General features: G+C 43.7%; 2 protein-coding genes and 1 long non-coding RNA gene across 8 annotated transcripts in view; 1 reads left to right on the top strand and 2 right to left on the bottom strand.

The window, feature by feature from the left end:
* The first annotated feature begins 13039 nt into the window (after positions 1 to 13039).
* Positions 13040 to 119401, top strand: LOC149322932 (plexin-A3-like). Of its 6 annotated transcripts, none has more exons than XM_089484984.1 (33): positions 13040 to 13087; positions 14454 to 14581; positions 17845 to 19092; positions 19477 to 19659; positions 32970 to 33098; positions 34416 to 34516; positions 37100 to 37223; positions 41347 to 41497; positions 42305 to 42404; positions 43989 to 44103; positions 46873 to 47073; positions 63672 to 63768; positions 66182 to 66372; positions 67324 to 67469; positions 70789 to 70909; positions 71552 to 71688; positions 72365 to 72538; positions 73600 to 73693; positions 74759 to 74998; positions 75560 to 75703; positions 77165 to 77399; positions 80219 to 80361; positions 82054 to 82310; positions 83734 to 83800; positions 84205 to 84351; positions 85452 to 85611; positions 85981 to 86084; positions 86846 to 86942; positions 87691 to 87884; positions 90745 to 90914; positions 92068 to 92280; positions 93723 to 93873; positions 118496 to 119401. In XM_089484984.1, the coding sequence occupies exons 3-33, from the start codon at positions 17902 to 17904 to the stop codon at positions 118520 to 118522; spliced, it is 5604 nt and encodes a 1867-aa protein (XP_089341110.1). In that variant the 5' UTR covers positions 13040 to 13087; positions 14454 to 14581; positions 17845 to 17901; the 3' UTR covers positions 118523 to 119401. The 6 variants fall into 6 exon arrangements, with proteins under 6 accessions (XP_089341110.1, XP_089341094.1, XP_089341118.1 ...); XM_089484968.1 differs by lacking the exon at positions 118496 to 119401 and adding an exon at positions 94726 to 96367; XM_089484974.1 differs by lacking the exon at positions 118496 to 119401 and adding an exon at positions 94726 to 96367 and having other exon boundaries at positions 13045 to 13091.
* Positions 52827 to 72530, bottom strand: LOC149322933 (uncharacterized). Its single transcript, XR_016272300.1, has 3 exons — positions 72360 to 72530; positions 60265 to 60372; positions 52827 to 53096 (listed from the first exon to the last, which is right to left on the bottom strand). It is a non-coding gene; the product is annotated as an uncharacterized LOC149322933 (long non-coding RNA).
* A 9392-nt stretch (positions 119402 to 128793) lies between the features above and the next one.
* The window catches only part of LOC149322931 (EKC/KEOPS complex subunit Lage3-like), a 4898-nt gene continuing 2100 nt past the window's right edge, over positions 128794 to 131591 (bottom strand). Inside the window, exons 2-3 of the mRNA XM_089484957.1 lie at positions 130387 to 130515; positions 128794 to 129411 (exon numbers count right to left, since the gene is read on the bottom strand). Of these exons, the coding sequence (XP_089341083.1) occupies positions 129300 to 129411; positions 130387 to 130515 (241 nt within the window). The 3' untranslated portion in view covers positions 128794 to 129299. The remainder of the gene's footprint in view (positions 129412 to 130386; positions 130516 to 131591) is intronic.

Below are 131591 nucleotides of genomic sequence, written 5' to 3'. Positions count from 1 at the left end.
GGGATGCGAGCATATGCAGATTTCCCCTTATGTGGGGGGGGGAGATCTGGAATGGATCTCCCGCACAAGGGGAGGGCCTGCTGTATTATTAAGTATGCCTGCATTGTCTTGAAAATGCTATTGCTTGTCTGGACATAATCAAAAACTGTGGCTGGGCTAGGATTTCAGCCTGGGAGTCAGGCCTATGTTTCTTCATTCTATACGATTTAAGCTCATGATTATATGATAAAATGACTGTTATACAAATAATCATTATGGTGATGGTAACTTGACTCAGTATTGTCATCTTCCTCCTTTTGGATCAAGCGATTTGCCCTCATTCTTTTCTTTGGCTTGCAGTCATACAAAAATCCACCAAACAGTGATACTTTTATTGGCCACTCGAAATAATATACTTGTTGCAAGCTTTCGAAGCTCCACTGGCTTTTTCATCAGACAAGATGTCACTGTGACATCTTGTCACATACAGTCACTGATGAGGTTCTAGAATCGTCGTAAATATGTTTCCTCACTTTTCCTCCATAGAATAAGGATTATAGGTTCAGAGTTACTTATAAAACATGGTGAAGGAGTTGGTAGTGATGAGGCCTTTTGAGTTGCAGTGATATCACAGAAGCGAAGCAGGGAGGCGAGTTGCTTTAGCACTGGCTAAATGGCTTTGCTCCTACAGAGAAGTGGTACCAAAAAAGAATTTTGAGAATAAGAAGTATGGTCTAGGGAAAGGAAAAGCTGAAAAAAGAGGATTCAGGGAATATTGCTGGTGAGGGATAACGAAAGTTACAGTCCAAACGCATCAGCAAGACTTCTGTGGAAGGCTTTTCCATAAGACTGAGAGGAAAGGGGGAAACGACAGACAAGGAGACTTTGAGGGACGGCATAGGACATGAGATATAAAGAATCATGTCTGGAATAAACAGCCAAGAACCTGGCTGCAGGTGTTGGGTATTAGCCCTAAACATACCTAAACCAACCCCTTCTCTTTTGATATCAGAGTTGCTATAAAATCATCCTAATGTGGGCACCATTTTGTGAAAGCGAACAGGTCACGTCGACTAGCTTAGGAGCCACCAAGACGATTTACTTTCCAGACATATCGGAGGGTGTGGAAGAGCCCAGCAGTGAGACAATATGGGTCCGGTCAGAGTAAACAACTCCATCTACTTGACATGTTAAGCTGTTCTGGTACAGGAATACACCCATTCACACTCCTATGTTACACCTTTGGAAGACCCAACTTCAAAGTGTCACTTATGCATATCAAAGATGTGGACACATCAACTTCTTGGACTTTGCCCCAGGACATAAATTTCCTATAAATTAAGAAACCTTTCCTTTGTTTAGTGGTATTAGCTTGGTTTGCAGACCGAGGTGCTGCCAATTTTTACTTTGCTAGACCCCTCTTTCTCTCACCAAACTCTGGTGGCCTCGGGAGCGATTGAGTTCCCTTTATCCCATCCTGGAACATCATCAAGAGGAGCAACATTCAAACAGGTGTTATATCTTCATTAGAAGGCCATACTCTGTTCCAACCTAACACCTTTCTTTCTCAGTTCTTGTGTGCTTGTGCGAGTGATTGTTAAAAGTGCGTGTTGGTTTTCCCCTTTGAAATAAAATACAATTCACTGAGGATCTGACTCTGTGGTCCTTTGTTCCTCTAACTTTGGTATACATAGGGATGATCTCAGGGCTGCGTAACCCAGCCAGTAATTCGAGCTAATCTTTAATTCCCCAATAGTGAGCTGACATTAAGGCACAGATCCTGTCTTGGTTACATATGCTACCTTTCATTGAGTCGGTGCACTCACAGAAGATCTTATAGGTGTTGTTATGTATGGATACCATGAAGTTCTTTCTCTCCTCCACCCATCTTCTTGTAACTTTTATCCCAAAGCCAGAGAAGCAGATATCATTAAAGTTTTGTTGTGCCTCTAGTCTTGACTCCTGAAATATATCCTGGCTTTGGAGTATAAGTGGTTTAAAGTCTTAGCCAAGGCACTTTGGAGCAGCCATTTAGGCATAGCATGGTGCTGGTGGGAGAGCTGGAGCCATAAGTGTTGTCACCTTCTTAAAGATTTCTGGGAAGAATTCATGGCCTTATGTTGACAGGCATTTTCCCCACACCTATAGTCATATGGAATGGAAAGCGTCTAGAGGAAAAGAACATGGTGGATTGTTAGGAAGAGAAAAAGCAACGGTTCTGCTCAGGCACCAGGTGGCACTGTAACCCATCATAACATCAGCATCCATGTTTCACATCTGTTTTATATAGAAAGGAAATGGGTCCTTCCATTGCAGAGTGTATGTGCAATTCACCTAAGGTGCTGCCACACATTACACTGAAGACTGTCCTCCTACAACTCAAATGCAACGTATTGGCCCAGTCAAGGCTCCTTTTCTTTTAAAACAAGGGTACGATGGGATCCTCCATTGGACTGTAACATTCATTCCTGACTATGCCGCCACCTCTGCTGTAAGGCTTCAGTCTCATGCATACAAGTAAACCCTTGTTGTTGTGTGCTTCCAAATCATTTTTGACTTATGGCGACTCTAAAGTGAACCTATCATAGGGTTTTCTTAGCAACTTTCTTCACAGGGAGTTACCATTGCCATCCCCTGAGGCTGACAGTGTGTGACTTGCCCGAGGTGACCCAATGGGTTTTTATGCTCAAGACAGGATTTGGACCCTGGTCTCCCAGAAATGTAGTCCAACACACAAACTGTTACATCACACTGTCCTGCTACTGGACTCATCATTTACTTCTGAAGAGACATGCTAAGGATTGCAATCCAATCTCTGGATCCCTTTTTGCTGGGGTGGTGAGAAATCTGTGACTGTTCAGGTTCTCAAATGATGGGGTGAGACCCTCAGCAGGGTGTGAGACTTGGAGGCCCTGATTTTCCTCCCTCCTTTTCCAAAACATTTTCTGTCCTAAAGGGAAAGAGAAAAGTAAGGAGAAGGAGAATGGCAGAGTCATCCGAATCCCGTCTTGAGACGCTGCAGCCTCAACACATTCTCTAACACATCCTCAGTACCTCTCTCAGTGTGTGAGTGACTTTCTGTCACACTAATTCTCACACATACTCAGTAATGCTCTTTTTCTGACTCTCAGAAACATTCACACATAGTCTCTCATACAAATTCTCTCTCTCTCACGCTCTTTCTCTCACACATACACACACTCTTCAACTCTTTTCCATACTCACATATGCATATACCATCGATCCAGCCATCTTTAATGGACCCAACATGGGATGCTGTAACTTAATGTAAAAATAGAGGAATTACATAAATATACAAATAAATTACAAAAAATGGGTTAAAAGATTAAGTTACAGCTTAATCTTTACTAGTTATAAATCTGGGGTAAATATGCACTTCATACACATGAAAATGTTTCTATGTGACTGAGTGTGTGAGAGAGTAAATGAGTATATGTGAGTGAAAGAGTATGACTGGGCATGTGAGCACTTGCTTATGTGAGTGTGGCTCTGTGTGAGACACATGTGTAAAATTTACACATGTATTAAGTACTGAACCTATTTAAGCAAAACTGTTCTAATTTGGACGATGTTATTTCCTTATAAAATGTTAAAATGTGAATACAGAAAAATGTACAAATGAAAATACGCACACTAAAATATTTGTTATTCATATATGACATTGCAGGGGGGGTGCGAGTCGACATATAGTTGTAAAGAGGGTCATAACAGTAAAATATATGGGAACCACTGGTTTAGATAAAAATCTGAGAACCATGTGGTCCTCCAGATGTACACTTCCCAGGTGGTCCGTGGCCGGTCCAGGAAAATGAAAGAAATAAAAATTGAATTAAATTAAAGAATAAGAATATATCCTTATATATAATCCTAAATATCATTAACTTGTAAGACATAAAGTAGGCTTCTTAGGGGCTACACCATAGCAATAATGGTACCGCGAGTCAAAAAGCTTGGGAACGCCTGATGTAGAGACTGATGTCTCCACTCCAGATATTGTTGCCCTACAAGCTAATCTCTTACCATTGGCTATACTGGCTGGGGCTGAGAAGAAATGGCATTTTAACAGCATCTGAAGAACCACTTTTAATCTCTGCTCCCTATTGTAAATCAACCAAATCTTCCTAATTGTACAGCATGTTTGTAAGCTGAGATGCCTCCCAGTATTGCATGCCATTTTAAGGTGAGTACATAGTTCAGGGGTGGACAACCATGGCGCTCCTGATGTTGTCAGATTGCATTTCCCAGAATCATTCTCCATTCTTCCTCTTCTTGGTCTTGAAGGCAAAGCAAGGCCATAAGGTCTTCCATCACATACTGATGCCTAAAGAATCCTTCAGCGGCAGCTATGGTTGACGGCAGTTATTGTCTAATGTCACAGCTGTGGCTATGGAGAAGGATATGAGCTCCCCCCCAAAATAAAAATTCTTCTTCCTCCAAATGATTTCTTCTTTCAGTCTCCAAATTTCTAGCATTGCAATAACATTAGCTGAACATTTAGAAATCCAGTTTAGCTATCCAAAGAAAAGAGGAAGGCAAAATGACCAAGCGAATGAACACAGCAAATAAGAGTTCCTGAGAGCAAACAATTTTCAGTGTCTCACTCTGCACTGCTAGAAATGTGTGGGAAATGTAAAATTCTTATTGGGGGCCTAAGCAGGGCTACCAGTTATGTGCACCCTTGCCTCGGCTCCTAACACTTTACTATAGTCTCCATTTTGGATCTGTGTACTGTTCCAATGTGGATCTCAGGTGGACTGTCTTGGGAAATGCTTCTAAAATAGGTACTTTGAGATGAGGCAATTGAAAAATGACTGGAAGAAGGAACTTGCACAAAATGGCAGCAAGTGAATAAATAGCAGTGGCCCAACATTGCTCAAGTTCCAAACATTTCACGCACATGTTTGTGACTTAACTAAATAAACACTTATCCAAAAATATATCTCCTTCACTAAATGTTAGGATAGTGCAGAAAGCTGACGGGAGGAGAACCAACTAAATTCAGATGTGGTGCGAGAGGAGAGATCTTCAGATACCATTGTTGTTGTGTGCCTTCAAGTCATTTTCAACTTATGGTGACCCTAAGGCGACCCTATCATGGTTTTTCCTTGGCAAAATTTGTTCAGAGGAGGTTTGCCATTGCCATCCTCTGAGGCTGAGAGCATGTGCCTTGTCCAAGGTCAGCCAGTGGGTTTCATGAACCCTGGTCTCCCAGTCACAGTACTGTACAACACTCAAACCACTATGCCATGCTGGCTTTATTTAACTGTAATGTAGAATAGCAACATTGCAAAACACATGTCAATAGCTAGATATCATTGTGTAATGTATAATGTTCCATGCACAATGTACAATCACAATGTGCAATATACACTGTGAAAATGCAATGCACAACATACAATGTGAAACCACAATGCACAACATATGATGCACAATGCACAACATATGATGCACAGTTGCAATGCACAATATAAGATGTATAATTACAATGCACAGTACATAACATACAATGCCTATGCAGAATATAGTCTGCAACTGCAACGAATGATGCCCAGTCGCAACGTGCAAAGCGAAGTCACAGAATAATATGTTAATTGTGCAGTTCCACTTCAGCTATCAGCAGAATAGGCCTCTTGTGCAATTGTGACTTTTTGACCCTGCATGTGTATCATCACTTCTGCATGTATATGTCCCCAACTAGATGCCAGTCATTGTTTGTGAGCTACCTTTGTTGAAATCCCCTCTTCCTCATACGTATCAAGTATGGATAAACCCTGTGCTCCTTTGTATGTGGCCACTCTACGTACAATCTAGACAATGGTTTGTTGTCTCAGGAAGGACTAGGCCTCTGAGGAAAAAGCTTCTATCTCTGCTTTTAATTTCTGTGAAATTTCAGACAACGCTACAATGAAAACAAAATAAGAGACCTCCATCTATCTGCAGTTGTTTTGAAAGGATACGAAACCTTTTGATCAGGGACAAAATTGCTCCCTAAACCAGCAACTTAACAAACAATCTAAGATCAAACCACTGTTGAGAAAGAGAGATGGTTCCCATTTTCTGTGGTATATGGAGAATAAAACAAACTTTTAGCAAAACAAAAACACAGCAACTGTTATTTACGTCAACTGATTGAAGAACTAGTTCTCTGTGTGCAGGAAGAAAAAGACTACTCGGCTGTTGTGTGTGCAAGTATCTTGGTGATGTCTCTTCCCCATTCTCTCTCTCTTTTTAATCCTAACAATTTCGTAATATAAGCAGCCCTTTTCTCCAGTTATTTGTGGTTTGGTTTTGATTTCTATCTTTCTTTTCTTTCGGTTGCTTGATCTAATCTACTTAATACAGTGTTGAACTGTTTATAAGCCTAGAAAAAGGTTCTGTTCTATAAAATAATTACATGCTTGCCCTCCACCCAACCCTGATGATATGCAATATCTAAAACCTCTGCTATGTCCCCTTTCCGCATGGGTTGGCTGTCAGCAGATTCATTCTGAATATGGCTAGAGGTCCCTCTTTCCTCAATTTGTGATCCAAGTGTTCCTGGGATAAGATCCTGCCCAATAGATATTTGGGGGGGAAGTTTTAGATCACCATGCACAGATGTGAGAGCTGGACAGTGAAGAAAGCAGATGAGAAAAGAATCAATTAATCTGAGATGTGGTGCTGGAGAAGAGTGCTGAAGATCTTAAGGACAGCCAAAAAGACAAACAAATAGGGCTTTGAACAAATCAAGCCTGAAATCTCACTGGAAGCCAAGATGATCAAACCAGGGCTGTCATATTTTGGCCACATCACAAGGAAAAATGAATATATAGAAAAGACAATAATGCTAGGAAAGGTGAAGGGGAATAAAAAGAGAGGAAGACCACATGTCAGATGGATAGATTCAATTAGAAAGGTCATGGGTGTGAATTCACAGGACCTAAGCATAGCAGTGGATAATAGGGGGGCTTGGAGATGTCTCATCCACAGGGTTGCCATGAGTCAGGGTTATTACCTATAAAGTCCTACATGGCTTGGGTCCAGCTTACTTGAAGGAACGCCTCCTCCCATATAATCCTTCCTGCATACGCAGGTCCTCTGGGAAGAACTTACTACAGTGGTACCTCGGGATACGAATTACCCACGTTACGAAATTTTCAGGATACGAAAAAAATTAATTTAAAAAAACTGTTTCGGGTTAAGAAAGTTTTTTCGGGTTACGAAAAAACTTTTGGTGCTTTTCGGCGCGATTTTACACCAAATCGCGGCTTTTCCCCATTAGCGCCTATGGGGATTCGGCTTGCGAAAGCCTTTCGGGTTACGAAATTGACAGCGGAACGAATTAATTTCGTAACCCGAGGCACCACTGTACAGTCAAGAAAAACTAGACTGGTGGTGACTTCCCAGAGGATCTTCTCAGTTGCCACTCCAAAAATTTGGAATGACCTGCCAGAGGAGACTCCCCAGATCACATCCCTCAATGCTTTTAAAAAGGCGATAAAAACAATCCTCGTCTGGTGGGCCTTCCCAGACTGACCTCTGGCCAGAACAGAATTAATTGCCCATTTGATCTGGCCTCCTAGGTATTGCCACTATTGTTAAACTGTTTTTAATTGTTCTGTAGTTATATGGATTTTATTGCTTAATTTTGTATTGAAGTGAGTCGAAGGGGTGGGGGGGGTTGTTTTTCTTGTCATTATTTTCTGTATCTGTTTTAATTCTTGCTGTTACCTGTCTAGATCCTCAAAAGGGAGAGGCGGGATACAAATAAATATTTTATTATTATTTTATTAATTAACAACAACAACAACAACCGTTGTAGTGCTTCATGGATCCCAATTAAGTCCAGATCTGACACTTATTTATCTCTATCTGGAAGGCCTCTACACACACACGGCCTTAGATGACTGATGCAAATTCACCCAACATACACTGCTCCCTTGCCTGTCTTGCCGTTGCCCTCCTCACTCGCAATGCTGATTTATTTTGTAATCATAAAAACCATAATAGTTTGCCCCAGACACACCCACAGTTGCTGCTTGGCCCCCGCACGGCCTTGCACACACGCACAGCACGCGGCCTTTCCTGCCAAGCTGCTCTCAGTAGCTGCAAAGGCATCTGGTTCCCATCAGAGGCCTTGGGCGTGTTGAGTTTCAGTGGGTTCCCCCACCCCACTTCTGGGCGCTTGTGGTGCCAGGCATAGCCAGGCCAGAACATACACACATGCGCTCGTCCCCATAACCGATTTTCTCCTCCTGGATTCTAGCCAGGATGGGGCAATATCGGCCCTGTTCCTCTTTCTGACCCAACACCCAATTTTGTCTGAGGCAGGACACCACGCCAGCGCAAACTTCTCGCCTCATGGTTTATGACTCATTGGGGGCGAATGAACTGCAAAAGAGAAGGAAAGGGAGAGAGTAGGAAAGCGGTGGAGAAATCCTAGGATGGCACCTAGCGGGTGCATTAATGGGTGGGTGCAATAGATACAGCACTGTCAATATGTAAATATACCGTAAACATCGATACTCCCCAGTGGTAGAATTCAAAGATATGGCTGTGTCAGTCTGTAGAATCAATATGTAGAGAGAACTTGTAGCAAGTGATTCTCAACCTTCCTAATGCCGTGACCCTTTAAAACAGTTTCTCAAGTTGTGGTGACCACCCCAACCATAGAGAAGTTGTGTCTCAGTTCCTAAGACTATCAGAGATGTGTGTTTTCTGATGGTCTTATGCGACTCCTGTGAAAGGGTTGTTCGACCTCCAAAGGGGTCATGACCCACAGGTTGAGAGAAAGACGTTGGCATCATGAGCTTTCAAAGACTTTAGTCACCAAAGTCTCCGAAAGCTCACGCTGCCAACTTCTTTCTTTCAGTTGGTCTCAAAGGTGCTGCTGTGAGATCTCTCTACACAGATACTCCTTGTAAATCAGCCCTCCGTATCAACAGATTTTTTTATCCACCGACTGAGGCACCCGCTGTTTGGAGAGCATTTAAAAAGTAATGCAAACCTTGATTTGGCCATTTTGTATAAGGGACGGTGCCTTCCTGTGCTACTGTATTTCATGGGACTTGAGCATCCATCGATTTTGGTATCCATGGGGCAGGGAGTCCTGGAACCAAACCTCGGCAGAGACCAAGGGCTCACCTGTATAGGGATTGTAAATAAATACATACATATTTCTTATAAAGGAGGCACATGCGCACAGAGGCAATAGGAAAAAATATAGCCATATTTCCCCAATCCCTCTGCAAATATGTATACAAATCTTTCCTAAGGTACCCCCCTTCCCCATCATGCCATGCCAGGGGCGTCACTGGAACCCCCCCCCCCCCAATACAGCCCTCTTTTGACCCAGCCCAGCCCTCCCTCCCTTCTCCCTTCCCTCGCGGGGCGTCCATCATCTCTCATCTCCTGGATCCCGTTGCCATGGCAACATGCCCTGGATGGTACCATGGCGGCGGCGGCAGCAACAGGAGCAGGAGCATCCTCCTCTTCCTTCTTTTCTGCGAAGAGGGGAATGGGTGGGTGGGTCAGTGGGGGAAAGATCAGGTGTGGGTGGCTGGGAGGGGAGGACAGGGACCGATGGGGATGAGGCTGGCAAGGTTGGGAGATTGTATATGTGTGTGTGTGTGTATACACACACATACATACACACATGTGTGTATATACACAAACAAATACACACACACACAAATATATATACACACACAAATATATATTTGGAGTTATTTGGAGAGGATCCAGGGGGGTGAGGAAAGAGGGAGAGGGAAGGCTATGACTGGGGTGTATGTCCTCCAAATGGAGGACATGACCAATCTTCAAAATACTCCTAGGATTGTCAATCCTTACTTCTTAGCCCTGCTCAAAATGGAGGACGTTTTTGGCATCCCTCCTGCTGGAGAGGAGATGGGAAATGGAGGACGTGTCCTAGGAAAGGAGGACCTAGGTACCTTGGCCAGGGCGGTGTTCAACTAATGTCCATCCCAAAAAAACCAGCCTCGTTTTCTTTAAGGAGCATCCTTCGCTTGGTTGTGTTACTTTCTTCCTCCACGAGGGGGCGCCCTAGCGGTGCAATTGTGGGAAGGGGGGTCTGGAGAAACTAAAAGGCTGCATCCGCACTGCAGAAATAACCCGTTTTGAGAGCGCCTTAAGTGCCAGGCAGCCCCTTCCAACCTCTCTCTTCCTCCTCCTCCTCTCTCCCTTTCCTTCCAGGAGGCTTGGGCTTCCAGCTCTCCTCCTGTTCTTTTATCCTTTTGCAGCCTCTAACTCCTCCCCTCCCCACCTTTCCAAGCTCTGCCCTCTAAAATAATATAAAGTCAAATATAAAATAGAATAAAATAAAATAGAGAAACAGAAAAAGAGAGGAGCCAGGAGTCTGGACAGAGATAGAGAGAGTTGGAAGGAGGCCTAGCATGGCCTCTTTCTGCTTTTTGGAAAAGAAATCAGGGGGAAATGTGGGTCTGGGGGGCTCCTTTTCCTCCTTCTCCTCCCTTGCCTTGCCTTGCCTGCCCAGCCAGGGAAGGAAGGAGGAGGAAAGAAAGGGAAGCCATTCAGCCTTCTGCTGCTTCATCACCACCATCTCCTCCTCCTCCTCCTCCCACCTTGTGGCTTTGGAGAAACAAAAACAACACACCCCTCCTAGACACACACACCATCCACAACTTCCCCCCAAATTCAGCCTGTGGGACCCCTCATTGCAATTCCAAGGCCTAGCCCTGTTTTTAGTCTGGAAAATCAGAGGACTCCCCAAAAGAATGAAGCTGGGAGCAGGAGCTTTGGTGGCCTTGGTGTGTCCAGGTGTCCTCCTTTTCCAGGACATGCCCTCCATTTCCACCTCAAGTCTCCTCCGTCTTGAGCACAAAGAAGGAGCGTGAAGTTTATGTTTTTTTAGCTTTTACTTGGGCAGGCCCTATGTTTTTCTCTCTCGAACGTCCTACATTTGGCAGTGCCTTGTCCTCCTTTGCGGTTAAGATGTCTGGCCACCCTGCTCAAGCCTAGGAAAGGTCTGGCTTCCAGCTTCATTCTTTCAGTCAGTCTCCAAAGTGCTCCAAGATCTCTATTCACTCAATTAAATATCTGTGCTTAACTATAAAATTGATATGCGTTAAGACTGAAATATCTTTAAGTTGAGGTGGCAGTAGAATAGGGACTGGGCAAATATGAAAGCATGTCCACAGCAATGAATATACGACTTAGGCTCAGGCCTAGGAAAACTCAGGCTCCCAGCTTCTTTCTTTGAGCAGGTCTCCAAGGTGCTCCAAGATCCCTTTGCGGCCTAATCAACATATATATGCATAGAGATTTATATACTGGAAGAGTGGAATGTCTTTCAATTGAGGTGGCTTCTCTCTTTCAAAGTGCTCCGAGACCCCTTTGCAGACTAACTAATAAATTAAATGTCTATGTTTAACCATACAAACCGATGTGCCAGAAGACTGAAATGACTTTAAATTGGTGTGGCAGATAATAGATATTTCACACAGATGAAAGCATATCCACAGCAATGAATATACACCACTTAGGCCCAAAACACACTACGGAAATAATCCAGTTTGAGACCTCTTGAACTGCCCTGCCTCAGTACCAGGGACTTCTGGGAACTGTAGTTTTGCGAGACAGTCTTCTCTATGAGAGAGCTCTGTGCCACAATAAACTATAATTCCCAGGATTCCCTAGCACTGAGCCAGTTAAAACAGTCTCAAACTGGATTATCTCTGAAGTTTGTTTTGGACCTTAGGCTCAAGTCTAGGAAAGCTCAGGCTGCCAGCTTCTTTTTTTCAAGGTGGTCCAAGATCCCTTTGCAGACCGATCAATTAAATGTCTATTCTTTACCATACAAACTGATACACTTAAAGCCTGAAATGTCTTTAAATTGTGATGGCAGTAGAATAGATAAATGATAAATATGAAAACATACCCACAGCAATGAATATACTATTTAGGCGCAAGTCTAAGTCATATATTCCAAACTCCAAGCTCCCTTTGCACTCTGGTCCATCAAATATGACATTTGCTGGATCAGGGTGCAAAGGGAGCTTGGAGTATACAACTTAGACCTGAGCCTAAGTAGTATATTCATTGCTGTGGATATGCTTTCATATTTATTAGGTATCTATTCTTTAAACTGAGGTGGCAGTAGAACTGATATTTCATAAATGTGAAAGCATACCCACAGCAATGAATTATACCTCTTAGGCTCAAGATGGAGAATAGTAGAATAGATATCTATAGCTATGCTTCAAGACTGAAATGTCTTTAAATAGAGAATAGTAGAATAGATATCTAATAAATATGAAAGCATAGCCACAGCAATGAATATACTACTTAGGCTCAGGCCTAAGTTGTATACTCCAAGCTCCCTTTGCACCCTGATCCAGCAAATATCTATGCTTAATCATGCAAACTGATATGCTTGAAGACTGAAATGTCTTTAAATTACAGTAGCAGTAGAATAAATATCTGATGAACATAAGAGCATATGCACAGCAATGAATATACAACTTAAGCTCAAGCCTAGGAAAGCTCAGGCTGCCAGCTTCTTTCCTTCAAGGCGGTCCAAGCTCCCTTTGCCCCCTGATCCATTAAATGTCATACAAACTGATGAGCCTGAAGATGGAGATGGGCTGTGTATCTGACTGAGAAGACCACTAGGGACGTCTGCCTCTCCCTGGGACTGAGGCTCCTGCCTCGCCTCTCCTCTCTCTCTCTGCCCAGGTGCTCCTCCAAGCAGCAGCAGCAGCAACAGCCTCCCCCTGAAAGGCTCCCCAAAGGCTGGGTCTGGGCTATGAATGAGTGCCTGGACCGTACCACCTCCAGGGCGGGGGGAGGAGGGGGTGGGCGCCATGGCCAGCAGGGCTCAGGAGGCCCCCTGCCTTTCCTCCAAAGGGAGAGAGGAAGGCCTGGGGAAGGCCTGGGGGATGCGGAAGGGCCCCGGGAGGAAAGGGAGGGCAGGGTGGCTTTTTTCTTAACCCCCCCATGCCTTGTCCCCCCCTCCTGGGCTTGGGATGGTTCTGGCCACGTTTAAAGGGCTGAGCCTGGCCGGGGCGGGAGGCAGACGCGGAGCCAGAGGGGACTGGAGGGGGACCATCGCGGGATAAAGGAAGGCCAGGCAGGTAGAGCTAGGGTTGGTCCAGAGGGGGCTGGGGGGGGTGACAACAGGCCAGCAGCCCCTTTGGAGCCCTTTTCCTTACACACACAACCCCAGAGCTCTCATCCCTTTCTCTTTGCAAAGGGCTGGTTGTGGTTTCTGGTGGGGGCCATGCCTTGCTTTCTTTGCCTCTATAAGGCTTTGCTATAGACCCTTCGCCTCCTCCTTTTGCACACATAGCAGACCCCCCCCCATCTGTTGCCCTCTCCCCACCCAGCCACCCCCCCCTTTTGTGTGTGTCTCTGTGTGTGTCTGTGTCTGTGGTTGTGGTCTTTGGTTTGCTTTCCCCCCTTTTTTTCTTTAATGCCCCCCATCCTGTTGGGGGGCTTCAATGGATGGCTACTAAGGAAGGAAATGAGTGTGTATACACACACACATGTGTATATGAATACACACACACACATACATATACACACACCCACATGTGTATATGAATATATATATATATATGCACATATATACATACACACATATACACACGCATATATACATATGCACACACATGTATGTATATATACACACACACACACACATATATACACACAGCCATATATATACACACACACACACATATATAATGGAGGAGTGAATAGGTAATGTTATGTCCATTTGTGTGTGTGAATGCCACCGAAGAGAAAGGTGGAGGATTTGGGGGTCTTAGCAAAGTGGGAAGTTGTGGAGGGGGGTTGCATTGGAGAAAGAGAGGGATCTAGTGTTTTTCCTTCTCTTCCCCCCATCCTCCTTCTCCTCTTCCAGTGGTTTGGTCCCCTTCCCTTGGAGCAGCCCAGTCTGGGTTGGAGAAAGCTGGCTAACGCCCATCATCTGGAATAGATTTATTTTGGGGTGGGGGGGTCTATTTAGTAGGTAACCAGCATGGTTCCTACTACCACTGCGCCCCCCCAACCGATCTTGTCCTCCTCCTTTGGGGTTTTGTCAATGGGTCTTTGAAGATGGAGGGGAGAGGACCTAGCATGCGCTTCCTTCCAGGAACCCCCAGTGGGCCTTATTATTTGGGAAGCATTTCCAAAGACAGGGCTGGGGAGGTGGGTTGTGCTGGGAGCCCAGGGTGCCTTGCCTTTTGTGGTCTTCTTCCTCCCACTGCTTGGGGAATGGAAGCCTTGGGAGAGGAGGGATGAGGAGGGAGTCTCTGGGAATTGGGTCAACTTGATGGAGGGCGGTGGTGTTCTGGAAGAGCGGGATTCCAGGTTCTCTCTCCTTTCCTTGCATTGAATGTCTTGCTCTAAGCATCTCCTTTTTCTTCATTCACATCTCACTCTACACAACAGCTGCTCTGTGAAAGTCAAAGGGGATTGTTCCTATTTTGCAGACTGGGAAAACTGAGGCTAGCTAGCCTCGCCCAGGAGGATCTGTGGCTGTGATGTGGGGCTTTTGAACGCACGGCTCCCAAGGCTGATCTGGGTCGTGATGGACGACTCTGAAATGTTTGTGTAACAGGTTGGTTGGTTCTCCTTCTCTCTTTGCCGTAAGATTTGTGATTCCCACAGACTGTTCTTTCCCTGGTGTCTTAAGGTACAGGATTGTTTTAGGGAAATGACCGAAGCTGCTGTTCCAACTGGTGCTAAGCCGTGCTCCTCCTGGGCCTTTCTGGGAGGTGTCTGTTTATAATTCATGTCTGCTTGGGAGAGGTAAGCAGACAAAAAGGAATTTGGGGGAGGAGGGGTTGACACTAGGGCTTGCAAGACTTTTGCCAAGAGGTGGGCTCTGGTCTGGGATGTATTGGAATAAGATCTGCATCCTGAGAAGCGGTTCCCGTTTTTGCTGGTTGACTGGTCTGTGGCTTGCGTGGCTGAGGGTGGGGTTGCACTGAACAAAAAGGGCAGAAGTGGAGGATGTGAGACTGACAGGCTGCTGTGTCCTGGGTATTGTCAATTGGAAGGCATCTACTGTGTGGCACCCATGTGAGTGTGAAGGATTCAAAGCCATAGCATAGGAAAAGGCTCAGGAAAGCAGCAGAGAGGTATCTGTATTATTAGTATATGATGGTGGCAGGGCTCTCTCTCTCTCTGTGTGACAAGCTTGTGATGTGTTGTATGTGTGTGTTTACATATTTTCGGTAGTTTATTGTAGGATGGGAATCATGTCTTCCTCCTCCCCTTCAGCGAAACCACAAAACAGATCTCTGTGGCCACATACAGTTTTCACACAGTTTCCTCCGTTTTAAAATATTCTCTGCAGCTTCTTGGTAGCACACGCGATTTGTATATGGAAGATCTCAGGTTCGCTCTGGGCTGTTTTGTAGTTCAAGGGTATCAGGTACTAAGATCGGCTGTGAAAGTTTGCTCCTGGAAAGCTAGAGAGGAGCTGTGTGATTTGGCAACACTTAGATTGGTCGGACTGATCATCCGTCTGATCTCATCCAAACTCTGCATTGTGGAGGCTGGCTGGGTGGGGGCACTGGTGCGCACTCTGTGGGTGTGTAGACACATTCAACACCGTGGTTCTAGGATATGCATCCATTATTTCTGAAAAAGAGCCCACCATGGTATGCATCACCAGGTGGAAATATGGGGATCTAACTTTGGGGGGAGTTCAAATAGGTTCAAATAATGTCCATATTCTAAGAGGTTTCTCTGCTCTCCTGGCAATTCTGTGTGATCAAGTCTGCCGATACATATCAGTTGTGGTAATAGAGAGATAACATTAAAGTAGGGCATATCTTGTTGTTTTGTGGAGGTTTTGAAAACATTGTTTTCTTATGGAAACTGTGTTAACCACACTTTGAGTAATCTTTGACAGGATTTCTGGAAGATGAGTGATATTTGTCCCACAAATGCCTATTCCTGGTATAAGTGCATCCTTTAGCCAACTGTTTGTGCTTGGAATCAATGGTAATAGAGTAAATGTAAACATACATGCACATACATCCCATGAACACATTTTTTGTTGTTGTTTACTAATATTCACAGTTTTAATTTGGAGTACTGTTTGAGACCCTGGGGATAAATAGATATCCTGCATCCAGTCACCTGAAGTTTAAAAGCTGTGATTTTTGCAAGCAGGCTTTGTGAGAAATGGCTCCTTTCTAAACCTTTGTGGGGATCAGTTTAGGGGATGTTGTGTCAGCAAGTTTGAGGAGAGGAGTGAAGGGGAAAAAATCCTAAATGGTGTGATGCCTCTTAAAATAGATGTGGGTGCAACATCACCATGCAGTTGAGGGATGAGAGCTCATAATGGTTCATTTGCACATGCATGCAATTTGCTTGATTTCTTATAGTTTGACTCTCCAGCTGGATATATGAAGCTAATCGAGTGGAAAGCATTGTGTTTGAGGTGATATGAAAATGTGTCATTCTATCTATGGTAGCACACTTGCATATGCAGGATATGACTGTCAGATGATAGACATTCCTGTATGAACCAGTCCTTAAGGCCCAACCAGAACATCATCTGAGCAGAGAAAAAGAACTTCTCACAGTGGCCTTTCACATACCTGGCATCTGATTGAAATAAGGAGTCAGAACAGTTCCATGTGTACTTTAAGTGTATGAGGTGGTCTCTATCCTAGGTGGACATTCTGCCAATGTGCTAAGATGGCACACACAGTGGCTGTGGGCCCAGTTGAAATTAGACCATGGGCAGTTTGTAACTCTATGCAAATATGATTGGAGTAGTATTGCTGTGATAAGGGTATGTTTCTGGGTATGTTACCTTGCAAGTAGAAAGGGCCTGGGCCACCTCTGTTCATATTATGTGTCTAGGGTCATTTTTTGCCTTCAGGTTTTTTAGGCTGTTGCAGGCGTGTGTATGTGCATGCACTGTGGTGATATGTTTTTGAGCAACTAGTGCTGCTTTCTGCTGTGTGTGGTGGGAAGCTAATTAGAAGTTGGGGTGTTGGAAGTAAACAGAGAAAACCAAGTCCTTGGAGGTGATGGCTCTTGACTTGGAGAAGCACAACTAGGTCCCCAGCTAAGGTTAGGTAGGAACATGACTCATTCAGCATCTCTTTGGGGATATGGCTTTTACATAGGGCAGGAGGGTTCCAGGGAGCTTGTGGAGTTAGTTAGAGCTGGAGGGTAATAATTCCAAGATATAATTCCATGGTATGGGCTTTGATACTCTGTTAGTAGGCTTTTAAAAAAAGGTGTTGTGGAGCCTTAGCATGTAGACCTATACCTGTCTTCTTTGAAATATGTTTTGCTGAGCAGAGTTTGGCTTGCTCCCCAAGTAGGTATATCAGATAGCCTAAGACATTTTGCTGTCTGAGGCAGACCTTTAAATGGACCCTAACCCCCAAGTCAAAGGGGGAAAGTCCTCTGCAGCCATTGGGTCATTTTAGCCCTTGAAGCAGAAAAATCTCATAACTGCCTCTGCTGCTCCCTTTTAATGGCAGCTAATAGACAGCAGTAACAAGCTGAATGGCTAACCATTTGCTGCCCTTTTCTGATGCTCCATCTGCTTCTTCATACTTGCTCAATGTAAGAGGTACCACTGTATGTATGGCTGAGATGGGGAATGTATGGCATTCTAGATTTTGTTCAGCTATGAAGTCCACCACTCCTCATCCCTGCCTATACTGGAATTGCAGTCCAATAATACCTGGAGCGCCCTCACAATTCTCAACCCTGATACAGAAGTTTGTAGACTTAGAATTTGAGTGTGCTTGCTCTTAGTGTCTCCTGTGCTACAGTTCTCTTTTTCTTTGCACAGTGCAATGGCAAACTGGCCCTTAACCCCTGTCTCCTCTTCTTCCTTTGTAGGCTGAATGAGCTGCCTCTGTCTGGCCCGGCCTGACCCCAGGCAAGTCCCCGGTGATCATGTGGCGGCGGTGGCAGCTGCTCACAACCATCACCACAATATCTGCTTTTCTTCTGTCCTTGCTGCCACCAATCTTAGGCCTCCTGTCCACACATGCTGCCTTCACAGTTTCAGATGTGGCCCTCACACATTTGGCTGTCCACCATGACACAGGAGAGGTCTACCTTGGAGCTGTCAACCGCATCTACAAACTGTCAACCAATCTGACCCAGCTGCGGGCTCACAGTACCGGGCCTGTGCCGGATGATCCCCGGTGTTACCCTCCACCTGGTGTGCGGCTCTGTGCTCACCGGCTCTCTCCCTCTGACAACATCAATAAATTGCTGCTGATTGACTATGCCGGCAATCGCTTGGTGGCTTGCGGCAGTGTCTGGCAAGGGGTTTGCCAGCTGCTGCAGTTGGAAGATTTGACCAAGCTGGGTGAGCCGCACCAGCGCAAAGAACACTACCTTTCTGGTGGTCGGGAACCGGATGCCATGGTTGGTGTGATTGTGGAGCAGCTGAGAGAGCCCAGTCAATTCTTTGTGGGCACCTCCATAGGCGGGCGCTCAGAGTACTTCCCCACTCTCTCCAGCCGCCGCCTGACCCCCAACGCCAACAGTCCTGAGATGTTCAGCCTTGTTTATCAGGACGAGTTTGTCTCCTCCCAAATCAAGGTCCCTTCAGACACTCTCTCACTCTACCCCGCCTTTGACATCTACTATGTGTCGGCATTTGTGTCTGGTGAGTTTGTGTATTTTCTCACCTTGCAGCTAGATACTGCCCAGACACCCCTGGAGCCAGCAGGAGGTCCAGGGGGCCCAGGTGTGACTGGTGGGGAGCGGTTCTTTTCCTCAAAGATTGTACGTCTGTGTGCCAATGACACTGAGTTCTACTCCTATGTGGAATTCCCTCTGGGTTGCTCCAAGGATGGCGTGGAGTACCGCCTTGTGCAAGCTGCGCAGCTGGCCAAAGCAGGTCGGCAGCTGGCCCAGTCACTGGGTATTGCTGAGGGGCAGGACGTACTCTATGCTGCCTTCTCACAGGGCCAGAAAAACCGAGCTACACCACCTCGGGAGAGCCTTCTCTGCCTCTTCACCCTGGACGAAGTCAATCAGCGCATCCGGGAGCGTATCCAGTCATGCTATCGTGGCGAAGGACGTCTCTCCCTCCCATGGCTTCTCAACAAAGAACTACCCTGCATCAACACGGTACCTGGTGGTCAAATTATCTGGACCTTCCATCCTTCCCCACTTTCTCCTCTGCTAGTTTCCATTTCCCCTGGGAGGTAGAGCCAAAGATGTCCTATCACTTGGAATGTTGTCTTGACTCTGCCTTTCTTTTAATTTCTGTGGTTTTAGTTTATCTGAAAACTACGAACTACAGCCCAGGAATTCTTGGTTAGGTCTTTGAAAATTACTTTCTCCCTCTCTTTATAAAGAGGGCAGACAGGCAGTCAAATATATTGGAGAGGGGAGGTGGGTATCAAATATCATTGTAAGTCCCTTCCCACTCTTTGTAATGCGGGGAAAGAGAGAAACATGTAGGAAGCCATTTTCCACTGACCCTTAAATCCTGTGCTCCCTGTTTTCTAGCCTATGCAGATCAATGGGAATTTCTGTGGGTTGGTGCTGAATCAGCCCCTGGGGGGACTCCACGTCATTGAGGGACGCCCACTGCTTGAGGAGAAGACTGAGGGCATGGCCAGTGTTGCAGCCTACACCTATCATGGCCACTCAGTTGTCTTTATTGGAACTCGTGCTGGCAACCTTAAAAAGGTGAGATAATTCTCCTTTGGTATTTTGGGGGATAAATGATTTCAGGATGGTTGTGGTGGTGGAGGCTAAGAAGGCAGAAAGTGGTTTCTGTAAGGCTGTCTGCACATGTATGTTATGAGGTTCTGTTTTTCTCCAATACCTCCACCAGACTGACAATTAAACAGTCTCTGTAACTCCTCTGTAGTTGGCACTAGATGGTCCTCTACTGTCCCAACAAACAAGACATGTGGCTCCCAAGATGTTATTGGATTGCAACTCTTGTCAACCCCCTTCCAGTCTAGCCATTGATGAAAGACCATGGGTGTACCAGTCCAACAATATTGGAAGGCCACACGTTTCCCCACCAGCTTCGACTTAAAATAATTGTTGTGCCTTCAGGTCATTGTTGACTGATGGAAACCCTGTCATGTGATCTTCATGGTAAGGTTTGTTAAGAGGGAGCTTGTCGTTGTCTTCCTCTGAGGTTGAAAGTGTGATTTATCCAGTGGGTTTCCAAAGCTGAGTGGGGCTTGAACTCAGGTCTCTAGTCCTAGTCCAGTGGGCTAGTAATGGAACCTGTAGAAATCTCACTTTCTGATTCAACAGTTGTATTTCTAGCTCTGAAAATGGCAAGATAGGGTAAATAGGGCAAGAAACTCTTGTTGTGGCTCAACATATCCTTCCTCTCTGCTGGTACCATATGTCAAAGTGTGGGAAGCTTCACCCTCAGGTATTTTACAGTTCAACTTGCTCAATCAGCATGTCTATAGTAAATAATTATGGGAATTGTAGTCCAAAGCATCTGGAGAGCCAATATATGCAAATATCTGCATTGTTCTCCATCCTGTCTGACACTTTAAGGTAGTTCATGTGCCCGTTTTGTAACCAGATGGTTTCAGGGTTAATTCTGATGTCACTGTTGGCTCTAAGAAAGATACCCCCTCACAAAGTTTTGGAGAGCAACTGCAGGTCACAGTGTAGAGAATGCTGAGCATGATGGTCCAGTGAAGTTGCCTGGGATAATTTGAGTGAGGGCTTTGCAAACTTATGAATACTCCTCAGAAGTGTGTGCACTAGGAAAAATCGTGCTCTGACATGACTGCATTCTTTTCACAACAACAGAAACAAATATCATCATCTGATTCAGAGTTTGGAAGTTATTTTTTGGTGTATAATAATAACAACCAGACTTTGCTACTGGTGTGGCTACTTTACAAAAACAACAACCCATGCTCTGTTCCAACTAGGTTTACATAGCTAGATCACTTTTTTCAGAACAGAAGATGTTTGTGTATTTAATCTCAGCAGGGGCTCCTGTGTGTCAAGAGCCTTAGAATATTTTACAAAGCAGTGGCAGGCTGTAGAGCCCTCATAGACCTATTTGCTAAGACCATTTTTCTTTGTCTTTTGGTTGTTTGGCTATTTGCAGAAGGCCTTTTCCCTAACTGCATAATTCCTTTGGCTGGGTTTTGCACACCTCACTTTCCAGGACAACTTAAGCTCTGGCAATTCCTTCCTTCCTTCCTTCCTTCCTTCCTTCCTTCCTTCCTTCCTTCCTACAAGTATTACACTCCTCTGATCTCATTCTGTATTTGCTATATTCCTGGTTGGGCATGAGGTGCCAAGAGGAGCTGTGTTCTATGGTGGGAGCTGTATTCTCAGGGTCTGGTCTGTGGTCCATGAGAGTGGAGGCTGATTTCAGGCTGCCCTATGCATCTTTCCACTCTTCTTGTAGGTGTTCATGTGAGAGTGTGGAATTTGAAACTTGTAATATCTGGAATGGTGCTGGTGATTGGGTAGATGTGACCCAGGGTTGTTGTTTTTTTATTTCTTCTGCTCCTCCTTGCATAGGGCTGATAATGCTAGGTCAAGGAATATTCTAGAATCACATCTGAGTAGGCTCGAAATTACCCTTTTTATCCATATAAAATGCCTTCTTTCAGCTATGTCTATGGGGAGCTGGGGTAGGATGGGAGTCACTATTACTAGCAGCCTTCATCCTCCGCCATTAGTTACCACTCTGCTGAGGCTTGTGCCCAACAGAACTGTCACATTAAATATTAACTGGGCATTGAATGAGTGGATGCACCCCTCCTTTCTCTAGCTGGGCATGGCCCAAACTGGTAAAGTCTATATCTGAAAAAGCAGAGTGGCTGGATGGGCAACTGTGATTTTTACATCTTAAATGAAAGCTAAAGCATGAGTGGATGTGAGTCCGCAAACTGATATTGAGAGACACAGTTAATATTTAGTAAATATAAAGATGCTCTGGGGTTTTGTTTGTTAAAGAAGACCATCTTCCCAAACACATTTAATTCTGAACTCAGCATTTTCCATCCTGATTCTGCTGCCTTTTGATGTAAGTGTGTGTGTTTGTGTGTGTGTTTATAAAAGAAGAGAGGGAGAGATTGAGGATGGCTTAAAAGGAGAGGGTGTGATGAGAAAGATGTTGTGCTGAGGAGTAAAGTATTTACAATCCTCGTATGCTGTGGTTCATTTGGCCTGTGGTCTCAGGCCCAGAACCTATTTAGAATGGCAGGCTCCATCGCTGGAATACATCATCATCACCGTCGTTGTTGTTGTTGTTACTCCCACTTTTCCCCACAGTTGGGACACAAAGTGGTGCTTAAAAACAGTATATATTAAAACAGTTAAAATATTAAAACATTATAACAATATAAATAAAACTATGTACAGACCCTTAAACCTTCAAATCCAGCACCACAGAACATTAAGAGCCTCTGGTAAAGAGGCCTGGAGGCACAAAAATGTTTTAACTTGGCGTTGGAAGGACAGTAAGGATGAGGGCATGGGGAGTGAGTCCCAAAGTCTGGGAGCAACCACTGAGAAGGTCCCTTGTTCCCACCAAATGAGCCTGAGAAGGTGGTGGGACAGAAAGGAGAGCCTCTCTGGATGACCTTAAAACCCTGATGGGCTTACACTGGGAGATATGGTCCTTCAAATAGCCATGTAGGGCTGGAGTACATAAAATAATGGAGTGTCTTTCCCTCAGCATAGTTCAGTTATGTGCATTGTAATACCAGCTACACAAATGTACACGGAGTCCTGTTTGCTTAATCCAAGTCAGTGAGTCTTGGGGTGACTCTGAGCCGCTGTGCCTTTTAGTTTGGGATATCAAATACTGGCTTGGCTATGTCAGCCTGGTATTCTAAATATTCCCATTGATGGGAATCTATCCATCTAGACTTAATCATCCAGTTCTCTATTTTCATTGCTGTTTTGAAGAAGCCCAAAGTGGGTTCTTTTGATCCGTGGCTTTTGTCGGATGTGATGTCTCCTTATTTTTAGTCTCCTTACTGAGCTGAGTCTGGAGAAGCAAGCACATCAACTTTCTCTCTTTTCTCAAGGCCCCCCTATCTCAGATGTGGAGTCAATTTTGAAGTGGAAGAGGGAAATAATTCTCGGGAGGCTGTGATGGCTGGTCTTTGGGTCCTGGTCACATGGAATTGAGTTACAGCAGCTTTCTCTATGTGTGGGGAGGGGGGAAGCAAGAGAAGAGAAATGCTGTTTAAACTCTTGAACCCCTGGCAGGGGGCATGAGGGGAGGTCACGACCCCCTTCTGTTCCTCCCGCAAACGGTGGAGATTCAATTAGGGCGGCAGGAGGCCGGGTGGTAGCCCATGCGTCTGTCTTTGCCATTCCCAGATCTCCCTCTGCCTCCTCTACTACACTAATTGCCTTGTTGCTGCCTGGCCCTGGAGCCTCACCCGGGGGTGACCTGCCTGTTCCCGCAGCCAGGCCTGAAAAGGACCATTATCCTGATCTTTGGGTTGGAGAGGGAGGGACTTGTGTCTCAGTCCCCAACTCTACAACTGCACTGACCCCAGGGGTCTGCTTAGTGTGTGTGGGAGGCTCAATGGGGCTTTGTTGGCCAGGATGAAAGATACTTTGAGCTTTCTCTTTGGGGCAAATATGTGTGTGTATGTATCTATCCTTTCTACTATAGGTACCTTCTTCAGTTGGGAAGAAGACAACTGTTTGCCACCTTCCCTCATGAAGATGCCTTGATACTTGGCGCAATCTATGCTTAGTTCCATCCCTAGGTCAACAGGTGACTTGAAGGCACACACACATATATTCAGATACCGCCTTTCTTAAGAGGAACTAGAGTGTCTCCCGAAACAATTCCCACTGAACACTTCTAACATAGTTGTGGGGTGTGAAGATAGGTAGTCTTAAGAATGATGAAAGTGTGGCACCAGAGTGGGAAGGCCCATTCATTATTCAGACAGTGAAAATAACCCAAGTAGAATCTGGGTTGAATCTTTGTTGTTCACATGCATTTTGAATACATCTGATGAAGTTTTTTGGGGAGCTGCCAAATCTTTCACTTAACCCGGGATAATCAATCTCGGGTATTTTTCCAAGTTTTTCTAAAAGACTTGGATTCTCAGATTTGTGAATAACCAATGTGAATAGACCTAGGATAAACCGGTATAAAACTCTGCATGCCTTGAACGTGCTTCCAATATATTCACATCACGGACTCCATCTTTACTTGAGTGCTGGCATGTATGAGCAACAGAATTTGCAGAGATGCGTTCCATAGTGTGAACAACAGAACCGGAATGCCTAAGTGAGATTATTCACATTGTTGCACTAAAAAACCCCAATGTCTGAATAACCCCTCAACTGCACAAACTTTTCTTGTGCTAATTTATAAGTGCAGTTGTCAGTTCAGAAGTACTTAGAATCACAGAACTATCTAATGCATTACATCATAGCAGAGAAGACTGTGACTGTGTAGATTTTGTAACCGTTTTGTCTGCTGTCCAAGAACTGGCTGTTGATATCACCCTGCTACTCTCCCTCCTTTTTTCTTTAAAACTGAACTTGGCCAGGGCTTGGTCTTTCAAAGAGGACTGTCATCTATCTTCCAAATAAAGGCCGGTCTTCTGTAAAGGAGGACACACTTCTTTCCTCTCTCCTTACCGAGGAATTTTTTATTGTGTGTCTAACCAGGGAGGGTAATATATGGCCCTCTACCTATTTTTGTGGCACTTTCCACCACTGAATCTGCCATTGCTTGTGGTTGAACAGTGGCAAATCCCCAGCTCCCGAAAACAAGAAATGCAGAGAGGATATGCTTTGTTTTTAAGCTCACAGACACCTAGGTAGCCATTGTATGTTTGATTTCACTTAAAAGCAAAGTATACCTACCCTTAGGGTTGCCATAATTGCTCCCCTACAGCCTTGGTTTTAAAGTGAAATTTGCTGGGGGATACCTTGTTGGTGATGGGTACACTTCCCAATGGCTTGGGGAGGGCATTCCTTGCTCTCCCAAAATGCTGGAAATTACCCAGCCTCAATATGTATGTTTCAAGGAGTAGTATTTGCCTTGCTGACATTTCTTCTGCAAATACAAGAATGTTTAAGCATACAAGCAGCCAGTATCCCTTTTGGTTCAGCATCTGTTCCTCTCCAACCAAGAAGATATTCTTTTATCTTTGATGCTTGTCATTTTGCCTTTTCAGAAATGTTACTTTTAAGAAGTGTTGTAAATACACACTGGAGTTCATTCTTTGTCACCATCACCCCTATTTCTGCACTCTATAAGCTTAGAAGAAAGTACAGGCCTGTTGTCACTGCATTTTCCTAAACTTGTGCGTTGTGCACATGTAGGTGGGCAATGCATGTTGAACTGCATAAGTGCCCCGCCAGATCACAAATGTCTCTGCATGTGGTTAAGTTGCAGCTACTCTATAAATAAGGCGGTTTAGATCCATTGCATGGTTGAACTTGAAGACAGAAACTGTTAGGTTCAGTCTGTAATGCAGCATTCAGAAGCAAGCAAACCCTGGCTGTTTATACAGATTATATTAACTGATTTTCAGTTCTGTTGAAGTCCGATACTGGAATATTGTTAGAAGATTTTAACAATACAAAATGGAATTAAAGATAAAATGAAATAGGCCAGCACAGAACTTCCATGTCGTCACCAAAAAGCATGCAGAGGGCGGAACAGACAGATTTCTATGAATGATTCATTGGTGATTTACATGTATAGTTGCAATTTTGGGAACAATTGTGTGTGTGCATGCCTTCAATTAACCTAATGGCTTATGGAGAACCAATAAATCACATAGGGTTTTCTTAGGCAAGGAATCCTCAGAGGTGGTTTTGCCAGTTCCTTCCTCTGAAGTATAGCCTATAGCACCCGTCATTTGTTGGCAATCTCCCATTCAAATACTAACTCTTCTTAAGTTCCAAGATCAGACAGGATCTGATGCCTTTAAGGTATCTAGACCCTTTTGGGAACAATTGCTGGTATGCCAAAAGCATAGATCTCTTCACTTAAAAGTGGAGTAGAGCTGAAATTTGCAATACTGTAATAATACTCTTCAGCACATTAGGGAAAACTGGGACTCACATGACCTGTATGTCTGCCCCCATCTGCTGTCCAGGTGTTAACTGTTACTGGGTGACTCCAGTGCCCTGCCTGCTCCCCATCCTTTTACCCTTTAAACCCAACTTGAACTGGACGCTCCTTTGAAAGCCAGATGCCTCCAAAGAACAGACTCTCCTTTGACAGTCCTTCAGATGGAGGGTTGCCATCCGTGAAATATGAAACTTGCTTACCCAACTTCCTGATCTGGGGGAGGCCTGATGTCTGTGCCAAGTAGTGTAGATCTTTAAGGTCTCTTGGGGGTAGGGTTGCCATAAGTCAGGACCTCCAAACTGGGACAAATGTAGGACAAACGTAGGACAAAATATTCAAATGGAGGACACATTTTGAAAAATGGAGGACACTCAAAAATTGATGGTTTTTTAAAAAAATTCCCTGCCTTGAAGCCTCCCTGGCCGGCGGAGGAAGCTTCAAGGCAGAGAGGAAAGAGTCTCCCCTCACGGAGAGACCCTTCCTCCCTGCCTTGAAGCTTCCCTGCCTGGCGTCGGTGGGGGGGGGTGGGGGGTCCCTGGGGCGGGGCCAAACTGGGGCGGGACCATGTGGCCACGCCCCAAACTGGGAAAGTCCTGCCCCTAGGCGGGATATGGCAACCCTACTTGGGGGTAACAAACCATCCATGAAGACAGGGTGAAGAGAGCAGCTGGAGTCAACCTATATGGCAGGGATGGTGAAAATGTGGTCCACCACTGGCTATGCTGATGAGGTCTAGTAGTACAGTCCAACAAAACCTGGAAGGCCAAACTGCTGTATCCCATTCTTGCAGGCATTCTGGGGGTTTTGTCTCTAGCTTCAGATTACAGCTGCCCAGCACCGAAATTCTTGGTCAAGGGCAAACAACACATTCATGTCAGGGTGGCTCAACCATATAGCTCCTTTGGAATTAAGCCAAGTCATAGGTCTCACACGCTTTTAATAGAGATTGAAAGATAAGTCTGTTTCTGGGCTGTGTCAGTTTAGCATGTGTGCAGGCCTAACTATGCTCTATCCTATTTTCTATATATTTTTAAAAAACCACATGAAAATGTGCATGTCAATTCCTCCTTTTTCATGCATTTCTCCCTAAGATAGCAATTTGCGTATGCATTTTTAAAAAGCTATGAAGTGCACGGTTTCCCATCTTAATCCAGAAAATGTGAATTCGGTGGATCTGCTTTAAAATCCGGGCCAAATGAATTTCTCCAGTAATGGTCATGAACAGCAAAGCAGTAGTCTGAAGCTGTCTGTGGAGTATTTAGTACATCTTGGTTATTATGGGACTGACTGGTTATTAGCAATAGGTAATGTCCTTCAGGGTGAAAATGGGGTTTCATAAGGACAGAGGTTCTTTCTGTTTTCATTGTGTGTACAGAAGCAGTGTGTTTGGGGAGTGTTGGAGTGTATGTATCCCTCCAGATATTGTAGAGCATTAACTTTCAACAGCCCTAGCCAGTATGTTTATTGGTGAAAAATGATGGCAGGGGCAGCTCCAAGGGAGACATACTCCCTATCTCTGAACCAGGAGCAAAAACCCTAAGAGATGGGTTTCAAGTTATAAGTTATTATTCCTCAGCTAGTTAATTCCCAGGGTTGTGGCATTGGTGGATTGTCTTGTTACACCAATGAGTAATATTATTTCTGTAAATACTATAAAAGTTAAATGTCCCTCCCTTTACTCCCAAAAGTTGACGAATAATAACTGAGAAAGCATTGACTATCCTGTCTCCAAAGTTGACTTTGAAAAATCCCTGTTGGGTCCACTGGGTGGAGGGGCTGTTGTGATCTGAAGATGTGATGTTTTAATAATGGTTTATCTTGTGAGATGCCTTGGCTCCCTTTTTGGGAGAAAGGCAGCATAGAAGTTACATAAATAAATAAAATAAGATGGAAGTGGACTGTACATCTCCTGAAAGTTTTCCACATTAAGATGCTAGAGTCATTTTGTGAAGCATCCTGTAAGCTCCATATGGCTCCGGACAGTTTCCTCTGTGGATTTTACCATCTTGCGTGCATACTGCTTCTCCTATAATACTTGAAGTAGTAGGTGGGAATGAGTTCTTACTCTGTGGCTGTTGTAAACCATTAGATGTGCATGGATCCTGGTCTATTCATTTTATGGAAATCTTGCGATGAAAGGGCAGATTCTGAAAATGTTGGAATATTGTGGATGAGCCCTGCAATGGACAAGTTCTACTTGGGGTCTCTTCCATTTTCCAGTAATCATACCAGGGATTTAAATTTAAAAGTGTGCCATAATGGATGAAAAATAAAATAATAATAAAAAAGTCTGTTTTTAGCCTGACAAAGCAATACCTTCTCCTAGAAAACAGAACAGTACAAAGACATGGGAGTATTAATCACAACTCCATTCACACAGAAGTCATTTTGATTAACTTCTGCAATTCTCCTTTTGTGTCCAAAATTTTATGCCTTAAAAAAAAAAAAGCTAAGCCAAGCAGATTTCTAAAGTTGAAACCAACAAATTTTAATAAAGCAAGATTGCTTGCCTTAACAAAATTGTACTAATAGAAAACGTATAAAAATAGACAAATTGCTCTAGTCAATACCTCTCTTTCTGCAATGCTGCCGTATTAAGTCATATTGCTCTAGCCACTTCTATCACTGCACATCCATGTTGTTTCTGCATTAGCACATAGGGGCCAGTGCCATGGATTTAGCTTTGTAATCTTTAACTGGTGGCACCACTTCTGTGTGCTTGGTACATGCCTTTGGTATGCCAAAAGCCCAGATCTCTTCACTACTCCACTTTTGAGTAGAGTTGAAATTTTCAATACTGTAATCATTCTGTTTAGAAGTAACACAGACCCCACCGTGGTAATGCTTTAAATTTATTAGAGGAAAGTCAGAACTTAAATATAGCTAATAACCAATAAGTTTGTGCAAAATTTCATGTCAGGTTTACCTCAAGCCTGTTCAACCTGTAACCCTCATCTGGAGTGTTGTGTTCAGTTCTGGCACCTCATTTTAAGAAGGATGTAAACGTGTTGGTGTGGGTTCAAAGAAGGGTAACAAAGATAAGAGATTTGAGGAACAAAAGGAAAGTTTGAGGGAGATGGTCAAGTTCAACTTGGTGAAGAGAAGATGGAAGGCTATCATGAATGCACTCTTCAAATATCTAAAGGCTGTCATGGAAAGGAAGCTGCAGGTTTGTTCTCTGCTGCTGCAGTGGGTAGGATCAGGTCTAATGGTTTTAGGTTACAGCAGAGTAGATTTTTTCCCTTACCTTTTTTTTGGGGGTGTGTGTAAAATATTTATTTTTTAATGTAAGTGAACAAATATGTACACAGAACAACAAAACAGAAAAACAAAACAAAAATGATTATTCTCAGAATTTTAGATTACAGTTAAAAGATTAGGGACTTCTTGAGTACTGTTTCATTTGAAATGAGCAGCTGTTGCAACATCCAGTGTTGCCCAAGTGTAGGTCTATTACAGAATGTCTGACCAGAGATTCAGATGAGATATAGGTTGTCTTCTCTTAATTCTGTCATTATTTACAAAATTGCTGAGTGGAAACCATTTATCAAAGATGAGTTCTGATTTTGGTCATCCTGCATACCTTGCTGTTTTATCAGATGATTTTTCAACTAGCCATACGTCCCATACCTTATTACACCACATATCAAGAGACACCTTCCCTGTTTTCCAACATCTGGCCATTTCTGCACGGGCGGTTGTAGTGACAAAATCTATGAGAGATTTATGCTTTAAGTTAGGGTTTGTACTTACATACAGTGATAACAAAAGCATTTCTGGACGGCGTTTTACCTCTTGGTTGGTATTCAATGAAATTTACTCAAGTACCAATTGCCAAAATGTATTGATTTTGGGACAGTCTAGTCACATGTGTAGGAATGTGCCATTATCATTACAACAGGTGGGTAGATTTTGAGTGAACATTAGAAGGAACTTCTTGATGGGATGAGTAATTTGGCAGTGGAACCAGTGATGGGTTCTGTTTCCTGCTTGAGTTCTCTAGCTGGAGACCTTAAACTGAGCAGAAGGTTGAACTTGATAGCCTATGGGGCCCTTTCTAGTGATGTGGTTCTGTGATTCTATGCACCATCAAGGTAAACTTAGACAGTCTGCCTTCTCCAACCTTATCTGGGTTTTGTTGTTGTTGTTGTTGTTCTTTTGGGGTTGTTTTTGACCGTTCCAGACAGGCAACAAAACTGTTGGCTTCTCAAGCCCCCATGATGGCTGCCCTGCCCTACCTAGCAGCTGTCTTTCTTGGCAGATCACACATTTTGCAGGCCTGATGTATCTCAAGGTTCTTGTAAAAGTGAAAATAAATACTGTTTTCACTTGACAAATAGGCAAATATCAGTTTGGGCTACATTGTAGGTGACACATTATACTTGAATAATGAAGGACCCAAAAATACACAACTCTTCCCCTTCATATGCAAGCAACTGGTGGTGAAAGGGAAAGTTAACACTTTCCTTCTTGCACGTAACATTTGGAGAAGGAAAACCTCTGATGTTTAACACATGGGCTCTTTCTAACTCACACAGTAAATTGGCGAGGTTTATTTTATGCAGAGTGTAGCAGTGTTCCTTTTAAAAACCCTACCATGTTACTGATTAGTTGCTTCTTTTTGTTGATTGCTGATGAATAACATAACATGTGGTTGATTTGTTAACTATGCATATTTTTTACCAACCCCCCTCCCTGAAATGATGTTTTGTCAATCAGAAATAGATGTTATTATTTATTTTAAAATATCCGATAGTTTCTCTTTCATTTAAATGCTTGAAAGAAATGAAAATTCCTTAAGACAAAACTACAAGTAACAACGTTAGCCTTTCACTTCCACGCTCTGGCTTTTATGTCTCAGAATCAATGCCCAACATGTCATATAAGCAGGCGATTCAGAGATAATGGCTTGTTCAGTGAGTTTAGGACAGAAATTTTTAACCCAGATTAAATTATCTCCATCGTTATGGTGAAACATTTGTCTGCAGAAAGCTTCTGTCTTCTGGGGTGGGAAGGGCTGTTGTGGCCTGAATGGCTACCAGTCCTCTTATGGCCTTCTGCCATGATATGCTGCTATTCCTTCTGCCTCACCGGCTTCTCCAAGGAAACGCTATTCCATTTTGACACCATTTCATTATCATTTATGTCGCACTTAAAGTTACAAAGCATGTCACAATCTTTGTTTCTTGACCTTATCACAGTCCTATGAGGCACCTCGCTGTGTTGTCCTCATTTTAAAATACGAGTCTGAGAAAACATGTTGTAATACCATCAATTAAATAGGGGTGGGCTAAGGTGCCACCTGATCTCAGCTTCAAGGTTTTCACCTTTTCCATTGTATCTCCTGTTCTTTCCTTCCAGTTAATGTGGGCTGGGGAATCTTTCATGCTCCAGATGTTGCTGGATTACAGACTTCATCCCTGACCATTGGGGATGATGGAAGTTGAAAAGACCACAAATTCCCTTACTCCTGGTTTATCACCTCTATTCCTCACTTTATGCATATTTCCCCATCATCACCATGGTTTTGTTTTCCAGCAAAGAACTTTGCTTCTTTGAGGGAAAATCTCCACAGGTACTAGACTCAAGCAAATTTCTGGCAGGAATAAGAAGAAATGAAAAGGCTGTTTACCTTGGGAATGCACCAGCACCATCTGTGGCCCTCCTCCCAACTTTTCCTTGTGTGTCCCCAAAGCTGTCCGGACACCTGTCATTTCTCCTGATTTTGGAGACCATTGTTTACCCATTAGCTGGTACTAGCGAGTAAACCAGTGCTTCAGGCTGTCAGGTGTGGGGGACTGGCTGCTATTAGTTTCCGGAGTCCTGGGGACCAGCTGCATATTTAAGGCCATTGGTTATAGCTGCTTTTTCTTTCCTGGAAACTTATCAGGGACTGGTAGTTTAGGAATAGCACAGCTCCAGGAGCCACTGTTGTGAGTAGCACTGGAGTAAATTACAAAATGTTAGCAAAAAAGAAAGGAAAAAAAGATTGCTTTGCTCACATTGTAACGAAGGAGCTCAGTAAGGTAGGTATGCATATCCAGCCCCTTAGTTAATTCCAGATGTGGCCTTTACCACTAGAAAGGTTGCACATTTGCGATTTACATTATTTACATAATATTTTGAAATTAATGGGCAAAATCCTACATAACCAGGGGGAGCATAACACCCTGTTTAGTTCCATGTTCAACCCCTGTGTATGTCTTTCGTTTTGGAGGGTGTGCAAGGAACTATTGTCCAGTTCTTTGTGCCCTGCCCAAAATCTTTCTCCGTCCATAGTTGCTGAGCCCTGAGAGGAGCCAATGCTTCTGATCAGTGGGGAAGGGATGGAAAAGGGAGGCATTTCAAACATTGACAAATTGGTTGGTTTTGGATGGGAAAGGAAATGGGAGTGTAGTTCCAGGTGGAGTGTATGCTCCTAATCCTTCCTTTTGGAGCTCCACCAGGAAGCAAAAGCCCTTCCCCGGGCTTCATAGCTGCGGGAAAGGTTTTGTGCATGTTGTTTAAATGGCCGGTGTGGTACCATGGTTTGAGCATTGGACTATGACTCTGGGGACCAGAATTTGAATCCTGGCTCAACCATGCAAACACTCTCTCAGACTCAAAGGATGGCAATGGCAACCCCCCTCTGAAGAAACTTGCCAAGAAAATCCCTTGATAGGTTTGCCTTAGAGTCACCATAAGTCAGAAATGACTTGAAGGCACAGAACAAAAACAACAAGTAAAGGGCAACAAAATAGCACCTTGTTCTTTGTCCAAAAAGAGACATGAGCATGCATGTGTCACTGATAAGATTCCAGCCAATGGCATTAGCCACCTTGAGTGCCATTTTTCTTTCTTTTGGTAGAAAGGCAGGATAGAAATGTAAGAATGCTAATGAAATCCCTTTTGGGAGCGCCAGTAAATCTTATTGCACAATCACATCTCACAGGTTCGTGTGGACAATCCAAACGAGGCCCATCTCTACGAGTCTGTGCCGGTGATGCCTGGAGAGCCTCTGCTGCGTGACATGGTCTTGAGTCCTGACCAGCGATACCTCTATCTTCTCAGCCAGAGACAGGTCAGCCATGGGTTGGGCGGGATGAGGGAAAGTAGGGTTTTTTAGGCAGGGAGGATTGTAGAGTAGTTTCCATTGTGTCTTGGCCAATGGTGAGGAGAGCTGGAGATAAATTCCTGACTCTTTAATCCATCCATCCTCATGCTGAGGTCCTTCAAACAGCTGTGCTTGATGTAGGATTGCACAAATTGCAGTTCAATACAATCAAAGGGCCCTAACTTAAAGAAGGCTGGTTTTGGTTGGAAGAATGAAAGGACAGATAATTTAGCTGTCCTTGTTCTTGGAGTGAGACTTCAGACCTGGATAATGAGGTGCCAGTAAGGCTTGTGAAGAGTTTCCCTCAAAATCATTCCTAAGGAAGCCATAGCTACCAGCAAACAACACTTCTAAGAGCAAGGAAAGAAGTCTTCCCACATTTGGAGGGCATACATTCCAGGCAGAAATAAGACTTGAGAGTATCCCACCATTTCTCCTAGGGTTTTGTTACAGAACTTAATTTCAGTGCCATTTTCATCTAGCATCTCCAACTGTATGACCACTTAAATGTGTTAAAATGTTCGGATGGCAAGCGTTTTACATCAGTGCTAGGAATGGGGCAGTGAGACTCCACACTCCTTTCAGTAGGTTTAGAATGGGAAAACAAAGCATAACTAGTGTCCCTTTGTTTTCCTAAATGGGGAGGCAAAATCTCTTGCACAGTGCTGAGGATGACTTGGGAACAAGAGATATAGTGGAAAGACCATTAGGGATGGAGAAGGTTTTCTAGTGAAATTATTCTGGAAATGCCTAGGGGGATAGGTACTGTGAAAGAAGCCACCTGTTTGATGTGAAAGTTGTAGTTTTAAAAAAACAAACCTGAGCAGCAAGGTTATGTATGAAATGTGATCAAATGCTGAGATTAGGAACATATTTACTATCCTGTAGAGTTGTGGGTGTTTAATGATTATGGGAATATTAAGGGTGCTGGGAGATGGATACTATGTAGGGTTGCTAGTATGTAAGGTCGCTACTTACTTTCTCCTTTCCTCTGAGAGGAAAGTCTTCTCTGTGTGTGTGTGTGTTTTTTAAAAAGTGTATTTGATTGTATCTTTAATGTGTGATAGTTGGAAATCCAACAGGTACCTTCAACTAGGCTAGGAATGTCTGCACCTGTTATATTTTGTCCTGCACTGCATTCTGTTAAAGGCACCAAACCTTGGGCACATTGCTTAGATGGGAGCGATCTTCCCAAGGGACGGGATGTGGGGCAAACCAAAGCGTTCTGGAGAAGGAGAGGAAGGTCTGTACCTTCTAACATTAACAATTTAGCCCTTCCTTCAGGTGGTGCGGCTTCCAGTGGAGAACTGTGAGCAGTACTTGACTTGTACAGATTGCCTGGGTTCGAGAGACCCCCACTGTGGCTGGTGTGTGTTGCACAACAGGTGAGAAGAGACACCCCACCTTTACCTCCACGTCCACACTCCTAAAAGTAGATTGACAGTGAAAAAAAATCCACCACCCACCACTCACCCTGCAAAGTCAGGATTTTTTTTTGGGGGGGGAGGGATGTCAACTAGGGAGGAGGCAGCCAGCTACTGATACCTCCTCTGTCCTCCCTCTGACTGTGCCCTCCTCCCTCTTCCTTATCTAGACTCTGCAGGAGCCTTAATCCTATTAAATCTGCCAGCACTGAGCTGACTAGGAGGGAGAAGAGTTAGAGAGGGTGCAGGGCAGGACTCAGAAGCTGTTGTCTCCAGAGCTGTGAAGAGAGTGGGAGGTGGAAGATATTTCTCTCTGCTTCATGCTTACTCCATCTCTACTCATATTCGTCCATCTCTGGATGTGGTATTGAGGTGGAAGGAGGCGATAAGAAGCCTTTAAACCAATGTTTCCTATCCAGGGTCCCTTGAAACCCTGGGGTTCCGCAAGGGGTTTCTTTTGGGGGGAAAAGAAAATAAACATTTTAAATGTTTTTTTAATGAACTGTAGCTATAATAATTTTTATGCAGGGATTCCCTGAGATCTGAAAATTATTTCACAGTTCCTCCAGAATAAAAAGATTGAGGAAAGCTGCTTTAAACTCTCATGCAAATCATTCTCTACTATGTAGAAGGGCGAGATGATCATGTCATAGAAACCAGATGTCATAACTGCAAAGAACAAGACATCCTAAAATGCAGGACATAACACACTAATATCGCTATAAATTCATGCTTCTTAATCATGTTCAAAATGGAGGACATTTTGGAATTCCTCCTAGACAGAAGGTTTAAATGTAGGACATGTCTTAAAAAGCAGAGGACATCTGGTCACCTTGGGCCATCTCAGGTAGCTGTGTTTGGAGTGTAAGAAAAGAGCAGCAGATTCGTTGTTATTACTGTGATTTTTAGGGGGCAGAGATGCCTGCGGGAGATTCATTTTCCCTCATAATACTTTGAGAGTATTATGTACCTTAACTTTGAACAGGTATGTATGCATGTTGTGTGTGCGCGTTTCTTTTGTAGGGGGAAGACCACAGCTGCCTTGGACCTGACTTCTCCCCATAGTAAATGAGACATGATTCTTCCTTTTTGCATCAGTGGGATTTTATTACTTTCATTCCCACAGGAAGCAGCATAGATGTAAGGGGGGGGGGGCGAGAGAGATGTACTGCAGAGAGTGGTAGAACCCCTTTCCCTGAGTCCCCTTTCCTCCCTGATGTTTCAGCAGCCATTCCTACCACTAGCAGATGTTTCCTTCCCCCTCTCCTGCTCTTCCCCAGTCCCCTATCTCAGCACCTGGCACCCAACACCTTGCACCTCCTGGTTTAATATAGACTCATGCGAGAATATTGGGGAGGAGGGTGGAAAAGAAGGCGCCACTCCTCCCTCTGGCAGTGTGGGTAGGGAACAGGAGATTGAGAGAGAGAAGTGGTGGAAGTAGAAGAAGTAAAAATGAGAGCTGCTGATGACTTTTTTTAGAGATGTTCTTCAGTCAAAGCTTTCCCACTTATTCTAGACCAGAGGCTCTTTCACACTACATAATTATAGCTCTGTGATTCCCTGCTAACTTCCATGACTGCATCCAATGGAATCTAGGGATTTGTAGTTTGGCAAGCTGCTGCTAGAGCTTGCTAGTTGTGCAGTTCTATGCACTCCTCCCTTAAATGGCAAATCCCAAGATTTCCTAGGATGTAACCATGGGCGTTAAAGTGGAATGATATTTATTTCAAAGATTTTAAAGATAATAGCACTATAAGTGACCAAAAGCATCCAAAGACCAGAAGCAGGCTCAAGTTCATGAAAGCTCATGCTACTAACTTCTATCTTTCAGTTAGCCTCAAAGGTGCGGCAAGGTCCCTTTGAATAATAATTGTGTCTTGTGAAACAATCCCAGGGCTATTTTGGTTCCAACCCTATACAGGCCACTTCTCACCCCAACATGTTCTCTGATTTGGCCCCTTCTTTCTTGGCTAGCAATGTGTTCCCCCTCCAGTACTTGATAGATCCATGCATGTATGTGTGTGAGAGAGAAAGAGAGAGTTCTATTAATTCTTCCTCAAAACAGACACCTCTTGATCTCCCAGCTCCCCCAAGCATCCTTGGTTCCAGCATTTAATAAGCCTCCAGGGTGCTGAAGAAGTGGAAGCAGCTGATCTGCATTTATAGTCCCCCCCCCAAACATTTCCTCCACATCCCCTCTGCTCTCCCCTCTTCCAGTGTGTGCACTTATCACATGCCTGAGTTGCCAGTCCTGCTGTCGCTTCTGCGTTCCCCATCGCCTGCCTTGACCTCTACTCTGCCAACTTTTCCCATGGGAGGCTTCCCACCCCAACATGCGTTTTTGTTTTATCACCCGATCAGGAGAACCATCAGCCCCGCTATTGCTGCCAAGTGCTGTGAGCTCTCTTTGACGCAAGTTCTCCTCTCCTGCCCCCCTCTTGCTCTAGTGGGGCTGCCATGAGGTTTTCTGACCCCATAGGCAGGAATGCAAGGCTTGGGGAGCTTTTGTTTCCCTTCCAAGTTCTCTTTGTTTCTCTGCCACAGGTGTTGCAGGGAGAGCGAGTGCCCCCGGGCTGCAGAGCCTCACCGTTTCACATCAACTTTGACGCAATGTGTGCAGCTGCTTGTCGAGCCAAATAACATCTCGGTGACGGAGCCTAGCATTGTGGTGAGTCCTAGCTTCTCCCCCACTCCTTCCTGGATTTCTAGATTTGGCAGCTACCCCTATTTAAATGGGTAAAGACCTATCATGAGTACTAAAGTCTGGACCATCCACGCCATAGTATTTCCAACGTCTATGTATGCTTGTGAAAGCTGGACAGTGGAGAAAGCTGATAGGAAGAAAATCCACTCATGTGAAATGTGATGATGATGGAGAGTTCTGCAGATACCTTAGACTGCCAAAAAAGACAAGTAAATAGATCCTAGAGCAAATTGAAGCCTAAGCTCTCCCTAGAAGCCTGAACTAAACAGAATGTCGAACTTTGGACATATCATGACAAGGCATGACTCATTGGAAAAAATGATAATGCTTGGTAAAGTGGGAGGTGATAGGAAAAGAGGAAGATCACATTATAGATGGATAGACTCAGCCAAGGTAGCCACAAGCTGAACCAAGCTGGGGGGAAAAACAGTTTACATTTCTGATCACTTTAGGCACAATATTTCCAGCTGCAAATCAGGAGGTATGGCCCTGACCCAGTTGCTTGCCACTTCCCCTAGTTTGCATAAAAAAGGTGTTGTTGCTTTGACACCTCTTTCTGTGGAGCCCATTCCCTCAATCCTGGCTTTGGTTTTTTGAGGGTATATAGTACCTGTGGGGCCTAAATATCCTAAAAGCACCAGATCTCTTTTGATATTGGAAGCTAAGCAGGATCAATCCTGGTTAGTAGTTGGATGGGAGACCACTAAGAAATACCAGGTGCTGTAGGCTATATTTCAGAAGAAGGAATTGCAAAACCATCTCTGAGTATTCCCTACTGAATGTAATCCTATGAAATCCATGGGATTGCCATAAATCTAACTGATGACTTGAAGGCACGTGCACAAACATGCACATGCACACACAGTACCTGTTGTAAATTTTGAAGTGCTTGCAAAAGATTCAGGCAGCTATGTTGATTTATATGGACATCTAGCAGTTTCCATTTCTACTTTTCCATCAAAAGCCGGACTTTTATGAAGTGAATCGTTTTTGATTGCCCATTCAAGACAAAGCTACTCAAAATAGTTTGCATGGCAATGATTATAACTCACAACAGCAGATAGTTGCTGAAAACCCTCTCCCTCCCTCCACTTCTGTAAGGATTGCAGCTAAGTACAGGGGGAAAGGTAGCAGATGAAGTTGTGTTTCCGGACGAAAAAGGCCCAGGGCTTTGACTCTGCAAGCCCTGATTCCACAACATCATTGATTACCATTTTTCTGTTTTCTGTCTTCTCCATATTTCTTGTCACTGGCAATTGAGCCATCATGTCCTAAGGGCAGGTAAAACAAGGCAATTTGACTCCAGAGGTTTTAGTTAACACACACACACACACACACGTTCTAGTTTGTATGTTTGTCTGCAAACAAACCAGAAAGATAAGGAATTGTATAAGCTTCTCTATTTAGAGTGTTTCCATCTGCAGTAGGGTACTGTGGCCTCTAGCCCTGATCAATCTCAAAAAATGACAAACAATTTTTAAATTATCACTACAGGAGTCAAAGCATTCATAAAAGAGCCCCCATAACAGCATCTGATTCATAATCAATACATAACAGTGATAAGACGTGGAGTCTGTGGGAGCACTGCTTGCAACCTACCAGGCCCCCAGTGTGAATCCTGCAAGCCCCCCCCAACAGTTCCCCAGAAGCTTGCAAGGATGGACACAGTTGGTCACTTAATGCTCTTTTGGAAGTGTGCAGCCTTTCTTATTTTATTTTATTTTTTATGCTGGGACCTAAGATGGCTCACAAATAAAACCATTTCAAAGCTTTACAATCAAAATTTGAAAGACAATTAAAATCAACTAGCTAAAATTACATAAACATACACAAGTTAAAAATGTAACTTAAACACCCACCTCCCGTATAATTCTTGTTGACTTTTTTTTTTAAAGTGAAAAGTGACATTGCAGTCACCATCTTGGAAAATGGGTAAGTGCAAGCAACTGCGGTCCAGGAGTATGTGATAAAAATGACTCCTAAGCCCTCTAAAGTTGTCCATTTGTTCTTGGTAGAAAATGGGGGGAAGGAAACTTGCAGCCCTGTGACCATAATGGGTATTATTATTATTATTACTATTATTATTACTTCTTGATCCCTCCAAACCTAGTGCTGGTCAAAGTAGTGGTCACTCGACAGTACCAGTCCCTGAGTCATTGGCCGCAGGTCCTTTCCCACATTTCCAGGAAAGAAAGAAAGAGACAGCAGTAGCCAATGGGCACAAATATGGTGACAATCCCTGCCCCACTGGGGATAAAAAATTGCCAGCCTTCCCACATTAGATAGTCTGAGACTAGCTTTTTTCTGTCCAAAAAACAAGAGTGTGTGAGTGTACACTGCCTCTGCTAGAAGCCTCCAGGAGCAAACAGTTCAGTTTTTTCAGCAGTTGCAGGGGCTTGCACTGTTTAATGTAAAAAAAATAATTCAAAACCAAAATAAAATTCTCTTTTATTGCATTTGAGGCAGTCCATGGAGAGTCTGGAGCCTCTGGAGCGTTCAAAGGCAGAAAATCACATTTCAGCTTGGGTGCAGCCCCTAATTTTGGGCCATCCCATACCTAATTAGGATATTATTATTATAATTATCTATGTGTCCTACATCTATCTCTTCAACTGACCGTTGTCAAATTAGTACGTGAATTATAATGAAATGTTAGAAATGCTCAGCTGTTTGGTGTGCTAATAATGACAGGCAAGGAAGATTACTTACGATTTGTCCATTTCCACAACTGTGGACCCCTTTGTAAGCTATCTTAGGAAACTAACCTAATTAGACTGAGCAGTGTGAATTGTGTTTATATGAGTTTATTTCTGTTAATTTCATCACTTTCACCAACCTTTGTTAACACTTGTTCAACCCATACTAGGATCTAATGCCCTGCTCCTCCTTTTGTCCTAAAATAGGGTCATGGCTGTGTCTGCAGAACATGGTATTGTCTAAGATTCAGCTTCATATTTTTTAAAGTTTAATTTTGGGTGTGGGAAGTGAAGCAAGTTGCCAAAATATGCTTAAAAGGGATCAGAGGAGCATCTGGAGAGATCCCAGAAACCAGTGTATGTCCAGAATAAGATTTCTATTGGATAGTGAAAAAAGCTGCTAGGAAGAAAAGCAACTTCTTTGAAACGTGGTGCTGAGGGAGAGTTGTAGAGATACCATGGACTATGAAAAAGATGAATGAATGGGTCTTCGTGCCAGTGAAAGACAAACTGTCACTAGAAGTGAAGGTTACTAAACTGCAACTGTGGCACTTTGGATATATCACGAAACAACATGATTCGTTGGAAAAGATGATAATCTTGGTAAACTGGAGTATAGTAGGATAAGGAGGAGACATCAATACAGGCAGATTGATTCAATCAAGAAAACCATGACCCTGGGTTTCAAGACCTGATTAGGCGGTTGATGATTGGGAATCTTGGAGGTCTCTCATTCATAGGGTCACCATAAGTCAAAGTTTACTTGTCAGCAAATAACAAGGACAACAAAGATTTCTAGTGAGTTGGAAGGCAGGACTTCAGTACCATACATAGCTCCCTGTGGAATAAAATCAATATTGCAAAACAATAAAATTTTGCAGAATGAATAAGATAAGCTGCGAAAACTTATTTTTAATTTCCATAACTTCTACATGCAACATCGGCCTACTCTATGAAAGGTGCTGTGTGCATATACAGTATTTGGATTGGGTAATGTCTTTGCATGTATTGTACCATGAGATTCTTGTATATATGGCAGGATATCAATTGTTTTAATGAACAAAAATAAACAATAAAAATGAGGCCAGTTCACCCCACCCACAGAGCAACTGCTATGCTGCTAAAGTTGAGCAGCCAACTCTGAATCTCCCATTGAACCAAACAGAAGATGCTGCTTTGAAAGGGCATTAACAGTTTATTGCATTGGGGGGGGGGGGTGTTAGACCACACATGATTCACAAGTTGCTTTTTTGTTGTCCCTTCACCCACCCACCCTGTCTGTAGAGAGACACAGACAGCACACATCCCTTTCCTTCCTTCTTTTCTTTGGTGTAATATCTTGTACATACTTATTTGTCTAGTAATTTTCCTCTCTTGGACTTTGTTTCCAGCTCCATCTTACTGTCCACAATGTCCCAGACCTGACCGCTGGTGTGACTTGTTCCTTCGAGAGCCTTGGAGAAAGTGAGGGCCAGCTTCAAGTGGATGGAGGAATCCGCTGTCTTTCTCCTACCTTGAGGGATGAACCGCCTGGGGAGTACGGTGGGTGCTTGGAAGCATGGCGGAAGTGGTGTGCATCTCTAAGCAACCTGAACTGTGGTCCCAGTTCTAATGTTGACTCTGCCACAAAATATCTTCAGATACCTTTATGGAAGTGACCCTCAGCCTTTGAGCTTCTCACTTGCTGCAATATGGGAATAACTATACCGACATAAATTATAGTATTGTATGGATCACAACCAGATACTGTTGTCCATCAGTCATTTTGAATGTTCTGGAACAGGCTTTTACAACTGTGGGTCCCCAGGTGGTGTTGGACTACAACAATAAAATGTATTATTATTATTATTATTATTATTATTATTCACAGCCAGTTGTCTTTAATAGTGGGAGTTGTAGTCCAGCACCAGCTGGACACCCAAGGCTGGGAAAAGTTGCTCTGAAACACCCTCTATTTGTGCTTATTGATCTTTAAAGAGGGAGTCAGGTTTCTGGCATAAATAGCATTCCTTTGCCATTGGTTGGTGACTTTCCACCTGTGCTATGATCTTGGGATCATATAGTGAGGACGGGTTACCACTATTTGTTCCTCTTTCATGTTTGCAGCTGGGATGTTGAAAAAGTTGTGCATGGGGAGGAACATACAAACACACATGTGTTCTTAATTCACAAGTTTATATGTCAACAAAAGACTTCAGCCTGCCTTACTGATTACGAACATAGAACCAGAGATTGATAGTTGCAGCTGATTCAGATTAATGATAGAACAGGAACTTTCGAATACATGCTTACTGATTTTACTTCTTCTTTTCTCTCTTTCCATCCCTGGCCCCTTCATCACAATCTCAGGTGATGTTCGCACGGTGAAACTTCAGCTTCTCTCCAGGGAGACTGGTGTGGAATTTGCCAGCACAAATTTTGTCTTTTATGATTGCAGCCTTCTCCGCACGTGAGTTTTGAGAATTGTGTGTGAGGGGTACATTTCTTCTTCAATCTCCACAGCCTGTCCCAGCTGCGAGTAGCTGATGTCCCTTGCTATGATAGCTCCCAATAAAACGCTTCTTTTTAATTACCAGTTAACATTTCTGTACTGCCTTTCCTCAAAGGAGATCAAGGTGATATACATGGCTCTCCTCCTCTCTAGATTATTCTCACAATAATCCTGTGAGGTAGGTTAAGATGAGAGAGAGTATGTGACTGGTTCAAGGTCACCCAGTGAGTTTCATAGTTCAGTGGAAATTGAAACCTGGATCTCTTAAGTCACAGCTAAGCCACTAAACCACTTTATTGTGCTGATTCATCTTGATCACTTCCCTGTGCCTATAATTCAGCTTGAGTTGAAATTATTCTCATGATGAACCCTCTTGAACTATATGAGGAGGACAGATCAAATGGCTAAGAATCTATGAGGCACAGATAAAATGGTATAGAGTAGTGTTTATAAGGATGAACTAGGTCACAGGAAAGCTGCATTCAAATCCCGACTCAGCTGTGAATCTCCCTTGGTAATTTGGGATCAGTTATTGTCTCTCTCAACTTAACCTGCCTCACAATATTATTATGAGCATGAATGTGTGTGTGTGGTAGATGAATGAAAGCTGCATGTGCCACACTGAGTTTTTAGGTGAAAAGGTGAAATATAATTTTAATAAACAAAATACATATGTTGTGATTTTAGCTGGTGTCTTTCTACTTCTAGTGGGTCTCAAGAGACTTGCTTTCATGATTACTTGAGTTGTACCGACAGCACACTTACTGCTGGACAGAGTAACATCAGCAAAAACAATAAACCCCCCCAGTGATGATCAAAATTAGAATTTACATTATAGTAATAAAGGAAAGAGTTTTCATTTTAGTCCTAAAACTGATCTTGAGTAGTAGGCTTCTGAATGAAGGGACAACTCAATATCAAGGATGGCTGAGCATGTGGAAGTATGTTTTCCCTTTACTCAGTACACTCATACAGCTTTATGACAGGGATTTTGGTGGATGGGGGAGAGGCTCTATGAGAAGGTGTGAGTGACTGGGCAATGCTGATCCTTTGTAGGGGGATCACTTCTTTTAGAAACAAAAATCCGGAAGTGTCTTTGCAGTGAAGCTGTGCTAGCTCTGCTGCCTTGCTTTTCTTCCTCAGGGCTTTGCATGCTCCTTTTTCGTTGGTTTGTTTTTATTTTTCAAAATAGTAAATAGCATACAATCTCTGATATCTAATTCAGAAAGTGTACCTCCCCCTTCAATTCTGGGGCATGCAGGCTTACACTGTCAAGTCAGTTTGTGGCAAAGGCTTCAGTCAACATTCCCTCAGGGCTTGTCTCTGCAGCCAGCAGATGGCTTTGGCAGGACTTTGGAAGCTGATTCAATCAGTGTCTCTCTCCCTTTCCCCTCCCCTCCCTTGAGTTCCATATCCTCAAGCAGAACAATGGCAATGGGGAATAAAAAGCCAGGAAATGCTTGGGGTGGCATTTATGGGGGCTGGGGGTGCATGTTGTTTGTTTCCTCTTCTTGACTACTCTTGCGATCCTTTGCTCCATAGGTGCCTGTCTTGTGTCAGCAGCCACTACCCTTGCCATTGGTGTAAATACAGACACACTTGCACCCACAATGTTGCTAAGTGCTTCTTCCTGGAAGGGCGAGTCAACACCACTGAGGTGAGATGAGGCCTTCTAGTATATTTTGTTGTTGTTGTTAAACCACCCTTGAGTCGATCTCAGCGCATAGTGATCCTGTTGATGAGACATCTCCAAGCCTCCCTATCCTCCACTGTTCTAAATTCTTGCAAATTCATACCTATGACCTCCTCAATCTCATGGCAATCATGCCAGCCTCTGAAGAAAACCACTGGATGATTTAAGATATTCCAAACTTCCTAGATAATGAGCCAGTCAACATTTCATCTCTCTTCCATAATCACCACTAAATTTAGTCCCATGCATACACCTGATTCCCATATCCACTGCTGTCAAGGCTTGGGAAATCCAACAGGTTGTGTTCTGTCAGATTGTTTGCAATTCCTTGAGGCACAATCTGATAGGTGTGAATTACTTCCTTCCCCTGCTGAACTGCCAGGGAAGGGGTGGTGGGATATGAGGGGTAAGAGGAATGGAAGTCTCCAGACATGTGGCCTGGATGCAGAAAATCCTTCTCTTGGTCTCCCAAGGACTCTGTATTTTTGCAAAACAGCAAAAAATAGCTACAAGTCTTTTCTCCATTCTCCCTTGGCATCTGCAGAGGATGCTGGGATGCAGCAAGGGAATTGGTGTTCTGCAGCTCTATGCAAACTGGGCAATGCTTAGCATATATCTGCAATACTTTGGGATTGTGCAGAATTCATAATGTGTTGCTGACCAGTACATGCAGTGTTGAAAGCAGGAGCAATGGGAGTGCATGGGTGGGAAAGGAATTGTTGCTTTTGGGAAGGGACAGAAGGATCTGCCAGAGAACAGCAGTTCTCCCTTTCCCCAAACACTTCATTCTCTCTGTTCTCACAGAAATGCAGCACATGAGGACTACAAACTTCATTCCAAAATAAGATGAGGATTGTCAGAACTGTCATGCTTTTCTAAAAGACATTTTGCCTCTGGCAGTAGGCAAGCACTTCAGAATTGCACCTGAACACCCTTGTGCAAAGCAAGCTGGGCATAAATGTGTGTCCCAAAGCCGGGGAATCCCAGGCAATCAGAGAAGAGTCCGCAGGTGGCAGATCAACGGCATTGGCAGCCAATAATAGCACTAAAGTGCCTATGTGGTTTTGGGAGGGGAGCAGATCAATAGATGTGTGTGGGAGAGGCCAGGGTCTTTGCTGGTAATGGGGCCGGTTGCTTGCGATCAATCGTCTGGCCCAGGCGGCGGGATCAATAGACCTAGAGACGCCCGGGGGCTCTTTGTGGGCAGGTAATTGATAGCAGCTCCCTTGGAGGGGCCAGCATTTGGGTTGCGGTTGGAAGTGGTGGTGGCGAGAAGTGGGGAGCGGTCTGGGCCGCAGTCTTGGAAGCATTTCGATGACCTGTTAACGGTTGAGAAGGGCTGGCAAAATGGGGATGCTTGGGTCTCTGTGCATTCATTCACAGTGCCAATGAAGAGCAAAGGAGCTTTGCATTTCCAGCCCCTTCCAGGCTCCTCCGTTGCATCACCTCCTCTTTGCAGGGACTGTCTTTTGTCTTGACCCCATTGTATGAGGTCTGGAAAGGAAGCTGCACCCAGGGCTTGATTGTTCCCCTGGTCAGGACCACATTTCCTCTATTGCTTCCCCAGCGTCACGGCCACCCCGCCTCCTTGCTCTCCGCCATGTAAACAGAGCAGGCTGGCCCAGCACGCCTCCCCCCAACCTTTCCTTTGGTACCAAGGAGCAATTAACCAGGCTCTGGTTTCCATGGCAACTCCTGAGTACCCAGAAGACTCTTTCATCTCCATCTCTCTCTCTACTCTAGGCAAGAGAAGATGCTGAGAGCAAGGCTCTTGGGTTTTTCTCCCCTGTTTCAGGATGGGGCCCTTTTGGGGTGCGAAAGGTCATGGGGCTTTGCTGTGGGGACAGAAAGAGCCCTAGTTTCCTGGGGAGGGTGGGAAGAGAGGAGCTCATAGCCTCTTCCTAGGACTGAAAACCAATGGCTATCTTTCGTATAAAGAATCTCTGGAATACGCTGTAACCAAAGTCAGTGAAAGGGCTTTTCTTCTGAGCAAGCATTTTCCTCATACTGTTTTTGAAGGTACTACTTAGCATAAATCAGAAGTCTGAACTTAAATCTCTTCTGCTTTTGGTTTAGTACTGCCAGTACTAGAGAGCCAGCATGGTGTAGTGGTTTGAGTGTTGGACTAGGACTCTGGAGATCAGGGTTCGAATCCTGGCTGGGCCATGAAACCCACTCGGTGACCTTGGGCAAGCAAGTCACACACTCTCAGCTTTGGAGGAAGGCAAAAGCAAACCCCTTCTGAATAAAGCTTACCAAGAAAACCCTATGATAGTTTAGCCTTAGGTCAGATACAACTTGAAGGCACAAAATAGCTAGCACTAATCACATTCTCTCAGCCTCAGGGAAGGCAATGACAAACCCTATTTGAACAAACTTTTGCAAGAAAACCCCATGAAAGGTTTGCCTTAGGGTTGTCAGGGACAACGTGAAGATACATAACAACAACATTCAGTAATCATGAATGAAAAGGGAAGGAGAGGAAGGCTATGGATGTTCCCAACCTGTTGTTATTGTTTCAGTGTCTTTATTAGCTGTCTCAAGTTACATGCTCTCAGCCTCAGGGGAAAGGAATAGGGAAACTCCCCTCTGAAGAAACTTGCCATGAAAGGGTCGTCATAAGTCAGAAATGACTTGAAGGCACACAACAACAACTGCCAGTATTGTGGGGCCAAAAGGAATTTTCAGTGCCCTGTGTGTTGCGATGCTTTGAATCTCTTCCTTTTCTTCTAGGGCTGCCCAGAGCTGCTCCCTGGTGGGGAGATCTTAATACCAGTGGGAGTGTTGCAACCCATTACCCTGCGTGCCAAAAACCTTCCACAGCCTCAGTCAGGCCAGAAGAACTATGAGTGTGTCTTGGGTATTCAAGGTCGCCAACAACGGGTGCCAGCAGTGCGCTTCAACTCAAGCAGCGTACAGTGCCAGAATACCTCGGTGAGAAACCATTTTTTATGTCTGCATTTTTAAATACCTCTTCTGCCTTGCTCCTGGAATTCTGAAATCACAAGGATTAGAAACATATTGAAAAAAGAACACATTTTCCTTAGTTTGGTAGAGCTGTTACCAGATATTCTTCCTTGGGGTTCATCTTTTCTATGTACAGATGTAAGATGGCTTCATGCATGTCTTCTGCTGCAATGTGTACATGTGTGCATTTGTGCACTTGTGTGTCTGTTGTTTAAGGGCCTGGAGCCCACACATGAGAGCCTATCTTAGCCCATTGCATGATGGGTTGAAATACTGGATTCAGATCTTGAGAGGTTTGACTTAGTTGAATAGCCCCTAGTTGGTTGCCTTTTCTCAGACTGACTATCTATAAAATGGAATAGTGATTTAACTGACAGTACTCTTGAAATATTGAATTATCTAAGAAGCACTCTGCACATTGAGCAGTAAATTACAAGTTGATACTTCCCATCCCCCCAATTTGACACCCCCCTTTGAGCTGCCTTTTAAGTGCTATATATCTATTTGCCAATTACAACATGCTTTAAAATGCAAAATAATAAAAACTGTGAATAATATTTGTTACACAAATGTCAAATTAATAAATTAAAACTGATAGCAGATACATAAGGTACCAAGCAGCATATTCAACATAAACTGAATGTAGATTGAAAAGAATAAGTTACTAAAATACTCTTAACGGTGAGGCACGAAGCATAAGCCATATTTACTTCTCACGGGGAGAATATTCTAATGGTACTCTGTTGTACTATTTTTATAGCCAATCCCTGGCCATAGTAATGTCCTCTTTTTGATATTTGCTAGTCTTGTGGTTCTTACGGGTGGACAGAGGTGAAGTCCCGCCTTCAGTTCCCCCTGTTTCCCAGAATGGCTTGGAGAGCAGACCAACCATTCCACAGAAGGCTATCCCACCTTCAGTTCCCCCTGTTTACCAGAATGGCTTGGAGAGCAGACCAACCATTCCACAGAACCTCACCTTGCTTCTTTGCAATGCCAGGTCGGTGAAAAATAAGACCTATATCATCCAGGATCTTCTCCTGGATGAGGATGCCGACCTGGCTTGCTTCACAGAGACCTGGCTGGGGGAGGATAGTGCTGCTATATGGGCGCAGGCCCTCCCAGCCGGATACTCTGTCAGTGAGCAGGTGAGGGGAAGTGGGCGGGGGGGGGGGGCGGAGTGGCTCTGGTTCATAAGAACACCTTGACCTTGACCAGGATACCTGTCCGGAATACAATCCATTTTGAGTATATGTACCTCAGCCTGAAGACCAGGGATAGATTGGGGATTTTGCTAGTCTACCGGCCACCCCGTTGTCTAGCAGACTCCATGACCGAGCTGACACAGCTGGTCTCTGAGCTGGTGTTGGAGACCCCCAGACTCTTAGTTTTGGGGGACTTCAACATCCTGCTCGAGACCAGCTTAACAGGTGCGGCTCGGGAGTTCATGGATACCATGACAAACATGGGCCTATCCCAATTGGTCAACGGGCCTACACATTGTGCGGGTCATACACTCGATGCAGTGTTCTGTACCGAACAGGTATATCCGTGGGCGGAAGTGGTAAGCACCTCCGCATTGTCATGGACGGATCATTTCCTGGTCAAGACAGAACTCAGAGCCAATTTCTGCTCCTCCGGGGGTGGTGGACCCATTCGAATGGTCCGCCCTCGAAGGCTGATGGAGCCAATTGGATTCCAGAAAGCCTTAGAGGGTTTAATGGTTGGGAATGCCAGGGATCCTGTCGATGCTCTGGTCAATACCTGGAACACCAATCTTACCAGGGCTATCGACACGATCGCTCCCAAGCGCCCTTGCCATCCCGGTTCTAATCAGAGGCCTTGGTATACACCAGAGCTGAGGAGGATGAAGCGGTTTGGACAACGGCTAGAGCGCAGGTGGCAGAAGACTCGCCTCTTATCTGACAGAACTTGCCATAGAAACTTCCTTTGTTCCTATCGGGAGGCAATACGTGCAGCGAAGAGAGCTTTCTCCTCTGCACGTATTGCGTCTGGTGAGGGAGATGACGCAGGTGTCCCCTGCACCAAATCCCTTACTTAACCCGACGACAGCCTGCTGTGACGCATTTAACAACTTCTTTGCAGACAAAATCTCTCAGATAAGAGCTGACTTAGATGCCACCATTGAAACAGAGTCGATAGGCGAGGCGTCCAGTGACCCCCCCGAGGTAGTTATACTGGATCAGTGGCAATCTGTGAGTACCGAGGACGTGGACAAGCTGCTTGGTAAGGTGAGGAAGACAATCTGCCCTCTCGACCCTTGCCCATCATGGCTGGCCTTTCAGGGGGGGGGATGCATTGATGAGATTCCTCACGGATATCATCAATTCGTCTTTCAGGGAAGGACATGTTCCATCTTGTCTAAAGGAAGCGGCTGTTAGGCCGCTTCTGAAAAAACCTTCCCTGGACCCCCTGGATATGAGAAATTATAGGCCTGTGTCACTGCTGCCATTTTTGAGCAAGGTGGTTGAGAGGGCGGTTGCTCTTCAGCTCCAAGCTGTCTTGGATGAAGCCGATTATCTAGACCCATTTCAAACCGGCTTTAGGACAGGCTTTGGGGTTGAGACTGCCATGGTTGCCTTGACTGACGATCTGCGTCTGAGCATCGACAGGGGTAGTGTGACCCTGTTGGTGCTCCTAGACCTCTCAGCGGCTTTCGATACTATAGATCACGGCATCCTCTTGGACCGCCTGAGGGGGTTAGGTATCGGGGGCACTGCTTTGCAGTGGTTCCGGTCCTTCCTCTCGGGTCGGTCCCAGAGGGTGCTGCTCAGGGACTGTAGCTCCAGTAAGAGGAACCTCATTTGTGGGGTTCCTCAGGGGGCTATTCTGTCCCCGATGTTATTCAATATCTATATGAAGCCGCTGGGTGAGATAATACGGAGTTATGGTGCTGGGTGTTATCAGTACGCTGATGACACCCAAATCTATTTCTCCATGTCTCGTTCGTCGGCCTCGAATTCCAATGGCATCTCTTCTCTCAATGAATGTCTTCAAGCGGTAATGGGCTGGATGAGGAAAAACAGATTGAAACTGAATCCAGATAAGACGTAGGTGCTCACGGTAGCGGCCCCGAAACCAAGAATTGGGTTGCAACCTCCAGTCCTGGATGGGGTCACACTCTCCTGCAGTGACTGTGTTCGCAGTCTGGGGGTGCTCCTTGACTCGTCGCTCCTGATGACAAATTAGATAAATGCGACGGTCAGGAGCGCTTGCTATCAGCTTCGGCTGATACGCCAGCTGTGCCCTTTTCTGGAAGTAAGGGATCTCGAAACTGTTGTGCACGCACTGATAACCTCACGCCTGGACTTTTTTAATGCACTCTACTTGGGGCTACCCTTGTGCTTGGTTCAGAAGCTTCAGCTGGTACAAAATATGGCAGCCAGGCTTGTTTCAGGTACATCTAGGAGGGACCACATTACTCCGGTTCTGAGGTCCCTCCACTGGCTGCCTATTAGCTTCCGGGCCCGGTACAAGGTGTTGGTTATTACCTTTAAAGCCCTAAATGGCTTGGGTCCAAGCTATCTCAGGGACCGCCTCCTCCCGTATAATCCTCCCTGCGCTCGCCGGTCCTCTGGGAGGAACTTACTGCAGCCTCTAAAATCTAGGCTTGCGGCGACCTCCCAGAGGGCGTTCTCTGCTGTCGCTCCCAAACTCTGGAATGACCTGCCGGATGAGATCCGTCAGTTGACATCATTAGACAGCTTTAAAAAAGCTGTCAAGACGGATCTCTTCCGGCAGGCCTTTCCAGATTAACCATCCCGGCCCGGGCTCCCTGATCCCCTCTTTCCTCTCGTGGCCCCATCTTTAGTGATAGTTGAGGATCTCCAGAGGGACACCAGGGTTTTTAGTTTGTTGTAATTATGTTTTATGCTTTGATATTGTGTTTTTAATCTGTCATATTTTTAATACTTTCTTAAGGAGAGGAGGGATTATAATGTTTTTAATTTTATATTTTACTCTTGTCATATTTACTGTTGTCATCCGCCCAGATTGGTTCGCCACATGGCGGTATACAAATAAAATATTATTATTAAGTCTTCACATGTTGATTTGAAAGTTTTGTCAGGTTCGTAGGGTTAAAGCTGATCCTTCAAATAACATGACTTCAACCATTTGGTGTTTTAGAAGGCAGCACAAGCACCTTAAACTTGGGCTTAGAAACAAATAGATAATGAAAGCAACAGGCAGAGAATTGTCAGGATTGAACAAACACATGTGTGTTCAGTAAAGTACCAAAGAAATTCCATGCTAACTATGGGAAGTTCCAACTGGGTGTTTCCAAATGGCAACAGATTGGAAGATGCATGATGTGGTAATGAAATGCAATGAAATTCTAATCTTGCAGTCTGAATCTCCCTTACCCAGAATTTCAAAATCTGAACAGTTCCAAAAACCAAACTTTTTATCACGGGTGGCTGCGATAGTGACACCTTTGCTTTCTGATGATTCAGTGTACACAAAGATTATTGCATGAACAAAATTATTAAAACTCTTGTGTATAAAATTACCTTCAGGCTATCTGCATAAGGTGTATATGAAACATAAATGAACTTTGTATTTAGACTTGGTTCCCATTTCCATGTTTTCTCATTATTTATGTATATATGCAAATATAGGTGTTACAAAAAATAATAAGAATGAAAACCTGAAATCCAAAACGCTTCTGGTCCCAGGCATTTTTAGATAAGAGATATTTACCCTGTATGTGATTAAAATTCACTAGGAAAGGCTGTAACTCTGGCATAGAGAATGTATTTTGCACACATACAGTCCCAGTTTCAATCCCTGGCAAAGCAAGGGGTGTGTGGACCTGTTAAGTCGCATGAGGAGCAAATGTAGCCCCTTAACCTCTCTTGCCAATGAGTATATGCCACAATGGCTATGTCAGTCAAATATACTATCTCTAGTTACTAGAGAAGTGTGTTTCTGTTTATTCCAGTTGCTGGGGAACACAAATGGGAAGGTAAGGTGCACTCATATCCTCCTTGTAAGCTTCCCCTTGGTTGGTCACTCTATTGACACAGTGATGAACCACATGTGCCTTTGATTTAATCTTATAAGACTTTTCATTCTTATTACTGTGTGTGACTATCTAAGGAAGAAATATTTGAGATGATGGGGGAGAATTCCCCCCCCCCCCACCAAACACATCAGTTTTCTGTAAAGCAACAATGATAGCGTGTAGTTGGAGGAGGGCTTTTTGCAGTGTTAAGAGCTGGCAGAGACTGAAAACAAATAGGCAACTCTTATAATACTTTCATATAGATAATAACACTGTTCATAGTTTTTGTCAACCCCTCTGGAAAGGGGTGCCATTTGGAAGAAGTTCAGAAAGAACAGCTAATGGGGTAGAAGAGGTTAAAGTGCCCTTTCTTCAAGAAAAGTCCAAAGGGAATCCATAAAAGAGCTTAATAAATCTTAGCTATAAAGAGATTTTCGGTGTTCTTCGGTGTTGTTAGGACTCAGGATCAGCCAGTGAAACTGGGTGTGGAGGGAGAGGGGAATTCTTCTCCCTGCACCATCCCCCTTGTAATTCCATGTCATTCATTGATACTGATAAGCAAAATACCGAGAACAGGCAAAATGAAGTAATACTTTGCATAATGTATGAATTAATTCCTGTAATTCAGTGCCATAAGATGATGTGATGGTGCCATTGGCTTAGATGAGTTGAAAGAAGGAATTACTTACCCTCTGTGTTTATGCATCACTACTAGTCATGGGATGGAGTGGGCAGGCGTTTTCAGGCTGCACATTTTGGATGTCAAGAATGGACAACAAGTGGTTAGTTAATTATGGTGTATCTTTACTGCCAGGGATGGGGAGAGACGCTTGTGGGAGATTCTGCCCCATGTGATGAATAATTTGGCTGATTTTGGGTACTCTTCTCCTTGACTTGTGCAATGGCTAGCTGCTTTGCTTCAGATAGCTGGCTCTGCTAATCCAGCATGGCTTTTGTCTCATAAGTGCTGGAAGAAGAGAAAAGAAATGGGAGGAGGAAGGAAAAAGTGTTGGCTTCTATGGTGCACTTGAGAATTGCCAGAGATGTTTGGCCAGCCACTTTTGGCAATGGAGTCCTGATACTGGGGTGGGTCATGGCTTGATCCGGCAAAGCAGTTTTTGTGTTGTAACATCTGGGAACAGTGAGTCTAATGCTAAAGGATTAATATTAAAAGAATCTTTATTAAGAGTGAAGAGCAGGGCATAGGTTCAACTTCTTAAATTCCTTAGCTTTTATATAACTCATGGTTCTGGTTCAGCCTGGGCCAAACCTTTCAGTATCAGTTCTGTATCCTAATCCAAGCTGAGTTGCATTTATGCAAGGTTTTCACTAGATCCTTCATTGAGGCTGCCCTCTGCTGCTCAAGCCTCTTATCACACTCTGTGACCCATCTCTATGCTTTGTAACACTTCCATGCTGCAAAGAATGTCACAGGTATTCAAGCTGCGATGTCTAGCGCTTCTAGACTTTGGGGCAAATTGTCCAGGGCAGTGGTTCCCAAGCTTTGGTCCTCCATTTGTTTTGGACTTCAGATCCCAGAAGCCAGCATTCAGGAATGATGGGAGCTGAAATCCAAAACATCTGGATGACCAAATGTCTGGAACCATCAGTCCAGGATGAAGCAATGCCATTGTTTCATTCCTATTGCTTTGCCTTAGTGTATGGCTACTCTTTCCTTTCCAGCTGCCAGAGTTACTTCCTCTAGAACAGTGATTCCTAAAACTTTGCTCCTTTGGCCGCCAGTGAGAAATTTTGGGAGCTGAAGTCCAAAACATCTAGAGGACCAAAGTATGGAAATCACTGCTCTAGAATTTTCCCTATCCAGACTACTCTTATTGCTTATAGCTAAAAGCTGTGTCAATTCATGGGTAAGCAGCTACCATTCAGTCCTTTCTCCTGGTTCGCTGCTCAGTGTTGGCTTGCATTAACAAACCTGATAGGATGAGGCTGCCTGGATTAACCTGTCTCAACAGTGGTCTCCTTGGTTCTCAGTCCAGTGCCAACACAGATTCAGCAGGCTGCTATAGTCTAGGGTTCATTAACCTTTTGGGGGCCCATGGGCAAACTGGGATTTTTAAAGTTGTCTCATGGGTCACCAACAAAATGCTTGTCATGGTAAATGTGGCCAGTTATAAAGCATCCATTTCCTGGCAAGGTGAATCTGAAATTTGCCCAAGCATCTGGGCACAAGACAGAGGTGGAGATGGGTGTGAGTTCCAAAACACCCTGGTCTCAGCACCAACCACCATTTTACAGAAAGCACATATGGCCTAGACAGAGTCATACTTGGAAATAAAGATAATGCAGGAGGTTAGTGCATCATTTTACAGCATGCCAGTCTCCCTGGATATTTTTTTAAATCTAAAAAAATGGAAGGAGGGGACAAAAAGCCAGGTGGGTGCCAATAGAGGTATCCATGGCTTGGAAACATTCAAAAATATATAAATTCCAAAAAGCAAACTTTGATTTTGCCATTTTATATAAGGGATGCTATTTTATGACATTATTGTATATAATGGGACTTGAGCATCCACGGATTTTGGTATCCATAGAGTTTCCTGAAACCAAGCATGTACTGCCCGCACCTTTTTCAGGTTCCCTGGACAAGGCGAAAGATCCTGTCAGTGTTCTGCCCATTGTCCTACTGCTTAATTGTTTGTTTCCCTGGGTTGGTAGAGATGGTCTCAGGAGGAAACAGGAGACATGTCTGAAGGTGATGAATGGATAAATGATTTACTTGTGTGTTTTGACCTGTGCAGTACATAATCTCAAAAGCCTTTTTCGGGAGCTGTTGGAAATTTAACTTCAGAAAATTCTGGATCTAAAACTCTCATATCATTTATTGTGCACAAAGAAAATGGTATGAGATGCTCCAGAAATGTTTGAAATTAAATTTCAAACAGCCTGTGAAGAAAGCATTTGAGAACATATACAGGGTGCTGTGCTTTTTATTAATATATCACTCATCCATTCAGCACCTTGAGATGTGTCTCCTGTTTTCTGCTGATTATATTATATGTCCCACCCCCTGCACCCAGTATTTCTTTCCTTTATTTTCCTTTACTAATGATAGCCGTGGGCTAGCTATCTCTGGACCTTCAGACTTTGGGTGGTGAGGGAATACCACATCTGTGCTGAGGCATCCTTGTTTACAGCACTTAAAGACTTTATAGCTACATTGAGAACAACGAGGCCCTTCTATATTCTTTTTTATAATCCGTGACAGGTGATCATGGAGGTACAAGGTGCAATTTGTTAAATTCACTTTTGGCATGGATGGATCACACGTTTGTGAAGTTAGGCTTCTAATGAATGTAATGCTTTCTAGGGATGGGAAAATAAGGGAGATGGATCAAAACTTAAGTAGGTTGTGACAGCTAAAGTTGTTTCTTGATAGCCGTCAAGTTGAGTCAGTTTTCTTGAAGTCCAGTTTGGCCTCTGGAAGCTGGAGATGACCTGGGCAGCTCCACTGGTTAAAGCTGGGTTGGGGAAAACTCTACAAGTTTTGGACCACAGTTCCCAAAAGCCCAAGCCAGTATGGTCAGTGGTAAGAGATTGTGGTAGCATTTGCTCCAAACATCTGGAAGACTAACAGATCCTCATCTCTGGATATAAGATCCATCAACTACTTGATATACTGGAGACATTAGGGTTTATTACCAGCAGCAAGAGTGTTGGATTAGAATGCAAGAGGAGAAGAACTTGAAATGAGTCTGTGCAAGCGTAGATTAGAGCTCTTCTTGGACCCTATTTTGTAGCAGTGATGGCAGCAAACAGAAGTGACTTTTCTGCCACTGTTGCATCTGTGCTGAGCCCTCCAGCGAAGCTCTTTTGAGTGGTGAGAAATCTGCTGCGTGTAGGTCCCCAGGGCAACTGTAATGAACCATTGGTAGCCTGTTGCAATTTCTTTGCCAAGCACTTTGACAATAAAAATGAAAATCATCCTCATCCGCTCTGACTTAGATGCTACTTTGGATTCAGTTTACAAATAGCAGATGTTGGGCTTTTAGATTTGAACTTTGTGCATAAATGTGATGATGCATTTTAATCCCTAACCATTTGAAGATAATATTTTGTATGCATCTGTGGAAAAAGAATGAATGTGTTGCATGTGTGTTTTCCTTTTGATTACTCTCCCATCGGATTGCTTCTGTGAGGTTTGGCATTTTCTCCTGGTGACTTCTGTTTCTGCTAATTTTGGTATTTGGCAGGAGTCTCCCTCACTTCTGCACATTTTGTTGTAGTGAGGTTAGAGGCTGTCATTTTTTCTGAGGTTTTACAGTCTTCTTCACAGTGAGTCATAACGTTGCTGCTGTAGCTGCTGATCTAGCATTTCAGTCTGAGAAATGACGATCAAACTGAGAGGGTTTATATATGTGTTCTGCATTTGGGGTTAGGTTTTTGATCCCATGGCACTTTGCTGTGAAGGGAATATGGGCTGATTTAGTGCCAAGTGTTGAGTGTTGGTGGGAAACTGGCTCATATCTGGCAGACAGCCACTTCTGTTGGTTTTTTTGTACATGTTGATAGATAATTATAAGGGAAAAGTTTTGATCTGAAAAATCATCCAATAGAATCTAGTACCAGATCGTGTCTCCAGTGCGATGTTGAAGCATTTTTGAAATGTTTCAGGTGGATTTTTGAAACCAGTTTGATAGAGCTGAGTCAGTGTTTCTCAGATATGTTTTCTGAGGATAAAAAATTATCTCACCTTCCTAGGGGAAAAAAAAGATCACTTTACAGATTTTTTCACTGAATATTTTCTGCCACTGTCTGTAGCAGCTGCCATTCTATGCGACCGAAGTAGCCTGTAATCATATTAATTCTGGGTCATTGTGCAGAATGCAAAAAGGAGACCAGGCTGCCAGTATAGCAACAGCATCAACAGCAAAACAAAAGAAGCCGTGTTATGATCATTGCTAATAGTGGCACCATTTCCAAGAAAGAGAGAGCCCATCCAACCCTCAATAAATTTAGTGAAATAGTCCGTCATCATCCTCAGTTTATTTATTTATTCATTTATTTATTTTATTGAATTTATATCCCACTTGTCACCCAAGATGGGAAGATACTTGCAGCTGAAAGTAATTTTTAAAAGATTAAGCTTAAAACATTACAAAAGATACAAAAAAGTTTACAGAAGTTGAAAAATATTAAACAACAACATTATTTTTTAAAATACAATAAAACAGTTAAAATGCTATTAAAGACAGTAAAATACATTAAAAACATAATTAAAACATATTTCCTTTCCCCATTTTTCCTTTTCACTAGGGGTTGTGGGGCATTGTTGCAATGTTTAGGGGCCAGAAAAATGGCCATGGGGTGTGCTGCATGTTGCTCACCTCTGCTGTATATGGAAGTGTGCTCACACTTTTGGATAATCCATGCTCTGCATTGACAGATGATGTCTTGTGTGAATTATAGTTCATACACATAATTTGTTCACAGTAATGTCCCTCTTTTTTCATAAGTTTGGTAAATCATCATATGGCCAACTTCCACAGGACATCATTCCATCCAAAAGACATTACTGTGGGCCCAAGTGTCTGAATTTGCCACAGTTTTCAAAGCTTTTCCAGGTCATGGTGACTTAGGAATCAGATGCATCAACACACCAGTCCCACACCCCAAAAGCTCTAAAGATGGAAGGACTCTTTGCCTGCCAATTTGACTATGTAAATCTACAATTAATTGCAGCAGATTGAGAGCCATCTTTCTTCCATCCCTATACAGTCGGTCCTCCGTATCTACGGATTCTTCGTCCATGGACTCAACCATCCACAGCTTGAATATATATATATATATATATATATATATATATGGACTTGTATTTAATGGGACTTAAGGATCCATGTATTTTGATATCCATGGGGGGGCCTGGAACCAAACCTGAGTGAGGCTATGGAAGAGCCAGCATGGGTGCCTTTCCTCCTCCTTCACTTTATGCATGAATTGCCATAATGTGTGGTGTGACTTGTTGGCTTGAACTAACGGGCCTTTTGCTCTGTACGTGCTGCAGATAGGTACGTGACAAAGTGGAAACCACACTGGGGTAAGCAGTTGGTGTATGGTTTTTCATTTTGCCTAAATTAAACCAGTGATTCTACAGTAGGAGTAGAAATAATTCAGCCCTTGGGAATGCTGCTAAATTACAAATGCAAATGTTCCTCACCATTGACTAGGGCTAGTGGGAATTGCTGGCCAACAACATTGTGATTCCAGTCTATCAGTAGCACCGTGGGCCCTTGGTATCTGCTGAGGTTTGGTTCCAGAAACCCCATGGATACCAAAATCCTTGGAAGCTCAAGTCTATTATATACAGTAAGGTAGTAAAATGGTGTCCCTTATATAAAATGGCAAAATCAAGGTTTGCTTTTTGAAATTTATATATTTTTTAATGTTTTCAAGCCATGGATGCTTGAATCTGTGGATAAAAAAATACATGAATATAGAGGACCGACTATAATAGCAGTATCATCATCATCACCACCTGCCTTTTGGGGGGTAATTGAGTGAAAAATCACCCCAATGTTTGTCCTGCATTTTTTGAGCTCTGGGGCCTTGGGAGGCTTTAGGGCATGGAGGGATTTTCAACCTGGGGTGGCTGCACCCCCAGGGAGTACAGGATGAAATTTTAGGCAGGGTGACCATGGTATCTTAACCACAAAGGAGGACAAGGCACTGCAGAATGTAGCTAAAAATACTAATATGAATATAAATTCATGCTTCTTAGCTATGTTCAAAATGTAGGAAATGTCCTGGAAAAAGAAGACATCTGGTCACCCCAATTTCAGTGGCTGCAACAAAGAGTGGCTTGTGTCCTTGAGTAACAAGTCACAAGTCATCACTCAGCCAGCTCCCCATGTGCCTTGAGAAGTAGCGGTAGGTGGTTGTGTGTTACATAGATAGCAGTCTCAGTATTTATTTAATCAAAAGAAGAGCATTTTACGATTTACAATAGTTTACATTTATTTTCTGACTGAATTGGAATCTAATTGCTCAGTTCAAATTTGCATTTTATGCACTGAGTTAAAAGCTTTTTTTTTAAAGTTCAATTTGTTCGTTCGCAGTATTGAATGTGGTTCAATTTGTGGTTCAAAAATTAGAAATCAGACTTCTTAATCTTCAAATGTGATATTAGTTGTGCAGAGAATGAGAAGATTAATCAAATGTTTCCTAGTGATGGGCATAGAAAAGGTTGGGAACCACTGCACAAGGACTGCATATGGGGTTTGGGGCCACACTTTGCCCATCCTTGGTTAGGAGTTCTGGTTTCAGGATTTTCAGAATGTGCTTGGCACCAAACTTGTTCCTCTTCCTTCCTTTTTCCACAGCATCTTAATGAACACTGTTGCACTTTTATGTGTTAATTGGTACTGGCATACTGATGGAATAAGCTGTAAGATTCTGTGTTTCTTTAGATGGACCTTAAAGGGTCTTCTTTTACACTGAAGATAGAAATAAATACCAGAGCTCTGGTTTGGCACTTGTTCTGTTTGTCTTTAACATGCATTAATGATGTGAGTGAAAATGGATAGACTCTGAAGAGATTCAGATGTTTTCAGGCAGTGCAAAATAATTCCAGTACTGAGAAAACCACAGAGATGTGTCAAGGAAAAATAAAAGTCAAAATCACTTGACTGAATAACAAAATGGTTGATGATTCTTAGTGTAGATATTGGTGCAAAGTAATGTAAGTGGGCCTTTGCTATTCACTGAGGTTTGGTTGCAGGACCCTCCATGGATATCAAAATCTATAGATGTTCCAAGTTGCATTAAATACAATGGATAATAGAATGGTGTCCCTTATATAAAATGGAAAATCAAGGTTTGCTTTTGAGAATTTACATATATGTTAACAATATTTTCAAGCCCTTGATGCTTGTCTCCATAGCTAAAGAATCTGGATACAGAAAGCCAAGCATATGTGGTAAGGGAAAGAGATTCTCTTTTTGCCTCTTTGTCCAACTATTTTAATCAATGGAAAAATAATGTGGTTGGAAAACTGATAGCGGAAGAGCTAAACACATGGGGTTTATTAAGTATTCATAACACACTTAAATGGCAGGGACAGTAAGTACACAAATTAGCATTCAGGAGCACAATGAACTGCACAAACCATTATACGACACCTTTTTGATAGAATCTCCTTCTTTTTGTCATCCTCTTTGGGCAAGTAGTACTTTGTCACTTTCATGTAAATGCCTTTGAAGTACTCTTCTTCTTTGAGACTTAGTGATCTATTAATGAAAAACTACACTGTAAAATGGACTGGTTTTAAGCTGTCAACTGAGTTGTGCTTATCAAGCAATCTTGGGGGAAACAGGAAAAGCTTATTTTGGGCAAGGTTCCACTTTTGGCAGCACGGATTTGATGAGGCATCAGAAATGGCCCTTGCACTGATGGAAATGTCACTGGTTTGGGAACTGTCACATGGGTGCATGGGCCATCGGATTCTCCTGTTAGCTAATGAACTAAAGGAGAGTCATTAGAGGGGAGGAGGGATCATTTTTCCTTTTAGCGCCTGCCCAATGGGCTGCGCCAACATATTTCAGCATGCTTGAAGTACAAGACATCAATTTTGGTCATTTTCAGCTAGTGTGTGTGTTTTGGGGGGAGATTTGGAGAGCAAACTGCTGCATTTTTGGCCATTTTGGAAGATTTTGGCCAGTGAGGACAAAATAAAATCACCCAACAAATAGCCAAAAAAAGTTTTAACATTTTGGAGAGGAAGCCTGCAAGCTTTGGGCAGCTTTCATGGGGTCCCAAGAGCTGCATGCGGCCTGTGGCCAGTACTTTGCTACCCTTTCTATATAGGATATAGGGCTCCTATGGAGAAACCACCATTAATGCAAGGTATAAGCAAGGAGCAAAGCATATTTTGCATTTCCTTGAGTCTTTTTTAAAATTATTAATAATTTCAGAGTGTCCCATGGGGAATTTGTTGCAGTTGGAATACCATGACTTTTGAAACAGGACCAGGGAATGGTGGTTATTTGACATGTCCCTCCTCACATCCGTCACTCCATTCAGGTCTTTTTCCTCAGAGCAGGCTGTGGAGAGGAATGAGGAGGATGAGAAAGATAGAATGATTATTTATACACTGCTTTTTCTGCCAAGACAGAGACTTGGTGTGAATGCTTTGGTCTTGGAACACCAAATCTGAGTCTTAATCTTTAGCAGGGTCAGGCCAACCATTAAGCAGCTGCCTCAAGCAGCAGATTGTTGGTGTCATGAAAGGACAGCAGTTTATCAATTATTTACTGTATTAGTATTGTATATTTTTTTTCTGTCAGGAAGAGAGGCTGAGGTTCTTATGAGAGATTACGTGCCAAAATCATTTAGCTGGCCCAGGCTAGTCTGTGCAGTGAAACCTGGGATGACGCCATTTGGTTCTCCAACACGGGCAGAAAAGTGTCTTTGAGCCAGCTCTGGATAGGAGTGTGTTTAACTTTTCTGAACTAATGATCTCCAAATGATTTTCCTTTGAGGGAAGAAGATAATAGAGATGGCAGTTTATTGTATTCAGCAATCTATGAACATAGAATGCTGTAGCTGCCAGAAACTCCGGAGGTTATTGAACAAGAGGGCTACATAGTCCACTGAATCCAATGGAACAATTTCAGTTTAATTACAATGTGGGGTTTTTTTATGTTGTAGGAGCAATCTGTTATGGGCATCTGGGGATTGCTAAATTTTTGCAGTTATTTTGAGCCTAAAAGGTTTTCTGCTCTCCTTGATCAGGTGTTTGTGAAATCATTACACTGTATGTATAGTTTTGACGGCCACATTGTAGAAAAGGGCTAGGAACTTTCAACCCCACAGATACTTTGGCTTTTCTGAAGCCCCAACCACCATGGCCAAGAGATTGTGCATGTTTTGGTCCAAAACATCTGGAAGGCCTACGATTTTCCAGACGTGTTTGGAAAAAACATAGCTTTTTAGGCACGATCAAAGCAAATCCGCCCTTCTTTTCTCTCCCAAGTAAAAATGCAATGATTGTTTGCATTCCACAGTCCTAACATACATGTTACTCAGACAGATGGTTCAGTTTGGAGAAGATTCTCTCTTGTTCAACAGTCAAACAAAAAAGCAGGTAAAAAACCAACCCCAGCAACAACCAAAGAGGAATGAGAAAAATGGAGAACGCATGAGTCCAAAGCATTCTTAAGAGAACTAAGCCATAGAAGAGCAATAAACTCTCAATTAAATAGCCGCCTACCTTGTTGGCGGCATGTTTTGGCTCCTGGCCCAGGCATGACAACACACAGACCCACAATCTATTTATAAAGCTGCTGTGCTTCTGTCTGTTTGTCACTATCATTCTTCCTGATCCTTGGCCTAGGAGGTAACACTTGCGAATGATGCAAGACCCATTGCCTAGATTGTGTCTGCTCAGCTCTGCGTGTTTGAAAGACTTAAAAGAGTCTCCTTTTACACTGTGTATATTTAAGTAACATATGTATTTAATACAGAGATTGTTTAAAAGCTTATGTTTCTTTTGGCAATTATCAAGGTATCATAGCTGGCAACCTCACACTTCGGGAACCCAGCAAGTACCAGAGATACAAGAAATGGGGCGGGGGTAATGACATTCTTAAAGAAGGGTTTTTAAAATTATTTATTCACTTCTAAATTTAGCAAACTAGCAAATATCTCTTTTGTGTCCTGAGGCCTGAAATGTTAAAATCAAGGGAAGCAAGCCCAATCCAACCCTGCCATTAGGCCAAGGGTGGGAAAATGGATCTTGTTGGCTGCACAAGGTCTCCAAATCACAATTTTGCAGCCCCTGAAGGCTCCCTAGTAAGTCCACCCCTAGAAACCAGCCCAAACTGCCTGCAAATGCAAAAGTATGAATCACTTCCCCATCCCAAATCTCCAAGTGCTTGAAAAGCCAAAAAATGTTTTTATTAAAAAGGCCACAAATTGGCCAAAAGACTTGATAGAAGTGACACAATGACACTCTTAGTGTGTCAGGAGCACAGCAGTACAGCCTTTGTGGGTTGCACAGTTGCTATCTGTGCAATGAAGGAAGGAAGGCACCTTTTCATCTTGAAATGGTAGCAAATTGTTAATTACTGTACTATATTGTTATTGTATTTCTGTTGTCAAGGATAGAAAGATGTTCTTGTGGGATCCCCCCCCCCCCCGCCATATGTATTAAAATAACTTGCCAGGCTTTAAATACTTTGGTTAGTACTTGGATGGGAGACTGCCAACAAATACCAGGTGCAATAGACTATATTTCAGGAGAAGGAACTGGCAAAACCACCTCTGCGTATTCCTTGCCTAAGAAAACCCTATCATAATTTGACAAGTGACTTGAAGGCACAAACACTCGCACACCTAGATATTTGTGTTGGGGGACACTCCTTTTCCAGGTAATAAAATGATTTATAGTTCCTAGTGACAAGACAACTGTGTGCAGTTCCTCTCTATTTATTATTTTCCAGTGTTTATCTCTATGTAGAGTTTCCCATTGATTATAAAATGAAATTCTCTGGTTTCCTTCATAATGTATGACCATCTCTTTCCTCAGTATTGGTATGATGGTGAGGAACTGGGAGAGCTGCCACTGGACTTTGATGTCATTTGGGATGGAGATTTTGCTATTGACAAGCCGCCAAGCTTTAAAGGTACTGGACATAATCATAAAAGATATATCTGTTCTAAGCAGGTACTTGAGTTCTCATTTTCCTTTCTACTATTACAATATTGTTGCTTTCTGATTTGCTTACCGGTTTTCTGTAGTAGATTTTGTTTCAGAGCATCCTTATTTAATTTTTATTTATTAGCTACATTTATATCCCACCTCCCTCCACCCCTGATAAATTCATGGCCTTCGTTCTTCTTAGATTATTATCTCAACACAGTGATATGCTTGGCATATTTGGCACTTGCCGTGAATAACTTTTTAGCAACATCCCACAACAAAATGATGGGGGGGGAGGGTGTATTAAAAAAAGCACTGAGTTGTTCACGTTGGAGGTGGAGACCCAAGTCCTCCATGTTCTTGCCACCGCTCATCTCCTTGGGGGGCATGGCACCCTGAAAGACGAGCAGGGGTGAGGTGGTGGTGAAGACCTGAGTTCTCCATGTTCCTGTCACTGCTCATTTCCTTGAGTCACTGTGATGCCCAGAAAAGATGAGCGGTGGCGGAAGCAGGGGGTGTATGCTGCCTGAGTCTTCCACATTCTTGCCACTGCTAATATCTTCAGATGGCTGCAGCACCCCAAAGAGATGAGTAGTAGTGGGGTGGTGGTGGTGGAAGGCTGAGCCTTGGTGTTGCAGTGGTTAAATAAACTGAAGAAAGACACTTGCCCCTTATGTGATAATCTCTGTTGTGAGTTCAATCCTGTGGGCTCCAAGGTTGTCTCAGCCTTCCATCCTTTTGTAGGTCAGTAAAATGAGTATCCGGCTTGTTGGGGGCAATTGGCTTACAGACTGTAAACCACTTAGAGAGTGCTGAGTTCACAATTGAGCGGTATAGAAATGTAAGTGCTATTGCTATTGCTGTGCTATTCATGTTCCTGGCACCACCACTTATCTTCTTGGAATGCAGCACGGTCCCAAAGATACAAGTAGTGTTGGGTTGGAGGGCCCAATCCTCCACATCATTACCACTGCTGCTGATGCTCATCTCTTTAGGGCACCAAAGAGACAAGGCTGTGGGTAGCAGCACCACCGAAGACTAGCCTGGTGGCTTGGCAAGGCAGTGTGCAGGCAAGCAGATGGGGTTACTCCTTTCCTCAGCTATCTGCCTCTGTGCTGCCTTTGCAAGCCATCAGGCTACTGCTGCCACCTAAGAACTGGAGGAGGTTGAATTGATGGCTAAGTGAAGGAGAGAGGAGACTCTCTTTCTTGCCCTGCCAACAAAATCAGAGACCTGGGACTTTGGCACCCTTTCCTGTTCCCCTGCAGCCTTTCATGGTCTGACAGAGCTGTTGGCCAGGAGAGAGAAAGAGGAGACTCTCTTTCCTGCCCAGCCAGTAAAGCCCAGACCCAAAACTTTTGTGCCCTTTCCTTTCACCAAACCAGGTGACGTCCCTCTTAGTAACACCTAGGGTGGTGTGTATCCCTGCGCTCTCCTAGTGACACCCTGTCCCAACAATAGTAACAACAACAGCAATCTAGATCAAGAGATTGGTTAAGCTGAGTGAAACAATTGTGTGTGACTAGCCAAAGTAATTTGAATTTCAAATTTCAAATTTGAAACTTTTGAATTTCATGGCTCACAGGGACTTCAGCAAGAGTTCTTGCCAGTTCCAGTTCCTGCCTCATTCCCTGAGTTTTACAGGGGTTTCAGATGACATTGTCTTCCTCTCATAACACCCAGCCACCAATCATTGTTTTTTCTCTGCTTGTCATTTTTCATACCTTGGAAATATCAGCTAGGAAGTAATAGTGGCACATTGCCACCTTAAATAAAAGCATGAGGAATCCTCCATCTGGAAATCCCCTCCAGCTACCACACCAGACTGGCGCCACTCATCCTTACATAGTGATGACTGGACTTGAGTATGCCAGCAGTGCTAGCCTAAGAGTTCTTGCTGTTAGACGTGGAGACCAAATTTTCTTCCACTCACCCACCAATCCCTAAGAGCAAGACTTCAAAACAATTTTCTGCATAGTGAAGGTGCCTGTTGATGCCTTTCTCTTTCTCCCCTCACCCACCCAAAAGTGGTGCCTGAATTAGGTCATTTTGTCCAGCTGCATAGCAGGATTGGGCACACATACCCCACTGGATAGAGTTCACCGTGGTGTGACATCTGCTGGTCTCAGTGTGTTCAAATAAATAGTCAAAGTCAGAAACAAATATGCTAAACTATTGTGCAGATTTTACTATATTGACCCCCAGGGTGAGAACTGAAACTTGGGTCAAGTTGCAGGGTTTCACTTGCAGAAAGGGAGCTTATTCCAGTCCTCCTTTTAAGATTATGAGTAGAAGAGGTCATATAGGGTGAATAAAAGACAAGAATACTGTTATAATGGGAATACGAGAGGCTCTGTTACTTCATCGCCTGTCTGTTCCTTTCACTCTGTCCCTAGCTCTGCTGTATAAATGTTCAGCCCAGCGTTCTAGCTGTGGGCTCTGCCTCAAGTCAGACCCACGTTATGAGTGTGGTTGGTGTGTTCCTGAACGCCGGTGCCTCTTGCGCCCTCATTGCCCTGCTTCCCGGCAGAATTGGGTGCCCCCTGGCCGGCGTGGGGCTCGCTGTGCCCACCCTCGCATCACCCAGGTAAGAGAAATGATTTTATCAAATCCTTGCATTTTATATGCTGATTTGTATTCAGAAATATATCCTTCATACTTTAGGTAAAATTCTCAACTTGGCTCACAGTTGGCAAAAAATGATAAAACAATGTACAGTGATTAAAATAGCAAAGCAATGGCCTTTTTATTCCTCTTTACTTTGTGGGAGCTGGCAGCCCACCAAAAATTTTTAGGGCTGGTGTATCAGTCATAACCTGATGCATTGTGGTCTCCCCTTACTACACTGAAGCCCTGTACAGATACTATGTTTTGTGAATAAAACCTACAAAACATTGAGATGTAGAATCTTACCTGCTCTCTTAGAACTTTTACATCGTGTATAGCACATGAATATATTACCTTGCCTTGTGTCACTGGACATCACATTAGCATGGAGCCTAGCCCTCATTTTGTCGTAAACAGAACTTCCATTCTGTGGTATGCAAGTTGTCTCTCTTGGGCTTTATGTGTGTAGGCCCCTATGTGTTTCAGCCCCTATCCTCCACTGCACATGCACAGCAAACATAGGTATTTCTTGGCTTCAGGTTGGAGCCTGATGCTAAAGTCTGACCTTTGCATTTCTCCTCGTTTTTGTTGATTTGTTAGTAAATCCTTTCAAACATTGCTTTTGTAAGTGTCTTCTTTGCTTTCCTTGCTTTATCCCACTGGCAGGGATTATTCCACACCTTTGAATCTGAATGTGGAAATGCTATGTGCTGTGCTGTTTCTTTCCCATTCTTTGTGAACTAATTGAGCCCTGCCGAAGCAATATAGGAATGTGTGCATAGCAAACATAGCCAAGGCCTTTTCTGTTCGTGCTTTTGAGGAGTAAACATTGCCCTCCTTTAGGGTACCTACATGTTTTCTCATGGCAGCCTCCTTGGCTTTCTTCAGTGGATGTCCTCTCTTTGTTTTCCTCCCTCCTTATCTGCTCCAGGTGCTGCCACTTACTGGCCCTAAGGAAGGTGGGACACGGGTGACAGTTTGGGGCGAGAACCTGGGGCTACATTTCTTTGAGGTGGGGGTACGTGTGGCCGGTGTGCGCTGCAGTTCTCTCCCTGCTGAATACATCAGTGCTGAAAGGTGAGTGAGGCTTTGTTAACAAGCAAACAGAAAGGTGTGCGTACTGCAGGCTGGATTGACTGTTACAAGGAGCTGTCTAAATACAGAACATGAGGATCTGAGCTGGAGCAGAAGTATGCCTGCTTGTACCTTTGCCTTGCTGAATACCTTCATGTTTTCTCATGAAAACCTCCTTGGCTTACACTACATCTGTTGTATAGTCATGGGTAAATCTACAGTTAGTCCTAAATAGCAAAGATCCATTAAAATGAATGGGACTTATCAGATGCTGCTTACAGAGGTTGGCCAAGTAGAGTGTGGCAGCTGAAGTCCAAAGAAATAATTTATTTGAACACATTTTTGGAGCAATGTCTTTACATGAAGAACAATTGGGTATCTGTGCCAGATATTACTGCAGTAGTAGTAATATCTACTATTAGTAGTCCATTCCAGATTTGTTGGTGTACAAATAATGGCCACATTAACAGGGGATGTTGAGAATTTTAGTCCAACTTATCTGGAGGGCACCCACCTGGGTAGGCTGTGCTACTCTATCTGTGTACATATACACTATACTATAGGAAGAGATTGGAATGTCAAACAGTTTACAGCTAATGAAGGGCATTTAGATTTTCTGTAGTGATTTAGTGTGTCTAAAGTACTTCATTAGATATTATCTTAACGCAAAACCAAGTGCTGCATGTAGCTGCAAGTAACATTCCCTTGAAATAATACTTTTTTTCCAAAGAAAAGGAAGCTGAAATTGGAGGTAGGCGTTGAGGGGGGGGGGGGCTATATTTAATATTTTGTCTTCCCTTAATCTCTTCTGTCAAAACTGCCCACCCAGCTAACTTTTCTTCCATGGGGAAAACTAGACAGTGTGGTATAGTGGTTAGAGTGCTGGACTGGGATTTGTGAGAGCCATGTTCAAGTCCTCAACTGAGGCATGAATCTCACCTTGGAACAGACACTAATTCCCAGCCTGTTCTACCTCATAGGGTTGTTGTGAAGATGGTGGGGAGAAGCACATATGTCACCCTGAGCAAATTTGAAGGACAGTGTAATCTAATTGTAACCAATAGATCATGAGTGAGCAGGTGCAGAGGCCAATTTTCACCCTCATAATGGGCAACAATGCACCATTTTTGGCTGATATTAACCTGAAAATCCAAACTAGAAGTTACTTTTGTGTTTGTTTGGATTTGCTTTACTTTTATTGATGGAACTTAAGATAAGCTGTCAATCTTGAGTCCTTCTGAAATGGCAATTAGTTATTTGGCTGTATCTTTTGATAGAGGAAAAAAAGAATTTGAGGGATCCAGGTTTTTTTTTGGGGGGGGGAGTTAGTTTGGCCCCAAAAAACTCAGGGGCCTCCATGCCATTTTTCCGCTTACAATAAATGATGAATAATTAAATACAATAATTCAGCCCTTTGCTTGCAGTGCATTTGTTCCCTACTACTGCCCCCAGGTCTGCTTTTTGTATGAAAAAAATTTAAATCAGAAGGAAGTTAAAACTTCTGGCCCTCAGTAATCCTTATGATAGAGAGCAAAGTTTGTATTACTATGCCAAAGGGGGAGTGGCTGTAGGGTGAAACAACTTGGTCCAAGCAGCACCCTGATGAAGGCTTCCCACACCAAAGTGTTGACCTTAGGAGAGAGGGCACATCATTTGGGTGCTGCTTCAACTAGCAAAATACCTTGGGCCAGCACTGGGTCAGGAGAATGACAGCATCTGCATTCAGGTCATCCTAAACCCAGACATCCACAGACCTTTTGCCCATGTATTGTACTTGTGATGTACCTTGAAGTCATTACCAGCATATAGTAACTCTACAGTGTGTTGGGTGGTTTTTTTGCAAGATTCGTTGAGAGGGAGTTTTCCTTTGCCTTTCTCTGAGGTGCAAAGAATGTGACTTGCCCATGGTCAGCCAGAGGGTTCCCACAGCTGAGCTGCGCTGAATCCTGGTTTACAGAGTCATAATCCAGTGCTCAAACCACTGCACTTCTGGTCCTCCATCCTTTACTTTTTCCATCTTGCCATGCAAGAAACTGATAAACTGTAGTTACCTGATTGAAAATTGGAGAGGGCTTTTGTTCCTTTAATGATTGTGCAGAAGAGGGAATTTCTACAGATGCTGTTTGTTACTTGGTTGCATAACAAGCATCCCGTGCTGAAACTTCCTCTTTTACACAGCCATTAGAGGTAGAGGAGCAGTCTCCAATTTTCTTTCTGGCAACCCTATTACTGGCTTTAGAACAAGCCAAGATATTAAAACAATTATGCACCATTGGTTAAAGTCATGTCCTGCTCTGAAGCTGGTAACCATAGTTTTGCAGTTCAGAAGAAACAGTAGGACTTACTTGTGCCTTGACAAGTGTAGGATTATTCAAAATGAGAGTGAATGTCTTGTTATGAAAAAAAAATGCATGGCCTGGAACTGGTCCCACAGAGGTAAACTGGCCGACAAACCCGCTTAAGTTGCCCACTGATTTGGGAACACTCTTTATACTGAGCGAGAGAGAAACTATAAGGTTCCTACCCAGTATAGAACAATATGGCACACTACCCACTACTCCCTCAAGTATGGAAACCTCTGGGCTGTTCTTATGTTCTTATTTTATGCTGGGAGGAATGCTGGCACTTCCTTTGGCAATGTTGATTACAGAGGAAAGTATGCCTGACCAAAAGTATTCATGGCATCTTCTTCAGCTGTACAGAGCAATGCTAAAGGACATCCTGAAGGCCTTTCCAATATAGTAGTGCTGATGACATGGCATGCCTCCCTCACAAAGTGAGGAATGAAGAAAAGGTCCTGCCTAGAATGGAAGGTTCACTAGGCAAAAAACCCCCACCCAGCTCAGATCAAGAAGTGGTTTTAGTCAGACCTTCAACAGTATCTAGACTTGGGCAGACCAGAAGAGAGTGGCAGGGGTGAATTGCAGAGGGCTAGTAGTTTTCCAGGGCCAAAATACCGTAAAGCTAGACAGAATCAGCTCTGCTTAGTACTTGAATGGGAGTTCACCAATTAATACCAGGTGCCGTAGGCTATAATACAGAGGAAAGAATTGGCTAAACCACTTCTGATTATTCCTTGCTTAAGAAAACCCTATGGAATTCATGGGGTCGCCATAAGTCAACAGGGAACGTGAAGACACACACACACACATGCATGCATGCATGCACACATTCAGTAGTTTCCCATAGAGGCTGAAAAGTAGTTAGCATTACTTGAGCTAGATTGGATGGAGCTGTAAGGTTTGGAGAGAGGGAGACAGCTGAGGTAGCGTGGATGAAGAGAGAGTGTCCTGTTCTGACAAATCCCAATGCTTCCTCTCAGGCTGGTGTGTGAACTGGAGCCATCGCTTTTGCCAGACCCTCCCCCTGGGCCTGTGGAGCTCTGTGTCGGGGATTGCAGTGCTGACTATCGGACCCAGTCCGATACTCCCTTCACCTTTGTGGTAATCTCACTGTTTTAGTCAATATTCTTATTTAACTTAAATAATGTGCTAAAGTACATGATAGAAATTACTTGCCTTAAAAACTCTCAGAGGGCATCGAGAAATTGCTGGCCTGGGAAACTGTGGGCATCAGAGTGGGGACAGAATGACAAAATTAATGAATTCTTGAAAGAGTAATAGATAAGTATGTATGCAGAGGAAGAAGTGAACTCTCTGACTGATGTACCTTATTATATTGTCATTATAGCAATAGTATTTACATTTCTGTACTGCTTCGTACTGACTTAAGTGGTCTCTAAGTGGTTTACAACATGCAAGCCAATTGCCCCCAACAAGCTGGGTATTCATTTTACTGACCTGCAAAAGGATGAAAGGCTGAGTCAACCTTGGAGCTCCTTAGGATCAAACTTCCGACATTGTGGCTGCAGTACTGGCATTTAACCACTGTGCCACCAGGGCTCCTTGGTGTTTGTTCATTAATGCTATTAGTTCATTATTCTATATAGTTGTATTGTATTTTATGACTGGTTTGCCACCTTCAGTAGTCAGAAAACACTAAAAAGGGAGGGATGTACGTTTTAAAAATAAATAAATGAAAATAATTGCAAGAGGCAATTCATTATTAATTTCTGTCCCATGTAGACTCCCAGTTTTTACGGAGTGGACCCAGAACGAGGTCCCACTTCAGGTGGGACAAAAATCAGTCTCCTAGGGACCCATCTGGATGCTGGGAGCAATGTCAGTGTTGCAATTCGAGGCGCACCATGTCGGCTGATCAGGTACTCTTAGGGCAGCATTTAGGTTTCAGAGGATAGGATGGGCACTCTTGGGTGGTTAAAAAGTTAAATGGCAAAAAGGCAGCTTGTTCAATTTTGTCTCTCAGGAACTGTTTCAGTATGTCAAAGCAGATTAAATCTGGCACTTTTGAAGTCTCTAAAACAGAGTGAGCAGCTTGTGGCCCTCTAGATATGGTAGACTGTAGTTCCTATCAACCCTAGCTGGCAAATCTGATGAGGAAGAGTAATGGGAATTGAATCCAGCAATATCTAGGCTAGAGGTTGCCCGTTTGTACTTAGGTTCGTATCATTTTTCAAAATGGCAAGTCTGTATGTAGAGTAGGGCTGGAGTGGGCCACAGTTGTCCATCAGCTCCTTTTTGCAGCCCCTAAACACCAGAAACCCCTCTGTTTTTCAGAACCCCTGCTTTGAGTGGGGAAAATTAAAGTAAACAAAATAAATGGCCTGAGATCTAGTGGTCAGAATAAAGCAGAGGGGATGGAGTTGTTGAGTAGCCTTGGAGAACAGGGAAAGGTAAAAGGTTTCACACATACAGTATTAAGGTTCATAGAAATTATAATCTTTGAAGTTAAATGATATACGAGAAGCCTGTTGTTATGGTGTTGTTGTTTTTAACCACCAACACTAATTCTACCTCTCTTGATCTTACTCACCAAAGACGCAGTGCAGGGGAGATTGTCTGTCTGTCTCCCCCCTCTGCGCTAGGCCCAGGCCCTGCCAATCTCAGCCTTCGCATCGACCGTGCTAACATCAGCACCAATGGCACCATCTCCTTCCGCTACAGCCCTGACCCAGTTGTCACAGCAATAGAGCCTGCCTGGAGCATTGCCAAGTAAGTGACGAGCCTGTGGCGGCCCTGTGTTGTATTGCTATGATGACCGTGGTAATGCTTCCTGGCTGAGCATCTGTCGTTCCCATTGGATGGTGTTCAGGTCCAGATTGCTTTGCTCTATCTAAGTGGGTGTGTTTGTGCACCCATGTGGAAGTGCACGTATCTTTTCCTTATTTAAAAGACAAGTAACAATATAACAAATATTTAAAAATATATCCTTGTGCTGATATGGGCATATATTTCCAATTGAGGAGCATGAAGAGAACACACATGGATCATGGGATCATCACATTAATAATACATATATGCAGAGATATGTGTCTGTATCTATATATCAGTGGTGGCGAACCTATGGCATGAGTGCCAGAAGTGGCACTCAGAGCCCTCTCTGTGGGCACACACGCCATCAACCTGAACACAGAGTTTGTTACTAGAAAGTCAGAGGGACATGGCACTTTGCAATAAATAAGTGGGTTTTGGGTTGCAGTTTGGGCACTCAGTCTCTAAAACATTTGCCATCACTGCTATATATGAATGAAATAAATAATAAAGCAACTAAACCACACTGGTTTTTTCCCCAGGTAGAAGCATTGTATAAGGTATGGCTATACAGTGATACACCCAGACACACATGCACCTGTGCCCATAACTGTGTGATGGGAATGTCAGAACTCCTAAGGTACTTTTTACTTCGCCTACAGACTTAGTCCTTCCTGAATCTTTGTTCGCGAAGCAAAGCCAGAGAGAAAGAGAGAGACAGACTTAGACTTTCAAAGGTAGTGATAGTCACTTGGAAAACTGACCTGTGAAAGGATCGATGAAAGGGAAAAGAAATTAAAAGAACATCGGTCCCAAAGTTTGTTTGCTTAGGACTGTATTTATGCCACACTAAACATAGTTGGCCTGCTGTATATGACTGCTTCTTCATTGCCATGACAGCACCTATAGTGCATTACTGTTACAAAAGTGGGGACACACATTTCTTGTTAGTTCCTTTTCCTTATCATTATATGGTAGCATTTCTGGTTTGAATCTTTTTTCTTTTTGCTTGCTTCTCACAGTGGTAGCACCAGCCTCACAGTGAGTGGGACCCACCTGCTGACCATCCAGGAGCCACGAGTTCGAGCCGCCTATGGTGGAATAGAAACTGTCAATGTGAGTCTTTTATGAAAGTCCTTACTAATAAGAAATGAACACATCTCACCTTGTGAAGCAGGGGAAGAGTAGAGAGTCTATTGTCAGAAGCAGAGAAGTCATTTGTTAATTCATCCCTTGGCCTAGTTGAGCATGGCTCTTTGCAAGAGATCAGTTCAGTGTTTTGGAAAACCCAGGAAAGAGAGAGTAAGGGCAGAAGGATAGTGCTACTTTACTATTGCACCCAAAGAGGAAATGCATCACCAAAAAAGAATCCACAGTTGCCTTCTACTGTATTTGGATATGTTCACCTAAAAGGCATAGGTGCACATTTAGAAACAAGTACAATGAAACAAGAGAACCAATGTGGTGTGGTGGTTTGGGTGTTAGACTAGGACTCTGGAAGACCAGGATTTGAGCCCATGCTCTGCCCTGGAAACCTATTGGGTGAGCTTGAGCAAGTCTCATGTCCTTAGCATCAGAGGATGGCAATGACAAAGCTCCTAAGAGCAAATCTTGCTAAGAAAACCACCTAAAGGGGTCATCATAGAGTTGCCATAAGTTGGAAATGACTTGAAAGCATGCAACAACAACACATAAAGCAATCCATTTCAGCAGAAAGAGGACAAATGTGGCCAGAATAGATAATCAATGAGTCTGGTTACTTTTGAAGGGTAACATCAAGGCCCTTATAGTTCCTTATCTTCCAATGAGTTTTGCATCAGACAACCCTTCTAATAGGCTATTTAATAGAGAATGCTTTTAAATGGGCCTCTGTAAAATAGGTGACATGGCAACACTATGTCCAAATTTGGCTCTGACCCTACCCACTTCTAGCATCTCACCCCAAACAGATTACTCGTCCAACAAATTCAGCCTGTGAGAAAAACAAAGTTCCTAGCCCTGCTCCATTATTACATCAGTGGTGAGGAATGATGGGAGTTGTCTTTGAAAACTTGGAGGGCTGTAGATTCCTCAGCCCTGCTTTAAGATATCAGAATGGTAATCAAAGCAGGTGTTTGAGAGAAAAGTATTCTGGTTTCCCCTCCAATGTAGCAGTGAATATTTTTATCCTCCTCCTTACAGAGCTGCCAGGTGTTAAATGACACAGTAATGTTGTGTAAAGCTCCAGGCGTTGTACCTGGAGAGCAGGCATTGCCTCTCGGGGGTGCTCACCCAGATGAGTTTGGCTTCCTCTTGGACGATGTGTCTGCTGTGCGTACCCTGAATCGCTCGGCCTTTACATACTATCCAGACCCCAGCTTTGAGCCTTTTGGTCCCAGCGGCATCCTTGAGATCAAGCCTGGATCCCATGTGGTTCTCAAGGTACTGAAGCTATTTGGGCCCAGGGAATTTAAAATTTAATTGTAATTAAGAGAATGATTTGCCTGATCAGAACTCCAAGTAATCAAGGGAGTGAGCATTAGAATGTTTGCTTTCACTAGTAATGTATATAACTATGAAAAAAATATATGCAAATAAACCCACACTTCTTTTCTTTTGCATTTTTAATACTCCCTACAGAGAATGCAACTTTTCTTGGCATAGAACTGGATTACTTTTATGCATATTTCTTTAAAGACTATCCCCAGTGAAATAAAATTTTGCAATAATAAATAAAATACACATCACTTCTGCACAATACTCAGTACAGCCAAGAAGCTTCTCCCCAGGAAGTGCATTGATTTGATGAATTCTTCTTAATGCTGTTTCCCACCCTTCACGAGGCATAAATGATGCCTCCTAGCAAGTTTGCTCATAGTGAAGAAAGTCAGCTTTACATTTTGGAAATCCTGAGTACATGGAGACTATCATCTCCATGTCTAAATCCAGGACCACAGGACAAGCTGCTCCTATTTCTGTCTCTCACATCCCTGTGTTTCTCAGGGCAGGAACCTGATCCCAGCAGTATCGGGGAGCACACGGCTCAACTATACAGTGTTGATTGGAGGAGAGCCCTGCACCCTGACTGTCTCGGAGACCCAATTGCTGTGTGATTCACCAAGCCAAACCGGAGAGCAGCCAGTCACGGTACACCTGATGTAGAGGTTGGGGTGGGAGACTTGAGGATATGGAAGGTATACATTCATTCAGGTATGCATAGATAACATTGTGAGCAGTTGAGGGCTTGAACAGGTACCATAGCCTTTTGCAGTATCAATGTAACATTGCAGTGTGCATCGGGGACTGCGAGGAATAATGTCCGGGAAAGAGAACTCTTTGGCAAGGGTAGGTGTACAGTTGACCAGCCATTCTTTCCCAACCCTGTAGGGCAGAAGTGGGCAAAGTGTAGTCATTCAGATGTTGCTGGACAGCAGGTCACATCAGTCCTAGCCAGCACAGCCAGTGGTAAAGGGTTATGGGAGTTGCAGTTTAACATCTGGAAGGCCTCACCTAAGCACACTTTCTGTAGACCAAATGTAAGTACCTAAAAATGGAACTGATTCCTCTTGCAACCCTCTACAGACTTGATAACGTCAGGGGCCATATCTCTTGATATCATTGACTTGACTGAAGCATCAGGTTGATCTTCCTTGCAGTACTTAACCACATTATTGGGTTCTTGCCTCCTCCTCTTCTCTAATCATAGAAGGGGAAGGAACTACAACATTCTGGTAGCCAAGTGCTAGCTGAGCATGGCCAGCTCTCATTTTCCTTTCCCTTCCCTATACAACAGAGGTGGACAACTGAAGAGGGTCAGGGGCCAGTTATCCAATCCCAGCCCTCCCATGGGTCACACCTTGCAACCAGAAGCACATACAAATTGCTTGTTTTCTTTTCCCTTTCTTTTTCAAAAAGACAGCCAGAAGTGACATTGTGTCATTTTCTGTCTGCATTTTGTAGGAGAAACAAAGTGAAAAAAGGCATTTGAAAGGGAGTGGGGGATTCTGTGGGCTGGAGAGGTTTTTATGTGTATTTGCATGCACTTGCGGGAGCTTTAGATACAATTTCTAGGCCATTTTGGGATTATTTTTCTGCTCTTATTTCCATTTCTCATGTGAAAAAGAAGTGAAGCCTAGCAGGGAATCGCTTGAGTTGGGATTTTAGAGGAGGGGCAGGTCCCCCCCCCCCCCAAAAAAAAAAAAAAGATTACCATTAAATGGACGGGGAACATGAACTGGCCAAATTTGACTCAAAGGCTGGAGTTTTCCCATCCACTGTTGTCAGTCAACAGCAAAACCTGTGGAGCTCCACTGCCTTTTGTACTGTGGAGGGCATAATGGTGTTCCAAGAACAAGTCCTGAGCACCCTTTGGACAAGTGAGTTTGACAGCTGTTCCCTGAACTGTGCAGGTAGCTAAGTGTCCATATCCAAAAACATTTGCCCTCTGGATCACCAGAACAAATGGCAAAAGGAGAGGCCCCTGTGGTCTGCTTTGTGGGATTCCAAAAAGTGTCCTGCAGTCTGCAAATAAACTACTGTAAATGGGCCTTTGAAACAGCAGGGTGGTGCTAACGGAATGTTTAACCTCTGGATCTTCTCCTTTTGTAGATCCTGGTGGGAGGTATGTCATTCTCTCCTGGGACTCTTCATATCTACCCTGAGGCAGCCCTGCCTTTGCCGGCTCTCGTTGGGCTTGGAGCAGGAGGAAGCTTGCTTCTGGGAGCTATCATCGGGGTGCTGGTGGCTTATAAGCGGAAGACACGGGACGCAGACCGTACCTTAAAACGCCTTCAGTTGCAGATGGACAACTTGGAGTCTCGTGTGGCCCTGGAGTGCAAGGAAGGTATTGAGGGATTAGGGGAGATGGAGACATAGCAGGGGCACTTGCAGCAACTGATTGGGAGGAGCCAGCAACACAGCTCTGGGTACAAGGGCAGTGTACCTTTCTAACTCAAAGCTATATTTCTTCATTGCCTCAGTTCACTTTGGCATCTTCCCTCAAACAAGTTGAGCTTGACATGGGAGCAATGACAGGGAAAGATACTTTCTCTGGCAGTGTTTCTCTGTGGCGTCCAGATGGATATGTAGGTAGTGGTTTAGCAAACAGTGCTTCAGATTTCAGCTTTTTGGGACAGAGCTTTGAAAAATTACTCTGTTGGGCCACAGCTCTCAGAATGACCAGTGCCCAGGTTGGCTGGTAGATCCCAGCAGTGGTAGTCCAAAGAGGTAACTTTTCCAGGTCTGGGGAACAGTATGTGGATGACTGAATCAGGTCATGCTCCCAGAGTGAGGAGTAGCTGTGGTTGGTTAGGACAGACCTGCAGCGTAGGCAGTAGGGATGGGTGATTCTTTGTCAGTTTCTAATTAATCCATTCATGTGTGTTCCACATACTGTAGCTTCTGCATCAGTTTAAATATATTTATATATACACACACATATATACATGAATATTCACAGTTATTTTTGTATCTACTTTTTGTCCTATATACACAATTATCCATGCAATTTTTCCCCCTGATGTGCATCTTTATACACACGTTACCGCTAATATATGCAGTGCAGCTTTGGATAACATACAAGTTTTTCTGCACAGTTTTTGTGCTGAGGACTATAGTGCAAAGTTTGGCCTGTTACAGGCTGCCAAAATAAAGCTGCTTCAGGTCTCTTTGGAGGTATGCTATTTAAATGATGCAAGGGTCCTAAGAGTCCGGAGGTTGCGCCAAAGCCACACTCCATTCCTAAGTACTGGAGTGCAGCTTTGGTGCAGCTTCCGGATTCTTAGGATGCATGCATCATTTAAACAGCATACCTCCAAAGAGACCCGAAGCAGCTTTATTTTGGCAGTCTGTAACAGGCCTTTGAAAAAGAGTGCAGTCCAATTAATAACATGCTCTGATCCACATATTTATCTGGGAAGTATGAATTAGGTCAGTTTGTTTTGAACTGGAGACCAACCCAATTCTCCACCCTCTCTGAATGACAGGCATCAGTTTTAACAAAGGAAATGGTGGTCATTACCTCCTATAACACTGGGACTGACCCCCTATAACACTAAGACCAACCTTTCAGCTATCCCTGTTTTGCCTTATGTTGGGGATATCTTCATTTTGTTGCTGTTAAAATATGAGCAAGTTTCAACCCCTCTAGTTTCAAGGAGTTAACAGTATATCTTCAGGGAAAGCAAGAAGATGCCCTTGCATTCCTGTGCACATAGATGGAAAGGCATGTGGGCAGATACAAAATGTTCTTGGAAAAACTAATACACCATACGGACTCACAAGGGAACAAATCCAATACTTTGCTGTTTTTGCAGTATGACAATGCTTTATTTGAGGATTGGAGAATAGTTTAAGTCTAGATGTGTTGAACTTCAACTCCCATAAACCCCAATCAGTATGACCAATGGCAAGGGATTATTGGGACTGTAGTTCAAAAGATTCTCCAGCACAGCTTTATAAAGGCCACTAAAGCAGCTCAGGAAGAACTCCACTATCTATTTACATGGCAACCTTCCTCAACCAGGTGTGTTCTAGGTATCTTGGTTTGTGTTATCCCCCAGCCAGTTGGGGTGTGCTGAGACATATTTTTCCATTGCAAACCGTAACTGCCTATCCTGGGAGAACACCTTCCTCTGTTGGTCCAAGACATTTTACTATCTGAGGGAGAACATCATATGCCCCCCTCACCTAACATAATGGCAACCCTCCCCTTTCATGCTGTTTCAGAGTGAATGAAGAGTAGACAAAGAACCATTAGCAATAGCAGTATTCAAAGGGTTCTTGTAGCGCCTTTGAGAAGTTGATTTCATAAACTTGGTCTACTTTCTCAGATGTCTCCATGCATCTGAGGAAGTAGGCCAACCCTACAAAAGCTTATGCTGCAGCCTCTTGCGCTCAGTTAGTCTCAAAGGTGCTACAAGATCCTTTTGATACTGGTATTCCAGATTAACATGGCTATGGCTCTGAATTCTACTCCCATTAGCAACATGTAGATGTGTCAGGCTGAGGTAACTTGGTCATGAAATGGTGTTAAAAGTACCCATTAGTGTTTCTCTTTTCCTGTGTGAAATGTTGCTGAGGTGGGGGAAAAGCACTGTGTGTGAAGCTTAGTAGAAGGATAGTAGTTTTGGGGAATCTGGTTACAACAGGAACTTTTGGGAGTCTACACATCCCCAAATCCCACAGTCAGCATGGCCACTGGAGATAAGTCCAAAAAATGAACATTTCCAAGCTGCAACTGCCATGAAGGAACTAATGGTGGTGTCTAATGAGAAGTATGGTTTCCATGGAGTCCTGAGAATCTGGTTTCCTTTACAGCCTTCTGTACTTTGGCCAAAGTTCCCAGCACATGCCTGCCACATGTGTGAATGAGTTGCCAAAATACACATATACACACAGCTACCAGTTGTGATTGTCTGTGTTCCTGTTCCCACGTAGAAGGATTGGAAGACCCTTCCACCACCCAACTCCCCACCCCAATTGTTGCATGTCAATTGGGTCCTTTTCCAGTTGGGCAAAGCTGTTGTGAGGTGGGTTTGGTGCATGCTCCCTGTGTGGATTCCCTTCGGTGTCAAAGCCCTTGTGGGGAGGGGGCACATTGAAGACGATCACCCACTGTGAACCTACAGCCCAGCACTTTTGACAGTCCTCCACCTTCTCCAGCTTTTGCTGAGCTGCAGACAGATATTAACGAGCTGACAAATAACATGGATGGCGTGAAGATCCCCTTCCTGGACTATCGGACGTATGCGAGGCGTGTGCTCTTCCCAGGGGTGGACGATCACCCAGCACTGCAGGAAACCAGTGTGAGTGCAAGGCATGGGAGGTGGTGGTGGTGTTTTGTGCCTAAACTATTAGGAGAAGGGGGAGTTGAGAGATCAGTATCATAGGGAAATCTCCCATTAATGCAGAGGTAGGAATCATACAGTTCCAGAAGTTGTTGAACTCCCAGCATTCTTCATTATTGGCTATGCTGGCTGGGGCTGCTGGGAATTGCATTCTAACTATCTGGATGGCTGACCAATCCTCATCCCTGCTTTAAGAGTAGCTGAGCTGAAGACAAATGCCTACAATGTGGCAGTTTTGCATGTTAAGCAATTTATCCTCCTAGGTCATTGTTGTCATCTCTCCATTTGATAGCTTTCCCATTCAGATGCTTGTTCCTAAGTTTCCTTCCAAATGAGGCCTTTGTTGTCTAATTGCCTTGTTTTCACCATAGGATTTTATGGTGGTATGTGTGTGTTTTCTGTCCATGTATATGTGTCCAGGCATCATGGTCTTCCATTTTTAACCTGTGTTTTGCCACTACTTCATCCATCTCCTTTATAATCAGAAAAGAAATTAAGGAAAGAAAAATGGAGTAGCTGCCTGGTGTCTTCCATGTCTTTTGTTTATCAGGGCTTGGAGCTGTCCATCTAAACGCATCCTGTTCTGGAAGTTGCCCCACTGGCCACAGAGCAGCATCAAAACACCCTTGGTGGGAGCATAAAATGCTCCTTCTGGAAGGCCTTGTTTAACTTTCATCAAATTAATATTTAGAAGCACTATATTCCTATGGGTACCAAAACATGTCAGGGCACACATGTGTAGGGCATGGCAACTTTGTCATGTCCTGGTTGTGATTTGCCAGAGGCATCTTATTGCCGTTGGAAACAAAATGGTGGCCTAGTCAGATCCTTTGATCTAATCAAGAGCTTAGATGAATTCCTTTTTGGATTATTGTTCCCAGAATTCCCCAACTAGCATGGCCATTGGCTGTAGTATTCTGGAATTTTAGTCCAAAAAAGTAACTTTTCCAAGCTTAGGCTAGCAAAGCAGTTTTAGTAGTCTGCCATGGCATCACTATGGTTGCTATCACCCAGTGCCATGACCTCCTCACAATGCAAAGCCATACAGAATCCTTAGTAATTTTGTAATTTTACTCATTAATCATAATTCCTACAGATTGTTGAACATAATGGCTTTAGTTGTGCAAAATTAAAATTATATATTTAAATTACTATATCATATGAAGAACCTACATGTATTTACATTAACATAGTTTCATGTGTTTAAAGTGACAATTTGGTAAGATGTGATGCTTTTGAAGAAAATTTGTAAAGAATATTTTTAAAAAATAAATCTTAATATTTTAAAATATTTAAAAAAAAACTGGGACTCTTATTTTTCCTCCCACTGATCTTCACCCCACTCACCCCATCTCTTCCACTGAGTTCCAGCATTTTAAAGGGGCACAGATGAATGCTACAGCCTGTTTCTGCCAAAAGGCAGATGGATCACCACCCGATGTGAACTGGTGCAGCTTGCACCCCCCTTAGTGACTCTGAAATTCTTAGAGGTAGAAGCAAAATGGGAGGTCTAGAAGCTAAAGGACTTCTAACTAGTTGCCCTTTTTTTGTTCAGGATGTCTTGAAAAGGGACAAGAAATCATTTAATTTTCATCTGCCTTTGTTTATGTCTGCTTGGCTCATAGCACTGCTCTTTTCCTACTTCTACAGACCCCACCAAGCACAGAGAAAGGGCTCCGTCTCTTTGGGCAGTTGCTGCACACACGGCCCTTCTTGCTGACCTTCATCCACACGCTGGAGGGCCAACGTGGCTTCTCCATGCGGGACCGAGGGGCTGTGGCTTCTTTGACTATGGTGGCCTTGCAGGGCAGGCTTGACTATGCAACTGGGGTACTGAAGCAGCTACTGGCTGACCTCATTGAGAAGAATCTCCAGAATCGCGCCCACCCAAAGCTCCTGCTCCGCCGGTGAGAAGCTGGTTTTGACACCTCCCACCCCACTCTGCCCCACTAAACACTGCTGTTGCTTTGGCACCAGTTAAGTGCCATCATGCTCTTGATTGCTTCTCTGTATTACACCCCAGGAATTATTGGAGTTTTAAAGGCCAAAAGCCTTGTATCAGCCTATTGTTAGTTCACTCCCCACAGCTGCTGCTTTTGTTTTATTCCTCTTCAACAGTTCCATGAAGAATTACCATGACTTCTCAAACTCTATTGGAGCAGAGCCATTGTGAATGGATTGGGGGGCAATTTCTCCTAATCCCACTCCCACAAACCACACACCCCAACAATGTGCAGATACTCTCTTCTTTTTGGGCTATATCATGGCCAACATGGCCATGATATAACTGTTGTTGCATGTTTTGTTTTGGGGGTGTTTGAGGGGTTGGCACAATTCTCAGAGAAAATTGCCCAGAACTCACACTGAACTAAAATAAAGAGTTGTGGGGTTCAAAGGCCTTGGAGGAGACTAATGGGATCTGTAAAAATGTCCACAGGCTGCACTTTCCCCACCCCTGCCTCACGAAAGATGAAGCAAGTGCCTCTCAGGTGACAGCTGGCTAGTGGAAGGAAACAGTGGCAAGTTCTCTGGCCTTTCCCCTCTGGGAGAACAATAGTACAAATGCCAAGCATTCTTCACTGTCTGTGCTGGCCTACTGTCTTCAGGAATGGAGGAGAACCCTGTCCTATTGTTAATGTAGAATCAAAATTTCACTTCCAGACTGGTCAGTTTTGAAATATGTAGTGGAGTAGAAGGCCATCATATCTTTTGTCTCAGCCAGCAAACATCTTGGGTGGGATGGGTGTGTATAAATTCCCCAGCAATTAACTTGCAAAGATTGGCATGGTCACCAGATCCTCCTGGATGAGTTTTATCCAAGTGACATGCCTTATTTTCTCTCTGGAGTCCTGCACAATCATTCACAGTATTTTGTGAGGTGCCCTGCCCCATCTTTTCTGCTGTTGTTTTCTCTTCTCTCCAGTCAAAGTGGATCACCCCACTTTGGACCATAGTCTGGAAATGGCAAGGAAGGAAAGGATATCTCCATAACTTGGTCTCTGCGTTAGATTAAGTATCATTGGAACAAAGTATAGAGTAGCACTGAGGAGCCTGTGGCCTTTCAGGCTCCAGTTGAGTCACCCGCCAACTTGGCCAGTAGAAGAGGATGATGGCAGTAGACACTCAATATCCAGAGGACCATATATTCTCCAGATTTGGCATGGGGAAAGGCAGATTTCTTATACATATGACAGGGAAGGAGAGCTCTCAGATTTATTTGGCATATATCTTGACAATGTTATATGGGTGGTAGGGACTTTATCTACATGCCACATGTGAAAAATTGTGCTTTGATTTTTTCCCCCTTTCTATCTCTTATCCTTGCCCCAGGACGGAGTCAGTAGCTGAAAAAATGTTGACCAATTGGTTTACCTTTCTGCTGCACAGATTCCTCAAGGTGAGGAAATGTGGGAACAAGGTTTTCAGACACTTGAATTCTGCCCAAGAAGAGTTGTTCAGTATGAGAACAAGAATATAAGAAGGGCTGATGAACTATTAGCTCAAGCAATTCTGGACATGGGAAGGGGGGAATGGAAGTGAAAATCCTGGTGTGAGACTAGGGAGGAAGGAGGGACCATACCTCATTAGTTCAGTACCTTGTTTAGCAATACAAGGTACCAAGATCAGTCCCCTGGAATCTCCAGTTTAAAATAATAATGAGGTAGCAGGTGATGTGAAAGGCCTTTGCCAGTGAAAGCAAACCGTAGTAGATTAGGTGTGTAAAAGGTCTGGCCTGGTATAAAGCATCATCCTCTGTTTTTTGCTGTCTACAACCCCTGTCTTTTCACCCCCCCCCCCCAGGAGTGTGCTGGAGAACCACTATTTATGCTCTTCTGTGCCATCAAGCAGCAGATGGAGAAAGGCCCAATAGATGCCATCACAGGTGAAGCACGCTACTCACTGAGCGAGGACAAGCTTATTCGCCAGCAGATTGATTACAAGACCTTGGTGAGCTTAGAGGCTGTGATGGAGTACTTTGCTTTCTTATAGCCCAGGGAGCTAACACGTCATTCCATACAGTAGAGCAGAAACACGTCTGCAAGTGTGCCACTCTGGCTTGCAGTCTATATGGCTTGGAGCAGTCCATACTATCAGACTGGGCATACTACTAGACTGAGCATTTCTAATAATTGTGCTTTATGCAGTGCACTGCTTAAGCCTCAAAAGAGACCTACTTAGAGGAAGCAAGGCTGTGGTTAGGGCTGGAAACTGTATACACATTGAGTTTCCCTTATCCAGAGTTCCAAAACTGGAAATATTCCAAAACCAAAACTTTTTTCATGGGTGGCTGAGATAGTGACACTTTCCCTTTCTGATGGTTAAGTGTACACAAATTTTGTTTCATGCACAAAATTATTTTAAAATATTGTATAAAATTACCTCCAAGCTAATATATATATATATATATATATATATATATATATATATATATATGAGAGAAACAAAAAATAATTTTGTGTTTAGACTTAGGTTCCATCTCCCAGATATCTCATTATGTATGTATATGTAAATGCAGGTATTCCAAAATCTAAAACACTACTGGTCCCAAGCATTTTGGCTAAGGGAAGTTCAACCTGTACAATGAAATGGAAGATACACTAGAGTGGGACAGAGAAGGATGAAGTTAATGTCATTAATGGGGGAAGTTCCTGTACTAGAAGCTGTTTATAGGCTGGGAATAGGGTTGGGAGGAGTTCACGGGCTCAGAAAGATATGTTACACACTTTCATATTGCTGAAACAATAAGCAAACTGGGCTTCCTCAGTTTGCTCTGGCAAGGAGCAGATAGCGTGCTGCACTATGTCTGTGTTTGCTTGGTAGTAAAGATTTTAACATGCAAAATGTCTTCCGAGTTCACATGAGGGGCTGAACAACAATAAAGCATTCTAGAAGTCTATCAATCATTTCTGCTTAGAACTTGAAGCTGCAGGAAATCAGATTAAGCTTGCTGAAGCAGCACAGAAAATATCTTGGTGCTTCCAAATGCAAGAACATGTGAACCCAGCACTGTGATAACAGAAAAGTAACAAGTTTATTTCTCCTCCTAGACACTCTTATGTACTCCACCTGAGCCACCTGGGGGCCCTGCGGTGCCTGTCAAGGTTTTAAATTGTGATTCGGTGACACAAGTGAAGGAGAAGTTGCTAGATGCTGTATACCGAGGGGTACCCTATTCACAGCGCCCACGTGCTGAGGACATGGAGCTAGGTATGAAAGCAGAGCATGATAGAAAGTGGGTGGGGCTGGAAGCATGATGCAGACATGAGTACAATCGGCCCTCCATATCTATGGATTCAAGCATCCATGGCTTGAAAATATTCAAAAAGGATATAAATTCCAAAAGGCAAACTTTGATTTTGCCATTTATATATGGGACACCATTTAACTGTGTCATTGTATTTAATGGGATTTGCACATGCATAGATTTTGGTATCCATGGGGGGTCCTGGAACCAAACCACTGTGGATACCAAGTGCCCACTGTAATTGGCCATTGCCTTGAGTTATAAAGAAAAAGGGGAGCATGGAATGGATATATAGCACACTTTTGGCTCACAGACTTTTGTTTTCATCTCAGAATGGTGTCAAGGCAATGGTGGTCGCACTGTCCTGCAGGATGAAGATGCCACTAGCAAGATTGAAGGAGACTGGAAACATCTCAACACCCTAGGACATTATCAGGTAACTGTGTTTCCCATCCATCATTCGGTGCAGATTAACTGTTGTAATAATATGTACTTTATAGCTTGGAGCTATCACAACATAGAAAACTCAGTAGTCTTTTTGAGAATGCAGGTTTGGTTTCCTTGTACTAATCATAGACAGCTCAAAATATGGTGTCTGTTTCATATTCTGCAGGATTTTCCTCCAGAAATAAATAGTACTTTGGACACCATTTGAAGATTTGAGGAGCAAACTAAATTAGGTGGCTGGGGCTGGACCTACATGAATGTGCTGCCACAGGAAAGAACAGAAGGCTTCTGAATGTGGTTTGCCTTGGGGCCTTGTTCATGGAAATATTTGAATGCTCCTGTGATCATCTGCCTTCTGGGTGGTTATCCTAAGCATATTCTTGCATGTTGCAGTAGAAACAGGTGCAAGATAGTGGCTAAAACTGCAAGCTAGGAAGCCTCTTGTTCAACTCTTGTCTCCATCATGAGACAGCTGACTCTAGGCTAAACTGCTGTTCTGCCAGCCACAACTGCATACATGTTCTTTCCTCGATATGTGGGTCATAATGCTACCTTACTTAAGATTCTGGAGATTTATATTACTCCAAAGATGAATCAGATATTGTATGGAAAATGTAGTAGACATTTCAAATGTGCTGTGGTAATGCTTGCTCTGTTCTTCTTATTTCTTTTCCCACCCCACTCCTACCTTTAACCACCCCACCCCTACCATGTTTTCCACCCCTGCCATCCCTGCAATTCAATGTGCAGGTAACAGATGGCTCCACAGTGGCACTGGTTCCTAGGCAGGCATCGGGCTACAATATTGCCAGCTCTTTCACTTTCACCCACTCTCTGAGCCGCTATGGTAAGGAATGGCAAATTCTGTGGACACTCCCCATTCTTATCTGCCTCTCCTCAAGGCGGGCTACAATAATAGATTAAAACACATAAAACCATTTAAACACATTAAGTTAAAACACATAAACATAGGATACATATGATGCCAAGTTCTACCCTGCCTAAATCTCCAAAACCTGAGAATGGAAGTTTGTGACATCTAGATTTTGTTTGTGTGTCTATGCACACTCTTGCTCCCCATTATATATGGTGCTGAGTGAACCTGCATGTGAAGTTGATGTTCTCTCATTACTGTGTATGTCTGCAGCACATCACAACTGTGACTTTCTGTGGTCTGTCTCCCTTGTCACTTAATCCAAGTGGCGTTTTCATACCACCCTTTGAGGAGGGCTGTTGCCACGTCCAAATCTTTTATCCTTGAGTTTTCTGCTAGTATCGCCCTGGCCTGGCTGTGATCACCACTGCTATTCCAAGGATGGAATGCCTGTAATTTAACCACCACACCCATTCTGTGGCTCTGTGGCTGGAGGGGAAAAAAGTATGTATTACTTGGCCTGTGTGGAATGGTGATGGGGTTACTTCTGGTATTACCAGCCCAGTTGAATTCTGCTGCTCAGTCTTGTTGAATTCTAAAGGAATGGAATCCTATGTCCATGTGAGAAGGGAGCTTCTGAGTAGCCTGAAATAAGGTTCATTGTTATCAGCTCAAGGTGGTTGCTGTTTCTTCTTTTTCTTTTATTTTTCCACTCCCACAGAGAGTTTACTGCGTACCTCCAGCAGCCCTGAGAGCTTGCGCTCACGAGCCCCCATCCTCACTCCGGACCAAGATTCAGGCACCCGTCTCTGGCATCTGGTCAAGAACCACGAGCATCTTGGTGATCCCAAGGAAGGGGAACGAGGGAGCAAGATGGTGTCTGAAATCTACCTCACCCGGCTCCTTGCCACTAAGGTATGGCAGGAAGGGAACAGAATCAGTCTATCAGGAGATGAATTTAATCTGTGTATTCTGTGCATAACCACGGGTGGAAGTCATCTGGATTTCCAGTACTTGTTGGACTGCAGCACCCAGCATTCTTCCCCATTGGCTTTGCTGGCTAGGGCTGCTGGAAATTGCAGTCAAGCATCTGGAAGGCCACATAAAATTCTCAATCCAGCCCAAGAACAGTCAGTGTCAGCAGACATTACACCGTTTCCCTAGGCTGCATTCTTTTTCGTAGAGGAGGGCTCTTTGCAGTTTGCTTCATCAACCAAGGTAATAAATAGTTCCCTCTAACATCTTTTCTGCTATTGAGGAATTAGCATCCTTTTTTCTCTCTACCATCTTAATACTTGTTTCTTGTATAGAAATTGTATAATTTAAAATATTGATTATCTATCAGCCTTCCCTCCACTTACCTCCTGGATCCTTTATTGCAGGAATGGGGAACCTGCAGCTTTTCAAGTGTTGGATGCCAGCTCCCATCAGCTCCAGCCAGCAAGGCCAGTTGTCATGGATCATGGGACCCAGTCCAACAATGGCTAAAGAGTCATAGGTTTAACTCCCCTCCTTTATCATTTTTATAACTGCAGACCTTTTTTTTCTTTTTAAAAGAAATAGCTGGGAAGACATTTTCCTAGCTGGTTCAGTCCTTGCACAATCATTCCTGTCTAACTTTCCACTATCACAGATGCCTTGAGATTGACTTCTGAACAGGGTATCCTTCCATGTCCTGTCTGAGTTACAGAGACATGCTCATTGTTGTCCATGTGGCAAACCAATTACCTAACAGCTGACATCTAAATTCAGTCCAGAGATTTAGCTGACATAAAGTGAAATGGCATGTTGTTAAATCCTCTGGCAAAGCCAGATCAGTAAATTATCTGTTGGTGAGAAGGAATCCAGGTGTCACTTAGTGGCTGACTTGTGCTATTATTGTAGGAGAGTGGGTGCTTACTGATGAAGCTTTTATAACATGACCATCTTCAGAACCTTCCACTCCTTACCATCTTGTGCTTTCTCACTGATTCTTTGCCTTATCCATTCTTTCTCCAGAAAAAGAAGACAAGATAGTTGTTCAGTATCTTTTGAATAATGTCACTTGGTGCCATCAGCCTGGAAGCACTGTCTGTGTGCATGTACACATGCACATATGCTTTCTTTCATTCTTTGGAATTGATATAAGCACATTACTGTAATCCAGCATTTGGCTTTAATACATATGGATGGAGCCAGCAAGGTGTAGTGGTTTGAGTGCTACACTACGATACTGGAGAGTAGGGCTCGATTCCCAGCTCAGCCATGAAACCATTAAGTTACACTGGGCAAGTCACATGCTCTCAGCCTCAGGGAAAGGCAATGGCAAACTGCCTCAGAACAAACGTGCCAAGAAAAACCCATTATAGGTTCACCTTACTATCACCATAAGTCAGAAGTGACTTGAAGGCACACAACACTCACACACAGTATGTAATGCTGCTGTTCACATCCTTGCAAAACCATCATTCCATTGTTCCTTTGGAAGAAACATCAACCATTTAAATGAGTGTAAATTTTATTTAACAGGTAGGCAGGGGAAGCCTTTGGGACTTTTGAAAGGGCTTGATGTCACTTGATGGAAATTATTAGGGAATTTGCTCAAGAAGGAGTGTCCAGCAACAGCTGAGACAGTGTTGGAAGCAGAACATTTAGAAAAACTGAGGATTTGAAGTGGAAGGTTATGTACTCAGAAACAAGGATGGTGGTACTTTGCTGGAGAATACTGAGTTTGGATCTGTTCTTCCCCATCTCTGTACCAAATTTTCATTTATTATTTGATCATAGCAAAGGTCCCAGAATTTTGCAAGTGGAGTATTTTTCCTTTTGTGTCACTTAGATGTCTGATTGGATGCCTACTTGATTCTTCTGGCTCTCTCAGCAGCTTTTGAAACTGTTGGCCATGGTATCATGTTGGATTGACACTGTGACTATGGCATTAACTATGACATTAACATAGGTGGCACAATATTACAAAGGTTCTGCTCCTTCCTACAAGGCAATATGTAGAGAGTGGCATTTAGGGGGTTGCGATTCAGCCTCATAGCTATTAAACTGTGAAGTTCCAAAGGGTTCCATTCTACTGCCCATGCTGTCTTAGTGTTAGTGAAGCCACAGGATGAAGTCATCAGGAGTTAAAATGACATCTGTCAGCTGGTGACATCAACTCTATTTCCTCTTGGCTTCACAGTGAAGTATGGGTTCTGGTATGTTTTGGTGTGGGTGTTGCAGTGGGCTGAAAGAGGTTTAGCGAACAAGTTGAATCCCCAAAAGATGGAATCTCTGTAGATTGGTGGCTCCCTGGCTTAAAAACTGGACGAGCATCTGCCCTGGATGTATTTACATTCCCCTAAAGTTGAAATCACCTAAGATTGCAAAACTTGTTTTCTCAGTCTTAAACATGTTGATCAAGTATGTGTACATGAGGGCTAGGCTTTTGTATGTGGTTTGATTTTTTTAATGAAGAACAAGATTTTTAGAAATCTGAAACAGCAACCATATAACAGCATCTGATGCACAGTGCACAGGCCCCTTGATCGTTTTTGGTTTCTGTCTGACAGTTGTGCTATTGTTACCGCTACCCTTCTGTGGAGGTGATGGGATTTTTGGTAGTCTGTTCTTGCTGTTGTCTCTTCTCATTTCACATTGGTGGAGATTTGGTATTTCTTAGCATGGAAGGGATGAGGTTAAGGAAAAATAGCTGGGATGTCCCAGTTACAGCCTTTAGTTTTCTCCATACATCTGAAAAGACATTTTCCAGAAGGTTTTTCTCTCTTCCCCCCCCCTCCCTTCCCAGGGCACATTGCAGAAGTTTGTAGATGACTTGTTTGAAACTGTGTTCAGCACAGCCCACCGAGCCAGTGCCCTCCCCCTGCCCATCAAATACATGTTTGACTTCCTGGATGAACAGGCAGAACGGAGGCAGATTGGTGACCCTGACGTTCGGCATACCTGGAAAAGCAACTGGTAAGAGACTTCTGGCTTTTGCCTCTGATCCCTAGGCCTATTGCATGAACCTGTAGGCTTTGCTGGCTTGTGAGTGAAGCCTAGTGCTTGGTAACTGGCACCAAATGGAAGGATTCCTATTGTTCAGTCCCACTTAATAGACCCACTGAATCAGTTGTTGACTGGTGTGTCAACATATAAGTAGATCCAGTGGATTCAATAACTCTACTCTAGTCAAGATTGACCACACTTAAGTGCGTAGGAAAAGAAAACTTTTTGCCCCAGGCCTAAATACCCTAAAGGCACCAAATCCCATCTGATCTAGGAAGCTAAATAAGGTCAGCCCTTTTTAATACGATGCAAGACCACCAAAGAATACCAAGGGCTGTAGGCTATATTTCAGAGGAAGAAACTGGCAAACCTCCTCCTAGGTATTCTTTACCTTTAAAAATCCTGTGAAATTCATGAGGTTACCATAAGTCAACAAGCAATTTGAAGGTGGCCATGCGCACACACACACATACTAAGAGTTGACTTCTGCAGTTTCCAGATGTGTATTGTACATTATTAGCTGTCTCCCCATTTTTCCTGAATATACCTACCTGAAATTCATGCCATTAGCCAGGCAGCAAAGAAGGATTTTGTCTCTTTCCTGCTCCCTGCTTTAGGACACTGGTCTGTTCTTCACTGGTTGATCAGATCATATTTAGGATTGTCTTTTTGGGTCCAAGAAAGCCTGTGTCCATGAAAGTATTGCAGCTCTCCCTCATGACCCCAAGTATTTTGCCAGTCTCTTTTTTTTAAGGTCAGGAAAGGGGAGGCCATGATCTCTTTCGTCTATTGGATTTTACTTTCCTAGGAACACAGTTTGGTAAATAGGAAGTACCATCTCCAGCAAATGAGACTGAGAACAGTAGAAACATATGATTTAGGAGCCCTCTCAAGAACCTACATCTTTGATGTGTTCAGCTATTTGTGCTTGTATTTCCCCGGGTTTCAAAAAAGAAAAGAAAACCCTGCAATAACACTCCCACGCCAAACAAAATATGAAAATTGGATGTCTCACTCTATTTCTCACACTTCCCCTTCCTTCTCAAAGGGACATTTTGCATCACTGTGACAGTGAGTCTTCCAAAGCCAATGTCTCACATATTTTGCTTCTTTTCCATTCCAGCCTGCCTTTGCGGTTTTGGGTGAATGTCATCAAGAACCCCCAGTTTGTTTTTGATATCCACAAGAGCAGCATCACAGATGCTTGCCTCTCTGTGGTGGCCCAGACCTTCATGGACTCATGCTCCACCTCAGAGCACCGCCTGGGCAAGGACTCCCCTTCGACCAAGTTGCTGTATGCCAAGGACATTCCTGTCTATAAAGGCTGGGTAGAAAGGTAAGTTGCAGAGAGGGCAAGAGTATAACATTAAGAAGTGAAGCCATAAAAGATGTTCCTGCTACACCTAGTGGAGGTGAGACTTCAGGTCAACCTCTTTCATCCCACTGGGGAGTTCAGGTGACTTTAACAAATTTTCCCAGCATATTATTTTAATCTGTAACTCTTACTGAGAGAGCCATTGTGGTGTAGTAGTTTGAGTATTGGATTAGGATTCTGGAGATCAATATTTGATTCCCCACTGAGTCATGAAACCTTGGGCAAGTCACTCTGTCTCAGCCCCAGAAAACCCTGTGATAGGTTCACCTTAGGGTTGCCATAAGTCAGAAACAACTTGAAGGCACATAACAACAACAACTAAAAAAAACCCTCATACTGAACAGTAAAATACTGTTATCAGAAGCCTGGTTCCTCTAATGCAGTGGTCCCCAAATTGTGCCCTTTAAGAGATTTTGGACTTCATGTCCCAGAAGCCTGAGCCATGTTGGCCAATAGTCTGGGATTCTGGGAGCTGAAGTCTAAAATCCCTTAAAGAGCACAATTTGAGGACCACTGTTCTAATGTGAAAATACCTAGATGGTGGAGTCTGTAGGAAAGACTGCAGGAAAGAAAAAGGGACAGGGTTTTTTTCCTATCCATCTTTAGGGCAGGAGAGTACTTGAAGGGCTGGAATACCATGGCCTCTCTGACCACTGGCCATGCTGGCTGTGGAGTTGTAATCCAGCACATCTGGAAGGCCCCAGGTTAGATTTGAAATTTGTATCTCTCCTGTCCATTGGCATCTGAAGAGTGGGCACACTGATGTGAGAAGCCATCGGAACGCATCCAGTGAAAACAAAATTGTGTTGTATGCAAAAAATTATACTCATGAACAACTTTGGAATTCCAGACTTTCTTGTGGATCCCAACACTATCACAAAGTTAAGTAGTACAATAGGCACCAGGCATTTTCACTACTCCCTGAAAGCCTTCAGTCTCATGCTAATATAAAGCACTCAGGGACCTGCTTTTGAAGCCTGATGGTTCTCTACAACAAGGCACATGTTTCTCACACACAAAAAGATGTCTTTTTCAAAAAATACACACTGCATCAAATTCAACAGCATATTCTCCGTCATAGACCACAAAATGCATCTACACTGTAGAAATAATGCAGTTGACACCTCTTGCCATGGCTCCATCCTACAGCACTTTGTGATTTGTAGTTTTGACAGGGATGGCTAATTCTCTTGTAAAGCTATAAATCCTGGGATTCTATAGGATGGAGCTACAGCACTTAAAGTGGTGTCAAACTGTATTATTAAACTGTATTACAGCCTCTTAGTCTTCATCTAGCCATATAGATTCTGCCCATCCCTTTGTTGAAATATCAGGGTTGACTGGACAGTGTCATCTCTCCAGGCAAATGAAATCATGAAGCAATATCACTCTCTATTTCCCAGGTACTACCGCGACATCACAAAGATGGCATCTATCAGTGATCAGGACATGGATGCTTATCTAGTGGAGCAATCCCGGCAGCATGCAGGCGAGTTTAACACGCTGGGTGCTCTGGGGGAGCTCTACAGCTACGTGGGAAGGTACCGTGATGAGGTGAGGCTCCATCATAACTCTCCCTTTTCTGCTCTCCTTTCCCACTTTTCAACCATTCTGCAGTCAGTCATCTAGCAATGCTTGAGGGAATTAGTTGGCTGTACCAATGAGGAAGGCAGTGTGTAAGTTGTAACCTAGTGCAATACTTCTAATGTTAAATTGGGAAGGCTGGAGATTCGAGTACCATGCCATGCTAAGGCACCACCGTCCTCCAATCTCCTGCACCTTTTTGTTTTGCTGTCAGTATTCTGTCATACCACAGCTGCCCTACATTAAGTAGTCAAGGGATAAATTCACCCCAGGATCTAGTAGTAGGTCGCTACTATGGCAAGTGAAGACCTCCATGCCATTCTTCTCTCTTCCGCCCACCCTTTTTCCTCCTTGTTTTCACCTTTCATTCTAGAAATGTAGCCTTACCCCAGTCACTGAAGGAGAGCTCTCCTTTCCCTGACCCACTGCCCTTGTGATCAGAGAATTGGAGGAATGTTGAAAGGAATTGCAAATAAGTCTGTGTATACAAAGCCTGCCTCTCTCTCTCTCTCTCTCTCAAAGCATTTTTGAAACTAACATAAATAGTATTGTTTGACTCCAGCCTAAGATTCACAAAGGGGACAGGATGGCGCCTGTCAGCCTCCTTCGCCCTGCTGTCCCTCAATATCCCTTTCCAACTTTACCAGGCATTTTCTCCATCCTAGAGCCTAGATCTTACTCCTTTCTTGCTCCTGGGAATTGGGGGCTTCAGCCCCTCCTGACCTTTTTCACCTTTATTTTTTCCTTCCCTCCTTCCGGACCCCGCATTCCCAACACGTTGCCTGCCTCCCCTCTAAACCGCCCCCCAACCCTAACCACCAGATCCTGACAGCGCTGGAACGCGACGCAGCCTGCCGGAAACACAAATTGAGGCTGAAGCTTGAACAAGTCATCACTCTCGTGTCTGGAAATAGCTGAGAGTACTGAGGGGGACGGGAGGGAGCAAGAGGGAAGTAGGGGCACGCATCCCGAACCGACGTATCCGAAAAAGACTCTACCTCCAACCTTGACTTGGGGTCCCACCAAGGGTGACGGACTTGACATTTTTAAAAAAACCTCCCCGCGGGCAAGAGACGCGTGTGACCTTTTGCCCTCACGAGGCTGAAATCCCGGGGGGCTACAGACAGAGGTCGTGATGCCCCTTCCCGGGATCTTCAGCCCAGAAGCAATAACAAGCAGCCTGTCCTCGTCTCCGAATTGGGAGAGGCAACTCAGAAATGAGCAGTGAGGTTGGGGCACGGCCAGATATTTGCCCCCCCTCAAGCTGGCAGCTAAATGGCGATCCCTCACCCACCCACCCCAAATGTTTGTGGAACCTCCCCTTGAACATACAGACCATCCCCTCGTCCCCCACTCCTTGTTGGTAGCTGGTGGAATCTGCCCTTGTTCTGTTTTTGGTAACCATGACAATTGGATATTTTTAATCCTTACCTGGCAACACCCCCTCTCCTGTTCACCCCCACCCCACCCCACCTGTTGTGCCCTCATGGGGTGCAGTGCCTTACTCATTAATTTATTATTGCATCTTGTTAAGATTATTGGCTGTAAATGATTCCATTCCCTGGGTGTAGAGATTTCAGTGTAAAAAACTCCTCCATTCTCTCTCCTCTCCCCCCCCCCTCCGCCCCCCTTTCATTCTTAAGAGTCTGTGTAAATATTTGCACTGCAGCCTGGAGGGATTCAGTCCCCCCCACTTCTTCTTCCCCCCCTCTCCCCGGAAAAAAATAAGTGAAGTGAAATAAAATAAATTTTAAATTTCCCCCGTCAGGGATTTAAGGAATTGATGTGGGGGTGTCCCGCAGCTGCACGGGCTTTTTATTGGTTCATTTTATAATTAATTTTTCTTTTGCTAAATAAAAGCCTGGAAAAAAAATATTTTCTTGATATCATGGTTCAGCAGGAAGGGTGTCGGTAATTCTACGAGAAACAAATCGGGGATGGGGGGGAGACACTGGCCCTATAGTTATGGAGCTATTTCCGTTTGTACATTTTGACATTCTCCTGTATGTGACTGACCAATGTATTTTTCAGTTCTGAGTTGCAGCTAAAACTCTCAGGATGATGCCTTCTGTTTTGATATAGGTTAAAACTTCCTGGCTGTATTTTCTTTTTTTCTTTTCTTTTTAAATGCTGCTTCCAGCTCTTTACCCAGGAAAATTCTTTACCTAGAAAATTCTACCCAAGCCATCTCTACTGTGCTGGTTTTTCTCTTTGCACGGATTGTACGCAAACACTCAAAAAATGTGATCCACGTGCCAAGATTTTGTCACCTTAGCGTTGTGCTACCTCTTGCTACGGGATATCAAGACTCCAGAACAATTTTTGTCTGGAATTGCCATCTTTCGTTCGCTTACTTTTTATAGGAAATCCAGATGTTATAATTGACAGATCATTGCATTCCAGTGGTTTTTCCAGTGCTGTCATCATCGTTCCTTTTTTTAAAAAGGCGTGATTTGTGTAAAGATGGTGCTTGCAACAGCAGCTGATTTAATGTGGATTGGCACAATATTGTTTTGGCTTCTTGGAGCTACTGTGTGTTTAATTAGTAGATTCCACAGCATTTGTACATTTTATTTATTTTTGTTCAGTGCGTTAGCTGCAATACTGAGTGACAGCATCTTAATTACCCCTTAATCAGTCCATTGTTCTTCCTTGAAAAATGGGAGGAGATTTAATTAAAGTTTGTTCTCATATTTTAAAAATTGTATTTATTGTATAGTGGTGCTTTCTAAAGAACATGGTTAGCACATACATACCAGGAACAAGAGCTGAGTAAGGGACACTTAAGAAGCTAGTCCTCAGTATGCCACTGATCTGAACAGGCAGCTGCAATAGGCAAAATCCTTAAAAAGGAAACTTCTTACCAACATTGCAGAGACTGGTAACACTAAAGAGCTCTAGTGTGGAAGCAATCTGCATATTTTTAGTGTCACCGTATTTTGTTCTTGATTACAAAGGTGGAGGGTTCTACTTTGTGGTTCCTACAACTCTGAATCTATAACATTTTTAGAATTTGCAGCTGTTTATTTCTTGTTTTTAGAGTTGTTGCTTTGTTGACAGTTCGGTGTCCACTGAACAGAAAATACTCATTGTTGCCTTGACACCTACTGCTTCAGTTCATTGGGAGCATCGTGGACAAGCTGGATATTCTCTTAATCCCAACTCCTCATTGACCAGGTGCTTTGGACATATCTCCAGACCATTTGTGGGAAATGATATCCATCTTAAGTTGATTGGCTGAAAGTAGGACATGGGCAACTATGCCAAGGAGTAGACTTGTTGGAGTCTAATTGTTGTAAAAGTCAGCCACAAAGACAGTGGCGACCAAACAGTCTCTGGCAAGAATAACCACTATATACTAGAATTAACCTCTTCCTCTAAGTGTGGCCTATGCCAAGGAGTCTTACCATACAACACAACATTTAAAGAGTGCTTCAGGGTGAAACTTTTATCATGCTGTTGTCCTGCCTCCATTGCAGAATTCATAAGAATTCACATGCCATAGCCTTCAGTTTTTAACCATCCCTTGTTTTCTGTTTGTTTTATTATTTTTCTTACAACATATACACACACGCCGAACCCGTTAAAGAGCCAGCATGGTGTAGTTGTTTGAGCACTGGACTACAACTCTGTAGACCAGGGTTCAAATCCTGGCTCAGCCAAGTAAACCCACTTGGGCAAGTCACACTCTTTCAGTTTCAGAGGGTGGCAATGGCAACCCCCCTCTGAAGAAACTTACTAAGAAAATCTCATGATAGGTTCACTGCCTTAGGCTCTCCATAAATTGGAAACAACAACAACAACAACAACAACAACAACAACCTACCTGTTAATGGCGGTAAGAATCATGCAGTTGCTTTTTGCTTGATTAGCACTAGAAGCATTCTGTCTGGATGCACCCAGAGATCTGGGGCAGTTATAGGCCTTTTTGCACTACACAGTTATAGTTATAGGATTCCGCTTTTAACTGCCATAGATCCATCTTAATGTCTGGGATTTTTAGTTTCTTGAGTTATTTAGAATTCTTAGCCAGAGAACTTTAGTGCCTCCACAAATGACAAAACCCAGGATTCCATAGGATGTTACCATGGCCATTAAAGTGGATCATGGTGCTAGATAATTTGAAACTGTACCTTCTGCATGAAAAGTCAGAGCAAAGCTGTGAGCTTGTTTATAATGGGAGGAAGAAAGGGTTACCTCCACCCCCACTTTTGTGCATACACATACACACACACTTGCTAGATAGGGACAAAAAGATGTGCTCTATGCATAGAGCAGTCAGCTCTTGAAATACTCTGGTAGCTTGACGGAGACCTGCAGTAAAGCTATCTAACTCAGTTAGGCTGGGGTGGGAAAACTGTGGCTCTTGAGATATTACTATTGGTCATCCTAGGAGCTGATGGAAGTTTCAGTTCTGGCAGGCTAAATGGTCCCCATCCTTGACCTAAGCAATGGAAAATAAGGAATGGCTTCTCCCTATGTACTACTCCCCAGCGCAGTTGGCTGGCAATCTTTTGCAGAGTTTATTTTGGAGATACTGCCATGTTTCTTTCTTTTACAGTTATATGTAGACTAGAGAGTGCCATCCCAAGACCTTTTGCTTTTTCATGTCCAAAAGCTGACTGTAGTGGCATTTGACTCTGACTTCAAGGCTGGTAATGGGTTGATGTCCACCACTTTGGCCAAATGGCAGGTTAGCTTAGGGGACTTAAGCCATGTGACATACAAAGTCCTGTCCTTCAGGAATGGAGCACAGTAAGGAATTATTATTATTATTATTATTATTACCCTGCCTCCCCCACCAGATCGAGGCGGCTTACAGTCAGAATAAAACACAATATAAAACACATCATACAGTTATAAAAATATATCCCATTATTCCCTCCCGCCCACCATACCATAAAAGTATCAATAAAAACAATCAGACAAACAATCAAGAGAACGATAAAGAGATGGGTCATTTTGGGGTGTTCTACACAATAATCCGCATTCACAAAACCAAGTGGATTAATCAGGGAAGGCCTGTCAGAGGAGATCCATCTTGACAATCTTCTTAAAGTTGTCAAGATTATTAATATTTCGGATCTCTTTTGACAAGCCATTCCATAGTTTGGGAGCGCCAGATGAAAAAGAAAGGAAGAACCGCCAGGAGGGAGAGGATGCTCAGCTTTTGCAACCCAAAGTGATACCATGACTTTGCCTAAGGCCATGAGGCTAGGCTCTCCATTTTGTCCAAAAGTGCATGTTTTATCAGAAGGATTATCAGAGAAGAGGTAAACCTAGCTTTCCATTGCCATTTAGGCTTCTCAGTTGTGGTCAGGCAGAGGGGAGGAAACTAAGATCCTGAAAGAGTTTGAGTGTGTCGTACTCTAAGGGCAGTGTTGTTTTTTAAAGCATTTAGGTTTGGTGCCCTTGGAGTAGGAAGCAATTGGTGTCCTCCGAAGGAGGGGGACAGTTGAAGTGTTTGTTTTGGCCTTGAGAGATTTTTTTTTTTAATCTGTTATTTAGGAGTGGGCCCAGGGGCTGTACTGAAGCACGCATTATGGGTTCCCTAGGCATTTGTGGCTGTCTGATAGAGAGGAATGGCTTGCGCATGCCTGTGTGCATGTGTGTGTGTGTTTGATGTGGGAGTGAGGCAAACCAGCAGCGCCCAGGAGGGGAGGCAGCTATGAGATAAAAGGGAAATGTTTGGTGGCAGTTTTATGAATAAGTCATGGGCACATCAGGGGCCTCATTAGTGGAAGCTCTGGGGTGCTGAGTAGCTGGGGAGGGGGGCTGCGCGGATTGTTTGTGCCTCCGAAGCATCAATGTGACTTACAGAGTTAAGGGGTTTTTAACTGTCAGACAAAACTAGAGAAGTGAGGAGAGAAGAGTTGGAGATCAAAAGTGCCCAAGGGGGTTAAGATACTACATATTATAGGGCCTGTCCTTTCTCAAATGTATGCTGGATGGGAAAGTATAGGATTCGACTTTGTTTCTGATTCTGATGGGTTATGACCCCCAACTGGTACCTATTTCCCAAGGGTGGACCCAATTTTTTCTTCAGAGTTTATTGGTCTCTATTTTGTCCTCACTGAAGAAGAAGCTTGCAGTTTAATAAGCAGGGAACCTTTGTTTTGCCAAAGGCCACATTCTTAGAAGTTAATCTCTCAAGAAGAGCATCTGCTAGTGGTTGGTGAAGCAAAGCCACCAGTAGCCAGGGAGAGAAAGAATACTTTTGGTAGAGATCTTAACTGGTTGTAGAGGGCTGTTGAAAAGAGACCAGGTTCCCCATCCCTGGCCTGTGCAGGCATTGCATAAAACTTGCCATTCTCTAGCTTTTATCTCTCCCAGATCTTTTTAAAGTTCTCTTTCTCAGTGAGCAAAGGGAAAACTGAACACTAAAACTCTCAGACATAAATATAAACATACATTTTGAGCATATAGTTTGTGTGTAATCATGACCTTTTGCACCGTGCTGACTGCTTAGGTTACATTTGATAACCTATTACACAACAGTTTTATAAGAGATCTGTGTTGGCCTACAAGATACCAGATCCAACCTGCTATTGGAAGCTAAGCACAGTCAACCCTGGTTAGTACTTGGATGGGAGACTACCAGTGTATACTAGGTTCTGTTGGCTGTATTTCAGAGGAAGGAACTGGCAAACCATCTCTGAGGGCCCATACAGACAAAATAAAGCTGCTTTGGCTCACTTTGGAGGTGTCTGTTTAAAGGACACACACATCTTAAAAGGGCAGTAGCTGCACCAAAGCTCCGATCCAGTCCTTAGTACTGGAGCGTTGCTTTGGCATGACTTCTGGCCTCTTAGGACGCATGCAGCATTTAAACAGCATACCTCCAAAGTGACCCAAAGCAGCTTTATTTTGGCTCGATGAGTATGCCTTTAAAAACTCTGTGAAATTCATGGGATCACCATAAGTCAACAGGTGACTTGAAGGCATGTGCGTGCACACACGCACACACACGATAACTATCTTAGTTCAGGACAATAACAGACATGACAGAGTAATCAGCAAACAATGAGTAGAGAAATTATTTTAACAATGTGTTCACATTGAGTGACTACACAACTACACAAGTAAAGACCCCTTATTTTGAAAAAAGAAGTGTAGAAAATGTCTCCTTCTGCTTCCTCTGTTAAATCACAACTTGGCAAATTTGAAAGATCTGGGGTCAATTGGGATCCACCAGGGATCTCACACTGTGACATTAAGGCAAATCGAACTTTTCTGAAGTTTCCAGGAGCACAATTTTTCATTTTCAGTGTGTAAAAAACTTATTTTGATGGGCTTCTGGGACAGCAAAAATGGTCTCTGTGTGAGCCAAAGGTCATGTTGCCTGCATCTGTCTTGAATGCCAAAAGATACAGAAACTACATATGATGTGTGCTTGTGGATATGATCTGTACAGCATACTGAGATAAACAGTTGGTACACTAATGGGAATCTGGACAACAGAACCATCTGCTGACTGTACATACCTATTCTCCCTTTGTCCGCACTCCATCAGAGTTGAACATTAGGTCACTAGTGAGTGACCTCCCTGCTTGTACATCTCTCCAAAGGGCTCTGTCTCTTTCCCCAGGACCAAAATAAGTCAGAGAATTAATCAACCTCTGTAGCATTAGGAGATTAAGAGTCTTGACTAGGTGGTTCTGCAGCAAACATTGTTTAGCAGAAACCAGAGGTGTTTTTGGTTCCCAAGGTGCTGGTTGCTTTCTAATCACAAAGCAGAACTTGGAAAGCTATTGCAAAACTAATGTGTGAGGGTTATTCCGTATAGGTTTTCAAGAGAAAGTTGTGTTAGTCTGTTCCATCATAAAGAAAAATAGTGGGGGTGGGGTGAATCTAGGATTAAACGGTCATATTACACATGTCACAGACTCTTAATTTCAGAGGATGGCAATGGAAAACCCGCTCTGAAGAAACTTGCTAATAGAATCCAGCGATAGGGTTTTAGGGTCACCTTAAGGCCACCATAAGTCAGAAATGACTTGAAGACAAGCAACACACATGCGCAGAAACACTAAATCAGACTTAGAGGTACTGATAGATTCTATCTTTCCCTCCACTCCCTTTTTATCATTTCTCCTTTTTATTTTTATAAAACAGCTTATTTCTCATGGGTTGCGCACTTGTTGCTTTGAAATGATGTCTCTCTGTGTGTATGCTTAAATCATTCAGAGATAACAAAAAAAAAAAAAAAAAAAAAAAAAAAAAAAAACAACTCCAAAATGGCTTCACCCAAAATTCACCCAAAAGTAATGCTTTGAAATAAGGATGAGCCATTTCTTATTAGACCCCAGATCCAATCATGTTAGAAATTGTGTTTCCCCCTTCCTTAGCCCCCCACATATATATACACACACATACCCCTCCAAAATTATTACTTATCATACAGTGGGCCCTTGTTATACGCTGGGGTTTGGTTCCAAGATCCCCCATGGATAACAAAATCCGTGTATGCTCAAGTCCCATTAAATATGACATACCAAAATTGTGTCCCTTATAAAAAATGGAAAATCAAGGTTTGATATTTGAAATGTATACTTTTTTTGAACATTTTCAATCCATGTATGCTTGAATCTGTGTATAAAACATCTGTGTATAACAAGGGCCAACTGTATGTTAAGTCCAAAGTCTGAGTATGGAGGGAGGAAAAGGGACCACTCCCACCCCCAGTAAATGGCATAGAGATGGAGCCAAGAAAAGAAGTCACTGGTGCTCCTGAGTTTTCTTACTCTGGGGCTTTAAAAAATGGGAGGAGGGTTGTAAACGCTGTATGCACATCTCATCCCCAGCTAATTCAATCTGGATCCATCAGCCTTGACAGCGCGGCCCACAAAGGGCCACTCAGGGAAATGAAATGCCCAGTCCCATTAAACTTGCTCCACTGACAGGCAGCAGCTGAATCCAGCTATTGCCTGGTGTGTAACATCCCTCTCCCTACTTCATCTCTCCCCAACTCTTGTCCATCCTTCCATCTATCTTTGCCTTTCCTCAGCGCTTGTTTTGTTCCTCTTGCTCAAGGTCTTTTCCTTCCTCTCCTCCACCCCAAGCCCTCCATGATATAATCCTTGGTGCTGGGAGAATTTAAACTCTTCTGCTTTCTTTGTCATTCCCAGTGACAGTTCTCCCCCCTCCATTTCTCCACTACGTCTCCCCCCTCTCAAGATTATCCCTTATTATGGGGAAGCAGCATTTCTGCCTTTAATCCCACGGGAGCTGTCTAAATCCATCCTCCTTTGAAGTTATTCTCTACTACACAGCTGATGAAGCCTCCTGCCTCCTGGCAAAGCAAAACCACGCCTTTGCTGGAGGCCAGGCTGTGCCCCGAACCTTCCTTGCAATGACATGGATTGCCTCTAAATGGAACAAATGCCCCCCAAATATACATGAAGTACTCTTCATTCCCTGTTGAGTTAAAGGCCAGCCGCCCTTCACCCTACATTTTGTATTAATAGGCTGCGTATCGGCTTTAGCACATCGCACTAGAGATTAACCCACAAAGCAAACTATGTGTGGCATGCACTCAGATATTTCCACAGACATCAACAGGGGCATACCCCTGTTTGTGCAGCAAAAAGCACTGCTGCTCCTCAAATAAATAGCCACCCTTGCAGATTCCTGAATCTCTACCTGCTTGATGTGAAATATATTGGAATTGTTAAATCATTCCATTACAGTTTTGGTTGGTAATCACAGATAAACAAGTTTATAACATGGCCGTAATACCAGAAGACCAATGCCACATATTAATGGAGTGGTGTATCTACTCCAGGTTTTAAGCAAGGGTTCAAAAAGAGCTCTCCATGGTACTAAACTCTATTCCTATATCAGTTCAGCACCTTGGGGAGATCCTTTAGTACTATCAGAAATGTAGCTTAGTACTGTCAGAAACCCAAACCTTAAATGATTTCACCATCCCATTGACAAAGATGCTACTACTGTCTGAGAGGGACAGAAGAAGTTAATATTTCTGCTAACCTCCTGATGCCCCATGTTGAGACTCTTTGTAGCTTTGTCTTCCCTAAGCCATCGTCCAGAATATGCAAAAAGGGATGAGTCCAAAATCAGTGTTAGTTGGGCTGAGGATGAAAGAAAGGAAGCAGTGTGCTATCATTTGCATCCATGAGTGCATATTCCTTTGCACGAGGATCCAGAGTAATCTTTCCAGTCAGCCACACCTGACATAACTGCTAGAAACTCACCGCTTCCCCTGAAGGTAAAACAGAGACAATGCTTGGTCAAGAAAAGAGAGGAGAAATCAAAACGCTCCCTGGGATGGGTGGTTGTGGATAGATAGGTAGTTGAAGATGCTTATGAGACATACTAGGCCCTCTTTAGCCTTTGTATTGCTTTTCTGCAAGACGTCAGCCAGACTTTTACCAAGAGTTAAGTAGCACTCTGCCATGCAGTAGAGGACTTAGTTACAAGTGGGTTTCCCATCTGTCAGCCGTGCCAGACCTCCCACACTACATCCCACTACTCACTTAAAAATGCTCTGTTGTTGACCCTCCTCCAGCCATGGTTTGTCTGGTTTGTGGGGAAAAGGGGGTGAGAGAATCCCACCACTGACTCCATCCATTAACCTCAAGTCGGCTGCTTGCCCATAGAGGGAGATGAATCATTAATAACTGGTGGTAGCAAACGGTGTCAGAGGTCTTTGTGTTGCTCCTTCCATCTGCTACAGTCATGTGAGGGTAAGCAGACAGATGAGGATGAATACTAGACCCTAAGTATCCTGTATGTAGTAAGTGCTATGAGGAAGCTAAATCTGGAGTTGAAGAAAGGTTGGGTTAGGTAGGTGCCATGGTACTACTCAATAGCTGGGAAGCAATAGGATCTAATAGACTGATTGATCTGTTCTCCAAAATGGCACCATTCCATTAGGAACACAACCACCAAAAAGTTTTTCAAGGGCAGAGTTATAGACTCCTGTGATGTTAGCCAGCCAACAGGCCGGTTGTATTCTTCCATCCTTCCCTATTTGCATGTTTGAAAATCCCAAGCTCTAGCTAGGGAACTCAGCCATGCTGCTGATCTCAAACACTACCATCATTTGGAAGAAATATTACAAATTAATATTGTACTTTGCTGGTTGGGAATGAAGAAGTTCCAGTTATTTTTACACTGAATGCATATGTCAGTGCCTTTGCTGTTTTTGTTTGTTTGTTTGTTTTGTGAGAAAGGTGTTTAACTCAGGATTTGCCAGAATTAGTCAACATGTTGAACTGCAGAATGTGGCAGTGCCAAAAAGCACTTGAATATTATTTATGTGAATGGCCTGCACTGATTTATAGCTACGTGGATGTGAGTTTTAGTTTAGTAAATGACTTAAATAAATTCAAAAGGACATAAGAAAAACTGAATAGATTGAATGATATAGCCAGATGATGGGGTGTGGGAAAAGAAATTTCCCCAAAGGCAGAGGTGTTTATCTCCTTTCTACAAATGCAGGAGTGTGGCACATAAATGGGGCTCCCTAGGAAGGGAGTTGGAGTAATGTTAGGGCTACAATACAGAAGGGCACACTCCCCAGACTGTTGTTGCATGTGGCTCTACCTAATTGCAAAAGCCATCTGTACCATTAATCAGTTTTGACCTCTGACGGGAGCAGTCTGACCCTAACTCCTGACATCCTCCAGGGAGAGAGCGGGAAGGAGGAAAAGATTAGTATCCCTGCACACTACTGACAAGAGACCCTGCCATCATACCTGAGAGAATGTGGCCATCCATTGGAAAACTCTTCCCCTACCTTTGCCTTGGGCCAGGGGCGGGCAGAGTGTCGTTCATGCAATGCTCAGATCTAGAACATGGCCACATAGCCCAAAATACTCACAAAAAACTATGGATGCCGGCCATGAAAGCCTTCGATTTCACACTCATATTTGTTTTTGTGCCCCCAGCATCCCCCCTACCAATTCTCTCTCTCTCTGTTCAAAAATGCCCTCTAGGAAGTGTGGGAGGCTTCTTGCCATATTTGCCGCCTATTGGACCATCCTAACCCCAGGAAAGCCCCCCCCCAAAAAAAAAAACAATAAGTGACTTCTGATCACTTCCTGTTGCTGAAAAAGTCATCTCCTGAACCTTTTGCATCCATGAACCTTTTGCTGAAAAAGGCACCTCCTGAACCTAAATGGTCTAGGGACTCCCAAAACATGATGAAAGCACCCCATGCTACCTAGAGGGCATTTGGGGAAAACAGTCAGTTTTGATTGTTTGAATAGGTGATTGATTGACTGAGTGTAAGGCAGGGTGCAATGGAGGGGCATGGCTCCCCAAGGTCTCCAAGGTGGGCTCATGTGACCCCCTAGCCTCCCCCAGTTGCCTACTCCAGCCCTAGACCCAGCAGTGTATGGTTCTGCTTTGAGATAAATAGGCAGCCAGAGACCAATAAGCAGTTTTCAAATTTTATAAGCTGTGGATTTTGACTGGAAGAAAACCCCTGTGAAGGTTTCTACAGGTTACCATAGCTCTGTAATAGCATACCTGATGGTTTGGATGCAAAAGGTACCATGCACAATCGCTGATATAACCAGGTAGCCAAAGACATTCTGAGTTTCTAGATGGAGTGGGAGAACCAGTCTGGTGTGGTGGTTTGAGTGTTGGGCTACGACTCTGGAGACCAGGGTTTTAATTCTCACTTGACCATGACAAAACCACTTGGGCAAGTCACACACTGGATCTCAACCTCAGAGGAAGGCAATGAGAAACCCTCTCTGCACAAATCTTGCCCAGAAAACCCCATGATAGGTTCACCTAGGCTCAAATTGGAAACAACTTGAATGCACACAACAAGATAGGTTGCGCTAAACACGGACCTCGGATGTTCCTGGATTGCCATTTCCATGAGCCCTAGCCAGTGTAGCTAATGATACGGGGTCATGGGAGTTGGAGTCCAGCATCTCTTCCCGGCTTCCCGGCTGGTGCCAGTCAAAGACCACACTCCTGAGGTAGTTGCATGGATTCTTAACTCATTATAAGACAGCTCCCTTTGTTTCTAACCAGCAGAATTTTATAGGCCTGGTAAATATATTTACTTCTTTAATGTACAGTCATAATTGGATGAGGATGTGATACCCAGAATAATTCTGGCTGAGCCATTTTTTGCTCTTGGTGTGGGTGTGCAAGCTGTCGCAGCATGTGTGTACATGCCCTGATGCACCATGCATACAAGAGAGGGGCCTGTCTCTAGCATGCACTGTGAATGCAAGTTCAAATATACCATTTTGCTAGTGGCAGGGGGTGTGAGATAAAGGCACCCATTTAATTCTAGGGATGTAATGTTGTAGAGTATCATATTCTAAGGCAGGGCAGCCTGTGGTCCTGCAAAAGATAATGGGTGAAATTCCACCCACTCCAGTGAACCTGGCCAGTGTGAGATATGATAGCAGCTGTAGTTATACGGTGTCTGGGTTGGATGGAGACACAGCATTGGAGAACCACAGGTTCTGTGTGTCTGTGTGAGTGAGTGACAGGGCCCAGGGCAGGGAGCAGTTTTTGCCCCGTAGCAGGCTGTGTTGCCAGGTTTTGGACAAAGATGAGTGGAAAACACACCTGAGTAAAAATCATGCCTGGTTTTTACTTCTGTCACAGGATTATTATTAAAAGGGTGGTTCAATCAGGCTTTGTTGCTATTGTGTGCCTTCAATTTGTTTCCCACTTATGGAGACCCTAAGGCAATCCTATCACAGGATTTTTTGAGGCTGAGGCTATGTGAATTGCCCAAGTGGGTGTCCACAGTTGAATGGGAATTCGAACCCTGGTCTCTAGAGTCATAGTCCAGTGCTCAAACCTCTATGCAGCACAGGATTCGGTAGCTCTACAAAAAAAGTTAATTTGCCTCATAAGCCACATTCCCCTACTACATGCTTTGAAGAACACCCTGGACTTGTTTTGAATCAGCAAGGAAATATTCATGCCAAAAAGGCAATGGGTAGAGTCTCTTAGCCATTAGGCCCTTTCGTAAAGCAACAACAAAAAACACTGATCTCTGAGGGAACATAATCAGGGGTAACCATGTTGGCCCTATCGCAAAAACTATATAAAATCCACAAAACAGTGATCTTTTAATTAGGCCAACTACATTGCACACAATACATCATGAAAGCTTTCAAAGCTTCACTGGCTGCTTCTTTAGACAAAGATATTAAAAATCATACAGGAGACAAAAAGTGACTATGTCAGACTCACAGGCCTATCTTTTGTTTCAGATGTTACTTCTATTGTCACTAAAGAGGGTCAGGAGAGATAGTAGTGCAGGCAAAGGCTACTCCCTTTATTGGCCGTATGTATAGAGATTGGGGACAAAGGATATAGTAAAAGCCAGGTAATAAAATTTCAGTCCCATTAGCAGCAGCAAAGTAACTTCCATTGAGATTCAGTCCTATGCAAGCAGTTAGCCTTGCAGAGGACAGAGATGGCCTGGATCTCAATAGAAGTTACTTTGCTGCTGTTAATGGATTTCAAATGTTATTGCCTGTCTTTTATCTGCCTATATTGATAGGTCTTTTTAAGTTATGGATTTTGCACATTAGCAAGCTGCATCTCTGTCCTCCTTTACTTAGCAATTTTGTCTGAGAACCTAACAAAAAGGAATTAACATTATAGGTTAACATAATGGTAATTTCCATTTAAGCATCTAAATGCCCTAAAGGCACTAGATACTGTCCGATCTTGGAAGCCAAGCAGGTCAGAAGAAGGAACCAGCAAAAGCACCTCATAGTATTCTTTACCTATGAAATTCATGGGGTTGCCATAAGTCCCATAGACTTGAAGGCGCGTGCACACACACACACACGACACCAGATCCTGTCTGAATTGGGAAGCTAAGCAGAGTCAGACCTGGTTAATGCTTAGATGAGAGACCCCTAATGAATAACAGGCTCACTAGACTGTATTTTTAGAGGAAGGAAATGGCAAAACCACATCCTGAGTGCTCCTTGCCTAAGAAAACCATATGGCGTTGCCATAAGTCGACGGGCAACTTGAAGGCACATACACACACATGAATTTTCACATCTTTGCCTGATGAGAAGGATGTGAAGCTTTGAAAGCTTACATGAGGTCATTTTGTGTTTCTTAGTTGGTCCGATAAAGGTATCACTGTTTTGGATATTGTTGTATTATATTCTGAGGGGTGGCTTAGCCAAACTGTGGGCAAATAGTTACCAGCATAGCTGAGGAGTGTGAGTGCAAAAGGAGTGAGAACATTCCAGCTTTGATTGACTGTGTTGTCCATCATCCTGCAGGTGTTTCGAGCTGCTCACATTTTGTAACATAGCGAAAAACTGGCTGAAGTATATATACCGTTGCTTCTGGATACACACATCACTAGTCCGTTGGATCTGGCTCAATGACCGTTGTTAAAATTGGGGTGAATGCTTTAGGGGGGCAAGGAATGGGGCTAGCTATATAGCCTTATTTCCCATTATCTGGGTCAATGTTGCAAAGAATGCCTTCCGTAACATCCCAGGATGGCCTTCAACCCCATCTGCAACAGAGGATGGTGGGCAGGAGTGGTTTGCTGTACGGTTGCAGCATTTCCCGAACTGCCATGCTTTGTGATTCATGCCACCGCCAGTCACTGGTGTCCATTAGTGGCTGGCAGCCCCACATAACATTTTATCAAGAGGGAAAAGCGAACTGAGGAGGGGGGGCATCAATCCCATCCAGGGCCTGTCACAACTACCCTTCTTTCTCTCCCCCCCATTTGGTGATTTCACCCGCCAGCCGCTGCTAATGGCCTCGTAAATGAAATTTTATTGTTTCTGTCTCAAAAAAAGTCCAGAGAGAAAAAGAGCCAAGATATAAATCCAGGGGAGGTGGGGAGGGACAGTGATCTCAGAATGAGGTTGAGAGTGGAGGAGTGGGAGAAAAATGGAAAGGAGGAAGGAAGGGGGTTGATTTTTTTCCTCAGCCATCAGACATGGCTCCTTTGAGGAGAGTGAATTAAGAACCGCCGTCTCATTCAATTCAGAAAGCCTAGAATCTAAGAAATATAAAGGAAGGGGTTAAGGTGAAATCAGAGTGGAAACATCATTTTCTTTTGGGGGGCAAAGTACAGGAGGCCTCAAGTTAGGCCCCAAGTGGAAACAGCCGACTTTGCGACATCTTTGCTCCTTGGCCTGCAACGTCTTCCAACCCACGGAGCACCACTCCAAACCCCAAAGAGGCTCGGATTACCACAGCCGCAGTTTTAGAAGAAATAACAGTCTTGGCAATCCAATGGGAAATGCAAATCTAAACCAGCCAGAAACTGGGCTGTTATGACAAACTTATCCCAGCCTGGAATGAGCAAACATTTCACTACAGTGAGATGGGTAAAACAAAAGCAGACTCTCTGGCTCAGCACAAAAATGGGTGCCTGTAAAAACTGGGGGTGAGAGAACTCCTAATGGGTTTGGGATTTTTGATCCCTCGGGGTCAGCCAAAGCAATGATGTCAACTGGATGACTCAGGGTGACCAGATGTCCTAACCACAAAGGAGAAAAAGGCTAAGAAGCACAAAATGTAGGAAATTCAAGAAAAATGTAGGACATGACAACGTAAAAGCTGAAAACATTCTTAGAAATGGGGATTCATGCTTCTTATAATGGAAAGTATTTTGGAATTCCTCCTGGACAGGAGATTGAAATGGAGGACATGTCTGGGAAAAGATGGCTGTCTGTCCACCTTAGGATAACGCCTAGGCTTTCCTGCTTTCCCTGTTTATCTGGTTATTCTTGGTCTATTTCTGCACAAAGCTGCACCTCCATTTTGCCTCTGGTACCTTTACTGTTCAACCATTCAGGGACAGGAGAAGCCTTTCCACAGGGCTGGGCATATATGTCATTATTCTACCTATTCTGGTGCTATGTATGCTATCACAAACTGGAACCACTCATGCTGGGGCTTCAATGTTGCATAAATATATGAAGTGATGTTAGGATACTTACCGTACACACGTGTCTCAAATGTTGGTCCTGAAATCAGAGAATGGGGAGTTGCTGACTTCACAATCATACTTATCATTGTGGTTCTTTATTTTTAAACCAGGCCCCTAATACTCTGAAGACATCAGATCCTGTCTGGTCTTAGAATCTTAGCATGGTAAGGGCTGGGTAGTATTTTGATGGGGGATCACCAAGGAATACCAGGTGCTATAAGCTGTGTTTCAGAGGAAGGCAATTACAAACCACTTGTGAGTGTTCGTTGCCTACAAAACTTCTATTAAATTAATGGGGTTGACATGCAACTTGAACACAACCACACACCTACCCCTTTGAACCATACTTGGACTGGATGGCATTTGATGGGCTGTCCAAAAGGTAGGACTCAAGGCTAATTTAGGAAAGAGACTAGGAAGGAAAAACAGCAGTGGAAGACTGACGTTTACAGTGGGGGGAGAATGGGCAGATGAAGACAAGATGAAGAGCTGCAGAGCTGAAAGAAAAAGTCAAAGTGTGGTACGTTAATATAACTATACCCTTAAGCCATCTTGAGTCCTGAGCATGGAGAAAGATGGGATGCAAACCCATAACACCAGCCAAATTTTTGGCTCCAGGCCTCTGGTGTAGTCCATACAAGAGCCATTTCAGAAGGAATTAACAGCATGTAGAAAAAGTGCTGGAGAAATGGCCAGATGGTGCAGCTGGGAGACGTGTGCTCCAGCGAGCGGGCCCTTAAGACCGGGGTCCCTCAAGGAGCCATTCTGTCTCCCATGCTATTTAACATTTACATGAAACCGCTGGGAGAGATCATCCGGAGACATGGGGCGCGGGGTTATCAGTACGCTGATGACACCCAAATTATCTTCTCTATGTCTCCGACTGATGCAGTGACCGGGGATGGCGTCTCTCCTCTCGTGGCCTGTCTAGAGTCAGTAATGGGCTGGATGAGGGAAAACCGACTCAAACTTAATCCAGAGAAAACGGAGGTACTGGTGATAGGTTCCCCTGGTCCAGGATTGACGGTGGTTCCACCAGTCCTGAACGGGGTCACGCTCCCCGTGAAGGACTCCGCGCGCAGTCTGGGGGTGCTTCTTGACTCGTCCCTTCACCTGACTGCTCAGGTGAATGCGACGGTCAGGAGTACCTGTTATCAGCTTCGGCTGATTCGCCAGCTGCGCCCATACCTGGCCCAGAGGGACCTTGAAACTATCGTACATGCTCTGGTAACTTCGAGACTGGATTTCTGTAATGTACTCTACATGGGGCAACCCTTATACCAAACTCGGAAGCTGCAAATGGTGCAGAATATGGCAGCGCGGCTGGTCACTGGTGTCCCCAGGACCAGCCATATAACACCTGTGCTTAAAGATCTCCATTGGCTGCCCATCCGCTTCCGAGCTCAATATAAGGCGTTGGTTATTACCTATAAAGCCCTAAATGGCTTGGGCCCAGGTTTCCTGAAAGACCGCCTCTCCCCGTACATTCCGCCTCGCACCCTCAGAACATCTGGGCAGCAACTCCTGAAGGTGCCTGGGGCCAGGTTGGCTGTTACTGCCAGAAGATCTTTTTCCACAGCTGCCCCAGCCCTTTGGAATACGCTGCCCACGGAGCTCCGCTCATCTACCACCCTGGCCCAATTTAGGAAGGGTCTCAAAACCTTCCTATTTAATCAGGCATTCCCCGACTAAAATATCCTATGGGCCTCCCACCTCTCTCGTGGCCGTGAGGTGGGGCCAGGGGGCTTTTTATTTTATTGTTTTTAAGGATTGTTTTTATGTTTATGCTTTTGGCTGTTTTTAACTTTGTTGATGTTTGCACTTTGGTGCACTTGTGAGCCGCCCTGATCGTTTGGAAGGGCGGGGTATAAATAAAAATTTTATTTATTATTTATTATTATTGGAGGTGGTGCCACCAAATGTCTCAAAATGATAGTGAACATGCTGTTTTCATTTTTAGTACCTTTAAAGCCACTCACTTTAAAACCTGGATCTGTACAAATTTTATTACAGATAAAATGAGGTGTCATGTTATGTTAGAATTCATTTTATGTCTGGTTTTGGCCAGAGGGATGCCCAAAGCCACTGAGAAATTAGAAAGCGAAATAAAACAATGAAATACCAATTGCAAACAAATTGAATTAAGGGATTAATACATTTATTGGCAGAAAAACAAGTGCAAAAAGAGAAGGCTAGAACAGCAAAAGCTGTTGTTATGGCTTCACTGTACATGTGTAAACATGCATTTGAAATATTCAAACTTTTTAAAAATTTTATATTTTTAACATAAAACATTTTTGCTTAAAACTATTAATTAGTGGACATCACATCATTTCTCAGTCAACTGTAATTCATAAACCAAGTATGTAAAACTGACAGGCATACTGGAAACCCAGAGGTGAAGTGAGGTGATACAGGAGATCCATTTCTGAAAATGATTGCTCTGATCTATCATGTCTCAGCTACATGTAACTTTCTGTTGCTGCTGTTGTTGTGTGCCATCAAGTCTTTCCGACTTATGGCAACTCTAAGGTAACCCTATCACAGGGTTTTCTTCCAGGAGTGCAATTCTTCGGGGATGAAAATGTACAGAGGAAAACAGTCAGTGGAGTGCAAACCAGGCTGCACTTGACTACCGTTTTTTAATGTATCAATGAGATTAAATGAGTCTCCACAAAAGTCTTTCACTTTCTGGTCTTCTGCTGCATTCTAGATCTGACCCAGAAGTGTCTCCAAGTTTGAGGAAGCCAACAATCATTATAAACAGATGTCCTTTTCTTAGCACAACCAGAAGCTGTGAGGAGCACCAGATCTGCATTGGCACTGGGTGTAGTGTTGTGGTTCGAGTGTTGGACTGTGACTCTGGAGACCAGGGTTCAATTCCCAGCTCGGTCATGAAACCTAGTGGGTGAGCGTGCACATGTTCTCAGACTCAAGGATAGACAATTGAAGCCTCTTTTGAACAAATATTGGCAAGAAAACCCCATGATAGGGTTGCCTTAGGATTGCCCTAAGTCAGAAATGACATGAAGGCACACAACAACAAAACTAGAAGCAGCCATTTTAATTTTTAACAATACTTCAGAACTGTAATACATTCAGGGGATTGTGGGTTTTTCAAATGACCATTTTCTAAGAATTAAATCCTCCTCATGTGGACTTACAGCCTTCAACTGTCTCAATTTGGCAAGGACAGAACAAACTGGTGCTCTGTAATACCACAGTTTTAGCCACTTTTCAAATGTCCCAGCTTCTCTCTTTTTCCTTCTTTGTCCTCTGCTTACTTCAACTGCTGTCAATTGTGTTCAAAGTGCAAAAGTAGCTTACTCTCAGCAATGGGAAGAAGTGAGGAGAGGGAGGGGGTCTTGCCCTTCGCAGTAGGCTCAGGCAAAAGCAAACTGCTGCAGCCTCCCCTGGTTTGTGTTTACTTCCTTGGTAGCAACTTTTGCCATCTTGACCACACTCTGATGCTCCCTGGTCATGCATGCCCCTGTTTTCCTCTTGTTTTGTTATTGGAGAATATGTGGGCTACCTTTTATTCTGACGGACTCCAATGCGCAGAAGCTTCGATCCTGCTGCCAAGGAGTTGCAAAGAGATTATGAATCTTTCGCCCAAACTCTGAATGACCTTGTGTGGTAAGGAGGCTTGGTGATTTGCAGCTAAAACCCACCACTAACCCTCCAGTTCCGCTCTTCCGGCCGCCGCCGAACCACGAACGCCATTGCCACACTTCCCTGCTTCATTAGGCCTCACCTTGTGGGCTTCTACCAGCATTAATAAAGCCTTTAACATTGTTAATTGCTTCTCTGCCTGAGAAGAGGCTCGGGGGCAGCGGTTAGAGCGAAGCGAGTGGCTGTTAATAATCCTGCTTGGAACATATTGCCTGGGCTATAGCAAAAAGAAGGATGAGGGTGGGAGGTGGATGGCAGGGCCAAAGATTCTGGGTTCACCCAAGCCCAAATCTGGGTGGCATCATGGGATACCAAGAAAAAGCTATGGTACATGGAAATAGCATTCCTACGTTTTGTCACTGCTTGCCATGCAATACATGGAGCCTTCAGGACTGCGGTCACATGCAGCACCCTCAAACCGTATTGCATTTTAGTTAGAATTGTGGTCCGTGTTCCCCATGTGGTGAATATCCCACATACTCAAGCTTATACCTCAGCGTGAATTCAGCTGGAATAATTGCACCTTGGCTTTTTGAGGTTTTTTTTATAGACTCCAGCCTTGGCAAGAATCCCAACTTCAATGTAAGAAACACTGAAAGGATGGTGGGGGGAGGGAGAAGCCAATAACGCTAGGTCCAGCTCTGCCATGAGGCAAAGAGAGGAGGAGAATATGGGACTTTCCAGATCTTGGATTACACATCCCATGATCCCTCACCACTGGGCATGCTGGTTTACGGCTGCTGGGAATTCCAGTCTGACAACATCTTGGAGAGCTGCGCTGTCCCTCACCCTTGTAGGTAGAGACCACTGTCTCAGACAGCAGGGAATGGATTGTATGGAGCTGCAATGAAGGAGAGCTGCAATGATGGAGGCCATAGTTGTGCATTTTGCACAACCCCACTTGCACCCCTTTTGTTGCTGTTGTGGGCCTTCAAGTCATTTTCAACTTATGGGGACCCTAAGGTGAACCTATAATGGAGTTTGCTTGGGAAGTTTCTTCCAAGGGGGTTTGCCTTCGCCATCCTTCGCGGCTGAGAGAGACTTGCCCAAGGTCACCCAGTGGGTTTACATGGCCGATCCAGGATTCGAACCCTGGTCTCCAGAGTCCTAGTCCAACACTTACATCACTACAATTCCTTCCTACCTCTTTGGCTATGTGGCTGTCATTTTTAGGAATTAGTAGTCAGCTCTGGTCAATTATGGGAGTGGTTTCTGGCTGTTTGAGGTGGTGTGGGGAAACAGCATTGTAAGACAAAATGTCACCCTCTAAAGACGTATTTTTTCCATCTGTAAATCCCTTTTTTCCAATCAAAATTTGGCAGGGAGAAACCCATTAGCAGCATATGTCCTCGGTACCAGATTCAGCTCACATGGCTCCATCATTCCCAGCCTCCTGCCCATAGTCTTATTCTTTGCTTCAGTCAGCAAAATAACTTGAGCCAGTCCCACAAGAAGGCATAGTACTCATTATTTTGTATGCATGTGCAAATCAGGCCTTGTTCGGCAGTATGCTAAGACATGAATCCTATTGTTAGCTCCAACAAGAGTAGACCCATGGAATCAATTAAACTTACATTAAAGTTAATGCACCAATTAACATTGATTCAATTGGTCTACTATGGTTGGGATTAACAGGATTTAGGCCTAAATCTTCCCTCCCCAAAATCTAGGTTGGGGCTAGTAATATTTTAAGCGTGGAGTTGGGAAACATGGGATTACTCTCCCTGAATGTCATCTTCATTCACTTATGCTCTGTTTTGAACAGTATCCTAATTAAGTGGTTGACTGGTGCAGGCGCCTTCTGAGCTGTTATATCAGCCTGCAGTAGGAGGTAGTTTTTTAATCCCACCACCACCAGTGAAATAGTTATTTGCATATAGTAATATGAACATTAGAAAAAAGGGTTAGCATAAATACGTCCTTGTTATGCCAAGAGCATTTGATGAATAAGACTATACAAATTTATGAATAAGACCATCCACAAGCAGTATAAAGCCTCATCATCCAAAACTCCAACCCCTTAAACTAGTACCGATAGGAAAGTTCATATATATATTGAAGTGATAGAAGAAGCTTGTGCGTTGGGACTAACATTGGTGCATGCGTTTGAATGACAAGTTGTGAGCAAATGTAGTTGGTACTTAATATATAGCAGCCAGCACAGTATAGTGGTTTGAGTGTTGGACTATGACTCTGGGGACCAGGATTCAATTCCCAGCTCAGCCATGGAAACTAACTGGGCGACTTTGGGCAAGTCACACTCTCTTAGCCTCAGAGAAAGGCAAAGGCAAACCTCCTCTAAACAAATCTTGCCAAGAAAACCCCATGATAGGTTTGCCTTAGGGTTGCCATAAGTCGGAAACAACTTGAAGGCACACAACACACAATGTATAACGCTTAATGAAATCACACAAGGGGCTGCTCCTAGGTCTCACATTTTAGCCCATAAACCTCAGGGCTTGGCTCAGTCTTGAACAGGCAACTTTATCTACAAACTATAGCAGAAACAGTTCCCCACCATCAGCCACACTCAGCCAGAACAGGAACAGGCTGTACTATGTGTGTGCTGATATCCTACATCTGGGGAGGCACTGGGCCCATTCAGAGATATTCCTCCCGTGGAAGAACTCTGCATGTACAATTAATTCAGTATATTAGTCAAAGTCTTGGACAGTGACAAAGCCGCTCCCTCATGGCACAGTCAATCATCTGTATCCATGGGTTCTTTATCCATGGATTCAAGCATTCACGGCTTGAAAATATTCCAAAAAGATATCAATTACAAAAAGCAAATCTTGTTTTTGCCATTCCGTGTAAAGGGACACCATTTCACTGTGCCATTGTGTTTAATGGAACTTGAGCATCCACGGATTTTGGTATCCACGGGGGTCCTGGAACCAAACCTCAGCTGATATCAATGGCCAACTGTACCTGGGATGCATGGCCACAAAACACAGCAGCATCTGGGGCAGGGCTGCCCCACATGGCCCTTCTTCACACTTTGCAGCCTGCATAATGTGTAGTGACAAGCAACAGAATGCAGCAATAGCCTGAAACAATAAACTATTATAGCTTCAGGCTGTAACTGGGAATGCTTTTGTGTGCGTGTGTTTTAAAGATGATAGGCAAATATCCTGAATAGACAGATTCTGTGTCAACCTTCTGCAACCTACAGGAAGCTTTTAAAGCATTTTAACATGGAAAGCTACATCATAAAATGTTCATGCCAGCTTTCCACCATCTCCTCCTTCTGCATGTGTGAGTCCATCTTGGATGGTGTACGAAGCCAATTCAATTGGGTAGGTGGGGGGGGGGAACCCCACGGCTGGCCCTTTTTCATTAAAAAGGCACCTCCCGCTCTTTCTTTCCTTAGATCCCTTATGGGATGGTCCTCAGGGAGCACCAGCAATGTTGAATACTCGCCTCAAATACAAAACCAGTCAAGATCTAGGCCTCAGACAGTTGTACTCCACCCTATGTCTGCCTGTAAATCTTCAACCTCGACATTGCCCCCTCTCCGCCTCTGGGTAGAGAAGGAGGGGAGATTATAATGCGAATTGGATAGAAGTTCAGAGCAGCCTCATAAAGATTAATTACGATTAGGGGGCTTTTAGCACATTAATCGTGTACAACACTGGCATTTTATGCCAACTCCATCTTCCGCCAGAGGGGGAAGGGGGAAAGGATGCTGCCTGAATGCCTTGATCCTCACAATTAAATGTGTGTGTTGGGGGTAAAAGGAGGGAGATGGGGAGAGGGATGAAGAGTTGAGATTCCTGGGTTCAGTCGGCTGCTTTAAGAGAATGGAGAGAAATCAGTTTGGTTGAACCAGAGGGAGCACAGAGTGGAAGCCAGATGTCATGAAAACCATTAACAGTAGACCCAGCAAACAGCCAGACAGTCCTAAATGCCTCCTGCCTGCGCCACTAAGCCCCAATATAAATTCCAGTTTTTAGTATCTTATAGATTATTTTCTTCCCTCCAAAGAAACAAGACCCTCTGGACCACGCTTGACAACCCAGTTCCTCAGACCTAAGCCAGGTGGCTATCATCACTCTCTGTGTCTCCTTCCCGATTCTTTTAAAATTTCTTCACACTGAAGATATGGGAGTGAACAGTAGTCGCTAATAAACATTGCCAGGAACCACCAAGAGTCCATTTTGGAAGCAGAAACGCCTACACTTTATGCCCCCCCCCCCCCCCGCCAAGTCCCCAAACACCCCTGCAGCTGGAGTTCTTGGGCTGCTGCCCTATTGCAGAATTAATGCTGTTTGACACCACTTTAATTGTCATGGCTCCATCCGATGGGATTTGTATTTTGTTGTGGCACCAGAGCTCTCTGACAGAGAAGGCTAAATATCTCACCAACCTACAAATCCCAGGATCAAGCCATGGCAGTTAAAGCAGTGTCAAACTGCATTAATTCTGCAGTGTAGATTCGTTGTTGTTGTTTACCACCTTAAAGTCTATCTCGACTCATGGTGACCTTGTGGATGAAACTCTCCAAGACTCCCTCTCTTCTGCAACTCTGTTCAGGTCCTATAAATTCATACCTGTGACTTCCTTAAGTCCATCCATTTAGCACATGGTCTTCCTCTCTTCTATGGCTTGGGCCCAGGATACCTGAAGGACCGCCTCTCTCCATACATTCCGCCCCGCACCCTCAGAACTTCTGGGCAGCAACTACTGAGGGTCCCAGGGGCTAGACTAACCTCCACAACGAGGAGGTCATATTCCATCGTCGCCCCGGCCCTCTGGAATATGCTGCCCATAGAGCTCCGCTCGGCCACCTCCCTGGCCCAGTTTAAGAAGGAGCTAAAAACCTTCTTGTTTCAATCTGCATTCCCTGAATGAAGTTCCAGCTGGTCTCCCCCCCCCCCCCCCCGACGACAATGGTGATCGGCTGATGGTGTTTTAATTTTGCTTTTAATATGAATGTATTGTATTTTTATGGTGTTTTTGTATTGTTATTGTGCTGTTCACCGCCCTGATCGATGGAAGGGCAGTATACAAATAAATTTATTATTATTATTATTATTATTATTTACTACCCTCAATCTTTCCTAACATTATTGTCTTTTCCAATGAGTTGTGTTTTCTCATGATGTGGCTGAAATACAACAACCTCAGTTTAATCATATTGGCTTCCAGGGAGATTTCAGGCTTGATCTGTTCAAGGACCCATTTGTTTGTCTTCTTGGCCATCCATGGTATCCTCAGTACTCTTCTCAAGCACCTCATCTCAAATAAATTGACTTTCTTATCTGCTTTCTTAATTGTCCAGCTCTCACATCCATACATGGTAATAGCAAATACAGTCAGCACTCCTTATCCATCTTTTTTTTTAACCACGGATTCAAGCATCCACGGCTTGAAAATATTGTTTTAAGGTATAAATTACAAATAGCAAATCTTGATTTTCCATTTTATATAAGCGACACCATTTCATTGTGTTTAATGGGACTTGAGCATCCACAGATTTTATCCACGGGGGGTCTTGGAACCAAACCCTAGCCTAGCAGATAACAGGACACACTGTACAATGGCTTGTACGATTCTAACTTTTGTGCTCGATTATATATCTTTGCTCTTTAGGATCTTTTCTAGTTCTTTCCCTCCCCATTCATAGTCTTCTGATTTCTTGATCGCGATCCCCATTCAGTGCATGTGCAGCTTTTGTTTGATGGCAACCTGAGAAAATGGGGGCAGATGATAATGTCTGGAGCAGAGCCCTTTTTCACCTTCCTTCCTGAGACCTCCGTGGGCCCTGACCATCTGCCATGGGCCTTTGCCCGTCCCCAGGGACTCCTAAAGAGCCACTCAGGGTGAAGCTGAGGCAATTGATTCTTTCCCTTAAATATGAGGAAGAGGAGGAGGATGACGTAGGGAGGGGATGTGGGCAGAAAGGCTTGCCCTTGCAAAGAAGAGCAAGGTCCATGGCTCCCCAGAGGCCTAGGAGCGCGTCAACAGCTGCTTAGAAGCACTGGAGCGATGGGGTTTGGTGAGCCATTTCTTTGCTGATGCCGAGAGGAGGAGAGACAGGCTATGCCAACCCATGGAGGAGGAAAATGGTCAGAGAGGGCTGGCTGTGAAGGAGGACCCAAAGAGCCCCATTGGAGAAGAAGTGGGCCTTTAGTGCAGGATTCTAGGTCTGGACATTTCTTGCAAAAGAAATGTCCTCCCTCTCCTATTTGCCTCATCTATTATCTATCTATAGTACACTATCTATCTATAGTACAATAACATGCCAAACCCACAAAACAGTGATGCTTTTATGGGGCCAACCAAAATGCACAGTATAGACGCGGCACGCTTTTGAAGCTCCAAGCTGCAGCATGTGTATTGTGTACACATGTTGGGCCAATAAAGGGTATCACTGTTTTGTGGATAGATAGATATATAACACACCCACATATATATTATACAGTGAGAGCCAGTGTGGTGTAGTGCTTTGAGCGTTGGATTAGGACTCTGGAGACCAGGATCGAATCCCAGCCTAATTCCATGACAGAATCAACTTAAGGCAAAAATGACTTGAAAGCACACAACAATATATATATATATATATATATATATATATATAGTCGAAGTCTTTACACACACACACACACACACACACACACACACACAGGGAGAGAGAGAGAGGGAGAGAGAGACTCACACACATGATACAGGGCTCCCAGCAACTTTGGGAGCTGGGGATCTTTAGCCTGGAGAAGAGAAGGTTAAGAGGTGATATGATAGCCCTGTTTAAATACTTGAAGGGATGTCATATTGAGGAGGGAGCAAGCTTTTTTCCTGCTGTTCCAGAGAACTAGACCTGGAACAATGGGTGCAAGCTACAGGAAAAGTGATTCCTCCTCAACATTAGGAGGAACGTCCTGACAGTAATAATAATAATAATAATAATAATAATAATAATAATAATAATAAATTGTTTATTTATAGACCGCTTTTCCCAAGATCAAAGCGGTGTACAACATGTAAAATAGATATACTCCAAGCAATAACATATTAAAATTTTAACACACATTAAAACAGCTTACAGTCCAAAATCGATTATCTAAAAACATACAATTCAAAAATTATTAAAATCTCAAATATATATACATCATAGTCAATAGGGGAAAACTTTATTACAAGGAATTGGGAGGATAAGCTTGTAGGAAGAGGTAGGTTTTTAATGCCTTTTTAAAGGCTTCCACCGTTCCACTAAGGTGGATCTCTTCAGGTAAAGCATTCCAAAGAGAAGGCGCTACTGTTGTAAAAGCCCTTTGCTGGGTAGTCGCCAATCTCACCTTAGGATGATTGAGTAGTAATTTACCTGTTGTTCTGAGAGTGCGGTGTGGATTATGCAGGGAGAGGCGTTCCCTCAAGTAACCAGGGCCCAAGCCATTTAGGGCTTTAAAGGTAATAACCAACATTTTGTACTGGGACCGGAAACAAATTGGCAGCCAGTGAAGAGATTTTAATATGGGCGTTATGTGGTCAGATCTGGCTGTCCCCGTGATCAATCTGGCTGCAGCGTTTTGAATCAACTGAAGCTTCCGAACCTGATACAAAGGTAGCCCCATGTAGAGTGCATTGCAGAAATCCAAACGAGAGGTTACTAGTGCATGTACTACATTTTCTAGGTCCCTTCGGTCCAGACAGGGACGTAGTTGGCGTATTAGCCGAAGCTGATACCAAGCACTCCTGGCCATCGCATCTACTTGAGATGATAATTGTAGAGATGGATCCAGGAGCACTCCCAAACTACGAACTGTGTCCTTTAGGGGAAGTTTGACCCCCGTCTAGGACAGGATGACAAATTTCTCTGCCCGGGCAAGGGGAACCTATCATGAGTACCTCTGTTTTCTCTGGATTCAGTCTGAGTTTGTTTTTCCTCATCCAGCCCATTACTGCCCCCAGGCAGGCGTCCAGAGGAGAGATGCCATCCTTAGTCACTGTATCAGTCGGAGACATGGAGAGGTAGATCTGGGTGTCATCAGCATACTGATAACACCACGTTCCATGGCTGCTCCGGATGATCTCTCCCAGCGGTTTCATGTAAATGTTAAATAGCATGGGGGACAGAATGGCGCCTTGGAGGACGCCTGATGTAAGCTCTTTTAGAAGGGCTGTTTGACAGTGGAACACACTCCTTCCTCGGAGTGTAGTGGAGTCTCCTTCCTTGGAGGTCTTTAAGCAGAGGCTGGATGGGCAGAGGTGGTTTGATTGTGTGCTGGGGTTGTACTGGATAACTTGTGGTCTTTTCCAGCTATATGATTCTATATTACACACATGCACACATATATACAGTGGGCTCTTGTTATTACAAAATGGCAAAATCAAGGTTGCCATTTGGAATTTATACTTTTTTAGAATATTTTCTATTTTATGGAGCACTGACTGTATATAAAACAAAGGGGAATCCACGTACACGTACACATATTAACACACACACACATTCTCATACAAACATATTAACACATGCACATATACATACTGGGTACACACACACACACATATTCACACATTCTGACACAGGCGCGTGCGCACACACAGAGACACCTTCACACACATAGACACAGGCACACACATATACATAATCACACCTACACACATACATACACACAAACATGTACATATTCACACACACACAGACATACACACATATATACACAGACACATATACACATATGCATATACATATTCTCTCTCTCACACACACATATATACACATTCATATACATATTGACACAGGCATGCATGCACACATATATTCATTCTGACATATACACACACGAATTGATACATAAACATACACACGTGTACACACACACACATATACACACACATATACACACACATATATATGCATTGACACAGACACACACATATATATATACAGACACAGACACACGTACATGCACACGAATTCATATATAAACACACATGTACACACACACACACATATATAGACACATACATATATATATATATACACAGACACATGAATTCATAAACACACATATATGTACACACACATATATGTACATGCGCTCATATATGCATTGACAGACACATACATACACACGAATTCTTACATAATGAAACATGCACACGACACATATATGGATACACACAGAGAGACACATATACAGTACATGGGTATCTACAGTGTAGTAGAATATCTGAAGGCCTCAATGCTATAAGGTGGGGAAGTTCGCCCCCTGGTGGCGGTGTGCCCCCACTGCAGCCCATTTACACCTCTGTGAGTGCGTCTGAGCTTTTATTTTGTCATGTCCTACATTTGGTAGTGCCTTGCCCTCCTTTGCAGTGAGAACCTCTGGCCACCCTGGGCAAAAGAGATGCTCATCTCGGAGGACCACAGATCCTCCTTTTCCAGGACATGTCCTCCATGTCTACCTTCTGTCCAGGAGGAATCCCAAAGGCCCTTTGGAGCATAGCTAAGAACTGAAGCATGAGTTTCTAGGAGTGTTTTCAGCTTTTGTTTTGTCATGTCCTACATTTGGCAGTGCCTTGTCCTCCTTTGCAATGAGGAAAAGGATGCAGTGCCCTCCATTGGCTTCACAGCCCCCCCAGAATCAGGAGGAATAAACAAGGGAAGGGAGGAAATCTCATTACAGAAAAGGAAAAAAAAAGATATCTGGGAGGAGAAAGGCTATAACTGGCATTGCTGGGAGAGCTGGTGTGGGATGATTCACATGGCTGGAATTCAGAGATCTCAGTACAAAACCATTTTAGGCATAAAACAGTGTGTGGGATATGTGTGTGTGTGCGTGTGTGTGTGTATATATATATATATATATATATATATATATATATATATTCATGTTCCTGAATGGGAGTCTGGAGGGAAAGCAATCTCTTGAGTGATAGTCTTAGGCAGCAGCCCAGGACCAGGGTTTTTTCTCCCTCCTTCTTCCCAGCAGAATGGCGTCATGCCTTTCATTTCTGATGGACAGGGTTTATGTCATCCCAGACGCTTGTCATCTTTAAGGGAGAATTTAAAATGGTGTGTGACCCCCAATGACAGCGAGTGGTTTATGGTGTTTAAAAAAACAACCCTCAATGCCAGCCCTACTGGAGTGAATCATTCATTTGGGGGCCTTTCTGCCTTAACCATCAAGGGACAAACCAGGCTCTGGGAATATAGATGCGCACGAGGGAGCTGAAGCCAGTCAAGAGGCTCTAGGCCAGGCATGCCCAAGAGATTTTGCTGCCTGACGCTATCTAAGAAACACTTTCATCTCCCATACACCTAAAGATATAGGCCAACATCCTGTTAGGCCCAAGTTGCACTGTGTCTGTGGAGTACAGGACCATCCAACATCCACAAAAATGGGGATATCTTTATTAAACCAAAATGCACATTATACATGTTGCAAGCTTTTGAAGCTCCACTGGCTTTTTCATCAGGCAAAGTCATTAAAACCCATAGAGATGAAGAAAATTAAACATGTGAAGTCAAAGGCTTTCATGGCCAGAATCCATAGTTTTTTTGTTGGGTCTTCAGGCTATGTGGCCATGTTCTAGAGGAGTTTGTTACTGATGTTTTGCCATCATATGTAGCAGGCATCTTCTGACGATGCCAGCCACAGATCCTGGCAAAACATCAGTAATAAACTCTTCCAGAGCATAGCCACATAGCCTGAAACCCTCATAAAAACCTAAAAATTTAAGATGTTAGCCATAGGCCTGCATTCAGTGAAGTTGTTGTGGTTGTTGTCCTCAGTTCAGATGGTATGGAAGGATATTCATGCGGGTGTGACTCTCCTCCTTCTGGCCATGTGGATACTGGGAGATTCAGTCCAGGAGATAAACTTTAAATTCCACTAGCAAGACTAAAAGCGACTGCCTGCCAAATGCAGGGCTATGACCAACCTAGGCACCTAAGATTGTTTTTAAAAGCACTGGAGTCCTGCTGAAAGGAAATGGCAACTCTTCTTAAATAAATAGGACAGATGTGCCTATTAACTTGGCTAAGAGCTCAGCTTTTGTGAAGTGGAAGGCTTTCATGGCCAGCATCCATCTTTTTTGTGGGTTTTTTGGGCTATGTGGCCATGTTCTAGAAGAGTTTCTTCCTGACGTTTCACCAGTATCTGTGGCTGGCATCTTCAGAGAATGCTGGTCTGGAAAGGACTAGGGTGTATATATATTGTGTGACCTGGAAAGCTGGGGTTTCCTTAGGGCCTTTCCTTAGGACTTCTCCCTTCCCAGGACTGTCTTCATTCCTTGCATATCATGCAACTGTGCAACTCTTATCTTTAAATTCTTTCACCTTTTTAATGAATGATTCTTTACATCTGGAGTCCCTTTGAATGGCATTTTAATTAATGTCTGGCTGGAACAGTTATTTAGTCTCAACTAAAGGAAACCTACTGAATCAACTGTTTAATGGTGAACTCACATGTAGCCATTCAGCCACTTCACTGTAGTCAGGATTAAAAATAAGATTTGAGCTTCTGTCGTCTGTTTTGTTTTGACCACTTTCTGCCACCCATCCTCTGATTTCTATCCACCTTCTGTGCCATCTATTCAACCCACAATCTCCTGCTATCTATCTGTTCCCTCCTCCTTCCACCCTTCAAAAGGCCCCTTTCCCTTAAAAATTAAGAAACGACATCAATAGTTACCACAGAGAAATGTGGAGACCCATGCCAAGATGCTCAATGGAGGAACATGTTAGATAAAAATCCCAAACAGTTTCAGCCTTTTTTTGTTCTCAAAGGCCTTCTTTGGGGGCTACTTGAAACATAACTTCAGAAGTTTCTGGAGCTGAACACTTTTACTGGACAAAATAAAAATAATATTTTAGTTCCAGAACTTTCTAGCGTTAAACAGGCCCCTTAAGAAGGTCTATGAGAGAACATACAAGACAAAACACATTTGGCCTTTTTATCAATAAATCATCCATCCATTGAGCACTTTCTTAGATATAACACAAAAGGAAAATGGAGTGAGGGCGGCAGAGGAAATTAAAGCAGTACAGGCACCAGTTCTTAAAGTTATATCATTGTTTTTATCAAGCCCAGTCTTCTGGTAAAAATAGGTGGCTGTACTTGTGGGGGAGACTCCTAAATAGTACATTGCTCCACAAAGTATTCTTATATGTGCATGCCAGGGAATTCAGAGCCCAAGGGAAGACATGGCACAATGAAACACAGTACTAATTCTCCCAAGTAGCCAGGGGGCAAGTCACACACACTCACTCTTCTAAATCAGATTTAAAAATGGCACGCTGAAATGTGCTATACCCAGTAAAAAACAAAACCAATACACAAAGGAAGTTTCTATGCATTTCAGCCACTGCAATACCCTGTGAAATGTAAGCGGCATGCTACCCACACAGATCGTGTGTTTAAAAGCTGTATATGACTAGTACTGTGTATTTCTACATTCTCTCACACGATTCCATCCACATTTGCTGGAACCCAATCCCTGTGCTGTTTCCCTTACACGCACTGTAGGAGTGAATGACTGCCACACAAAGCCTGCCGTGTTTATATTGCGCAGGCTCTTGCTTGGCCTCAGAAGTTTGTGCTTGAACTAGCAAGCTCCCGGCTACAGATAACCCACTCAACAATTTACTCTCCAATGGAAGGTGAAGGTGCTGTGCCAGAGATCAAATTATCCTCCCTTCATTGGCTCCCCTTCCCCTTCCGCATCCGGGACAAGCTTTTATTATTGACTTTCAAAGCCCTCCATGGATTGGCCCCTCCTTACTTATCTGACCTTCTTTCTCCTTACATTCCTACTCGCACCCTCCGCTCTTGTAGTCAAGGTCTCCTGTCACAGTGTAGGACTACCACTGCCCCCTCCCGAATTCATCCCTTCTCGCTTGCTGCCCCTTACTCCTGGAACCTTCTTCCCCCGCATGCACACCTCATCACTTCTCTACCCAATTTCAAAACTGAGTTAAAGACTATATTGTTTAGAGAAGCATTCCCAGAGGTGAGCCCCTCTCTGACCCAGGAAGCCTCCTTTTAACCATTAATTAAGAAGCCAAGCCCTTCCTCCAGTCCATCTGCCTTGGTCCAGGCCTCGGAGGTGGAGAACTGCTGGACCTGATCCCATTCCCCACCACCACTCCCTTCTCCTTTTGTGTCGTGTCTTCTTAGATTGTAAGCCTGAGGGCAGGGAACCGTCTAACTAAAAGATTGTATGTACAGTGCTGTGTAAATTTACAGCGCTTTATAAATAAAGGTTAATAATAATAATAATAATAATAATAATAATAATAATAATGGTAACACATTTCCAACCACGTGAATAGAGACAGAATAGGAGTGGGGAACAGATACTGCTGGGTTGGAAATTCCATCATGCTCTTCCAGCAGCACTTGGTGATGGGAGTCCCAGTTCAACATCTGGAGCATTTACCATTATTTTAGGATAGAATTTCAGGCCAAACCCTGTAGGTTTTGACTATCTGAAATATTCCCCAAATTACAGACTTTTATTGAAATCACAACACCACGGGGGGCATTTGCACAGGAACCTTTGACAGGTGTGTATGTATTTGCAACCTTAGTGTCACACTATTTTGGCATTTTCTTGGGGGAAAACTGTTTCCACTAAACCAATTAAGTCAGCATGACACATCAGCAAAGGTGTGAGTCCAACAGTGCTCTGACTGCAATCTTATGCCAAGGTCAGGGAATGCATGGCTACTCGCATGCTATTGCACTTCAGCTTCCATCAGCCCTAGCCTGGTCAAGCAGATAGGACCTGTAGCCTAACAAAACAAAGATGACTGGTAATTCAGTTTTGCCCCAGCCAAATCCAATTGGGCTTCAGTTGTGCTAGAACTACTTTTGTGTGAGCAGGTGCATAATTAGGCTATATGTATTCACTGAAAGACTACAAATCACATATTGCAGTGTGCCCTTGAGCAAATCCTCATTCCAGGAAGGGAACAATGGGAAATACAGAATTAACATACCCAACAAATGTTGAGCTAGGCCTGGATCTTGCAGTGGGTATCTGTTGCTTGGATCTGGAAAACTTGATTGGATTTTTTTCTCATGAACACTTCAAACCAGACCCATAAAACCAGCTGCACGGAAGAAGAGAATCATAGATCTGTCAGCTTCATTTACCTCAAAAGTCACGTCATAAAATCACAAACCTCACAACACTGCCTGCTTGACAAATTTGATGAAAAGAATTGATGGTTTTCCTGTTTCTATTTCTAGACAAACAGATGGCTTCCCCTTTAAACAATGAGCACCAGAATTCTCTCACACTTTATGACCTCACCATCTCCATTCGGAAGCTGGAAAGAGCACTTTTATTAAGACTTTGCTTATGTACATATAATTGATAATCAATACAGTTGGCCGGCTCAAACATATTTAATCAGTTAACACACAGAGACTGTAAAGTGTATTGGAGAACATATATTCAAAATCGAGATTTTATATACCTTTCTTATACCCCCAAATATGTTTGGCCTATACCTGTGACTCTCCAGACATTTTCTGGCCTACAATTCCCATCAACCACAGACAGCACAGACAAAAGTGAGGGATTATGAGAAATGCAATCTGAAAAAACTAGAAGCCACTGCTTTCGTCACAATCTGACACCAAAGCAATCTCAGCTTTGCTTCCTTCTTGGTACCCAATGTCACTAGTGAACCCAAGGCAAAATGTATCTCCTGCCATTATCTTAGCTCCATGGAAGGATTGTCTAGTGCCTTCTCTGACACTGTCCATTAATAGGCTAGGAGTGAGACTATTGTGAAGCCCATTGTTTCTTGTTGTCAAGGCTGAATAGTCTATCAAACCACAGAAGGTCCAAACAGGTCCATGGTTTCCACCACCAAAGAGAGATGCTCCAGGAAGGAGTTGACAGAAACACGTAGGATCCGGGCTTCATCTGCTTTCCAGCATCTGCAAAAAGATGAAAAGGAGGAAGGAAAGAAAGAGAAACAGAGACATTCGTGGTTTAAACCCAATTGTTGGTCCTAACGAGAGTAAGACCCTTGACTCAGTGGAATTTACCTAACTAGTGATGTAACGAGTGATGTCACAAATCCCAACCATCCAACGCAAGAATGGGGAACGTGTGGTCTGTGGAGGTTCTCAGTCAGTCAGTCATAATTTATTGCGGTTCATAAAAAATCTGTGGATAAGGGGAGCTGACTGTACTTGGGCAGGGGAACTAGATGTGGTTGTGGCAAATGCTACATGAAAAAGGTCAGTTTTGAGCAGTGAAGTGACATCGCACAGGGGTCCTGGGTGAAAGGAAACAGGAGACCTTGAGAGGCCTGAGAATGGTGGGAATGTCGAGCACAGGTAAGGGACAGGATTTAACAGGATATAAAAGCAAAGGATGTGGGTCATAAAGACTTTGAAGATAATCACCAAGAACCAGGAGGTCAGCATAAAGATTTAACAAAAGGTGTTACCTGACTAAAGCAATGAGACAGCCAAATTATTTTGGCAGTAGTAGTACGTAAATGCATGAGGGGATCAAGGTGAGATAATAAGACCTGAGAAGAAAACGCTGAATTAATTTAGGTGGGAGATGCATTTTCTGTCTCTCAATAATAAGCAGCTCAGCCTAATCCACCAAATAGCCCCGCATAAAGGAATGGGAACTGTGCAACAATTCCAAGGGTGGGGGAAACCAAATGAAATGAGGTGAACGGCTGTTTTAAGCGGTGGCACCATGGTTGCAGAATTCCTGGTGCCAATATATCTGGTATTATAATATACTAATATATCACAACCAGATAAAAACCATCTGTCTGTCCCCCAGCTTCTTAAGGTCTGCTGCTTATTTCAAAACAATTGAATTTGTGCCCTGAGAATTTTAGCTGAGCTGGTTCTCTGTATTTAAGGAGATGCACAGATGATACTCACATGTGCAAGGTGTCCTCTATCACACTGAGTTCTTTGCTGATCCCTCCTTTACGGGGCTCAGGGTCTGGGGCCAAGGAGCCCAGTGCAATCCGGGCTAACAGTGACGACGGGAAAGGTATGCTCAGCTCACTAATGTTACGGGCAGCCATAAGGAACATAAACACACAAAAGAGCACAGAAGAACATTTCCTATCATCTACCCTCTTTACAACAGATTATCTTTTGCTGTTGTTTTCTTTGTTTAATTAATTTGGGAAAACTTCTAGTCTCTGTTGTTACATTCACTGGATTAGAATCCTATTTTGGTCCTGTGCATGGAGAAACCTGAAACTCAAATTATAAGGCAAATGACTTCTGGGCATTTCCTCTTTTGTGCCAGCTTCTGTAAGCCATTCTTCTAGACAAATGTTGGCAGCAAAGGACAAGGGAAGGGATGGCTTCACTTGGAAGGAGTAATGAAGTGGAGGCTGTGGATTTTATTAAGGGATCTCTATATAATTTTGTACTGAGAGGCAGCATGGGATAGTGGTTTCAGTGTTGGCCTACCACTCTGAAGATCAGGGTTCAATTCCCTGCTTGGCCATGGAAACACACTAAGTGACCTAAATGCATCTGAGGAAGTTGGCTGAAGTCTACGAAACCTCATGCTGCCAATTTCTTTCTTTCAGTTAGTCTCAAAGATGCTACAAGATCTCTCTACATAGGTGACCTGTAGCAAGTTACACACTCTCAACTCCAGAAAACCCAGTGACAGGTTTCCTGTAGGATTTTACATTTATAAGTTTATCTGGACGTATCCTCTTATACTTTGTAAAACACCCTGCACACTGATTTGACTATATAAATTAGGGGTGAGAATTTGTTTTTTAAAAAATAGATTCTGTTAAGTCCACAAACTGCTCACTCTTTAAAGCCCGATGGATCAGGAATGGATCAGGTCTGGGATCTGCAGTGGATGCGGCCTCTGTGTGTTTCCTGCCCCTTACCAATTTCAAAAGAAAAAGGGAAGAGGAAAAGTGTTAAGCAGCATTAAGGCCAACAAATACTTTAGATCAATTTCACATTCAGCGGCCTGGTGGTTATAGGCACAAATTGCCCCAGCTGCAAGAAGCAGAAGGCAGCCTGGAAATGACAGCTTTGCTGCCCCTGGACCCAAATCCCCTGCCTCTAACCTGACCTGAGCAGGGCTGTTGATAGCAGAGTGA

This window comes from Sceloporus occidentalis, unplaced genomic scaffold, assembly GCF_023333645.1.
Source record: "Sceloporus occidentalis isolate IW3139 unplaced genomic scaffold, rSceOcc1.0.p SCAF_1, whole genome shotgun sequence".
Lineage (NCBI taxonomy): Eukaryota > Metazoa > Chordata > Lepidosauria > Squamata > Phrynosomatidae > Sceloporus > Sceloporus occidentalis.
This window is presented reverse-complemented; position numbering and strand designations above follow the sequence as displayed.

Excerpts from the sequence above, each read along its gene's own strand:
- LOC149322932 (XM_089484968.1), top strand. The coding sequence starts at position 17,902 with ATGTGGCGGCGGTGGCAGCTGCTCACAACCATCACCACAATATCTGCT. Across the intron at positions 19,093-19,476 it reads AACTACCCTGCATCAACACG|CCTATGCAGATCAATGGGAA; the intron begins GTACCTGGTGGT and ends CCTGTTTTCTAG. Across the intron at positions 77,400-80,218 it reads GGCCCTGGAGTGCAAGGAAG|CTTTTGCTGAGCTGCAGACA; the intron begins GTATTGAGGGAT and ends CACCTTCTCCAG.